General features: G+C 28.5%; 5 protein-coding genes and 1 non-coding gene across 7 annotated transcripts; 3 read left to right on the top strand and 3 right to left on the bottom strand.

Moving 5' to 3' along the window:
• The first annotated feature begins 6,021 nt into the window (after positions 1-6,021).
• Positions 6,022-7,203, top strand: LOC122502310. The gene has a single exon (XM_043612294.1). It carries the CDS (start codon positions 6,022-6,024, stop codon positions 7,201-7,203), a length of 1,182 nt encoding a protein of 393 aa, XP_043468229.1.
• Positions 7,204-14,757: 7,554 nt separating this feature from the next.
• Positions 14,758-16,035, bottom strand: LOC122502309. The gene has a single exon (XM_043612293.1). The coding sequence runs from the start codon at positions 16,033-16,035 to the stop codon at positions 14,758-14,760; it is 1,278 nt and encodes a 425-aa protein (XP_043468228.1).
• Positions 16,036-33,049: 17,014 nt separating this feature from the next.
• LOC122502317 (ras-related protein Rab-37-like) lies at positions 33,050-88,986 on the top strand. 2 transcript variants are annotated; one of them, XM_043612304.1, is made up of 8 exons: positions 33,050-33,235; positions 33,318-33,572; positions 33,687-33,956; positions 37,848-37,958; positions 86,233-86,341; positions 86,556-86,666; positions 88,301-88,442; positions 88,570-88,986. In XM_043612304.1, the coding sequence occupies exons 3-8, from the start codon at positions 33,690-33,692 to the stop codon at positions 88,706-88,708; spliced, it is 879 nt and encodes a 292-aa protein (XP_043468239.1). In that variant the 5' UTR covers positions 33,050-33,235; positions 33,318-33,572; positions 33,687-33,689; the 3' UTR covers positions 88,709-88,986. The 2 variants fall into 2 exon arrangements, with proteins under 2 accessions (XP_043468239.1, XP_043468238.1); XM_043612303.1 differs by having other exon boundaries at positions 33,050-33,572.
• Positions 74,982-75,100, bottom strand: LOC122502324. Its single transcript, XR_006301628.1, has one exon. It is a non-coding gene; the product is annotated as a 5S ribosomal RNA (ribosomal RNA).
• Positions 88,987-93,167: 4,181 nt separating the features above from the next.
• On the top strand, positions 93,168-98,452 carry LOC122502315 (flap endonuclease 1). The gene is made up of 7 exons (XM_043612301.1): positions 93,168-93,349; positions 93,697-93,799; positions 94,035-94,201; positions 97,126-97,235; positions 97,336-97,539; positions 97,711-97,929; positions 98,043-98,452. Exons 1-7 carry the CDS (start codon positions 93,268-93,270, stop codon positions 98,289-98,291), a joined length of 1,134 nt encoding a protein of 377 aa, XP_043468236.1. The 5' UTR covers positions 93,168-93,267; the 3' UTR covers positions 98,292-98,452.
• Positions 98,453-99,052: 600 nt separating this feature from the next.
• LOC122502314 (reticulon-4-interacting protein 1, mitochondrial-like) lies at positions 99,053-108,928 on the bottom strand. Its single transcript, XM_043612300.1, has 9 exons — positions 108,734-108,928; positions 108,470-108,641; positions 107,745-107,985; positions 107,474-107,619; positions 105,273-105,422; positions 104,909-105,198; positions 102,421-102,606; positions 102,173-102,350; positions 99,053-99,274 (listed from the first exon to the last, which is right to left on the bottom strand). Exons 2-9 carry the CDS (start codon positions 108,515-108,517, stop codon positions 99,071-99,073), a joined length of 1,443 nt encoding a protein of 480 aa, XP_043468235.1. The 5' UTR covers positions 108,518-108,641; positions 108,734-108,928; the 3' UTR covers positions 99,053-99,070.
• Positions 108,929-144,179: the final 35,251 nt, after the last annotated feature.

Genomic DNA, 144,179 nt, shown 5'->3' with positions numbered 1-144,179 from the left:
AATGGTGATTGTTTGTTTAAATGTATCGCCAAATATTTTAATAATAAAAATTATGCCAAGTTTCGCCGAGATATAGTTAATTATGTTGTTTTTAATTGGGAAGAATATAGAGAAGAAGCCAAGCATGTATTGAACGTAAATACTCCACGATCATACAAAACTAAAATGGGAGTTGCTGGATGCTACGGCTCTATGTTAGAATGCCGAGCAGCTTCAAATTTGTTGAAAATTAATATTAACGTGATGCGTATGAACCAAGACGAAACTTTTTATACCCTTTCATTTGATCATAATACTACAAATGGAAAAATTTATCTACTATTTACAGGACAATATCAAATACAAGATTGCGATGGACATTTTCAACTATTAACTCCTGTTAACAATGATACGTCAGATGTTATGGAAATAGGTCAATTGAATGGAAATATTTTAAATGATGTAAATTTTGACAGGCCAATGTTAGGCAGCATAAATATGAGTCAAATGAATGAAGATTTGCTTAATAATACTAATTTTCAAGACTTGACAATGCAAGAACCAATTTTACAAGATTTAAGTAGAATGTTGTTTAATGAAACAAATTTTTTGAGTGATGAAAATTTTTTAATGACTTCTTCAAACAATTCAGAGTTGTCCAGTAGTACTGAAGATTTATTAATAACAAACGAACTTTCAAGCTGTGAATTAAATAAATTAAATATTGATCCAAAGGAAAGCAATTTTCACTATTTTTCAGAAGAAGAAAAAAAATTAATTCTTCGTGCAAGGCAATATTTTGAAATGGAAAAACGATTTGAAATTAATGACAAATCGAAAGTTCTACAACGTACTGCAGACTGCTTACAAATTTCTGAAAGAAGTATAAAACGAATAACATCGGAGTGGTTAAATAAAGGGAAATTTGATATAGCACCAAAAAGTGGAAGGCCACCAATTGAATGTGATGATTTCTTGAAAGGAGTAATTAGTGATGCATTCAAGCGAGAAAATCAAGAATTAAACAAGTTCAATAATTTGTATTGCACTTCAAGAGATAGAAGTCAACTTTTTCTTGATAGATTAGTCAATAAAATCAATAATCAAGAAAAATTCAACATAATTCTTGATTATAGTTTTAAAGGCTAAATTTATTTGTTTCGTAGAATTTATAGGTTGGAGTGGGGTGAAAAGACATTGTGAAAAAAACCATTTTGGATTTATATTAAGTTAATTAGTAATTAAATTTGTAAATTAGTAATGAAATAAGTTTAATTAAGTAACACGCATTTTTTCATTCTAGTTTGGATATTGTTTAAATAATTATATAGTTTTTATTGGAATTTTTATTTGTGAATTGCTCATTTCGATGACTGTGAATCAAAAACAGGTAAACTTAACACAAAATACAATTTTACATGCTGAAAACTTTTTAAAATTACAATTTGTCATATAAATAAAATAAAAATATAAAATCACAAAAAATTATAACAAAATATTTAGTACAAATCTCAAAATGTCTTTCCCCCCCCTTTTTTAAGGGATACGAAAAAACCATTAGGAGTGCTTTCGTAAAACTCTAATAGTCATAGAATACAGAAAAATGGACGACAAGAATTATGAATCCTGTCAATGTCAATTGGAAATTCGAAAAAAAAATTAATTCCGATTTTACAGCGTAAAAAGTAAAAACGTATCTTTTTCTCTTTCTCTATATTAAAGATGCATTATATTTATAAATAAATTTATGGCAAAAATTTAATAATAAAAACTAAATTTTATTTTTAACACATTTTTGATTACAAAAATTATACTTTAATTTTGTATTTATGGAGTAAACAATTCAGAATTTTTATAAAATTTATATACTAAATATAAATTAAATATTCATTAAATTAAAATACTTAAAATTAAAGCCAATGTAAGTAACCAAAAAATTCTTTGATATTTTCTAATTTGTTAGGATACTTTTGATTTGTACAATTTACAGGATTTAATAGCAGACGCCCTATATTCATCGGCTTGAAAAAAATAATTTAATTTTTCTAGAAATATCTTTTTAATTAAAAATTTTTTAGTATGGAAATTTAAGTCCGATCAATCAACGATTAACAATTAGTTTCAAGTGAACATTATAAAAACAAGTTTCAAATAAACAACAGTATACGAATAAATAAAATATATAGCGAGTGCATCGATGTTATATAACTCATCGAATTACATTTTAGCGTCATCAAATTTTTCTTTTATTATAGAACATAAACTGCAAGATATCCAAGAATTAAGGCAAATGCAGATCTTAGCAGACTCATGATTCAAGCGGTTGCGATGTTTTCTTATTATGAGTCCAGCTTTTGAAAAGAGCCGTTCTGCTGGTACCGAAGTTGCTTGAATACTAAAAAAGTCTCTAGCCATGCGGTTGAGATTTGGGTACACATTTTTATTTTGATTCCACCATTGTGCGATATCAGTACTCTTATCAGCTCTTGGTTCTTTTAAATACCTCGAAATTTCTTCTCGCCATCCGGTTTCAGAATTTGCTTCTTGCTTAAAAAGTGAAAATATATTGAACTCATCGCTATTGTCATCATCTGGTTGAGAATCTTCATTAGATTCAAAAGATTGTTGTTCTAAATCTGATGGTGAGTACATTTTTTTGAAAATTCGTTCAAATTTTTTTAATGACTCTGATGCCATCTCGCGACCCCAGTCTGTCATGTTAAAAGTTTCATACTTATGCCTTGGATCAATAATTAGAATTAAACTATATATCCAGTTAAATTTTCGATAGTGTTTTAAAAGCTTATTTAGTGCAGATTGAAGAGCATTTCCTAGACAAATATCAGTCAAAGTTTTTCTTCGATTTTCGTTGATACTGGTTACTGATTTTTCTAATTTGTCCAATAACAAATTAAAACCTATTACGACAAGTGGCAAGGTTATATACTTTTCGCCACAGAGACTTGTAGATAGCGCCTTAAAGGATATTAAATACTTTTTAATTGAACTCAAAAGATCCCATTCAGTTGCTCTTAGGTTAAATGATCTCAATTTCGAATCAGTTGCACATAAAAACTCCAAAGCTGCTCTCATCCGAAGGGCTACATCAACCATATCGCAAGAAGAATTCCATCTCGTCGACACGTCTAAAATTGGTGACAAATATTTTACTCCCATCACATCACAGGCTGATTTTAATTTTTCACGTAGTTGTTCAGAATACTTTAATTTTTTGAAAAGATTTCGCAAGCGGACCATGACTTTCGAATCAGAAACTATTTCTTCTTCCTCTTCCTGCTCTTCAGAACTCTCACGATTTTCAAGCAAATCACTATCATCGTATTCTTCATACGCTTCAGATTCAACATGTTCGTCTTCGATTTGAAGTTGGCGTAAAAAATCTTGCGCAGCTAGGTGAATTATATGTGCCAAACAACGAAAATGTAAATCATTTGCTTCAAATTCGGAATCCAAAGAGTCACGTAAAAGATTTGCTAATTTCTGAATAAATAATGTGTTGGCTGCGGCATTATCGACAGTTATTCCCTGAAGCTTACTTATTAATCCTTTTTCTTTCAGAACACCCAGAAATAAATTAGCAATGTCGTTTCCTGTATGTTTTCCGTTAGATGGCACAAAGTCGATAACCAAAGATCTCGGAACCCAATTTTCGTCAATAAAGTGTGCAGTAAGGCCATAATATGATGTTCCTCTAATTGAGGTCCAGCCATCAATTGTATACGAAATTTTAGAAGAATTGTTTTGCAATATTTCCAGAACTATTTCCTGCGTTTTTTCGAATTGAGTTTGGAATAATGATTTTAATTTATTGCGCTTTGGTAATTCGACTTCAGTACTAAGGTAGCGGAACACATCTCTAGACTCATCACAGTCATCGAAGAAATTAAAAGGAAGACACTTCTTAGCACACCACGTGACCAACAACTTATCGAACGTTTCTTGATGGAAGCACACCTATATTATAAAAAAGTTATATTCAAAATATATATTATATACAAAATTCTTTTAAATTCAAATAAAATATCTTTGAAATTTCATGATAAATTAACATTAAACAAAATTTTATCAATAAATAGATAATTAAAAATTCAATAACTTCAAAAATCTATTAAATTCCAAAAATAAATTTTTAATGTAAAAAATTTTTATTATAAAATGCTATTAGGGGAAAGGCCTGCAGATTTTTTTACTTGCGTTATTTTTTATTGCAGGAGTGCTATAATAAAAACGCGACTGATATTGTTTTCAACTTATTAGTTATTACTGTTTATGATCTTTTGGAGCAAAAAGACACAACAAAAATGTTCTTGTTAAATAAATTCTAAAATTAACTTGTGGAAAAATTGAATAATTAAAATTGTGACTTTTTCATACGCTAACAAATTAAATATTTTTATAGATAATTTAAGTTAAAAATTTTTCTAAGTTGCTTTTTTATTAAATTTTGATAATCAAAAATAAATTTTTTAAATATAAAGAATTAATATTTTTTTCATCTTTTCAAAAATAGAGTTTAAAATTACACGCTGACTTTTCTTCACGGCTTGCAGGTCCGAAATGAGAATCCAATTCTTTCCATATATCTTGTTTTTCGTTTAATTTTCAATTGAAAAAAAATTTTTATTTATTAATGAATTGTTTAAAAAATTTAAATTGAATTTATTATATATACTTCAAATTATTATGTTTAGAAACATTAATTTTAAGTGAAATTTAATAAATTTTTATAAATTTATTTGAGTTTTTTCATATTATTATAAATTTTTCAAGGTGGGTAACCTACAAGCCTAAATTACGAAACGTTGATTTTATATCATTTTTAAAATTTGATCTAAAAAGGTCTAGAGTCCTCAATTTTAGGCGTTTTTACTATTTTATGCTTGGAATCTTGAATTTGGAAAATATTTTTTTTTACTATTTTTAATAAATTTCAAAAACCAGTGCCAACAAACAAGCTTTTTTAAAACGTCGCCATTTTGCAAAAAAAAAATTTTTTCTTTTCCAAGGTACCAGCCTTACTGAAGCCTTTAATAATCAAAAATTTTTTGGGTTAATGAATTATGAGCAAAAAAGCTTAATTGGGGCAACTTTTTCAAGCCTTTCCCCTACTATTTTAAGCAATTAAATTATACATAAAAAATGTATTTTATTCTATAATAGAAAATTTTCTAATTTTTATTTTTTTTAATTTATGTTAATAGTAATAATAATGAAAATAATAAATAATTTTGAATTAAACTTTTTTTAAATTACAAATTTTCAAATACTCTAAAAAATATTATAAATATAAAAATTATTAAAAATAAAATATTGAAAAATAATTAGTAAAAGACAATTTTAGAAAAAATGAAGAGAAAAAAATTAAGGTTTAATTTCCAGATTTTGGAAAAATATAATGTTTTTAGAATAATTAGTTAATTTTCAAAAAAGTTTATAAGAATAACCTTCTTTTTAGAAGAGTCTGATATGGTGCATCCATAAATATCTTTGTAAATATCACTATGATATTTTTCTAAATGTCGAATAAGCCCTGACGTGTTGCAGTTTTTCATCGGAATAATTTTTTCGATTTGCTGTTCGCTGCAAATTGTGCATTTTCCCTCTTTATTCTTTTGGTCCAGCGATTTTATTTCAAAATTTGATTTTAACCTTTTCGTTTTTTCACCTCTATTTTTGAAAAATTAACATAATTACAATTATAACCTTGGTTTTTTGTAAAGTCAGAAAAAAGTTTTAATTTCGTTAGGTTTTTACCTCTCTGACGTTGAATCCAGTGATCTTTTTTTGCTTAATTCCTCCATTTCGATAAATTAAATTATTTTTTATCTTCAAAATTAATTTTCAACATTTTTTTAACCTTTTTTAAAGTGACAATTTGAAAACAAACTAAAATCAATATTCTTGAATTTATTGATAGATAGATGAATCAATATATTTTGTTAAAAAACAAATGAACATTCAATATTAAATTCGCAAGATAACGTCAATAACAATCGAGAATATATGAGAATCAAGAAAACTATGTCTTGTTATGCATCACTAGGAGTAATTAGAAGAAAAATTCATAACTTTTACGTGAGAAGAGAATTTCCGACAACTAAAGCTTTGTATGAAGAATTGATAAATGATGTACCTGATTTGCCACACTTTAAATTATCAACATTACGAAATTGGATGAAAAATTTAAACTTTTCTTATGTTAAACTAAAAAGAAAACCAGTATGGATGGAAAGTAGTGCAATAGCAGCGCAAAGGGACAATTTTCTACGTAATATTAAATTCTATCGTGATAATGGCTACAATATCTTTTATACTGATGAAACATGGTGCGGAGCAAATCACACAAGAAAGTATGGTTGGGTTGAAAATTTAGATTCAAGTGAAAATAGTAATTTTGATTATTATCGCAATAACGTACAAGAAGTTTTTGGTCAACGGGGAGGATTTATAACGCCATCTGGGTCGGGACTTCGAGTTATTATTCTACATATTGGTGGAAAAAATGGATTTGTAGCCGGATGTTCAAAATGTTTCATCGGAAAAAAAGGAACTGATGATTATCACGGTGAAATGAACGCGAAACACTATGAAGAATGGTTCCGGCATGTGTTAACAGTTCTACCACCAAAATCAGTAATTGTTATAGATCAAGCACCATACCATACAATGCTTGATCCAGAATTTCGAAATCCTACTGCTGAATGGTTAAAAGCCAGGATTATCGAATGGTTAATTAAACGTGGAGTACCAGTACCCGACTTTGCAGAAGACTTTAATGATTTAACAAAACAATCTTTGTTAGAATTGTCACGAAGTTATCGTTATCCAAAACAATATTTACTTGAAAAAATAACAACAGAAATTCGTGGCAGTGAAATTAAATTATTATGGTTGCCTGTCGCTCACTGTGAATTCAACGCAATTGAACTTATATGGGCATTTGCCAAAAATTATGTTGCAAAGCATAATAAAGTTCACAAAGTTCAAAATGTCCATAAGTTGTGTTTAGAAGCCTTGGATCATGTAACACCATTACTATGGTCGAACTGTGTTAGACATGCTGAAGCGGAAGAAGAAAAATCAAGAAAAACAGATCAATGTGTTGAAGCGCAAATTGAATCTCTTATTATTAACACTGCTGACGATAGTGATGATGACGATCAAGAAAGTTTATCCTTAAATAATTCCGAAGAGGAATTGTAAATAGGTAAATTAATATTTAATTTAGTTTATAATCTTTAACGTCCGAGATCCTTTATAAATTAAGGCAAATTAAACGAAAACATTCGGACAATGAATAAAATATTTATTTACTCCAACGTTTCGAAATCTAAATGATTTCCTCTTCAGGGAGTCTATCCAAAAAAATATACAAAATTAAACAATAATAAAAATTACATACATAATTAAAAAAAAATAAATAAATAAATAAAAAATAATTTAACAATACATAAAATAAAAATTATTGTATAATTATCTTACCAAAGAAATAATAATTAAAACATACGAAGACTTAAATTTTATATGCCCTGACGATGGAGTAGAATCTGGAGTCAGAAAATTATAAAGGAACTTAATATTCATAAAATAAATTTAATTTAAAAAAAAAAATATATATATATAATAATTGAAAAAATTCATAATTAAATTTAATTTAAAAAAATATAGTAATTGAAAAAAATTTAAAAAATGAAATTAGTAACAAGTTAATAACAATAAAAATTAATAAAAATTTAAAATTTATGAAGAATTAGTAATAATTAAAAAATAGTAAAAATAAATATAAAAATAAAAATAGTAAATAATAAAAAATAACAAATAATGAAAATAATAAAAATAAAAATAGTAGGGGAACATAGTCTAGGTCGGCCACCTTTTTGACTTTTGTTTATAACTTTTTTTTAAAAATGAATTTGGACAATTGAAGTATATGGTTGGAAAGTCCTGTTTAATAGGAACATTTTTTCTGTACAAAGTAAATTGACAGGTTTAAAAATGAAAAAGTTATAAAGATTTAAAAAAAAAAAAATTTGTAGTCCAGGTTGGCCATTACAGTCAAGGTCGGCCATGTTTAAAATTCAAAGGGCATTAATCGTTAAAAACTAAAATAACATGTTTGGAGTTACGGAAAATTGATTCTTTATTGTTTACAGTTTGTAACTTAATGAAATAACAAAATAATAAAAATAAACAATATAAAAAAATAAATATAAATAAAAAAAAGTTTTGCACTAAAATATTAATAAAATTAAATAAAAATATTAATAAGATGATCAATTATATTATGAGTTATACAGAATTGCAGTTTTTGCAAATGAAGTAGCTCGTCCTCAACTTTGCGCATTTTAAACACATAGTGGCCGACCTTGACAGTAAGTAACATTACCGAATTGTTGTAACCATAAAGAAATACGTTTCGGGATTCGATTTTTTACTTTGTTTTTCTTTCAACCATGAGTCCCACAAATTTTCTGCATACTTGCCTTGACGATTCAATTTGTTTTTTATCTTTTATTAATGGTTTTTCACATGATGCACAAAACTTTTTTTGAGCTTTTTTTGTACCGACGTCACAGAAAACACAATTTTCGATTTTCCGAAAATGTAATTGAACAAAAAGTTAGGTTTCACTAAGACAAGCTTCGACAAAAATGCGCGTAGGTGGCGCTAGTGAACTTGACAAAAAAACGCGAGTGGCCTACCTAGACAGTAGGCCAACCTTGACTACATTCCCCTAAAAACATACCATAAATAAATAAATAATCCGTCTTGGTATAAAACCATAAATAATAGTAAATAACACATAGATAATAAACAATTAAATAAATAAAGGTTCTATGGGGTTCTATAAAGGTTCTAAGGTTCTATGCTAAGTGACAAGAATACATATGATCTTATTACTGAGAATCCATTAGTTCCCTTACAAAAAAGAATTGTTAACAAACTAAACAAATTAAGAAACAATGGTTATTTGGATGATAATATAAAAAGAAAAGATTTAATAACAACGAACACAAATTTGGCAAGATTTTATGGTCTACCCAAAATACATAAAGATAATTGTCCCCTTAGACCTGTTGTTTCAACCATAAATTCCCCTATATATTTTATGTCTAAATTTTTTACAAACATATTAAGCAAGTCATTACCTAAACCTTCCTCTTATATAAAAAATTCGTTCAATTTTAAAGAATCTATTAATAATTTAAAAATCCCACAGTCTTATGTTATGTTGTCTCTTGATGTTTCGTCCTTATTCACTAATGTACCTATTGAACTTGTCATGAAGGGTATTGAAGGCAGATGGTCATATATTGAAAAATTCACTAAGATTCCTAAAGATGAATTTAAAAATTGTATTGTATTCATTATGAACAATATGTTCTTTCAATTTAATAATAAATATTATAGACAAAAGTTTGGCACGCCCATGGGCGCCTCAATTTCTCCAATTCTTGCTGACATAGTTATGCAAGATTTGGAAGAAACTATAATTAATAATTTAGATTTTCCAATTATTTCATATAAGAGATATGTGGATGACACTTTTTTATGTGTTCCAAAAAATAAAGTATCCACAGTTGTTAATGCCTTCAATTCCTTTCATGACAGATTACAGTTCACTCATGAATCAGAATGTAATAATGAAATAAATTTTCTCAATTTAAAGATTATAAGATCAGAAAACAATAATATCATTACTGATTGGTACAGAAAAGATACTTATTCAGGAAGACTACTGAACTATTACTCAAATCATCCAATACAACAAAAAATTGCAATTATTAAAAATCTTGTTGATACTGTTTTGATACTTTCCGATAAAAAATTCTATAATAAAAACATAAATTTAGTTAAATTAGATTTAAAACTTAATAATTATCCTAAACAATTTGTTAACAATCATGTGAGAAAAAGAATTATTGAAATTAATAACAGAAAAGCTTCAAATAACATTATTGACAACAATAGTAATAATAATACGTTAGTTAAGAAAATAGTTTTTCCTTATTATGGACCAATATCGGAAAATATCAAAAGATTACTTAAAGCTTTTAACATTCAAACAGTTTTTAGTGTCAACTCAAAATTTAATAAATTTATTAAGCTTGGTATGGATAGACTCGAGAGACACAATCAATGTAATTGTGTCTATAGATACCAATGTAATTGTGGTAAATCATACATAGGACAGACTAAAAGACCCTTGCATATTCGTAGAAAGGAACATATGAGTAATTCTAATTTAAATGACAAATATCATAATGCTATTACTAATCATTTAACTAATTCTAATTGTGATTCCTCTCCACATTTTATAAAATGGGATGATTTTAATATTTTAGATGTTGAACCAAATCTTAACAAACGATTAGTATCAGAAATGTTTTTCATAAAAAAAGAAGGAGAGAATAGTTTAAATAAAATGACCGACTTGGATAATTTTGATAAATCGTACGAAATGATTTTGAATTTTATTTCCAGCAATTTAACGTAATAAATACTCATTGAGTTTCATTCTCTGTTCTTATTTAATTTATTGTTTTTATTTGTTTTTGTTTTTCTCTGTTTAATAAATGTTCATTGTAATGACTGGATTAGAGTTTGGATCTCATTTTTAAATTTGACTTTGCAGTTTGCAATACGTTTCTACTCATTTTGACAAATTATTTTTCTATTTTATTTTATTGTGAATTATTGTATTGTGAACCTTTATTTATTTAATTGTTTATTATCTATGTGTTATTTACTATTATTTATGGTTTTATACCAAGACGGATTATTTATTTATTTATGGTATGTTTTTACTATTTTTATTTTTATTATTTTCATTATTTGTTATTTTTTATTATTTACTATTTTTATTTTTATATTTATTTTTACTATTTTTTAATTATTACTAATTCTTCATAAATTTTAAATTTTTATTAATTTTTATTGTTATTAACTTGTTACTAATTTCATTTTTTAAATTTTTTTCAATTACTATATTTTTTTAAATTAAATTTAATTATGAATTTTTTCAATTATTATATATATATATATTTTTTTTTTTTAAATTAAATTTATTTTATGAATATTAAGTTCCTTTATAATTTTCTGACTCCAGATTCTACTCCATCGTCAGGGCATATAAAATTTAAGTCTTCGTATGTTTTAATTATTATTTTTTTGGTAAGATAATTATACAATAATTTTTATTTTATGTATTGTTAAATTATTTTTTATTTATTTATTTATTTTTTTTTTTTAATTATGTATGTAATTTTTATTATTGTTTAATTTTGTATATTTTTTTTGGATAGACTCCCTGAAGAGGAAATCATTTAGATTTCGAAACGTTGGAGTAAATAAATATTTTATTCATTGTCCGAATGTTTTCGTTTAATTTGCCTTAATTTTATATTTAATTTGTAATTTATTTTTTGTTTAGAGTGAATTTTTAAAAATTTTTATAAAATCTATAACAAATAACTAAAATAAATAATGAGTTAATAAAAATTTACATTCAGTTAAATTATAGTCGATCAAAGTGAAGTAGAAATAAGAAATAAATTTTGTTTATTTTAGAGAAGTGTCCATGCGGCCAAGAGAGTTTCAGGTATACAGAATTGATGTAAATATAATGAGTCGAAACAACCACTACCTGTATTCAAAAGAGAAAAATGAAGAATAAAGCTACAAGAGGAAGAAGTGGGGAGAGAGAGAGAAACACCTGGAAAATAATGTTTTCTTAAAATATGACTTTTACGTTTTGCAATTATTGTATTTATAGATTAGGAGAATTCAAATTATAATGGTGTTAATTATTAAATAACCGATGTGATATTTTATACTTTTTTTAAATATATTTATTCAGTGTTAGTATATTTAAATTAAATTTTCATTAACTTAATTTTATTAAATTTTATTTATTTATGACAAAAAAATATCCCGAGGATATCTTGGCATCATATCATGATATCCTGAAATTATCTTCAGGATATTCTAAGTTGTTCGGAGGATATCCAAACCGACGATCTCTAAAGTTTCCGTAAGATATCAAAGAATATCCCCAGAATATTTTGGAGATATTCTGTGGATATCTTTCGAATATCCTGTAAGTTTTTAAAGGACATGTCTAGAATATCCAAGAGAAAATGCTATTTTCAGAAAAAGAAAACGATATTTTCAGGATATTCATATAGGATATCTTTGGGATATTCCTAGAATATCCAAATATCATCATACAATAATTCCAAGGATATCCTGCGGTTGTTTTCAGAATATTGCAATTAGTTAATTATTTTGTTATATTACTCAAATTAAATATTATAAATGTTAAAATTGATATAAACACAATATTTTAGTAAAATAAAATTAGGCTGCTGTTGATATTTTTTTGTCTGAATATTGTTCAATTCTTTACTTGATTTAAAAGTGTTACAAGCGAAAGAAAAATATTTTACGTTCAAAGGCCCTCCTTCCTATACCACTGCTAGATCCCCAAAAAAAAGTCTTCAAAGTTGTAAATAACAAATAAGAATAGAAGCCCCATATAAAAAAAAGTGCGGTAGTTTACTACTGTTATAGAACTCTCTACCGTTGACAAAAGGGTTTCATGTCCGACTGCACCTTGCTTTAATGGTGTAATAAAGCAAAAAACGAAAAACATTTTCTTAAATAATTATTAAACAAAATTTTTTACCAGGTTTTTCAAATTGTTTCTGTCTAAGGAAAACATTTTACATAATTTGCATTTTATTTTAAAGCTGTACGTCTGTTCGCAAAAGAGATAACATTTTATTTTTGATTTAAATAATCTCAGAAAGTTAATAAAAAAATTTAAAAAATTTTCCACTTTATATTTAAGAAGGATACAAATATTGTGGAAAAAAATCAGAATGCCGATTGAATATTATTTAAATGAGCTGCATGCTTTCAAAGTAGACTATTCCTAAAATCACGCAAAAAACTATGTACTTTTTTCAATTAAAAATCCATAATTCAAACAAAAAATTTTTTGGAGTTGTGAAATTTTGTATGCAAACAGTTAGATAATTAAGCTAACAATTTCACTTTGTCTTAACTCTCTATGATTTTTTTTACCTACGTTGTAAGTTTTCAAAGTCAGGGGCCAGTTCTTTTTGAACCGATAGTAGTTATTTTATTGGTTGTTAAATCAATTTTAACTCGATAAATGAATGCATCTTCTTTAGCTTTCCGATACATACCGAGAGTTTTTAAAACGGAATCATTATTTAAATTTAATTCATTATCGAGATTTTTCTTATCTATTCCATCTAATATATCCATAGAATTAGAAGCCCATTGTCTCATATTTAATTTAGCCAAATCTAATATGTTAGTTATTTGTTTATAAACTTCTAATGCTTCTTGAACAGTAAATGTACCAGTGATAAGATTATCAACGTATAAATCTTTTTTAAGAATTCTGGAGGCTAATGGAAAATTTGTTCCTTCATCTTCAATTAACTGATGCACGCATCGGATTGCTAAAAAAGATGCAGGAGCAAAACCGAAAGTAACTCTGTTTAATTGAAATTCTTTTATTTCATAATTTTCTAACCACAAAACTTTTTGATATTTTCGATCTTCTTCACGAATTAAAAATTGTCGGTACATTTTTTCAATAACACCTAATAGAACGAATTTGTAAAGTCTGAATCGAATTAATAAACAAAATAGATCATCTTGTATAGTAGGGCCTACCATTAGAGTTTCATTTAGTGAAATACCTAAAGAAGTCACGGCAGACGGATTAAAAACTACTCTGAATTTAGTAGTGTTACTTGTGTCTTTGAAAACTGCATGATGGGGTAAGTAAAAACCATCGTGATCGATTTTTGATGTAAGTGGTGTCATATGTTTTAAATCAAGGTACTCTTGCATAACTGCTTCATACTTTAATTTAAATTCATTATCAATTCTAAATTTTTTTTGTAATGAAGTGAGACTTTTTAATGCATGTTGTTTTGATTCTCCCGTAAATTTTATATTATTTTTAAAAGGTAAAGCTACGATGTATTGACCAATCTCATTACGTGTTACATGTTTCTTGAAATGTGTCTCACATTCTTCTTCCTCGACAGAAAGAAAAGATGTATTTGAAATTTCTTCGACAAACCAAAAAGTTTCTATCAAATTTTTTAAATCAGATAACATGCATTTCGGATCAACTGATGTTCGAGATTTAGTAGAAATATCTAAACCACCCCCAATTATCCAACCCAGTCTAGTTTTTTGTAAATACAAATCATTTCCGTTTTCAGATAAATTTATTGATCCAATAGAAAATAAAGATAAGCTGGTTCCTGAACCAATAAGCATATCTATTTCTTTAGGTATATGAAAACTAGAATCCGCTAATAAAATGTTTTTAGGAATATTGAAATGTTTACGTGATATAGTTTGGTTTGGGACTAAATCAGTAATATTAGGGACAATAAGACAGTTGATTGTACGTTTATGTTCATTATAAATAGATTTGAAAGTTACAGAAACCAAATTATTTACTGTAGTTGTAAGGTTGTTTAAACCACCTACTGAAAATGAACACTTTGTCTGAGGTAATTGTAATTTATTAACAAGATTGCTAGTTATGAAATTTGCAGTCGCACAAGTGTCTAATAAAACTCTAGCTTTAATCTGATTTTTCTTAAAGTCAAAAACATTTACTGATGCACTGGTCATTAATTGAAAGGATGATGTAAATATTAATGAATTTAAAGAAATTGTGTAAGGTTTATTGAATTGTCAAATTTCTGTTGATTCAGTTTGTTCAGTTTTATCAGTTTGTTCATTTTGCTTTGGAAAATGTAACAAAGTGTTGTGCTTTTTATTACATTTTTTACAAGCTCCGAATTTGCAATCTTTAACTTTGTGATTTCTTAAACAATTGACACATAAATTAGAATCTTTAACTGTTTTAAAACGTTCATTAATCTTTAAAGCTAAAAATTTTCCACATTTAAATAATAAATGTGATTCTGAGCAAAGTGGACATTTTTTTGTAGTGGTTGTAACAAGAGCTTGCCTTTTAAAATCTGTCTTACGTTTTTTGGCAGAAGAAACTCCTTTATTGTTATCATTTTGTGAGTCATTGTTTTTTCTCTTAGATATACGAGCAGCTGTTCTATATAAAAATTCAGTGAGATCTTCTAAACTAGGAAACTCCCCTCGTTTAATAGTCTCTTCCCATTTTTCTAAAGTGAGTTTATGTAATTTTCCTTCAATTATAGCAACGACGATTTCATGAGTGACATTAACACCTAAAGAAGCTAATGACTGTAAGTGTTGTTGTGATTCGTCCGCGAGTGATATTAATCCAGTATAAGATTCTTTTTCTTGTATAGGCAAACGCAATAATAAACTTAAATGACGTGAAATTAAAATTCGTTTGTCTTCATAATATGATTTTTGTAAAAGTTTCCAAGGCCGTTCATAATTATCTTCTGTTATTGCAAAAACTTGAATATTACGCAAAGCTTCATCTTTTAAAACAGATTTTAAATATTGTAACTTTTTAATATTGCTAAGATCATCGCGTTTGTTTATCATTGTGTCAAATGTGTCTTTAAATGATAACCACTCTTCCATTTTACCACTAAATGTTGGAAGAGTTGCTTGAGATAATTTAATTTTGCGACGAGTCGAGGATGCAATTGATTCATTGACATTTTCATTAGTTAAAAAAGCAGATCTATGATAAGTAGAATTTAAACCAACATTAGCTGATTGTATGTAGGAAGCAAAACTATTTTGTGCAATCGAAAACGTTTCATAATATAAATCTTGAGTAATTCTTTTTTCTTGACTATGATTGGTTTCTGAATCAATTAATTGAATTTCATCAAATAAATCATCAATATTAGTAAATGATGAATAAACTGTATTATAACGTAATTGTAACTCAGTGATTTGAGCAGGATTGTTTGAATCAAGTTTTGTAATAAATTCGCGAAATGTAGTTATGTGTTCTTTTAATGTTGCACTTTTTTGTAAAAGTATGCTTAAACGATCGAATTCTTCCATTTTGTTAGTGATATATAGTATTCGGATTGACTCATAAAACAGACGCAAATAATCAGATAATTTATCTATTTAAGATAAAAAATCAAATATTTTTTATTTGATAAAAATTGGACACTTATAAGATAAAGATTCAATTCATTAACATACATGTATTGTCCTGTTCTTAAACTTGTAAGTTGAATTTGTCGTTAATCAATATAGGTGTTCTTTACGCATTGCCTATATGAATGATATTAGAAAGAGGTGTTTTCAAAACGCATTGCCTCACTAGATTTGATGGAGAACTAGATTTGTTTTGATTATACTGCCTCCTGAAGAAAATGTTCTTGAAAATAAGAGGTGTTTCAAACGCATTGCCTCAAATTGTATAATCGTATCTCATTATATGTAGATATGATACGAAAAATGTTGTACGTATAGTGTATTTTTAATGCAAACGAGATTTATTACGTGAATTTTGTAAATCATTTGATTGGACACTTCAAATAAAAATGATGCAAAACAATTTGTAATTCAAAAGAAGCACTTTGTTTATAACATATCAAATATGTTAACGAAAAATTGTATGTTTATTTAAAATGCACTTATAATTGTAAATTGTGTTTAAATATGCACTATGATCAGTCAGATTAATTGTGAACACTTGTAAATTAATAAGTTTTTATATCACATAGTTTATTTTATGTTCACATAGATGATTTGATAAATTTGTATTATATCCGGCTCGAAGGACCATGTTTAAAGGTGTACTAATAATTTTTTATTTAGTACCTTTCCATCGAGGTTAATCGCTGGAAAGATTATTTCGTATGGTTTGTAAAAAGGGTTTAAATGATCAATTAATAATGATTTAGAAAAAATTAATCAAACTTTTTAATAATGTAAATTTTCAAATATACATTTATATACATTGGTTCAAGTGATACTGAAGTCTTTCTTACAAGAGTGTCTCCTCAGAGGTTCCTTTATTCAGAGTATCTTTTTAGTAGAAAGGGATATTATAAACAAAAATCTTTCTCCTCCAGTGTAGAACTTTTGGAGGGACAATTCGTCGAACGCACGTGTACAATGAAATTTGAAGCTTAATATCAATAATTCGAAGAAATGATATATTATCTTATATCTATGTTTAAAAATACAAAAAATAAGTATTGAGAAGCAAATTTGTTAACTAATATAATTACGTAAATATAATTACGTTCAATTTCAATGTTCAATGTAGCAGGAAAAAAATAAGTTACCTTTTAAAACTTAAATTTTACACTACTTTTACACTTCCGAATCACTTTACTCGCATTGTAAGAGCGACTTTTTTTTTGGATTGTGTTCTTAAAAATTCATTACATCAAACGATAACGTATATGATTATCGCGGAACATAATTTCTTACGGTTTCTAGGTGCGGTGCTGCTATTCGTACTATTTATTTCACGTTTCCGCTGTCAGCTAACTTAAACGCTCAGGCGGTCCACTCAATGTGACATTACCCTAATAATTAATTTAATTAAATATTTTTTTATCATTAAAAAAAGAATTAAAAAAATTAAACAATAGAAGTAAAGTAAGAATATTCAAATATATAAAAAAAGACATCGCGTTGCCATGGCGCGAGAAAAAGTTGTTTCGTGTCTAACGAAAACACAAGAGCAATCACTTCTCTCTGACCCGTGATCTGAACAACATGTTCAAATTGTATTCTCCTCACATGTTAAGCGAATTACAATAAAGAATATATAATTACTAATTAAATAAATATTTTATTTAAAGTATTATATAATTAAAATACATTAAATTATATATTTTCTACAAAACAAAAAGAAATTTCTTCAGATTTCTTCAGATAAGAAAAATCTCCGTTGAAGATTCTCCACCTACAGAAAATTCAAGGTTCTTTCTTTTCTTTCTCTTTCCTAATTTTTTCTTTCTCTTATTCTTTCTTTCTTTTATTTTTACGATTTTTTTTTCTCCGTAGGATCGAAAAATAATCTTTTTGGGTCAGTCCATTTTATTTCACCCAAAGTCGTTGCGACCTATTTTTAGAAAATTATGATATTCAGGAATAATGATTTTAAATATTCGAACAACACATTTTTGGGAATTATTTTTAGGAATTTAACCCATTTAATTTAGAATTTAAGTTTTTAAGTTGAGTTGCACCGAAAAAAGGTTATTTTGACAGCTCTGCAATTTACAAAAAAAATCACATAAGTAATTTAAATAACATAAATATTTTTATTGATATTTGTGAGAAATAGCCTATTTAACTTATATTAATTGATTTTTTTGTAAAAAAGTCAAAAATATTATGTGAAAACTGATTTTTAAAGACACATGTCAAATGGAGAAATTTGTCATATTTCAATCACAATTTTTTCAAAAGTTTTTCAATATTTTGAAAATAGTAATTACTCAATATTGAGTAATTTTAATGTACTTTTATTCGGTATGCTGACATTTTAATTCTATATGGTAGAAATAGGAAAAAATTTACCTTAAATATTGCATTTTTGAAGATTTTCGTCAATTTTAAACTATTATATCTCCTTTGGCGGTTAATGAAAAAATCCAATTCTTTTTGCAAAATTTAAGTTAGATCTTCTTTTCCACTCTATCAAAATTTGGCGTTGGAGAACGAGCTAATTTTTAAGTTTATTCATTTTGAAAAATCTACTAGCGAGAACGAAATTAAAGGTTAACATGCAAGTAGTTTTATAAAACTGAAGTTAGCTGTCTCAATATCTATTTTTTTAATTCTAAAGTTCAAAATGAAAATTGAAACGTAAAATTGTAAATATTACCTATTTAATATTTGGAATAAAAATATATAAAATAAAAAATATTAGCAGTAATAATTTAAGTAATTGTAAATGCTTTAATTAATATTTGTTAAAAATAATCTAATTTTTTTATTTTGTTTGTAATTGATTATTTTTAATAAAATTGTTTTGTCGTTTTAGCTTTTAGGTAAAAATTAGTTCTAAAACTGATGTGTGAATCGTAGTTTATTTAAATATATTTAATTTTTTTTAATTAAATATAATGGTTAGAAAATTTCTTAACAAAGAGTTTTTTCGTTTTTAAATAGTTTTTAAAAGGAAACTTATAACATTAAAACTATTATTATTCAATTTATTTTTCAAAAACTTTATTGTGTGTATGAAATAGTAATAAATTAACGGTTAATATAACAATGTTTAATAAATGATAAAATAAATAATAATATTTTATATCATAGCAACATATTAATATACTGAATTTTTACAAATTTCTTCTGAATCTAAAAAAAACTCCTTAATTTTGCAAAATTTAAAATTTCAACGAAAGTAACATTTTATAGATTTTTGGTACATAACATAAAATTACAACAAAATCGGTAATTGTTGGTTGCAGATTTTTGTAATTGGTTTTTTGTTAAATTATCGGTTTTTGAGGTTTTTTAATATTCGATATTGTCGTGAAAAACTGACAAATGACTTAAGCCATTTGATAATTCAAATGGCGAAAACGAAGGTTTACAAAACAATGACAGTAATTGTCGGTTACAGATTTCTGTAATTGGCTTTTTTCAAAATTGTCGGTTTTTTCAGTTCTTTAATATCCGAAATTATTGTTAAAAATTGACAAATTACTCAAGACATTTGACTACTTAAATAACTTAAAAGGAAGATTTACCAACAAAGTCTCAAATTGTTTGTTTATTGCAGTTTTTCAATATTGGAAATTGTTGTTAAAAACTGAAAAATGATCCAAATCATTTGGTTACTCTAATAGGGAAACCAAAAATTTACCAACAAAGTTGGTAATTGTCGGTTAAAGATTTCTTTTGATTGGTTTTTTTGGTAACTTGTCGGTTTTTGAGGATTTTTTAATATTCGAAATTGTCGTGAATGAAAATAAAATTAAAATTACTGACAAATGGCTGAAAACATTTTGGTACTTAAATGGCAGAAATGAATATTTAACAAACAATGTCGGTAAATGTTGGTTACAGTTTTCTGCAATCTCTACATAAACGTTTATAAGTTCAGGAAGGAAACATCTTCGAATTCTTCAGATTCAGAAATTTTCTTCATTCTTAGTACAGAAGTTGAGAGTGGATCGTAACAGTGATAACTCCGTGTTCCTGGTATAGTTTTGATAGAGTTGTATCTGCGATTTAGATGTCTGTTAGTTGCATTTACTTCGCTGGCATCAACTTTTATAAACTGGATACCTGTAATATGGGTTTTACAGTATTCGAACATTTCATCGACATTTAATATAGTAGGGTTTCCATTTACTCCTCTTAAACTTGCCATTCTTACAAGACGCTTCACTGTGCCACCTATGCCATCGCAGGGGCTTTTCCCGTGGGCAGTAGCAAAAAAATTCCACGATGCTGATATTCCGAAATCGTTGAAATGATGAGCTAAGTTAATCAGATTTTTTTTATTTTTGTACTGTTGGGGAGCTCCGTCAGAAAAGTAATGAAAATGTTTTATATGTGGAAATAGAAGTTTCATTTCTTCAATTACTTTCTTTTGAAACGCGTGAACAGCAGAGGCTGAGTGTTCTTTAGAATCAGAAAGTACACAAAAACTTTTTGCTTCTAATTTTCCATTCTTACGAGAATAAAAAACGAATGGATGAAGAGTGGCCTGATCGTTGACCCAATGACGAGATTGTATTTCATTCTGGATGATAAACGTATAGTTTTGAGCAAAATCTAACAGCACAATCATTTCATTTTCAAAAAGCTTTTCTTTTAAATTGTTGAAATAATGCTCTTGTTTTTTCGTAACAAAGTAATGCTCTTTTATGGACTGCAATTTCTCTATCAATGACGCTATATATTCATCTCGAGTTTCAATAATTGTGACTAAGTCTGATCTGTCAACATGAATCCATTGTTTATATTGAATTGTTGCCTCTTCATCTATTTTTGCCTCTACAATGTTGCTTATCTCATCAAATCCCGGACATTTTTCGCAAGTTACAAACATGCACTCTTTATTGTCAATGCTACACGTGCCCATTGTCAATAAGTTTGTTAAAGAGTTTGCAGGCTTTAATAAAAATGTCATCAGCTTCAAATTTTCATGCTTCACGCACACACATACATTATGAGAGCTTTTCGGACCAGCTACAACACACCATTTTGGCCTAAGTTCGGCAAATTTTGAGAAACCTAATTTTACGTTTGGCATTTCGTCTTTTAAGAATGAAAATAATTCTTTTAAAGTAAATAATACCAAACGTTTTTGTTTCTTTTCTTTTTCTCCAAATTCATTTCTAGTAGATACGTAATCCTTTGCTCCAGGACACATTCTACTATATTCGTCCCTTTGATAAAAATCCATCACTTCTTTCTTCACTGATTCACCTATATCTTCCCGACTTTTGTAAGTAACTTCCGGCAATACTCCCAGCGATTCTGTTAACTTTCTGGCCTTTTTAGCTACATACTGAGTAACATTGAACTGCTTACACACTTCTTCTATCGACCAAAACTTTGGAACTAAATTAAAAATTTTTATTTTATCTGATACATTTTCAGCCATTTTAATTTTTTTCTTTAATTCTTCAATCAATTTTTTATAACCTTCAGCCCATAAAATAGTTTCAGAATTTTCAGTTTCAATTTCCAAATCAAAAGTTTCATTCAGATTACAGGCCATTGATTTTGATGATTCTATTAAAGCATTTTCTATTCTACGTTGTCTTTGGTCACAATTTAATTTCCTAATTTTATTTGGTTGCAATCCTATCTTTAATAGAGCTTCATCTTTTGAGCTTTCTGTAAATTAAATATATGGAAATGTACTACGAAAAAATATAACGCAGAATATGTAATTACGACATATACAATATAACAAGTAATTTACAAACGTGAATATTCATATACCATAAAAGAGGATAATTTCGCCCATGTAGGGTTAATTCGCTCAACAGATACTGTAACAGATTACTGTAAATGGTAAACTTAAATTAAAAATTTATTTGCAGCAGATTCATCGCTTACTTTCAATAAAAATTATATTTAAAACAGAAGTAATTAATTAATTAATATATTAATTAATAAATATATATTAATATATATATATATATATATATATATATATATATATATATATTAATTAATAATTTATTATATTAATTTTAATAGAGCTTTACTTAAGATTTTTAAGTTGAATCCTACTGAACATTACATTTTCTGTATCTTCAACATGATTTACATAAAGCACAACACTAAAAGCAATAAATAGATTCTGCAAAAATCGATTTTTTTTAAAAAACTCAAATTTGTAGTGTAAATTTGCTCAGGAAATAAGTTTAAAACAATATTAAATATTTATTCCAATAACTTTGGACATTGTTCTTGATTTTTTTTCTTTATTGATTCTAAAGAATACTTAGCTTCATTTTTGAAGATTATAATATATTATGCCAGTACAATAATGGTCAGCGAATTTACCCTCCTTTAAGGGTAAAGTCTCTCACAACAAAACGGATTATAAATAGTTTTCTGCAACATAGTTTAATTTATTTACGCAGTAATAGGAAAGAGAAAGAGCTGTAGACTTTATATTTTCAGTGCCAATGTATATTTTTATCGTTTCCCGAAGTTATTTAAAAAAGAATTGAAAAATTGAGCGAAATTAGCCTTGTTTATGGTATTTATATTTTATTACTATTATTATTAATTATTATTATTATATTACCATCAGGAAGTTCAAACGAGGGATCATTAATTGTATGGAATTCATCAGCCTTTTTGATTTTAACATCAGCTACTTTTCTTCTGCAAGTTGAGCAAATACTCAAACCGGGAATCAATTTACAAAAATTGTTCTTCGCAGCAAAATCTAATGTTATCTCCCGTAAACCTGATCTAATTATTATTGATTTATGAATTTTAAAGGGATCACAACACTTATATCCGAAGCTTTCAAAATAATGAGTAAAATATTTATTCTCGTGTTTTTCACAAATAGTGGTCACTCCATCATACGTTCTCAATTTTAAAATCAATTCATCAGATTCGCTGTATTTACTCTTTATTGTTTGTTTTAACGGATATTTTTCACTCTTACAAGATTCATTAAAATAAACACCTACAGAACACTGTATTTTAAGTAATAAACTAAACTTAAACACTCTGAAAAATATCAATGTTTATCTCTGATTTTAATGAAGAACATCAGTATAATTAAGGTTATTTAAAAAAAAGATAGTTGGTTATATTAATAATTAATATATTATTAATAATAATTGAATTGCGAATTTCGAAAAGGGCTCAACTCTGTTTTTTGAAATTTTACAGGAGAGACAAAAAACGTTTTATTTCAAACAGCTTTACTTAAAAGAGTCCAGTTTTTTTTCATTGTAATTATATGCTATTTTGTATGAGAAAATGATAAAATAATTGTCTTAAATTAAAGTGGGTTGGAGAAAATCGATATTATAGTTGACAGAGTTGAGCCCTTTTCGAAATTCATGAAAAAAAATTAATCGTTTTAATGATAAAAGTATATTAACAAAACGTTTTACTAGGAAAAAACATTTTATTTATTTATTTATATAATTTTAAAATATAATTAATTTTTTTTAACTCAAAAACAGTTCTAACATTTAAAAATAAACTGTTTTAACAACATTTTTTCAGTTACAACTCTTCTTCAAATTCGATGTCACCTTCTGTATTTGTCGGCCACTGAAAAATTTCTTCATAGAAATTTCTATATTCCTGTGGAATATATTGGCTTAACTTTTGCAAATCGATGATTTTCAATCTGTTAATTGGCAACTTTGAGGAATAGCAAGGAAATTCTTGATGGCAAGGAATTTTTGCACAAACATTTTTTCTTTTTAAGAAGCAAAAAGTTTCAATGCCTATTTCACTGCCAATGCTGGGACGGCATAAAACTATACCTGGCTTTTCAGGGTTAAAATTGAATTCGAAATAAGTTGACACTTGGAAGGAAACTTTATCATTCTTCTTAACGCTTTTTCCGTAGCTTTTTTCTGATAAGGGTTTAGTTTTAAAATTATCTTTGCCCCACGATTTGAAGTCGATGATGTCAGAATATGTCATTATTTTAACGTTAAATTTCTCATTTTTGGCACTACCAAGTATTAAATCAATATACTGCTCTTGAGTGAATAAACGGTCCTCTCTTTTAATTTTACGTTTCACAGTCGCAAAATCTCTATCGCAATCGTTAAAAGAGTGTCCTCTTTGCGGAAAATAGAGAATAATTTTTAATTTTCGGCTGGCTGCTAAAGACAATAGAAATTTAATAACGATATTATTCTTATTTTGCCCAGGACAACCATCACAAAACAAGTGTAACACTTTTATTTCTTCAGGAACATTTTCTTGTATATAGTCATTTAAAAACGATGTCACTTCGTTGGACCCCTTGAGAGCTTGACCTTCGTGATAAGAGTAAAAAGTTGCTTTCCCGGTTTTCATATTATGCACACAAAATTCATAAACCCATAGTTGGCGAGAATAGAACACTTCTTGGACAGGTAGACGTGGAAGTGGAAGATTTTGCATATAATCAAACGACAATCCCATAATAGTGCTGCCCTGCTTTTGGCATTCTTTAGTAATTTTTGTGGCTTTTGTGTAAAATTTAGAGGCTTCGCTTTTATGATTTTCAAGTTCAATTTTAGCTTCATTTTTCGATTTTTCGTCCATATGAGGAGTTTTCAACCTAACTTTAATTTCTTCACATTTCGAACACACATCTATTTGTGGTCTTCCAAATTTCAAATCAAATTTTTCATTGAAATATTTTTTGAAAAATTGGTAGTGTACTTTTTCATTGGGATGATCTAAGCAATATCTCTCATGTAATATTTTTGTATTTAATGAAGACGATAAATAATGTGTCACAATATTATTTGAATAGTGGATTTTCTTTATTGGAATAGATTCTATAAACCGATGAATCAAAGCACACTTTTCTCCTGGCACAGTATTACTCCTAGAACCTGCAGATTTTCCACGCTCGTCGTGAGGAATTTTATGTTTAATTTTTAGGTCCTTTAATCTCCTTATTCTCTTTTCAGATACACCATGCAAACTTAAAAATGCTTTCTTACATATTAATTTTTCATTTCCGTCTACTTCAACGAAATATTTATATGAAAAGTTCTGAAGTTTCGATTTTTTAGAATTGGGGTCCTTTGAGTCAATTTCCAATCGTTTTGATGTATCCTGTACACAATTCACCTTTATTAATGACTGCAAATAAATATCCTGTTCATTTTTAGTGTTGAAATCATTCATTCGCTTAATAATATTATTCTTGATGTCTTCGGATAGGTCGAAACATTCTTGACGACACCTGAGAATACAAATTTAATATTTATATAAGTTTATTTATCAAAAATTGAAATACTTTATCATTGCCTAATTAAATTAAAATTAAAATTAAATGAACAATCACTTACGTGCAATTAGGTCCAGTTTTTCTTTCAGGAATTAATTCGCCTACATGATTTTCGTGACTTAACCCTTTCACTTTTGCTTTTTTATTACTACATGTTTATAATTTTCATCATTTCTTATTCCTCTTTTTTTTATTCACAATCTCTTCATTTTCTGAGCTGCTCGAACTCATTATATTTCTTTTTTTTCAAGTTTATTTACGAATTGTATTTTTAATATTTTTTCTTTGGTTATAAGTCAAATAAAGAAACAACTTCATGTTTATATCATTAAATTGTTCTCTCAGAGTTGAGCCCTTTTCGAAATTCATTTAAAATTAGCAAATCTTCAAACGCTTTTTTTTCCACGAAAAGTACATCGGATGAAGTTTTTCTTTTGAGAAAACATTAATGAATGTGTAATAAAGCAAAAAATGTAAAAAAGTGAAAATTGAAAAAATTCCGAATTGAGCCCTTTTCGAAATTCGCAATTCAATTAAATAATCAAATAATTAAATAATATTAATATAATAATAATAAATATTTCATTTAATTTCAAAATTTAATTTAATTTAATTAATTTTAATTTAATTTAGTTTATTTAATTTATTAATTATAAATACTTAAATTTGAATTAAAAAAATAGATATTGAGACAGCTAACTTCAGTTTTATAAAACTACTTGCAGTTAACCTTTAATTTCGTTCTCGCTAGTAGATTTTTCAAAATGAATAAACTTAAAAATTAGCTCGTTCTCCAACGCCAAATTTTGATAGAGTGGAAAAGAAGATCTAACTTAAATTTTGCAAAAAGATTTGGATTTTTTCATTAACCGCCAAAGGAGATATAATAGTTTAAAATTGACGAAAATCTTCAAAAATGCAATATTTAAGGTAAATTTTTTCTTATTTCTACCATATAGAATTAAAATGTCAGCATACCGAATAAAAGTACATTAAAATTACTCAATATTGAGTAATTACTATTTTCAAAATATTGAAAAACTTTTGAAAAAATTGTGATTGATATATGACAAATTTCTCCATTTGACATGTGTCTTTAAAAATCAGTTTTCACATAATATTTTTGACTTTTTTACAAAAAAATCAATTAATATAAGTTAAATAGGCTATTTCTCACAAATATCAATAAAAATATTTATGTTATTTAAATTACTTATGTGATTTTTTTTGTAAATTGCAGAGCTGTCAAAATAACCTTTTTTCCGTGCAACTCAACTTAAAAACTTAAATTCTAAATTAAATGGATTAAATTCCTAAAAATAATTCCCAAAAATGTGTTGTTCGAATATTTAAAATCATTATTCCTGAATATCATAATTTTCTAAAAATAGGTCGCAACGACTTTGGGTGAAATAAAATGGACTGACCCTTTTCTTATTTTCTTTTTTTTCACGATCCTCTCGCAGGATCGGAAATTAACCTTTCCTTTTATTTTCCTTCTTCTTTCTAGATCTTCTCCGCGGGATCGGAAATTCTCTATTCTTTTTCAAAACTCATTCTTTTTCTCCTATTTCACGATCCTCTCGCAGGATCGGAAATTAACCTTTCTTTTTTTTCTACTTTCTTCTGTTTTCTCGATCTTCTTTGTAGGATCGGAAACCAATTTATTAAAAGAAGATAAATAAATCGAAGACTAATTCAACTTTTCAACTGAATAAAAATTCTGGATAACAATCGTTTAAAATTGATTCCTTGTATGCCAAAAAATTTATGCCTATAAGAATAGAAACTTGAACCTAGAGTAACAATGTAAATTTTACAATTTAAATTAGTTTATTCTGGTTTATTATTATTTATATAAGGCAAGTAGGCTAAAATTTATTTAATTTCCTTAATTCAGTAGGTTCTCAGAGCTTTTCTAAAATAGTAAAAATATGAAAATAATTAATAGAATACTTTAAAAGTAGAAAGATTTGTCAGTAACATAAAATCGACCGTTTCTGTGGATTTATCCATATAGTGACTTATCATTTCTATACAAATTGGTTAACAGTTTCTTTAATTGTTAATCACTTATATCATTAATTAATTTACGTGTACCTTCAAGACCTTCTAGGTATTTTTTTTATTCTCTGTTCCATTTCATAGAATATATATATTATGGAAATCATTCTTTGATAACCAAGCGAAGTAGAGAAGCAAATGATGTTTATAATGATATTGATTTTTTTGATCGTAACTCTACGAGGTTTCATGCACTTTTGTGTCAGCTTGTTTTTAGAAATTTGTAATTTACTGTTTCAAAATTCAGCCACTTATGTTTTATTTTTGATAATATTTAGTATTTTTGCTTAGTGCAATAAAATTAGTATTAAGAGTACAAAACCTTTGGGCTTCTCTCAAGGAGGGTTTTCGTCGCAGAAGGGGATAAAATACACAAAATTTTATTGAAGAAACGATGATTCTTTGCTCCATCAAAAGTGGGGTTTTATTATCATACTTTTGAGAAAATAAACTTTAAACTAAATCACTACATATTCATTTGGAAGAAGAAAGTACGATACTTTTGAAAAAGTTGATTTAAAAAGGATCAAAGTAAAATAAACTTAAAATGCGTATAAAAAACTAAAAATAAAGTCTTCTGAGGCAATAAAGTGAATCATTGATTAAAAAAAGAATTTTTTTTAATTTTTATGAATACGTTCCTAAACGTATTCATAAAAAACTTTTTCTTGTGATTGGACATTTTTATTTTTCGGTTTACTTTAATTATATTTTCAATAAAAATTTATTTATTATTATCCAAGTGACCGTTTTCAGTACGTAATAATTTAAAAAATGTACTGCTATATTGGATCCGCTCCGAAAACCCTCGAGTAATCATTTTGATGAGTTCAGCTTAACTTAATTTATAAAAGCGTTTGGTATAGATCGAAATCACTCGAAAGGTTACTCAAAATGAAAATGGAATTTTGTTCACTATATTTAATGCAGAATTGTCATTTTTCATTCGATCGAGCTCTACTAAGGCTCAAAAATTTTTCTAGACAAGTAAATTATCAATAAAAGAATTTAACTTTTTTTGTTACTTAGTTTGAAAAAATGAGCTGAATTAAGACAAATATTAAGGCTTGAAATATGAACTTTAAACGACAGTAAATCTTTCAGTGTTAAATCAATTTTATTCTATAAAGTTTTTATTAAATTTCGATGAGACTTTTGTCCAACAGGTGAGTTTAAGAGATGTCAATTAATAAAGTATATTTTTACTGATACAGGAAAACTGCACTAAAAAAATGTTTTTTCTCTCAAAAACCACTTAATAATAGAAAAAATGTTTTGATTAATTGACACAAAAAAGGTTTTTTGGTAAACCAGTGTTTGTTATTCAGATATGCTGATCAAAATCAATTAATTTGTTCGTACAGAATATCTGACGAAATATCGTTCTTTATAACGAATATAATAAAACTAATTATGATGTGAATTCTATTTATGGTATAAAGTGTATATGGGCAATTCCACGCAAGATTTACCTATGACCTTGAAAATTCGGTTAAACATATTTTTTTCTCAATCTATATGGAAAAAAAAGAAATACGTGTTTTTTTATTTTTGTTTAATCGCCCAAATTATCGAGTTATGAATTTTCGAAATTTTGGATTTGTAACTGTAGACATATTTTCAGTAGCTTATAAGTCTGAAAATATTAAGTATAGAAAAAACTTGTCAAGGAATGAAAGTTTTAGTTTTCTTTCAACTTTTAAGAAATGTAAAAAAAAATTTTTTTTTTTAATTTTTTATTAAAAAAAAATTTTTTTTTTATAAACAAATTAATTTTTTTTAACTTTGGACCCTTTTCTTTTTTATTTTTTTTAAATTTATTTATACCTTATAATATACAGAAGATTTTCCAAAAAGTTTTGGAGTGGGCCGACGCGTTTAATGAGTTGTACAAAATTTTCAAAAATCACGTGCAAGGTGCTCGTGTTCTACGAAACGCCTCACAATGGAATTTTTTTACAATTTACTTCTCAAAAAATGTCTACAGACTAAAATTTAATCGATTCGAGTGTTTTTTGTTTTAAATAAAAGGAGAACAATTTCTGAACATATCCCTCCATGCAAACCTAAGAATCTTCAATTATTTATAATTTTTTTTAAATACAAAAAGTTAACAAATTAGTTGTGTAGTTTCCTTTAAAAATGAATGATTATTTTCTTATTTTGCTACTACACATGTCCTAAATCAGATTCAATTAATATAATATACGACCACCAAATAAATAGTAAAACATAAAATAATTTATCTAAACACTTATAAACAATATTAGTTAACAAATAGTTAACTTTGGTTCTTCTCCATAAAAAAACTTTGTTCTTTCATATTCATATTATACTTTAGGTTCATTTAATAAATACATCTTCCTTTCGTTAAAAAACTATTTTTAATTGTTATAAACAATAATAGTTAACAAATAATGAACTTTGGTTCCTCTGCACCAAAAAGAATTTTTTCCATAGTTATCATTGAAGTTTATTACAAAGAATATATGTTAAAAAAAAGTGAACGTATGAAATAGTTTGTTCAATAACTATAAACAATTTAATATATATAAATTTGTATTAAATGTTTTTTTTCTTTCCATGTGTTTTTTAAATTAAAATAAAAAAATTAATTAAAATAAAATAAATGCAATTAATATATATTCTAAACATTAAAATGTTTATTGCTTTATTTTGAGACAAACATTCTTTGCAATGAACTTCAATGAAAACTATGAAAAAAATTCTTTTTGGTGCAGAGGAACCAAAGTTCATTATTTGTTAACTATTATTGTTTATAACAATTAAAAATAGTTTTTTAACGAAAGGGAGATGTATTCATTAAATGAACCTAAAGTACAATATGAATATGAAAGAACAAAGTTTTTTTATGGAGAGGAACCAAAGTTAACTATTTGTTAACTAATATTGTTTATAAGTGTTTAGATAAATTATTTTATGTTTTACTATTTATCTGGTGGTCATATATTATATTAATTGAATCTGATTTAGGACATGTGTAGTAGCAAAATAAGAAAATAATCATTCATTTTTAAAGGAAACTACACAACTAATTTGTTAACTTTTTGTATTTAAAAAAAAATTATAAACAATTTAAGATTCTTAGGTTTGCATGGAGGGATATGTTCAGAAATTGTTCTCCTTTTATTTAAAACAAAAAACACTCGAATCGATTAAAAATTTTAGTCTGTAGATATTTTTTGAGAAGTAAATTGTAAAAAAATTCCATTGTGAGGCGTTTCGTAGAACACGAGCACCCACGGTTGTCTTCAAGCACTTTTAGGTTTACCTAAAATGAGTCAAAATTGTGCTAACGCAGTTTTATCTGGAATCGGCGCAAGATTCCAATTTTTCATTTCCGAAAATCGTAGCTGATTCTTTTTTCGAAAAAAACCAAAAAAACATATATATATGGGCAATTCCACGTGAGATTTTAGTCGACCTCTTAAAATCGGCCAAAAATATTTTTTTTCTATTCTGTATTGAAAAAAAACAGATACGTATTTTTTTATTTTTGTTTAATTGTCCAAATTCTCGAGTTATGAATTTTCGAAATTTTGGACTTGTAATTGTAGACCTATATTTAGTAGCTTATAAGTCCGAAAATATTGAGTTTAGGAAAAATTTGTCACAGAATGAAAGTTTTAGTTTTCTTTCGACTTTTAAGAAATGTAAACAAAAAATTTTTTTTAAATTTTTTATTAAAAAAAATTTTTTTTTTAATTTTTTATTTAAAAATTTTTTTTTTTATTCAAAAATTTTTTTTTTTTATAAACAAATTAATTTTTATTAACTTTAGCCCGGATTTTTTTTATTTTTTTAAAATTTATTTATTCCTTATAATATAAAGAAGATTTTCCAAAAAATCCCGAGGTGGGACTGATGTGTTGAATGAGTTTTAAAACATTTTCAAAAATTACTTGCAATCATCACAGTGGGATTTTTTTTTACAATTAACTTCTAAAATTGTCTATACAGCGTAGATCCTTTAATTTAAAAAAAGAACTCTCAAATAGATTAAAATTATACACTGTAGACAGTTTTAAAAAGTTAATTGTAAAAAAATCCCACTGTGATGCTTGCAAGTGATTTTTGAAAATGTTTTAAAACTCATTCAACACATCAGTCCCACCTCGGGATTTTTTGAAAAATCTTCCATATATTATAAGGAATAAATAAATTTAAAAAAAATAAAAAAAATTCGGGCTAAAGTTAAAAAAAATTATTTTGTTTATAACAAAAAAATTTTTTTAATAAAAATTTTTAAAAAATTAACAAAAAATTTTTTTGTTTACATTTCTTAAAAGTCGAAAGAAAACTAAAAGTTTCATTCTTTGACAACTTTTTCCTAAACTGAATAATTTCGGACTTATAAGCTACTAAATATAGGTCTACAATTACAAGTCCAAAATTTCGAAAATTCATAACTCTAAAATTTGGACAATTAAACAAAAATAAAAAAATACGTATCTGTTTTTTTCAATACAGAATAGAAAAAAAATATTTTTGGTCGATTTCAAGACGTCGACTAAAATCTCACGTGGAATTGCCCATATATATATATGTTTTTTTGGTTTTTTTCGAAAAAAGAATCAGCTACGATTTTCGGAAATGAAAATTTGGAATCTTGGGCCGATTCCCGATAAAACTGCGTTAGCACAATTTTGACTCATTTTAGGTAAACCTAAAAGTGCTTGAAGACCACCGTGCACCTTGCACGTGATTTTTGAAAATTTTGTACAACTCATTAAACGCGTCGGCCCACTCCAAAACTTTTTGAAAAATCTTCTGCATATTATAAGGTATAAATAAATTTAAAAAAAATAAAAAAGAAAAGGGTCCAAAGTTAAAAAAAATTAATTTGTTTATAAAAAAAAAATTTTTTTTAATAAAAAATTTAAAAAAATTTTTTTTACATTTCTTAAAAGTTGAAAGAAAACTAAAACTTTCATTTCTTGACAAGTTTTTTCTATACTCAATATTTTCAGACTTATAAGCTACTGAAAATATGTCTACAGTTACAAATCCAAAATTTCGAAAATTCATAATTCGAAAATTTGGGCGATTAAACAAAAATAAAAAAACACGTATTTCTTTTTTTTCCATATAGATTGAGAAAAAAATATGTTTAACCGAATTTTCAAGGTCATAGGTAAATCTTGCGTGGAATTGCCCATATATAGGGGATAATATATAAGTTAGATTTATAAAACTCCTTATTGAGTGCACTTACTATAATCCATTGCGTAAAATACTTTTTGATACGCAAATAATGCTATCTATATAACTTTCAACTTTAATACTACCATTGATATGCTTTATTTAGGATTGTTTTAAGTTTGTTAACAAACTTTATACACAATTTTTTTATAATCGAGTATTTGGTATGAAAGGGAATATATTCTACATTAAGACAGTTAACGTGAATAAATAAGCAATTCATAATCATTTTCATAAATTTTTTTTTTTTTGCAAATAGCGTCGACATCTTCCGTTTAGACTTCCAAACTGACGTTCGCGCTCAATATATTGAACCACCATCGTGCGCACGTACAGACTTGAGGCATTTTTGCCTTTATATGTTTGTCACAGGTTGTACTTGACATCAATATATTTTGCAGGACAGGTGGATTTTTATTCACTTGTCCTCTGTACGGACATACAGTGGATACTTTACCTATTATTGATACACGTGTTTGTAGGCCAATTGAAGGCTAAAAATATGAATACAATATGCATGTGCGTTCTCAGGTTAGAATTTCTCCTCAAGGTTCCGCGAATATAGTACGCTTGCGTCCTACAAACACTATATGAAGATTACTTTTTTTTGCAGTATTTATCGCAGTTAGCTTTCGTCTATACTGTATCGTGTGCGCGCATCATTCATTTCTCTTAAACATGCCTCTGTAAACAAAAGATAAATCAGTCTCGAGACTCACATGTCACCATGCTTACTCAAAAGGACATTCGCCTAAAGAGGATGGAACCTCACTTCTGGATTAGCTCTTTAAGAATTTATATATATATATAGATAAGTAGAAAATGTTTCAAGAACAAGAAATTATTCATCGTGGCAGTAGAGTAAAGGGTAGATACATACATGGATACTTTCTTTTGATAAACTTTAAAATAGAATGGAATTTTAATCTAGATATAAAAAATGTTATTCGACAAAAACGTATGTCTGTTATTTTGTTTACAGAAAATGGCTGCTGACGAAACATTTAAAACTCTTCAAAATGAGGAATCTAAGAGACATATCCGACAAAAGGGAAATAAAAAGAGTGCATTTTCTGTCGATAATCTAGACACCACCCCGTCACCCACTGGTTATCGTGACTATAAACCACCAGCTGAGGTTCTTGGTGGTCATTATCATTCGGCGATTGACAAAACAAAACCTGTTGACGTGATTGACAAAGGTTCATTGAGAAGGAAGCCAAAAGAGCAAGATACAAATCGAACACACAAAGTTAGTGCGCACTATTTGCAAAGTTAATTTAACTAAAAATAGAAATTTATTTCATCCCAAATAATCCGTCACTCATCTGTTATCAAATAATTATCTGATTTAAATATATACCTAACCATTTTTATTTGAAGCAAAGAAATATAATTTTGATATTTTTTGGGGGGTTTTTGATATTGAAATGGTTTCTAATGTATTTTTGTCCGCTGAACACGATTTCGGGAGCCACAGTAGACTAGCACGTCAGAATTTTGAGAAAAGTGAGGTTGAAGACTTCAAAAACACGTTTTCGGAAGGTAAAGTATTTTTTTCACTTTAACCTAAAGTCTTAAAGTTATTCGTGATGTCTTTAATGAAAGCTTGAATTGTATACTTCAAGACTTTAAGCATATGTTGATCTCATAGTATACAATTTAAGATTTAACTTAAAATTTCACGGAAATCTCTGAAACGTTAAGTTAAAGGGGAAAAAATTAAAATACTAAAAATATGCGGATATGAGTCTTAAAGTGATCATTGCAAGATGTAATTTAGAACCTTAATAGCAGTCTCTAACATATCGGGACTTAAAAGTACACGGAAAGAGAATATATATTAAATTTTGTAAAAGTATTTTACAAATTGGGGAAAAAGTGCAACAAAGCGAAATTTTGATATAGAAAATACTAAACTTTAAAAAAAGTTTTGTAAAATTTATTTAAGTTATATTAGAATTTAATTAATATTCTTGATATTTGATATAATTATACTAAATTTCACATAAGTTTTTTTAAAGTTTAGTATTTTTTATATCAAAATTTCGCTTTGTCGCACTTTTTCCCCAATTTGAAAATATTTTTACAAAATTTAATATATATTCTCTCTCCGTGTACACTTTTTTGTTTATTTTAGGTTGACAGAAATATAGCAAACAAGTTGTTCATTTCATGACCATTTTGCATCCTCATTAAGATAAACAAACTTCTTTTAAAAAAAGCAAAAAATGTCCATGATATGAATATAGATTTCAAATCGTTTTACGAACATTTGCTGTAATTCAAATTTTATATATATGCTAATCGCTTCATTTTTTATTGTAGAATAACACAGGTCAACAAAAGATACTTACTTTTTTTTATAAGATATCCGAATGGTTTCCGATGAATTTTTAGACGCTGAACACGATCCCGACTTCCAAAATTGCCCATCACGTCAGGATTTTAAGAAAATTGGGGGTAAAGACCCTAAAAACGTGTTTTTGAGGGTTTTCAACATTTTTTCTCTCTCTTTAACCTGAGGTGTTAGAGACTTCCACAAGGTTTTAAATTAAAGCTTGTAATGTGCAGTACAAGACCCATGTCCATATGATAAAAAAAATTAAATTTTTTCTTTAAAAATGGTGTTCCACACATAAATATATCAAAACATTTACAGGAACTAGAACAAAAAATATCTTCATCTAGCAGTTTTGCTAGATCAAGTCGTATTTGATTTTTATGAGCATGAAAAGAACCCCTAAATGAAAGGTGACAAGATATGTTTTAAAAATCATTAATTTTCTATAAAATTCTGTATCTAGAGGTTATCAAGGTCAATGACGACGAGACTGATCACAGGTTTTTAGAATTCAAATTGGCGGATCCAATATGTCGGTTAAAATTTAAAAGCATTTATTTTTGTAAATCTTCGTATCTAAAAAGTTTTAGGGGTTGGTGTTTAGGAATCTGAAGTCAGATTTTTTAATTCGAAATGATAGATTTGAAATTATATTTGGTTTATAAGTTGTATATATCAATTTTCCAATCTTTGGATTCTAATGGAAACTTTGTTGATAAATAAAAGTTTTGCTTAAGGTACTTGTCATAACTTAACCCTTTAACGCCCAGTGGTACATACGCTGTACCACAAATGCATTAAAGTCATCATAATTTTGAAACTAATACATATTACTAAAAATTTTGAATTCTTAGCTCTAGTAAAACTCTTCCAGCAGATAATTAAAAAAAACAAAAGTAAAAAAATAATAATAAATAAATAAAATAATAGTAAATAAAAAAAATGTCAAGATACATTTTCTCCTATGACGGACAAAAAAATTTTAAAAAATTAATCAGATTCGTTTAAAACTTGTTACTCGGGGGTTTGTGGGGTCGCTGATTACGAATATGAAGTCAAAATTGCAAAATTCAAAATGGCGGATCCAATATGGCGGACGAAAAAATAAAAAATAATGGGATTTATATGAAACTTGTCACTCGGGGGTTCTTGGGGTCGCTGATTACGAATATGAAGTTAAAATTGCAAAATTTAAAATGGCGGATCCAATATGGCGGACGAAAAAATAAAAAATAATGGGATTTATATGAAACTTGTCACTCGGGGGTTTTTGGGGTCGCTGATTACGAATATGAAGTTAAAATTGCAAAATTCAAAATGGCGGATCCAATATGGCGGACGAAAAAAATAAAAATTAATGGGATTTATATGAAACTTGTCACTCGGGGGTTCTTGGGGTCGCTGATTACGAATATGAAGTTAAAATTGCAAAATTCAAAATGGCGGATACAATATGGCGGACGAAAAAATAAAAATAATGGGATTTATATGAAACTTGTCACTCGGGGGTTCTTGGGGTCGCTGATTACGAATATGAAGTTAAAATTGCAAAATTCAAAATGGCGGATACAATATGAAAAAAAAATAACAAATTAATGGAATTGACATTAAATTTGATGCTTTGGGTTTTTTGGGTTTCTGAAGTTAGAATGTTAAGAATTATTATGGTGGATTTAATAGGGCGAATTATGTTAAATAAAAGTAAGAAATTTAATCCATTTGTGAAAGAAAACCTGGAACGCTTGACTCGAACGAAAAAGAACAAATGAAAATCAGCTGGCCAATCAATAAAAACAATTGACAACCCTGGAGCGCATGACTTGAATGAAAAAGAACAAATGATAGTTAGCTGGTAACAATATTCAAGTAAATCCTATTTAATTTTTAATTCTCGTCCGCCATTTTGGATCCGCCATTTTGAATTTTGCAATTTCGACTTCATATTCGTAATCAGCGACCCCAAAAACCCCCGAGTGACAAGTTTCATATAAGTCCTGTTAATTTTTAATTTTTTCGTCCGCCATATTGGATCCGCCATTTTGAATTTTGCAATTTTGTTTTCATATTCGTAATCAGCGACCCAAAAAACCCCCGAGTGACAAGTTTCATATGAATCCCATTTTTTTTATTTTTTCATCCGCCATATTGGATCAGCCATTTTGAATTTTGCAATTTTGACTTCAGATTCGTAATCAGCGACCCCAAAAACCATTATATACCAAGTGTGGTTGAAATTAAATCGGTGGAAATAATTCGGGCTTTAAAGGGTTAAAAAAATAATTTCAAAATATAGTGCATAAACCATGAAACGAAACTTTAAAGACAAGAATATTAAGCCTTGACACATAAATATTCTCAGAGTAGTTTATATTTTTTGTTTTTTCAGTGTGAAATTTATTAACGTTCAAAGTAACGATAAAATGAAGGATCGTTAACTTTAAACGTAAAAATTCTGAATATTAATATAAAATATTTATAAAAAATATTTTGTTCACTTAACATTTGAAAAATTTTTCTATTATTTTAACTGAACAAGTTTAGCAAATTTTTTTATAGGAACCCTGTAATTTTTATTACTTCGCACAATTTTCATTTAAGATTATTATAATGTTTGAATCTACATTAATTTCATTTTCAACTTTATATACTGTAAATTATATAATTATTATTAAGTTTTGTACTTTTTGTCTTATATATAATTTTGACTTAAAAATTAATTCAAACTGATGTCAAATTTAGTAATATGAAAGTTATGTAACAAAGTTTCATATAATCAATGATCAATCATTTTTCCCGCAGACAATATTGTTGGGTGACAGTGGAGTTGGAAAAACTTCGTTGCTCGTTCAGTTCGATACCGGAAGTTTTCAACAAGGAAACTTTGCAGCCACTGTTGGAATTGGTTTCACGGTAAAAAAAATATATATCATTATAGTAGCCATTAAATATACCTTCTTTGCCGTTAATTTAAGAATATAGTATACAGCAATTTTAATTATTATATTATATTTTGCATTTATTAATATAATATAATATAATATAATATAATATGTTTTGGTCGTTTAAAAATTGAAAATCATGCTCGACAACCCCTAGAAAACTACCTTTGAAGTCAAATAATCACATCCTGATGACACAAATATGGATAAAGACTCGCCCACTTAAACCCTCCCTCAACACATAACTAATCGTAGATACTGACATTTGTTTTGAAAAATTAAAAAAATAATTTTTACTGATACTGTAGGTACGAAAATTATAAAAAAATATTTTTAGAATACACAAATATTGATAAAAATAGTAATCTAAATAAATAATCAACCCCTCAAATACTACCGCAATGTCAAATAAATACACTCCTAGATGATAAAAATTTTTCAAAAACATTAAAAATGTATCTGAAAATTCTAAAAGCTTTAAAACTTATAAAAAAGTATAAGCTGCACGAATATAGTTGAATAAAAGTAAACAACTTTTCAGAATCATTCTTACGTTTTCTTTTGTAGTTCTTGAATAAATTCTTAGATTTCGTTATGCGGATTTTGCGGAAAAGATTTTTTTTATCTACTTCTTACTTATTATACGTTTCTTTGATAGTTTTTGTCAATATCTCGCCGCGTCGTACGGAATGAACAAAATTCATTTTTATTATCTACTTTTTTCTTTTTTGTTTTATTTCTTAGTTCTTGTCAATTTCTAGATTTCGTTGTAAAGAATCACAAAACAAATATTTTTAAACACGAGAATCTACTTTTTATTTTCATATTTTTTAGTAGCTCATTTCATTTTTTAAAAACCTTCAAGTAACAAGTTTCAGGCAATTTAGATTGATTTTTCAAGAAGTCGTCCACCATCTTGGATCCGCCATTTTAATTTTCAAAAAACGAGTATCATATTTCTAATTATCGACCCCGAAGACAAGATTCAGGCGAATTAAATTAATTTTAAAAAATTTTGGTCTTATGGAGGCAGTTTTTGTATTATCCTGGAGGTTCACAGAAGGACAAAATTTTAAAAACCTGACCAAAATTAAAAAAAAGTTTTTGCAAACTCAGAAAATGCTATTTTTATTAGTAGAGGACCCTTAGGAGCATCTAATTTAATAAAATAAAAGGCGCATTTAAAGAAATTTTGATATAATTTTAGCATTTAAATTTTATACTTTGTAGATATAAAAATGTTTAAAAACGTCCACCGTGAGACTTTAAAAAATAATATATTAACCCTTAACATCTAAATATTAAACTTTAATACCTTAATATTCAAATAAGACAGTAGATATTAACGCTTAACATCCAGATATTTACTTTTAATATCTGGATAGCTTTTCCTATGTTAAAGTATAAAAGAATTCAACTTTATAACATCTACATATTTATCTTAAATATTCAGTTTTCTCCGTGTGGATTGTAGCAGAAAATAAAATGATTTATTACACATTTCTTTAAGTAAGTGACTTTGATTTTTCCATTTTTCTCGACGTTATTTTGGGCAATGGCAATTTGCGTTTTTCTTTTTAGTTGGACTAGCAAATACTGTCAATACATTTTCAGGATTTAAATCTTTTACATTACTAACAGTCGTGACTTGTAGAATTTAAATAATAAAATTGAAGCCGGGGAACTGTCTCTTCAGAAAAATCACTTCTTATATGATGAACTTTAATTGTTCTCTTAAAATTCAAATATTTTCTACCCTCCAGTAGTTTAGAAATCTTGTCAATTTCTTCGGAAGTCACAGGTATATAAGTAACTCGATTTTCATTTTCGGAAAAGCCTTTGAGTAATGAATCGAATGAAGCAATATCTCTGCTTTGAGTTACTGATCTGTCTGCTGTTCTTTTGGTTACCCCACCAATTCCATCTGGAGCACCCTTGCCATGACCTGCTTCCGAATAATTCCATGAAAATTTTTGGATATTTGGAAACATTTTTGAAAGTTCGTTTGCAAGAAAAAAAACATCGTTTTATTGCGATACTCTGTAACTAAACCATCGCTTACAAAATGCAGTGTATCAGCAGTATAATGCAGTTGAATGAACTTTAAAATAGGATCTAAATGTTCCCATATTCCAGATACATTATAACACAGATTTTCTGATAAAGTTCAAAAGCATTCTGTTTTTAATTCCGTTCCAGATTTTTTATAAAGAACGACAGTGTGAAGTGAAATCTGTTTTCTCGATCCTCCAAAATGAAAAGATTGAATCTCTTCTGCATATTTCAGATTATAATTTTTATGTTCATTCATTTCGTTAACATTCTTAATGATTTTCTTCGCCTTCTTTTTCTTTTAATATTTCTAACCCTTCAGGAGTTTGTTTTAGTTCTTCATACCTAATTTTTTTCTTTTCTCGTTTCTTTGCAGTTTTTTTCTCGACAACGGCATATTTTTCTATTATAAAAAAGTTTTTTGGTTATATTATTATCAGAAATAAATATTATTAGATTTACATCACATGCAGTACAATATTTTTTCATCGATTAAAAATTGTTAAATTATCGTAATTTAATTCTATTTGATTGCACATAAGAACTAATAGATTGTAAAACACTTTCTGTTTAAAGATGAATTCAAAATTTAAGTAAAACCTTATTTTCTCACGGTTTTCTCAAATCTTTTCAACTTTCACTTTTTTTATAAACTTACTCACAAAAGCAATTGAAAACAGCAAAACATGTGCAAGCATGTGCTAGCCAGAGTCGAGTCTACCTTTTTTTATAACATTGCTTGCGCTCAACCCTGGCTAGCGAATCTCATCATTTTTGACTAAAAAGACTTTTCCAAAAACATGAAAATTAAATCTTAAAGAAAAACATTGCTTTTCTCTCCTCTTTTTCTGGTATCGGTACTTCGGGAAAAGGATAAGGCCTTATTTTCTCAGATCGGGTAGTTAGTTCGCTTTTGCATAAGCTTTCGTCGAGATCTCGCAAAAGTGTAACTTCTAAATGCATAGTCAAACTCACGTGATAGATTTCTAAAATATTGTTAGTTTGTATCATATTGATTTCGAGTTGCTCTCTTAAAAAAGGTTGTCATTTTCTAAACAGTGTTATCATTCCCTTATTTAACGTTATCACTCTATTGAAAATGTTATCATTTACATTAATGTGTTATCCTCTATTTTATACGTGTTATCAACCTACGAACAGTGATGTTATCTTATTTATGAAACAATAATAAACTAACAATTATGTGTACTTTTATGTGTTAATTCTTTTCCGTTCCTCGTTTGAAAAATAAGTGATATTCTCTAAACACTTACCGAAAAAGAAAATCTTTTAATCTTCAACAATTCATTGACAAGATTTATAGGTTTATTTTTCACTGACAGTATATAGGCAATTTATAGTTATATTTAATTGTAACCTGAAATGAACCACCACATGAAAGAGCCAGAGGAATGACGATTTCAATGTTTTTCTATTGTTTCGGTTTAAGTATAAAAAAAATAATAAAAAATAACCATATTTAATATTTACTCATACATTCATACACACTACACACATTTATACACATTCAGTTTCATTTATTGGATCTGATTTCACTTTTATAATTTTTACAAAAATATAATAAGCGCTGCAGCGCAACACTTACGAAGACGATCGTTTTATACTTGTTATGTTCGTATCACATCAAACCGGAACTCAGGGGTGCTATTCTGTGACTTCACTTCACATTCACTTCACTTTCACTTCACTTTCACTTCACTTTCACTTCACTTTCACTTCACTTTCACTTCACTTTCACTTCACTTTCACTTCACATTCACTTCACATTCACTTCATTTTCACTTCACATTCACTTCACTTTCACTTCACTTTTACTTCACATTCACTTCACATTCACTTCACATTCACTTCACTTTCACTTCACATTGAAAGTGAAAAGTGAAGTGAATGTGGAGTGGAAGTGAAGTGAATGTGAAGTGAATGTGAAGTTAATGGGGAGTGAATGTGAAGTGAATGTGAAGTGAATGTGAAGTGAATGTGAAGTGAAAGTGAAGTGAATGTGAAGTGAATGTGAAGTGAAAGTGAAGTGAATGTGAAGTGAATGTGAAGTGAAAGTGAAGTGAATGTGAAGTGAATGTGAAGTGAAAGTGAAGTGAATGTGAAGTGAAAGTGAAGTGAAGTTACAGAATAGCACCCCTGGCAGCGTGAATAGTTTGATATTCTCTGACAATATCGTCCACCAATATTGCATCTACGGAGTATGAAGCAGTCACCTGCTTGCTTTGGTTGTGTTAGAACGTTGTGTGTCAAAGACGAACCAGGGGATTCAGGACATCGTTCTTCTTTCCACACGTATAAAAAAACCACGCTTTAAATTTTCACATATCGGGATTCACAAATGCTCTTTTGAATTCACATTTTTCTCATTAGCAGCGTTATAATAATAATTGGCTTATCTTTTTAAACGTGGTTTTCCGATTATTCTTTGCGCAACTTGTCACAATTTTAATTCTTTATCTTTATATACTTTTGAGTACAATATTTGAATAAAACAAATTAAATATTAAACAAAACTTTAATATTGAGATTACAATTCGTCGAATTAGGCTGTGAAACACTGAGTGCATCTGAATTTATATATTTTTTTATTTTAAATAATTTTATTTTTCAAAAAACGACATCAGAAATTACACAGTAAAAAGTAAATCTTAATTTAAGAGCTGCCTTAAATTCAACACTGTCTGCTATAATGTTAAAGGATACGAAAAACGTGCGTAAATTCAACATTGACTGTCTTAAAAATGTTGCATCTTAATTTAAGGCAGCTTTCGTGCCTTAAAATAAGATTTTCTTTTTACTGTGTAACAATAGAGGTGTTAATTGAGTTAATCAGCAGGATATTTAATAAATATCCCATCCTATATTAAAAATATTAAATATTATTCAGAATATTACTCAGAAGGAGACCATACAGATATTTTAAAATATTGCCTGATTTATTAGCGAAGCGGAAGGATTTGGACTAAGGGAGCAGGCTAGAAATCATCCCTAAGGAAACTATTAATGCTTCAGATAAGATAATTTGTCCTTTATTTAATGTTTATAATATGCAACTCTCGTCGAAATTGTCAGGTAGCATTCTTATTTAGGTTTGGATAAAATCCACTAAAAGCCGAATTATCCTTAGTTTATTTATGAGATATATGAGAAAATTAGAAATAATAATTTTACATACCAGATTTAATTACTAGATTGGCAATTTGAAGGTGATGAATGCAGTTGGGATCAGCTCAGCAACTCGTGAAACATGGATTACAGGTGGTAAATGGAATTGACGTTAGGTGGGTAAACTAGTTGTGACTAGCTTGGAACTAGATTGGGACTAGGTTGTCACTTTGATGGCACTTGGTTGGCTATACGTTAGCAATTTTTTATTTATTTATTTAGAAAATCACGGAACAAGCCCTTTTGTACAAAGTACTCCTAAATCTAGTAATTACAATATGAAACAATTATAAGCCTAAATGCTGGGTACCCTATATCACATATCTATTTGAGTTAAAAAGTAGACTTCGCAATCTTAATGAGAATCTTAAGGCGATAGTGTCAAAAAAATTAACATCACTCTCGATTGAGTTAGCTTCTCTGCATAGTCGATGTAGTATTAAAGAATTATTTACATAATTAGTTATGTAAAAAGGAACTGAGAATAGAGTATTGAATCTCGTTATTGTTCTAGGAACTTGTAAGTTAACCATTGAAAGAAGTGAGGGGCGGTAAATGGTGTAAGGTAGTCAGGGTCAATAGTACCTATAATGATCCTTTTTTAGCAACCTCGGGAGTTTCGCAAGGTTCACATCTTGGTCCTTTAATGTTTGTGATATACATGAATGATATGTTTCTGCTCTATGCAGATGATTTAAAATGTTTCACAAAAACTAAGCTCTCAACCTTTCAAGAAGACTCCTCGGATTTGCAGTCAGATCTGAGGAGTCTACAAGATCCTTTCCTAAAAACGAGGTGCGTAAGATCGACTAACGTCAAGTGTAGAACTTTTTCTTGATTGGCTCTTTTTCAAAATCCTTTACTTTGATTGGATATAATCGTGACATTACTAACTGATGTAAAATTAATTAAAATTATTAACTAAAAGTTAACTAAAAGTAGTTTAATATAATAATTTTTATTTATGGTTTGGTTTTCTCATTGGCTGATTTTATTATTAGTGTTCCTCATTGGCTGAATTTTATAATGATGGTGACCTCACACTTTTCGTTTTTCTTTTTTAAAATTAAAAAAATTATTATTTAAAATTATTAACTAAAAGTTAACTAAAAGTAGTTTAATATAATAATTTTTATTTATGGTTTGGCTTCCTCATTGGCTAATTTTATAATGAGTGTTCCTCATTGGCTGAATTTTATAATGATGGTGACCGCACACTTTTATATTTTCGTTTTTCTTTTTTCTTTTTTAAAATTAAAAAAATAATTAATTAAAATTATTAACTAAAATTACATAATTATATTATAGTAGTAATAATTGTGATTTAATATTGATTTATATTTGTTTTCTTAATCTTAATTATTGATTTTTCAACATTTTGGTAGTTAGTTATTATTATTTGGAAAAAAACTTTATAAATATTAAAGATAAGTACTAAAAATAACATGTGATTACGAGATACCAGATACTTGATAAACAGAGATTTAGTCAAGAGGTACTAGATTAACAGATACTAAATTAACAGATACTAAACATACAAAACAGATACAAAACAGAAAAGCTTACAAAAAATACGCATATATTTATTGTTGATAAAATATATAAAAATTAAAGATAAGTAAGTACTATTGATAACATGTGACTACGAGATACCAGATACTTGGTAAACAGAGATTTAGCCAAGAGCTACTAGATTAACAGATACTAGAATAAAAGATAAAGAAATAAGAAATATAAACAGATACAAAACAGAAAAACTTACCAAAAATATACTTATATTTATTGTTGAGAAAGTATAAATAAATACATAACAAATTTAGATTAAAAGATGAATAGATACCTTCTTCACATTCTTGAGATAAGACGAAATTAGATTAATAGATGAAGATACATTCTTTACATTCTTAATAATCTTCAATAAGAAAGGAAAAGATAAAAATTCCAGTAACTGTTAAATTTGACAATAGTAACATTATTTACATGTGTTCTGAATTAATTAATTTTATGAAAAACTATTTTTTAGAAGCGATATCTTTTTAATAAATTGAAAGAAATCATGTCGAACAAAGAAGAAACTGTTAATTTAAGTGTTACAGATTTTAATATTATACTTACTGAAGGAGGAATATTAAATGATACTCATATTGATGAATTCGAAAAATTATTGAGAAGAGAATCAAATTCTGCTTTTAGTATGCAAAGCACTTTGTATTTATATACGCTTGAATTTATTAGTCCGATTGAAAAATGTATAAAGCATATTCGAATACTTTTTAGTGGACCTGTCAAGAAAGGTCATTGGATTTGCACTTATTATGATGGAATGAGACTTTATATTTATGATAGTCTTAATGAAGGATGTTTAAATGAAGATCAAAGGAAATATTTAAGTAGATTATATCCTTTTAAACCTCCAGTAGTTTTCACAACTGTTGATCAACAACCAAACAATAGTCTTGCTTGTGGAATATATGCAATAGCATTCGCAACATCGATATTTTTTAATATTATGCCCCACTCTGTCAATTACTATTATTATAACATGAGAAATCATTTAATGTTAATGTTGAAAAACAATCGTTTAAGTGAATTTCCGTCAGTAAGGTCGACTAATATTAGAACTATGACTGTTGAATATAATTGGAAGTGTCATCTTAGGAATCGAGCTAGAGAAAAAAGTTTCCAAAATGAAGAAAATAAAATTGTTGACAAGTGGAAAATTTGAATAGCGGTGAAACAAGTGACAGTAGTAGCGCAACGGTGACAAGGAGGGAGAAGTCAGACTCAGACCCAAGAGAGAGAGATAGCAGGCGGGTAGATTCACGGAAAGATAAAGCAAGCAAGACATACGCTAGTGCTGTAGACTTGCTGGGCGAGAGTTCTAAAAGACCAGTAGGAAGGCCGTCAAGCAAAGATAGAAGGGAAAGATCGGTGAGTAGAAGTTCGAGAAAAATGATGGGGGATTTTTTAAAGGGGGATAAAAGGGGGGGTGATAAAGAGGAAAAGCAGGATAAGGATAAAACAGATGATGAGGAAGCTAAAGAGGAACTAACCGCGGTGCTTAACATGATCAGGAAAATGGGCGAGGATTCGAATCGAAAATTAGACGAATTAAGGAAAGAGATGAGAGAGGGTAGAAAAAAGGAAGAAGATAGAAGCAGGAGGATGAATGAAAAAATGGAGAAGGTATGGGGGGAGATGGGGAAAATAAGAGAAATGTGGGTAAAGCATGAAGAGGAATGGAGAAAAGAGAAAGAACAGGTATGGGATAAACTAGACGGATTAGAGGAAGGATTTAAGGAAAGGGAAAAAGAAAAGGTGGAAGAATTTAAGAAAATTGAGGAAAAATTAGAAAAATTGAGTGATCTGGAAAAAAGGGTGGGGAAAATAGAAAAAAGGGAAGAAGAGAGGGGGAAAAGTGTGGATGAGGAAGGTGCTTCAGGAGGCGAGCACGTAATCGAAAAGAGATTAGGGGAAATTGAAAGGAAAATGGAAGGGGTTGAGAAAGAAAGAAGAAGAGAAAGGATTGTGGTAAAGGGGTTGGAGGTGGAAAAGAGTGAGGTTAAAGAAGAAGTGGAAAAAATAATGAAGGATATTGGAGTGGAAGTGCACATAAAGGGTATAAGGGGGGCTGGAGGTGAAAACAGGGATAAGCCGAGTGTATGGATAGTAGAGTTAGGAAGCGAAGAGGAAAAATGGGAGGTAATGAAGGCGAAAAATAAGTTAAGGGGTAAACCTGTAAAAATTGATGAGGATAGGACCTACAGGGAAAGAAGGATTGGGTGGCTATTGGCAAGGAAAGCGAGGGAGGAGAGGGAAAAAGGGAGTTGGGTAAAATGGGGAAGGGAATGTTTATGGATTAATGGGAAGAAGTGGATAGTTAAAGAAGAGGATGGAGAAGTGGTAGAAGAGGAAAGAGAAATGGGGTTTGGAGAATAGCGAACAGGAGAGGGGAGGAAGGAGGGAGAAGAGGGAGGGAAGGGGAATTAAATAGGAAGATAAAAGTTGTTTTTTGGAACGTATCGGGGTTGGGAAATAAAGATGAAGGGTTTTGGAAAACATTAGGAGGGTGGGACATAATATTTTTGAGTGAGACGTGGGTAGAAGAGAAAGACTGGGATAAAATTAAAAAGAAGTTGCCTAAGAATTTTACATGGAGAATGCAAGGGGCAAAAAGGGATAATAAAAAGGGGAGAAGTGCAGGGGGGATGTTGTCAGGAATAAGAAATGGAATAGAAGAGGAAAGTCTGAAGGAAGGAACCAAGGAGGTGGAGGGATGTATGGCAAGAAGGGTAAAAAAAGGAGAGGAATATATTTCGATTGTGGGAATCTATAGGAGAAGAGGTGAGGATGTGGGATGGGGGGTGATAGAAAATTGGATGGAATGGGGAAGGGACGAGAAAGTATTGATTGGGGGGGATTTAAATGCGTGGACGGGAGAAAAAGGTGGCAGTATATGGGATGAAGAGGAGGAAAAGTACGTAAGAAAGTCCAAACACGGTGAGGTAGATAAAGAAGGGAAAAAGATGCTCAGGATATTAGCGGAAAGGGGATGGACAATTGTAAATGGGAATGTAAAGGGGGATGAGGAGGGTGAATTTACATACGTAGGAAGGGGAAATACGGTGATCGATTATGTTCTGGCAGAAGAAAAGGTAAGGGAAATAATCAGCAGTATGAAGGTAGGGATTGAGGTGGGTTCGGAGCATTTTCCACTAATAGTGGAGTTGGAGGGGGTAGAGGGCAGGGATAGAAGGAGGCAAGAAAGAAAAATGAACAGAAAGATAAAAATGGGGGATTGGGGGCAAGAACAATTAAGGGAGTATGAAGAAAGGATACAGGAGGAAGGAGCGACAAGAGAAGAAACAGTTAGGGATGTAAACGAAAGGATTCAAAGGTTAAGAGAGATAATCGAGAAGGTAAAAGGGGAAATAAAGGCAGAAGGAGCGAAGGAGAGCAATAAAAAGGGTTGGTGGGATGAAGAATGTGAAAGAAGCAGAAAAGAGTTGAGAGAGCATATAAGAGCATGGAGAAAAGGATGGATAGAGAAGAAGTTGTACAACAAGAGGCACAAGATGCATGAAAAGCTGTTGAAGGAGAAAAGAGAAGCGGAAAGAAGAAGATACATGGAGGAAATAGAAAAAGCTGTGGCAGAGGGTAAGGTGTGGGAAGTAATAAATAGGGAAAGAAAAAAGTGGGAGGGAATAAATAAGGATATAAAAATAGAGGAATGGACGGAGTATTTTAAAAGTTTAAGCGGGGGCATAGAAAAAAGAATTAGAGGAGAAGGCAGAAGGCAGACGGGAAATAAGGAGGGTACAGGAATAAGTATGGGGGAGGTAGAAGAGGCGATAGGAAGGATAAAAAGAGGAAAGGCGGCAGGGGGGGATGGTTTGGAAGGGGAGGGTTTAAAATACGGGGGAGAATGGGTTAAAAAGGAAATGTGTAAAGTGGTGAATGAGGTGTGGGAGGGAAAGGGGTGGCCTGAGGAGTGGAAAACAGGGCTAATAGTACCAATCAAGAAGAAAGGAGAAGGGAAAAGGGTAGATGAATATAGAGGGGTCACCTTGATGCCGGTGGGATACAAGGTGTACGCGGAGATTCTGAGGAAGAGGTTGGAAAAGAGGGTGGGAGAACTTGGATGCATACCTGACAATCAGACAGGATTCAGAAGAGGAATGGGGACGATTGACAATATCTATGTATTGAATTTTTTAATAAATAGAAATCTAAGAAGGGATAAGGGTAAATTGGTTGCGGTTTTCGTAGATTTTAAGGCGGCGTTCCCGTCAGTAAACAGGGGAATTCTGTGGAAGGTTTTAAAAGAAAAAGGAATTGAGGAAGACTTGATGGAAAGAATTAAGGAAATGTACGTAGACACAAGGGAAAGAGTAAAAATTGGAGAGGAGTTGGGAGAAGAATTTTGGTTGGGAAGAGGACTTAGGCAGGGATGCCCATTGAGCCCAATATTGTTCAACCTGCTAATAGCAGACGTGGAAGAGAGGTTGTCAAAGAGGGGAAAAGGGGGAGTAATATTGGGAAATGGTAGGGTATTCTCGCTAGCCTACGCGGATGATATGGTGTTAATGGCAGATGATGAGAGAGGAATGAAATTAATGTTGAATGAATTTGAGAAGTATGTTAGAGATAAAGACTTATGTATAAATGTGGGAAAGACGAAAGTGATGAGGTTTAGAAAGAGAAGAAAGTGTGAGAAAGAAGTATGGAAGTTGAATGGAAGTAGCATAGATGAAGTGAATGAGTTTTGTTATCTCGGATACTGGCTGCAGTTTAACGGGAAACAAGGTTTGAATGCGGAAAGAAGAGTGGAAAAGGCAGGAAAGATTATGGGAAAAGTGTGGAGCATAGGTATGAGGAGATTTAAGAATGATTGGAGAAGAAGAGTGTGGATGTTTGATATGCTAGTGTGGTCAGTCTTAGGGTATGGAGTGGAAATTTGGGGTTGGAAAGAAGTCAGCAGTATGGAAAGTATGCATGAGAGATATTTAAGATGGACAATGGGGTTAAATCGAAGCTGTCCGGGGTACATGCTAAGAGAGGAAGTTGAGAGAGAGAAAATGGTAGTAAGGCAGAGAAAAAGAGCGATTGGTTTAGAGAGAAAGCTTGCGGAGGGAAAGGGAAGTGGGCTAGCGAGAAGATGTTGGGAACTTATTAAAAGGGAGGAGGGAAAGGGAGGGAAAAGTATGACTATCTGGGAAAAGGAAAGATGGAGAGCATTGGGAGAGATAGGAGAGAGGGAGGAAAGCGTTGAGAAAATAATTGGGAAGTGGAATAAGAAGGACAGGGAAAATAGATGGAAAAAGATTAGAGAGTCCAGATATAATAGGTGGTACAAAATGGTCAAGGAAGAAGGGTTGCCGAAATATTTAGTGAAAATAAGGGATGAAAGGAAAAGGAATAGAGTGTTAAGGTTCAGAATGGGAGAGGGAATGAATGAGTGTAAGTATTGGATGAGTGAGGATGAAAGATTGTGTAGAGTGTGTAAATTTGAAATTGAGGACTGGGAGCATGTGTTGGATAGATGTGGAAGAGAGGAAGGATATGAGGAAAGAAGTATAAGTGAACGGGTATGTATGGTGTTAAGTGGAAATGGGGAGGGAGAGAAATGGATGAAAGAAATAGAAAAAACTAGAGCGAGGGTGGGAACGTAGAAATAATTCTTAGTTTTATAATTGACGAAGCCAAATTGGGCACAAAGAAGCTGGAAACGGAAACCCAGGCACTTGGCAGATAGATTTAGTTTTTATATTAGGTTAAGGTTAAAATGTTAGAATTGTAAGTTATCTTTAAGGTTTTTTTTGTATTGGAAGTTTTGCCTCGAACCCTGCGGCTTGTGCAGGGAGAGAGTAATAAATAAAAAAAAAAAAAAAAAAGATTAATAGATGAAGATACATTCTTTACATTCTTAATAATCTTCAATAAGAAAGGAAAAGATAAAAATTCCAGTAACTGTTAAATTTGACAATAGTAACATTATTTACATGTGTTCTGAATTAATTAATTTTATGAAAAACTATTTTTTAGAAGCGATATCTTTTTAATAAATTGAAAGAAATCATGTCGAACAAAGAAGAAACTGTTAATTTAAGTGTTACAGATTTTAATATTATACTTACTGAAGGAGGAATATTAAATGATACTCATATTGATGAATTCGAAAAATTATTGAGAAGAGAATCAAATTCTGCTTTTAGTATGCAAAGCACTTTGTATTTATATACGCTTGAATTTATTAGTCCGATTGAAAAATGTATAAAGCATATTCGAATACTTTTTAGTGGACCTGTCAAGAAAGGTCATTGGATTTGCACTTATTATGATGGAATGAGACTTTATATTTATGATAGTCTTAATGAAGGATGTTTAAATGAAGATCAAAGGAAATATTTAAGTAGATTATATCCTTTTAAACCTCCAGTAGTTTTCACAACTGTTGATCAACAACCAAACAATAGTCTTGCTTGTGGAATATATGCAATAGCATTCGCAACATCGATATTTTTTAATATTATGCCCCACTCTGTCAATTACTATTATTATAACATGAGAAATCATTTAATGTTAATGTTGAAAAACAATCGTTTAAGTGAATTTCCGTCAGTAAGGTCGACTAATATTAGAACTATGACTGTTGAATATAATTGGAAGTGTCATCTTAGGAATCGAGCTAGAGAAAAAAGTTTCCAAAATGAAGAAAATAAAATTGTTGACAATAATTTATCATCGTTAATTTCAACCAGCAATGTTTGTAAAAAAATGTTGTTGATAGTTGTTTAGAAAATTTGCCTTTAACTGGAGTTATAATTATTATAATTATAAAAATTATAATTATAATTATTTATAATTATTTAAATAGTTATAATTATAATATATTATTATATATTATTATATAATATAATATAATATATAATATATAATATAATATAATATATAATAATATAATATAATATATAATATAATATATAATATATAATATATATATAATATATAATATATTATTATATTATTATATTATTATATAGTTATAATAGTTATAATTATTTAACTGGAGCAAATGATGTTAATAATATTTCTATTGATTCAAGCAATGGAATGAAAGATACAAGATTAATAATAACTGAGAAGCAACGAGAAAAAAGAGCTATGGTTCATTTTTCTGAAGAAGAAGAAAAATATAAAATCATAAAACGTCAAAAAAAAGCTGCTTATCAAAAAAACATCGACAAAAAAAGCGAGAAAATAATAAAATTGTTCGCTCTGAATCATTGGATTCTAATGAATTCATTAGTGCAGAGCAAACTTTAAATACGAGGCCCCAAAGCACATCCACAGCTTTATCATCAGCAAAAGAAAATATTTCTACTTCTAAAGTTAAAACGTCAATTCGTGACAGAAATGTTGCTTACAAGCGCACCTCTCGACAAAATAAACATACTTCTGTTCAAAAACAAAATCAGTCTGATATTATTTCAAAATCACATATAGAGACAGGTTATTGTAATTAAATGAACATTACACGTGATCATTCTTATGTAAAACTTTGTGAACATATAGTTAACAGTGAATTATTTATAAAATCAAAAACTAATAGAAATGAGGGAGAAATTATTATAAACAGAAGTTTGCAAAGTATGTCTTCAACATCAGCGCAGAATAATAATAGTACATCAGGAGAAGTAATACACAAAGGAAATTATAATGACAAAGATAATGTAATTATTAAAAATGCAACAATTAATTCAAAAATCAACAGTTCAGAGGAAACTTTTAATAATTGACAATTACAATGCATGACTTCGAGATCATTAGATAATTGTATTGATTCAAGAAATGTTACAAAATATACTAATTTAAAAAATAAAAATCAAGTAAAAAAAAGAATAATAATACGTTCTTTAGAGGAAGAAGAACAACATCAAGTCATGAAACGTCAAAAGAAAGCTGCTTTTCAAAGAAAGTTTCGACAAAAAAACAAGATATATTTTTAGAATTCTTAATCCTTAATCAATCCAAACAAAGGATAATATTATTACAGTGGCTAAACCAAATATAAATTCAGCAAAATCCTCTACAACTGTTAATACATCTTTAGCAAAAGATAATGTTACTGTTACAGCAAATTTATCAAATACTAATATTTCTTTCATCGCCAAAAAAAACGGAATTCTGCACAGAATCAAAATTTCTCTGACAGTATTTCAGTCTCGCATATATAGAACATTTTGCTGGTGCGATGAACATTTCATGTGAGCATTGTAATGCTAAACATTTACAAGCAGAAAGAGTATCTAATAAAAAAAATTCATTTCATGATTGTTGTAAACATGGCGAAGTCATTCTTGAAGATCTACCTGCTCCTCCACTCATATTACAAAATTTATTTGACTAACTTAGTTAATTTTAACAATAGACGACCAGGACCATATTGTTTAAAAATACATGGTCAGGTTTATTATCAAATGAATACATTTTTGTATGCAGAAAGAAAGGAGACGCATGCTTATTCCCGAAATCTTTTTTGACCAAATAGTTATTTGATATAAAACTACTTAACTTAAAATTCACATAATATGCACATTATTTGACATAAATTTCATTGCACACAAAAACCATTTAACATAAATATCATTTGTCATAGAATTCATTAAACAGAAATATTATGTTACATAAAACTCAGATAACTTAATTCCCATTTGACATAAAAATTATGTAACATAAATTTCTTTCAACATAAAACTCATTTAACGTAAATTTTATTTGTTATAAAATTCATTTGACATAAATTCCATTTGGCGTAAATGTCATTTAACGTAATTCTCAATTGACATAAATATCATTAGACATAAAATTAGCTTGACATAAATTTCATTTGACGTGAATATCATTTAACATAATTATTATTTAACGTAAAATTAAATTTATATAAATTTTATTTGGCATGAATACCATTTAACATAATTCTCATTTGACATAATGTTTACTTGACATAAATTTCATTTGGTGTAAATCCCATTTAACATAATTTTCATTTGACATAAAGTTCATTTGAAATAAAAGACATTTAACACAATTCTCATTTGTCATAAAAGTCATTTAACAAAATTCTCATTTGACATAAAAATCATTTCACAGAAATTACATTTTACATAAAAATATCGGCGCCAATTTTAAAAGTAACCAATTAGATATTATCAACAACATTGTGATTCGCCAATTTTGAAATTCGCGCCTATATTTCTAGGTCAAATGATCATTATGTTAAATGAAATCTATGACATCTGAATTTTATGTCAAATGAGAATTATGTGTAATGACTTATCCGTCAAATGAAATTGATATCAAGTGAACTTTATGTCAAATGAAAATTATGTTAAATGAGATTTATACCAAATGAAATTTATGTCAAGTATATTTTATGTCAAATGAGAATTATGTTAAATGGAATTTATGCTAAATGAAATTTATATAAATTTAATTTTACGTTATATAATAATTATGTTAAATGATATTCACGTCAAATGAAATTTATGTCAAGCTAATTTTATGTCTAATGATACCCAGTAAAAAAACTAATTGATATAAATTAAAAAGAATTTACAAAGAGTTTCAGTGAATCCCGCTTTGTGACAAATACAAATTAGAGCTATGATGCAATTTTCCTGAATTCGTCAAACTGTATTGAACTTCCAAACCTTCTATTCATACTAATTCAATGGACAAGTTTTGGGGCCTTTAAATTTTTCAATTCGTTAGCACGAATTCAATGCATGCCTTGGTCATTTTTTACAAATGCGAATTCGTTTGCACAACTTCAGGCAAATTGAATCGAATTCAATCGAATATACAAAGAGCTTGAATGAATCCCGCTTTCTACCAAAGAGCAATTCCACGCCAAGTGATCATAAGAATTTTTGATGATTTTAGCAATATTAAAAATACTTTCAGAATTTGTTCCTTTTTATACATGGAATAAAAGTGTATAAAAGTTTTTTCAAAATTTTCAAAATTTTTTGAGTTACCTCTTACTCAAAATTTTGGTCGGTTTTTCAAAAAAGGCACATAACTTTTTTTCTTGTTAACCGATTAAGATAATTTTTTTTGGAAAATACTCATAATAAGAAGTACTTTAAAGAAAAAAATAAAAATTTTAAAAAAAAATTTTTTTTGCCCGAAAAAAATTTCAAAAAATTTTTTGAATTCAAATTTTGAAAAAAATATATCTTCGATTTGAAATTTTTTTTTTTGGTAAATATTGTCAATAAAGTAAAGAATACTTCCTGTAAATTTAATTATGGGACAACAATAACTTTACGAGAAAAAAAATAAAGTGTCCAGCGCGGCGTGCTGGGACTTGTGCATGTATTCACTTATGGCGGCGCAAGTTACGTTTCAAATCACTCTACAGGTCACAATTCTTTACCAAAACGCTTTTTCTTTTTTTCTAAATCTTCGTAATTAAATTCTCTATCGATCTCTCGAGCCTTATTTTTGAATTTTTGTTTTTAAACATTTTTTAAATAACAATAAGTATTAAAAAAATCATAAAATCGTAAAATATATTTTTCTTAGTTTTGTTGATTAAGAAAACTATTTAAAAAACCTATTAAAATAATGTTTTATTGATAAAAAATAAAAAATTATTTAGTTAAAAATTGTTATACAATAAAAAGTTATTATTTTGTTATAAACTGTACTTAGGCCTAGAAATTACTAGTTTCTTCTCAAGTGTACAATTTTTTGTGAGTAATACATCTACTGATGATAAAAAAACAATTATTTATTAAAACATTGTTTAAACAATTAATTGTTACTATTTTTTACATAAAATATTTATACTTAGGGTAAGAAATTTATATTTGTTTCTTATGTAATTTTTTTAATTTTTTCATAAGTTTCATTTGGGTTAGAAATTTCTAAATTTTTCTAAACAATTAATTGAAAAATTGAAAACTATAAACTGTTTAAACAAGGGTTAAATAATTAATTTTTAGTTTTTCTTTTATACTTGAATACTTTACTTATGAAAAATTGCACAATTCAGAAAAAATATAAATTTTTAACCCTAAGTACCGTTTATAACAAAATAATAACTTTTTATTGTATAACAATTTTTAACTAAATAATTTTTTATTTTTTATCAATAAAACATTATTTTAATAGGTTTTTTAAATAGTTTTCTTAATCAACAAAACTAAGAAAAATATATTTTACGATTTTATGATTTTTTTAATACTTATTGTTATTTAAAAAATGTTTAAAAACAAAAATTCAAAAATAAGGCTCGAGAGATCGATAGAGAATTTAATTACGAAGATTTAGAAAAAAAGAAAAAGCGTTTTGGTAAAGAATTGTGACCTGTAGAGTGATTTGAAACGTAACTTGCGCCGCCATAAGTGAATACATGCACAAGTCCCAGCACGCCGCGCTGGACACTTTATTTTTTTTCTCGTAAAGTTATTGTTGTCCCATAATTAAATTTACAGGAAGTATTCTTTACTTTATTGACAATATTTACCAAAAAAAAAATTTCAAATCGAAGATATATTTTTTTCAAAATTTGAATTCAAAAAATTTTTTGAAATTTTTTTCGGGCAAAAAAAATTTTTTTTTTAAATTTTTATTTTTTTCTTTAAAGTACTTCTTATTATGAGTATTTTCCAAAAAAAATTATCTTAATCGGTTAACAAGAAAAAAAGTTATGTGCCTTTTTTGAAAAACCGACCAAAATTTTGAGTAAGAGGTAACTCAAAAAATTTTGAAAATTTTGAAAAAACTTTTATACACTTTTATTCCATGTATAAAAAGGAACAAATTCTGAAAGTATTTTTAATATTGCTAAAATCATCGAAAATTCTTATGATCACTTGGCGTGGAATTGCTCCAAAATCTTAATTCATTTCAATCCGTTTGAATTAGTTTTTTTACTGGGTATTTATGTCAAATGAGAATTACGTTAAATGACATTTATGCCAAATGAAATTGATGTCAAATGAATTTTATAACAAATAAAATTTACGTTAAATGAGTTTTATGTCAAAAGAAATTTATGTTAAATGATTTTTATGACAATAGAAATTTATGTTACATAATTTTTATGTCAAATGGGAATTAAGTTATCTGAGTTTTATGTAACATAATATTTCTGTTTAATGAATTCTATGACAAATGATATATTCATGTTAAATGGTTTTTGTGTGCAATGAAATTTATGTCAAATAATGTGCATATTATGTGAATTTTAAGTTAAGTAGTTTTATATCAAATAACTATTTGGTTAAAAAAGATTTCGGGAATAAGCATGCGCTCAAAGAAACGATACTCCTTCATTTGGACAGTTATTTATTGTTGATCAAAACGAAGCTTCCGAAATTCGTTGTAAGAATAATGTTCAATTAAACCGAGATATTGTTTTGATGGAATAGATACAGCCCTTCGGGATTGTAACCTATTTGCACAGTCCTACCGTATGATGCATGAAGAAATTAAAAAAACGATGACCGAAAATAATGCAGAAATTGAGCCTGAGATGCAATTATTATTTTCATTAAAGCCTAGGATGGATAGTAGACGTTATAATTTACAAAGTGTGAATGAAGTTGCAGCAATTTTTACTACAACTGCTGATGGTGATCTTGATTATCATTCTCATAAACATTTCTTTTTCAATTTTTCTTTAAAACATTTATTATATTTGCGCCATTATTCTCATTGTAAGTACTTTTGTTTAAAAAAATTAAAATATTAAAAAAAGGAATGCGCAAGAGAAAAAACGCGCGCGCTGGAGCGCGCGATCGTTCTCGTTGATGTAAAAGTAATATCCTCAGTATAAATACAAACAAGAGTTATGTTATGTCTTTCACTAAGGGCAGGGTTAATTTATTTGACTATACTCTTGATGGGATTATTTTGGACAGAGTGACAAGGGTGCGAGATCTGGGTGTTTTATTTACTAATGATTTTTCTTTTAATGATCACATAACTGAAACTGTATCTAAAGCTACAAAAACTCTTTGGTTCATAATGAGGAATGCTTCAGTGTTTAATAAAATCATCACTGTTAAAACCTTATACCCGACGCTTGTTAGATCTATGATCGAGTATGCATGTGTAATTTGGTCTCCCTTCTATGTTTTCAATATAATAAGACTTGAACAACGCGTTCAGAACAGATTCCTGAGATTTGCTGCTAGACTGCTTAATATTCCTTTTGATTTTTATACACATGACTATAAAGACTTGAGGGATAAAATGAATATTCCTACGCTAACTTCGAGATTCTATTTTTCTGATATGACTTTTCTGTACAGGCTGTTGAATATAAATTGATAATATAATTGATATATACATGACACAGAAGAAACTAATTTTGTTGACGAAGAGATTTCTTGAAAATGAAAATGTTAGCTAGAACCGGTAAATAAAATATTATTTTAGTTAATAAAAAATAAAATTCTTTTCACATATTTCGATTTTTTTAATTTATTATTGTCGAATTATCTATTATTTAATTTATTTATTAATTTATTATTGATTATTTATTGATTTATATAATCATCATTATTAGATTTGTTGATCAATTATTAACATATTTATTTTATTAATTATTTATTTGTTTATTATTATTATTATTCATTTCATTTCTTATACAATGATTATTTACTTATTTATTCTTATTCTTTATTAATTAATTATTTACTAATTTATTATGAAATTATCAATTAATTGATTATTTACTTGATTATTATTGTTAATCGGTTTATTTATTATTCAATAATAATTTACTTATTCATTCTAAACATTTATTAATTTATTATTATTTTTCTTGATTCTTATTAATTAATTAATTATCTAGGTACTAATTTATTATTTATTAATCATAGAATTGTTTATTATTAGTTTTATTCATTTGAAATATTATTCAAATATTACTCACTATGATATTGTTATTATTTATTTTATTTATTACTTATTAATTAATTATTTACTAGTTTAATATTGTTATTTATCTAAGATGTCGTTCACAAACTTCTTCCTTTAAAATTCTTACACAAGCTAAGCTAATTGATAATTTACTACTTTGTAAATAAATTTTCTATTTATTTATTAATTATTTAGGGGAATGTAAGGTATCGTGGCGTGTAAGGTATGGTGGCGGACTTGTCAAATCTGGCATGTAACGTCACATCTGAAGCGCTTTATCACTATGGTCGATGTCTTTTATCGTGATGACATTTTATATGCCATAGTATTAATGATCAAACGCGTGTTTTGTACTTTAAGTGATTTTGAATAAAAAAGTAGTGAAAAAAAGAAAAAAAGTTTTATTGGATATGTGTGTTAACAGTGCCAGAGTGAAGATTTTTTAAAAATTGAGTCTGGTAAATGTATGGAACGTATTGTTTAGACCTTGGACAACAGTTTTTTGTGTTTTACATTTTTCTCAATTCGCACTGTATAAAAGTAACACCATCATATTTTCATCAATAGCTTGTAAGGTATGATGGCGCAATTTTTCTAACGTACAGTGGCGGATCATTTTTTGCACGAGTTTCAATTGTCTTTGCATTTTTTGTGTACTAATGCCTCTTGTGCTCCAACGCAACAATTCTCGAATATGTGACACTTGCGGTCTTCTCTTATTCTAGTTGCGTTAAAACAGCCACCAGCTACTTCACATGTCCAAAATTGTAACCATAACTGAAGTGAAACTTTTTTTCTATAATGTAAAATCATCAGTTTTCTTTACTTTTGTTATTTTTCATCATTTCTAGTAGTTTTAAAAAATAATTTTAACATCTACATAATATTTTAGTTAAATACACCAAATGCGCCAATACCTTACAACTTTGAAAAATAAAAAAAATCAGTTTTTTGCGCCAAGAGCTGTAAAATTTCACTGAATTTAAATTTTAACAGCCGCTTCTGACAGAAATATGCTTAATAGATGTCAGCAACTGCCTGCTTTTGAAATTTTGAAAAATATTGTTTTTTGAGAGAGAGAGACGCAAAAAAGAAAGTGTCAGCCACCATACCTTACACTCCCCTACTTATTTATTATTCAGTGGTACCACACGTCAGGGAATTCAGGGAAAAGACATGGATTTTTATTAAAAGTACTGGAAAAAATTAAATTTTTAAAATTATTTTCAAATGTAATAAAATTTTTCTAAGAAATTCAATTATTTAAAAAAATTAACTCAGTTTCGTAAAAAGCTGTATCCGCTACTCCGTAACAGTTTCGTAAAATTTGCTATAGTATATTACATTATAAGGGCAGAAAGTTCGAAATTCTCGCACCGCGGGAAATGATGCCCGAGGCGAAGCCGAGGGCATCATCACGGTGCGAGAATTTCGAACTTTATGCCCATGTAATGTATACCATTTTTCTTTATATACGGTCGAAAGTACGCTTATTAATTCACTTATTAAAAATATTGCAATTTGACATCCTCAAATCGAACAGCCATGTTTTATTTTTGCTCCTCGCTTCAGCGCCTCTACCGGACATTCTCGAAGCTCTGATTTTTTCTCTTTCTCTCTCTTTCAGTCAAGGTTTTTTTTTATGCCTGCCCCGACATTTGCAGCAAGAGGGAAACGAGTGCTTGCTGGTCGGGGGCAGGCATCGAAAAAAAACAAACAGAAGTACTTGCAACAACAAACAGAAGTAAAGAAATATTTAATTTTATACAAAATTTTTCTTTATTTTAATATTATAAATGAATAACAATTCTTTCTTACAAGTTTATATCTACTCGTAGTACCGCTTTTAATAGAGCAATTAATTTCGACGATATTTAACTGAATAATTTTTCAAGTGTTCATGAAGAATAAAAATTGTTTGTGATATTCCCGTGAAATACACAGTTTTCATATTTTACACATGAATTTTTGCCGAAAGTTGAATTTATATCCTTATTAATTTCTACTCGTTGACCAGATGAAGATTGCAAAGTCTGTCCAACTGCACTAGCTTTACCTGCTGAAATTTTAACTATTTTTTTCGGTGGTTCATTTGGTGGTCCCTGAAATGATACTCTAACTGGTGGTTTAGAGGTAAAATGTTGAGCTGGTTTTGGTTGGTTATGGTTTGGCACGAGGATTTTATTGTTATTTGCAGTTGTAAATTGAGGTGTCAATGAGCAAGGTTCCTTTGATTCATTTAATTGATCTATTAAATTTAGTTCCTGCTCAGTTACCTCAAAATTCTCAAAAAAATCATCCAAATCTGCTTCTGCAGATTTATCATTTTTATTCTGAATGATTATTTTAGTTGAACTGTTTTTGCTCGTCGATGGTTTAACCTGAGCAGCTTCATGAATTATGCGTTTAAAAATTTGTTGCCTATTTGTCATCGAATTTTCTACATAACCTGTAAATAAGTAAATTTTTAATAAATAAGTTATTTGATAAAAAAAGTACTGTATAAATATCTAGTGAAGAATCAAATTCGAGTTTATATATATTAATTAAACAAATAAATAAATTACCTTCTGCGATATTGCTTGATGTCCATCCTCCTAGTTGCCTATGCAACGTAACACTGGCACCTGAATTAGCTAAAAGAGTAGCTGATGTTCTCCGAAAACAGTGTCCAGTATGAAGTTTTGAATTTGGCAATTTCAAATATTCAGCTATAAGCTGAGGAATTTCTCCAAATTTGTTTCGGCCAATAACTTGACGAATACATTTTCCTTTATTATATTGGACAAAAAATCGATCCGTAAATTCGTCATTTGGTCTCAACGAAGAGTAGCTATTATCTTTGTCGTAAAACATTTCGCCAACTATAAATTGGCGAGGTTTATCATTTTTGGTATCGGTAATTGACACAAGGTACTTGTTGCCTAGATTCTCGATGTCCTGCACCTTAAGGTTTTTCATTTCGTCGCACCTGAGCGCTCCGCAAATTCCAAATATTAGAATAACCTTGAAAAAATTTTAAATGTAAGAATTCAAATTCATAGTATAAATAATTAAAGTAAACATAAATAATAATAATTTATAAATAAAGTAAACTATAAAATGAAGTAAACAAATAATAATAATAATAATAATAATAAAAATAATAATAATAATAATAATAATAATAATTTATAAATAAAGTAAACATAAAATAAACATAAATAAAGGTAATTACCTTTACACCTAAATAAATGTGGTCTGATGCACTTTTCATGAATTCCATTACTTCTGTCCATTTGAATACTGCCGATTTTTTAGGTTTATACCCTTTACGATTCTGTTTAATTAAACTTTTTAAATTTTGAAATTTGCTGATGTCTACGTTGTCTTTCGTATTTAGTGTTTTTTTTAACATGGAAAATATGCTCCAAAGGGTCGTCGGTTTTAATTTGGCAATTAATTCTTTGAAATAAACAATTAAGTTTGTTTCGTGAGAATCTGATAGAGAACTTTTGTGTTCTCTCTGCCACGTTTTGTAGGTCTCATAAACAAGTAAATACCTATCCCCGGACTTTTTTGGCAAAGTTGCAGTCTGTACTATTAGTTGTGCTTCTGCATCAAAATCGCGCAAAACTTCTTCCTCATCTGAAGATTCATCAGATGTGAATTGTTGATCCATTTTTTTATTATTTACTTTCAATTAATGAAGAAAATGTGAGGTTAAGTGTCAAAAAACAATCTCGCGCTGCGTACAAACAACGAATTACCGACAGTATAGCCTACAAAATTTTTTTGCTCCCGCTGTGATAGATGGCGTGCTAGTAAAACCATCAATGCACAAATTTTAAGCTTTCTGCTGCGATCTTGATGCGGGAAATACGTACTTTCGACCGAGGTATGAAGAAAAATTTATTTTTTCCGTTCGTAGTCATGAGTGTGTCTGTCAAACGGTACATTGAGTTGACGTTTATTAAAACTTGACGAAAGAATTGAATTTAATTATACTGTTACGTCCGTAACTTCTTATTTAATATTCTTGATTCAACTACGTATTTTCTTATTAATATTCTTGATTGAACTATGTATTTTCTATAATATTCACGTGTGTATGTGTATGTCATATATTATTACATTGTATTCATTACATTTTCTATGAATATGATATTTGTTATTATATATTTTCTATGTATTTCCAACAAATTAATAAGTTATAACAAATCCAAGAAAGAGAAGTTATATTTCAAATAATGTAAAAGGAATAACGATTACGCATCAATTTGACAACCTTCTGCAAACTATACCACACATAAGGAAAGAAGAATGCACTCCGAAAGAGAGAGAAACGACACATACCAGAATCAAGTCCGGTGAGACCTATCCAAACACATGGCGAATATTAATCCTATTGATATTAGTCCGGTGAGGTATCGCTGCACCTACCTGCACGTGTAGCATTTCGGCACGTGTAATATTCGTGAACCACCTTGCATTAGAAATTTGATATAAAAAGGGGTAGCATCTTCGATAGAGCAGAGAGTATTTTTTTGGAAATCAACCTAATAATATCTTTGAAAGAGAGTATTTTTTGGAAATCAACCTAATAACATCTTTAAAAGAGAGTATTTTTCTGAACATCAACCATAACACATCGAAGTCAACTTAAGTGCAATCCCAGTATACAGTTTAGAAGTTAACTAAACTACATCCCCAAGTATATTTATGAGACCAAGTTCGGTACAACAATTAATAAATTCACTTGTTTAACTACGAGCAATAAGTGATAACCCAAGAAGAACTAAATTGTTTTCACGTTTCAAAATCAAATATTGAAACAGTATTTCTAATTTCTAAACATCGAGATTTGCTTTGGAGGCGACAGTCTGGAAGAAGAGAAAAATCCCCAAGAATACAATACACTAAATCCCATTAGTGTAAACAACAAGGCTAATATACAACCATTAAGGACACCAACCACAGGCTCCTTTGTGTCTACTTCTCATAACCACTTCAGATCGGAAATCGAGATAACAATCACCAGTTTTCAACACCTGCAATAATCGTTATTCCAAAAGTAAGATTTTTATACTCATTGTGTTTTTGTACTATTGTCAATTCTTTTCTTTCTTGGTTGGTTTTAAATAAATATTCTCTCACAACATTTAGTAGGCTCATTGACTTATCCTCATCCCAAATTAGATTCAATTTCTGAAACTAATTTAAAACGAGGAATGTTAGGTATATTTAAAAAGGTTTCAGTTTTGACGTAACAGAAGCCCTTTTAAATTTTGGTGCATCGGCCCGGGAAAATTATAAAGTCGATCAGCCTTATAATTTTGTCAAATTTTTAATAACATTCGAAAAATTTTAATGAATATAATTTTTAAATCAATGAAATAATTCAAAAAAAATAAATAAATCAATGAGTATACCAATTGTTAATAAAGGGGAAAATTTTTTTTGTAACAAATAATAATAACAAATGATACAATACTCGAAATTAATCAGTAACATTTAAAAAAAAAAATTTTATTAATTTAACACATTTTATGTTAATTGATAACATTATACAAGATTTAAGTCGCAAGGTGCATTGATAAATATACATCTTATATTGGTATTGATGAATAGAGGTTCGAGTCCTCTTAACTTATAAATTTTTCTTTAATGTGCATGGTGCATTTATTAATGCAATTCTGTATTAATAAATAGAGGTTCGAGTCCTCTCAACTTATAATTTTTAAAGTTGCAAGGTGCATTCATCAAATTAAATCCTTTGTTATATTACTGAATAGGGGTTCAAGTCCTCTAGACTTATGGAATTTTTTGTCTTGTATATGAATCATTTTTGACATATTAATTTATGCGAAAACAAAATTTGTTTTGTTCATTTAATTGTGATTTGTTATTATTATTACATGTTTAAAAATATTTTATTATACTGAAGCAAGATAAAAATATTAACCACAAAGGAAAAGTGTATTTTATATTGAAGAGACAGGATTGACAATTTTACAATTATTACGTATATTATATATTTTGATAATGATATTTTTTTAATGTCTTCTTCGAATAAAAATACTACCGATTCCACACATTTAACTCGTTCTCAAATAAAAAATAATCCAGATTTAGAATTAAATTCGGTAATTCCTAATTATAAAACAAAACCATCGACAAGTACACCCAGATATTCTAAAGAAAACCCTAATCCCTTAGAATTACAGGAACAGTTTGACTCAGGCTATATTAATTCTAAACTTTTTGATACTGACGATAATTTATTCGACAGTGACAGTAACGATAGTGAAAATACCATAACTGAAAAAACCTTAGTGGAACAGAATTCAAATAAAAGCTTAAATAAGTCTTCAACTGACGAAATTGAAACAAACGATAACTCTGAAAATAATTCTCTTAATAACACTAGAGATAGTAACAATTTTGAGGAAAACATGGCTCTTCCAAATAATCAGCAAGTGTCTTTACGCGACGCTTTAGAAACAATACCAATGTTTGACGGAAAAAACATATCACTATCTATATTTATTGAAAGTTGTTTAGAAGCAAAATCTATGCTTCCTGATAATGCACAAGTACAAACAAATTTAGTAAAATTAATTAGGAGTCGAATTTCGGGTGAAGCAAGAAGAATTATAATAGGAAATAATTTTAATACAGTACAACAGTTAACAGAAAGATTAAAACAAATTTACGCGCCAGCAAAATCTGTATATCAGTTACAAGGAGAACTAGGAGCAATATATATGTGGGAACACGAAAATGTAATTTCTTATGGGTCAAGAATCGCAGAAGCAGCAGAAAGAATATTAGACGCGCATAGGATTAGCAATGAAAATAAAGTAGATGAACCATTTAAAGCAAGTTTAGAGAAAACAAGTGTTGATTGTTTTTCACGAGGACTTAGACCAGAAATTGAAATACGAATTGGAACAGCAGATACATTTTAAGAGATAGTAAATAAAGCAGTAGAATTAGAAAGAAAATTATTATCACACCGTGAATTACGAAAAAGTGAGCAAAATACTGATTATAATTCTCATCCTAAAAATAATAGAGACTTCGCTAAAACAACAAAAATTAATATCGCTCAAGATAACATAATAACTTGTTTAGTTTGTGGAAAAAAGGGTCATTTTGCAGTAAACTGTTTTCAACTTAATAAATTGATAGGACCAAAACGAGAAAACTCCTTTTATCCAGGATCACGACAAAATTTTTCAAACCAGAATCATAATCGATTCAACAATCAAAATCGAACGTTTAATAGATTTCAAAATCAAAACTTTTACAAAAATCCTCAACAAAATCAGTTTCAAAATCAATTTAGAAACACATCACAAAATCAGTTTAGAAACATACCGCAAAATCAATTCCGAACTCCAAACCAAAATCAAAGACAAAATCAACAACAAAACTTTTTCCAAAATCAAGAAAGAAATTTCTCTCAAGAACCAAGAACTAACAATACTACAAACTTTGCGAATAGAAATCAAAGTATAACGTGTAATTATTGCAAAAAATTAGGACACATTTCCACCAATTGTAGGAAAAAGATGTGGGATGATAACAATAAACAACAACAAACAAATTCACAAACACAAAATCAGGGAAACTCCAAAATTCCTCTTCAGTAGGGTGCTCTGAGGAAGAATTAAGAATAAATTACTATGCATCCAGAAACATTAATTTAGCAAAAACTAATTCAATTCCATACATTCGAATCGATACTAAAGAGGTGAAAGTTCCAATAACAATGATGATTGACACAGGAGCAGGACCAAATTTATTAAAAATTCGCGCATTAAATCCTGATATAAAAATTGATGAAAATAAATGTCTTAAATTAACAGGAATTAATGATCACGCAGTTTATAATTTAGGACAAGTAGAAATTAATATTTTCGGGATTCCAACAATTTTTAATTTATTACCTAATGAAGTTCCAATCGAACATGACGGTATTTTAGGAACAGAATTTTTTGTCCAGAATAAAGTAAAAATTAATTATGAAGAAGGACATCTAGAAATCAATAAACAAAAATTTAATTTTGATTCAAAAAATTATTTTACAATACCACCAAGGTCCATCTGTAACATTTATGTAAAGATTTTAAATAAAAATAAAAAAGAGGGTTTTATTCCAAGATTAGAAGTAAAAGATGGTGTTTACTTAGGTGATGCAGTAGTTTTAAACATAGAAGGCATAGCTTATTTAAAGGCAATCAACACACTGAATGAATCAATTGACATTACACTTTTTGAAATAAATTTAGAAGATTTTGATGAAATCAAACAAGAAACTCCAGTAAACAAATCTGATATTAAAAATGAAGACTCATCAATTAAACAAATAATTGATGTATTTTCAAAAAATATTAAATCAGAAAATGTTTTCAACATTACAGGCAACGATAGAGTTGAAGAAATTAAAAAATTACTTCGTCTTGAACACTTAAACAAAGAAGAATTAGAACACATCATGAACTTAGTAAAAAATTATTCAGACAGATTTCATATACCTGGAGAATATTTAGAAGGAACAGATCTCATAAAACAGAATCATAACGACAGATGATACACCAATTATAACCAAACAATACAGATTTCCGCCTGTTCACAAAGAAGAAATGACACGCTAAGTAAACGAATTATTAAAACAAAAAATTATTAAAGATTCGGACTCACCATACAATACACCAATATGGATTGTACCAAAAAAAGATGACTCACAAGGGAATAAAAAATGGAGATTAGTTTTAGATTTCAGGAAACTTAATGAACGCACGGTAGGTCAATTTTACCCATTACCTAATATTACGGACCTACTGGACCAACTTGGAAATGCCCAATATTTTTCAGTTTTCGACTTGGCGTCAGGTTTTCACCAAATCAAAATGGATCCTAGAGATTCTTATAAGACAGCATTTTCAACGCCATTTGGACACTATGAATTCGACAGAATGCCTTTCGGACTGAAAAATTCGCCAAGTACATTTCAAAAACTTATTGATCAAGTATTATTAGGTCTACAAGGATCAGAACTATTTGTTTATTTAGACGACATTGTGATTTATGCTGACACCTTGGAGGAACACGAAGAAAAATTTTCTAAACTTATGGAACGATTACGTTTTGCTAATTTAAAATTGCAGCCAGACAAATGTGAATTTTTGAGATTAGAAGTAGGATACTTAGGACACATAATCGATAAAAACGGGGTAAGACCCGACCCGAAAAAAGTAGAAGCGGTAAAGAAATTTCCAAAACCAAAAAATGTAAAAAATATAAAACAATTTTTAGGATTAGCAGGTTACTATCGAAAATTTATAGACGGATTTTCGAAAATCGCTAATCCTTTAAATCAACTTTTAAGAAAAGATATTCCTTTCCTTTGGACTGATAAACAACAGACAGCTTTTGATACGTTGAAAAGTAAACTATGTGAAGAACAACTTCTGAGAAGACCCGACTTTTCGCAACCATTTATACTGACAACAGACGCTTCAGGTTTCGCAATAGGAGGGATTTTATCGCAAGGAGTGATTGGAAAAGACCAACCAGTCGCCTACACGTCAAGAACTTTAAATGAATGCGAAAGAAAATACGACACGTATGAGAAGGAAGCCTTGGCCATTATATATAGTGTACAACATTTTCGACCATACCTTTATGGTAGAAAATTTACATTAGTAAGGGATCACAAACCATTAGTTTGGTTTCAAGATTCTAAAGGTCCCTGCTCCAGAGTAACAAGATGGAAGTTGAAACTTGCAGAATACGATTTTAATGTGGTATACAAAGCAGGCAAAACAAATGTCAATGCTGATGCCTTATCCAGAAATCCAGTTGAAGATATTATTGAAGAAAAAGTACAAGGAATAAAAGAAGAAAAAATGGAAGAAATTCAGGAAATACAAGAAAATATAATGAAATGCGTGCAAGAAAAAATTGAAAAACATATACATTGTGTAGCAAATGAAACTAAATACTACTTGAATTCGGAGATAATAAGAAATCTCCATGATATGGAAAAAATATTTAAGGACAATGAATCCTATGAAAACTCGGAAATATTAAGAATTCTTCGATCTATTAAAAAATTATTTAAGGACAATGAATCCTACATGAATTTGGAGATAAGGAAAAGTCTCCAATCTATTGAAAGAATATTTAAGGACAAAGAATCCTATTTGAATTTGGAGATAAGAAAAAGTCTCCCACATATTGAAAAAATAATTAATGAATGCTACATGAATTTGGAGATAAGGAAAAGTCTCCCATCTATTGAAAGAATATTTAAGGACAATGAATCCTATTTGAATTTGGAGATAAGAAAAGTCTCCCATCTATTGAAAAAATATTAAAGGACAATGAATCCTACATGAATTCGGAGATAAGAAAAAATCTCCCATCTATTGGAAGAAATTATTGTACAAGTAAAGAAATTTGTAATGTCATAACAAGAAATCAAAGGAAAATACAAGAAAATGATAATCAAGAAAAGAATATACAAGAAAAGAAAAATGAAGAAATCGAAGAAATTGAAAATGAAGAAATAAAAGCACACAAAACAAAGAAACGAGGTAGACCGAGGAAACATAGCACACGTTTGAATACCTCCTTTTCCAAGAAGAGAAGAGGAAGACCGAAAAAGGTATGTAATACAAATAATAAGAGAAAAGAAAAATTTTATAATGAAGTTATTCCTGACGAAATTGAGTCAGATCCTGAGTATATTAAACAAAAATAAAAATTGAAAAAACACGAAGAAATTGACCAAGGCTACGAAAATTCGAACTCTGAAGAATCATCTGATGAAGAAGATAACTTAGTGGAAAATGAAAATTGTGAAAATTTAAATAATAAACAAGAAAAATATGTTATCGACTGTAGAGACCAACTACCAATGCGAAGAGACAATCTAACCTATTTTCTTTCAGTTGAGGGAGAGCCTTGAGATAATGGCTCCAGATCATTAGCCAAACGTGAAAAATTGCCAAATTTTGGTAAACTTCAATTAGGTTTAGCAGAAAAAATAAAGAGAGGTATATATTGCCATATCGCTCTCCCTATAGAAAGTGAAATGAAAGAAAATTTATCTGATACAATAAAAAGAATTAAATCTACAATTATTTCAATGAAAAACTTATGTGAAGAATTAAAATTGAAAAGTATCAGTATTGCAAAAACAGCCCAAATAAACAATGTAACTTGGGTCGAAATCCTATCGATGATAAAGTCAATTTTTGAAAAATCATTTGTGAAAGTTGTTGTATGTAATGGATATACAAAATATCCTACTAAAGAAGAATATATGCAGTTAATTGAAGAAGCACACTCAAGCTCAGTTGGAGGACATAGAGGTGTAACAAAAACATATGGAAGAATACGACAAAATTATTATTGGGAAAATATGAAAAATAATATTCAAAAATATATTCAGAGTTGTCTTCAGTGTCAACTTAAAAAATTAGTTAGAGTAAAAACGAAGGACCCAATGATTATAACAGATACACCAAGTACAGCATTTGAGAAAATTGCAATGGACATCGTAGGACCATTACCAAAAACTAAAAACGGAAGTGAATATATATTAACAATACAAGATAATTTAACTAAATATTCATTAGCAATCGCACTTCCAAATCATCAAGCAAGTACAATAGCCGATGCATTTATTAAAAGATTTATTTGTATTTTTGGGTCACCCAAAGGAGTGTTAACAGATCAGGGAACAGACTTTTTAAGCAATTTAATGAGAAGATTAGCAAAAAGATTTAGAATACGGCAATTTAAAACTACCGCTTTTCATCCCCAGTCAAACGGATCAATCGAAAGATCTCATCACGTTCTAGGAGAATATTTAAAACAATTTATCAATAAAAATGAAGAATGGGATGATTGGTTAGAATTAGCCATGTTCTCATATAATACAAGCATTCATGAAGGCACCAAGTGCACTCCATACGAGTTGATTTTTGGAAAATTAGCGCGATTACCATCAAGCGATCCACCACTTAAACACGAAAAATTAGAAACGTATCATCAATACTTAACAGATTTAATAACAAGGCTTCATGAAATGAGGAATATTGCTAAAGAAAATTTAATTTTAGCAAAAGAAAAATCAAAAGTTTATTATGACAAAAATTGTAATCCACAAAATCTTAAACTCGGAGATGAGGTATTTTTGCTACAAGGGGGAAAAATTCATAAATTTGCTAATCAATATACAGGTCCACATAAAATATTAGAAATTTTAAATAAAGGAAACGTTAAAATACAATTTAAAAATAAACAAAAAATTGTTTACACAAACAGATTAAAACTATCGCGAATTAAACAAGAGTAATAAAGCACTTTTAATAATGCCTACTTTTATGTTTCAGAAAAGGACTAAAAAATTAAGTTATTTTTAATATATCCAACTTTTATATATATATTAAACAAATTTTAAATTATATATAACAGTAATATAATTTGAAAAAAATATTTCTTTAAAGATTCGCAAGTTTAAGTTAAATTTCTATATTATGTCAAATTTTAGTTTTGTAGTGATTTTTTCTTAAATCTTAAGCACAATTTTACATACAATTCGCACAAAAAAAATAAAACTAATTTTATCACACATTAAACTAAACCCTATAACTTACTTTATATCATTTGATTGAAGAAGAATCTAAATAGCATTGTTCAAATTTATAATAACAAAACGAGGTTACTTAAAAATTTTACCTTATTACCTTATATTATCATAAAAAAAAGTTATTTCAGTAAGAAGCAAAATTTTAAAACCACATTATTTATCAAAATTCTTATAAACGAGGTTCATCAGAAACCTCAAAAGAAAAAAATCTCCTTCCTTCTCAACACCTAATGTTTTATGTACAAATGAAGCTTGAGAACGAAAGAAAGTTGCATAAATGAAATAACCAAAAGCAATTAAATATAAAAAATAAAAAAACATTACAAATAATTGCTGTCTGAAATATATAATGTGTAATAAATATAAATTTTTTTAAATATTTTGTCTATAAAATTAAAAATAGATAAAGAAAATATTTAAAATCTACAACGAATTCTATTCATAAATAAATTTCAAATTTTAGAGCAAAAATATTAATATAATTTACAAAAAGTACAAGACTTAAATTTGTAAAACAATTTGTATAAACAAATTTTCCTTTTTCTTATTATTGTAAGTAATTTCAAAACAAGATTAAAAATGCCTTATTTTGTTAACTTCGATACAAATTCTACGCAAAAGTAATCCTTTGTACAAATAAATAAGCAGTTACAAATAACAAATTGTATAACAAAAAGAGTAACTAAGCATGTGACAATTTATATAAATTTTTGTAAATTTGAATAACTGATTCAAAAACATACATTAATTCTTTAAAATAGTTCTAAAAAAATAATAATTTCTATCGTAATAATGATAATTTAAATGAAAAATATTAAAAGAAATAAGATAATTAAAAATAAAAATTATTTTTTCTGAATATTGTTTGTTAAGAATAAAAAAAACAATGGATTGAATGCATGCATGAACGGTCATTACATTTTTTCTACAATATATTGAGCTTTATTGAGCATGTTTCGTTTTTCTTCCATGCTCAATCTGAAGGGGGAGGTGTTACGTCCGTAACTTCTTATTTAATATTCTTGATTCAACTACGTATTTTCTTATTAATATTCTTGATTGAACTATGTATTTTCTATAATATTCACGTGTGTATGTGTATGTCATATATTATTACATTGTATTCAGTACATTTTCTATGAATATGATATTTGTTATTATATATTTTCTATGTATTTCCAACAAATTAATAAGTTATAACAAATCCAAGAAAGAGAAGTTATATTTCAAATAATGTAAAAGGAATAACGATTACGCATCAATTTGACAACCTTCTGCAAACTAGACCACACATAAGGAAAGAAGAATGCACTCCGAAAGAGAGAGAAACGACACATACCAGAATCAAGTCCGGTGAGACCTATCCAAACACATGGCGAATGAAGAAAACCCTATTGATATTAGTCCGGTGAGGTATCGCTGCACCTACCTGCACGTGTAGCATTTCGGCACGTGTAATATTCGTGAACCACCTTGCATTAGAAATTTGATATAAAAAGGGGTAGCATCTTCGATAGAGCAGAGAGTATTTTTTTGTAAATCAACCTAATAACATCTTTGAAAGAGAGTATTTTTTGGAAATCAACCTAATAACATCTTTGAAAGAGAGTATTTTTCTGAACATCAACCATAACACATCGAAGTCAACTTAAGTGCAATCCCAGTATACAGTTTAGAAGTTAACTAAACTACATCCCCAAGTATATTTATGAGACCAAGTTCGGTACAACAATTAATAAATTCACTTGTTTAACTACGAGCAATAAGTGATAACCCAAGAAGAACTAAATTGTTTTCACGTTTCAAAATCAAATATTGAAACAGTATTTCTAATTTCTAAACATCGAGATTTGCTTTGGAGGCGACAGTCTGGAAGAAGAGAAAAATCCCCAAGAATACAATACACTAAATCCCATTAGTGTAAACAACAAGGCTAATATACAACCATTAAGGACACCAACCACAGGCTCCTTTGTGTCTACTTCTCATAACCACTTCAGATCGGAAATCGAGATAACAATCACCAGTTTTCAACACCTGCAATAATCGTTACTCCAAAAGTAAGATTTTTATACTCATTGTGTTTTTGTACTATTGTCAATTCTTCTCTTTCTTGGTTGGTTTTAAATAAATATTCTCTCACAACATTTAGTAGGCTCATTGACTTATCCTCATTCCAAATTAGATTCAATTTCTGAAACTAATTTAAAACGAGGAATGTTAGGTATATTTAAAAAGGTTTCAGTTTTGACGTAACAATACAATAAAATAATAAAATTCGATTAAATAAGTTAGTTAATTCATTCATTGCAGAAAATGAAATATTTTCAAAAAGTTTTAAGTAACTTTGCAAAAGAATTCAAATACCTTGGTAAACAACAAAATTCTTCTCATAAACTCAATTATTTTAAGGAATTTTAATAAAATGCTTTCCAAAAATTCAATTATTTTGATAATTAACAAAATGCGTAACAAGTTACTTGTTTTTCTTTAATTACTTGTATATTATTGTTACTCGCTATTACATTCAATAATTTTTTACTTAACTATGGTTTTTCTTTCTAATTTTTTACTCGTTTATTGCTATTATTATTTAAACTTATAATTATTTGGCAACTGCCTTTGCCATGGTTTTCCTTGGTTGAGGTACTTTGTATTAAGCCAGGGTTATGTTATGGAATAGAATATTAATAATTGCAATTGTTTAGGAAATGCCTATGCCGTGGTTGTGCCTTGTAGGACAGGTAAAAAGTGACGCAGGGGTTGTCCCAAGGTGAAAAATGTAAAAAAATTGGAAAAAAATTCAAAGTTCTTCAGACACGGTTTTAACAACCTTAAGACCGGCAAAATCTGATCCTAGGGTTGTCCCAGTGATAGAAAATGTAAAGAAAATTCAAAGTTTCTCATCCGCGGCATTAGCAACCTTAAAACTGCAAAATCTGATCCCAGAGTTGTCCCGGTGTTGGAAAATGTAAAAAAAATTGAAAAAAAATCAAAGTTCTTCAGCCACGGTTTTAACGACCTTAAGACTGGCAAAATCTGATCCCAGGGTTGTCCCAGGGTTGAATACTGTAAAAAAATGGAAAAAAGTTCAAAGTTCTGTAGCCTCTGTTTTGAAGATTTTAAAAGAAGCAAAAAGTGACCCCAGGGTTGTCCCTGGGTGGAAAATGTAAAAAAAAATTGGAAAATAATTCAAAGTTTTTCAGCCGCTGTTTTAGCGACTTTAAGAACGGCAAAATCTGATCCCAGGGTTGTCGTGGTGTTGGCAATTGTATAAAATTGAAAAAAATTCAGTTCTTCAGCCGCGGTAAAAACAAGCTTTTCCCAGGGGAAACGTTCATAAGCCAGGGAGGCGCCAGAGTGTAGATCTTACTTGTCCCGGCGTTGCGCCACGGTTAGCACTTGCTTTTTGAAACCATTACCCAGGGTGTTGCCGGCCTTATGTCATTTGTACTATAGTACAAGAATTATTTTGGTCTAGGGTGTGACTAGGTTGTCACTACGTCGATAATAGGTTAATGATGGAAGGTTTTTTATATAACAAAAAGCAATTCTTATTAAATATTTTAGATGTAATAAGGATTTTAATATAATTTAAGTATTAATGACGTCTTGGCGACATAAAATACACGACGACATAAAAAATAATTTTAAAAAATAAAAAAAAGCCAACAGCACGCGGTATTCCCAAGCGGTCACCCATCCAAGTACTAACCGCGCCCAAAGATGCTTAACTTCAGTGATCGGACGAGAACTGGTTTTTTCATCGTGGTGTGGCCGTTGCCTGTGTACTCAAGTGTTGTAAAAGCTTCACATTATTATGTACATGGGCAAACTGTCTATACTTTTTCCTTGTAAATAACGTCTTTTTCGATTTTCACACGTTTCAAATAAGTATATTATCTTTCAATTTGTAGCAAAAAATAATTAATTTAATTTTAATTATATTTCAATCCTTATTACAAATCCTTATTTTTATCCTTATTTCTTTCGGAAGTGCACCCGAATTATTTCCTAATTACAGTTAGATTTTTATGTTAGATTGATTATAATCTACATATATTTATAACTGAATTAGTTATCACGAGGAATTTGGAATAACAGACAATGATTCTTTTTTATACTTTTTTCATTTGGGAAAAAAACATTAATACATATTCCCGTTTCTTAATATTTTTTTAGAAAATGTTCATATTGAAATAATTTGCATTAATTCTATTTATTAATTACAATTGTTTCAATAAAATTCAGAGTTTCTTAAAAATAACGGAAAAAAATGTTTATATAAATTCTATTTGTGTTTAGTGAATATTACTTCTTTTTCAAATGAGAAACGTAAAAGAATTAACACACAAAAGTACACAAAATTGTTAGTTTATTATTCAGGGTGTCTACAACTAATCTGAAAAAAATTTCCCTGACATTTCCAGGTTTTCCAGGCCTTCTAAAATTTTTTTCCAGGTTTTAAGAATCGACATAATAAAAAATACATTGCTTAAATTTTATTTAATAACACTTATAAATGACGTGGGAGAAGTATTCACAACGTTTGTCATCAACGATTTGAAGAAAAAAAACTGTTTTTCACTCAGAAAACAATATTTTACGTTTACCAAATTATCCTTTTTTAACTTTTTGTTCAAGAAACGTTGTAAAAGTTTTATTAAGACAAAAGTTTGAATAGAAAATTATTTTTTCTTCTAAATTATTGTAAACGTCACCAACGTTATAAATTATGAATATAAAATGAACATTTTTAAAAAAAAAATAATCAGGGCTCGAACCAGTGACACAGTATTTAAAAATATGTACTTTACGGGCCAAAAATGAAAAATTACGAAAAAAAAAATATCAGCAGTCCGAGTCAAATAAGAGAACATTTTACTTAAAATTATAAATTAAATTTTTCACAACTATAAAACATGAAGATAACCATAACTCCGAGTCTTCGACTCGGAGTGATAGATTTCTTCATGTTTTCCAATAATTAAAGATGATCGAGTGATAAAATCATTATCAATTCAATTATTATTTTTAACTAAAATTCATCTTTAAATCACTTTTACGAAATCTCAATTATTCGTAAATTCTTCAACTAAATATATATTCGAAAATAAAAACTTCAATTAAAAAAAATTCAATTAATTATAAAAATACACGCTATACGGCTTTTTATATTCAATTATTATCTAAAATTTTAACTGAAATTAATTTTTATTAGAATTCAATTATTTGAAAACAAAAATAAATAATTTATTGAATTATTGAATGTTTCTTAAAATTTAATTCTCATAAAGAATTTTACCAACAAATTTTTAAATTGATGACGAATTTTAATAAAATTTTAAAGAATAATTACATTTTTCGAAGAATTCGATTAAAATTGTATTAAAAATAATTGAATTTCTTTGGTGATTTTTATTATTTATGAAAATAATTGAACAGTTGTTAACAATTTTACAAAAAAATTTCAAAAATAATTAAATTCTTGAGAAATTTTTATTATTCTCAAAAAAATGGAACTCTTACGAAGATTTTTACATAAAATTTTTAAATAATTGAATTTTGTTTGGAAATTTTATAAAAATAGTAGATATTGAAAATCATTAAATTGTGAAAAGTTTTTAAAAATAATTGAATTCTTGTAATGAATATTGTTATTTATGAAAATAATTGAATTCTTCCAAAGAATTTAAAAAAACATTTTTTTAAGTAATTGATTTTCTCGAGGAATTGAAATTAAATTTTTAACAATAATTACATTTTTTAGCAATTTCTATAAAATTTTATTAAAAATAATTTAAATCCGGTAATGGATTTTGTTATTTATGCAAATAATTGAATAGTTGCAAAGAATTTTATTAAAATTTTCGAAAATATTTGAATTCCTGAAAAATTTTATTAAAATTTTTAAAAAGAATTAAATTTTGGTGAAAAATTTTATTATTTTTGAAAATAATGGAATTCTTCATAAGAATTTTATAAAAATTGCTTTAAATAATTAATTTTTTCGAAATAAAAGAAATATTATGAAAATTTTATTTTAAATAATTGGATTCTTCTGGAAAACTTTATTTTTGAAAATAATTTAATTTTTCGATTAATTGATTTAAAATAGTATTGAATTTGTAAATAAATTGAATTCCTGTTAAATGTTTATTATTTTATAAAAATAATAAAATTTTTTTTAAATAATTAGATTGTTTTGGAAAATTTTTATTAAAATAGTAGATATTGAAAAACATTGAAATGAGGAACATTTTTAAAAATAATTGAAATTTTGCCAAGAATTTTATTAAAATTTTTGAAAATAATTGAATTTTGAAGATTTTTTTTATTTATAAAGATAATACTTGGGATTTTGTCGAGATTTTTTTGTAAATTTTGAACATAATTGAATTTTGTGATAAGAATTTTATTACTTTTTAAAATAATTGAATTTCTGCAATCATTTGTAATTTCTCTAAAATTCCCCAAATTATATCGTACAATTTACAAACTTTTCGTCCTTTTTTAATCAAATTACGGACTTTACGGACCTTTTATCAAAAAAACTGACTTTTACGAACTTTACGGAATTTACAGATTTGGTTCGAGCCTTGAATTATGTATTTTAAAAATAAATTGACTTATTTTACGAAACAAAATATGCCAATATGCCATCATTTCTGCTTTTCTTTTGATTTTTCAGAATTTTAAGTGGTTAATCTTTTTCTATTTGATTATATGTATGTCTGTGGTTCATATTATTTCTCAAAAATCAAAATAGAATAGAATTGCAAATTAGAAAGGCAATAATAATTATTACTATTAATTTTTTACTAAAAATTTGTAAAACTAATTGTGGGATTTAAAAATATTGTTCAAGAGTATTTCAAGTCTTAATGAAAAAAAATTCCCTGACTTTCGAAAAAATTCCCTGACATTTCCAGGTTTTCCAGGACATTTTTAATTTCCCTGACATTTCCCGGTTTTCCAGGTTTTCCAGGTGTTGTAGACACCCTGTTATTGGTTCATAAATACGATAATCAATCATCCAGTTTTAATATTGTACGATTTTTTTTACTCAAGTTACAAGCCTTCAAAGTCAACTGATTATACTTTTTCAACCGATAGTAGGGTCTAATATGAGGATGGCACAGTAAACCCAGTTACTCTTTTCATAGTGCTTCATTAGCTTTTTTAAACACGCCTGTAATGCTAGTAGCATATCCTGGTCAATACAATTCATTTCTTGATTTTCTTCCAATTTGTCAATATACCCAGTAATTTTATCAAGTAGAATGTTAAAGCAAATGATAACTAATGGAAATGTAACATATTTCTCACCACTAAGTAAATCTGTCAATTCTTTGAAATATCTCAAAAATGTAAAAATCTTCTTCATTAGCAACCATTCGTAATCTGAAACGAGGTATTTCTTTAACTGCTCCCCAATGGGAAATGCCAGTGTAGTGCCGATGTTCACCACTGGCTTAGTACTCAGACGATTGTTCGGCGTAGTCTAGCCGAGCCTCGACAATTAGTGCTGGCGCAGTACAGAATTTTTGTTTCGCCAAAGCTTGGACAAGCCACGGCGGCAAGTGCTGGCTGAGTATAGAAAAATTGTTCACAACGCTCTTTGCCAACATTGCTTTTTTGACATAAACTTGAAAAGAATTATAAAAAAAGTTTATAAATGTTTATAAATATAAATTTATTGAAAACATTAATATTTTACTTTTCAGTTGTTCATTTTTTATTCTTATTAAATTTAATAATAACAATTTAACACAATTGTCTAATTTTCTAAATAATAAATTATTTAAACAAATTAAAATTATAAACAAAATTTAAACTTTAATCTCAATAATAATTTGGTTCCTATTAAAATATTATTATACTTCTTACTATGAATAAAAAATTATTAAAAAATTACCACGTAATTTAAGAATTACGTAAAATGTTAAATGCAAATAAGTAAAGTAATTTAATTTAATTATTATTAAAAATTTAGTTTAATTTATTTTATTTCAATTTATTATTTCTAACGTATCCCTATTTTTTTCTCATCTTTGACTCAATAATTGTACACGGAAAAAAAAAGTACGTGAAATTTTCATTGACTCGGTACTTGACTTTTGGATACGACACAAAATACTGAAAACAGTCTTGTACTTTTGCATGAGAGTTTCAAAAGCAGTCAATGAAAATTTCTAGTACCTTGCTTGAGAATTTCATTGACTTTCAAAAAAATTGTAAAATAAAAAAAATAATTTCCACTTGTTCACACAGTTTTTCTGAAATTCACTCATTCATTCACATATTTGGATAATTAATCACACAAACAAAGAACAATTATTGTATCACTTTTCGACGTTTGTCAACACTTATGAACTAACCTATAACACACACATATATTCGCGTATAACTTAAATATAAACACACACTTAACACTTAAAAGTACGTATCGAATTGTTCTTATATACCACATGGTGAAATTTTTCACGACTTCTGAGACATGCTATTTCACTGAAAACTGAGACTTACATAACATTCTGTTTTGTGAGAAACACAAAATAAAAAATATTTTTTTGAAAGTCAATTCTTGAAGACAAATATATATTAACACTATTTGTTTTTCATAAAATAATAGTATATTCACATCTGAAATTAACACAAATGGAAACAGACGATCAGCTGGCATTTACCTTGGGTAGAAACGCGCAACGCACACTGCGCATGCTCTACAGAATTTTCAAGCGCAGTCAACTAATCTTTCACGTACTTTATAAAACTGAACAAATGACTTTTCGTTAAAATTTAAAAAACACTGTTGCCCACACTAGTACTAGAATAACTCTAGGACTTTTCTATATTTTCTAATAAAAAGTATATGATACAGCCTTGTATTTTGTGTCCTATCCAAAAGTCAAGCACTTTCAAGGAAGGATTCACGTACTTTTTTTTTCCGTGTATGTCTGAATGATACTGAGATATTAATACTTTACTGTACACATGTGTCGTTAGCATAGTGGTTAGAGCGTTAGTCTGTTAGTCCGTAGGTCGTAGGTTCGATTCCCCTCGTCAGCAATTTTGTTTATTTTCATAGGTTTGCGATATTTCAAGATTCCAATCGTTAGGTACTAAAATATGAAAATCTAATGCACACTTACTGTAATTGGTTATTATTTAATTTTTAAATGTTATAAACAATTTTTTTCTACTTCATTTACTATATCCATTGTTAGTCTCCATCTTTACTACAATTTCTTTAAGAAGAGAAATATTTCATGAATAATAACTATTTACTAATATTATTTACCATTTTGTTGTTAAATAATTTATAATTATGAATTTACGACTAATTAATAACAATACGGCATTTATTGCGGCAATATTCTCAGCCAGCACTAGTCCAGTGCTGCGCCAGCGCTGTCTGGCAGCACTGACAGACAGTACTTCGGCAGCGCCAGACGGCGTTATCATCCCAGTGCCATGCCAGTGCTGGCTCTCAGCCTTGCCGCCAGTGCTGCCAGTGCTGGCGCAGTACTACGCCAGTTGTAAATTTCCCATTGGGTCGTTGACATTGCTCAATAAGCTTAGAGCTGTTTGCATTCTAAGGGGACCCGCACCCGAAATTTCAACTATAACAGAATATAATTGAAAAAATTTTGTATATTTTTTTTCTGACACTATTTTGATTAAGAAATAAGGTGAAAAAATCAAAAAAAAAATTCATGATTTTTTCGGAAATTAAAAAAATTTTTTTTTAAATTTTTTTTTGTAACTTTTGACAAGATTAAAATTTCACAAAATCCATGCCCTTAAATATAAAATGGAGTGTGAGAAACTCATTAAAACAAAAACAATGAATAAATAATAAAATTTGTGAAAGAAGAAGCATTTTTTATAAGTTTATGATATAACATTTCGATGTTATATCATAAATTTACAAAAAATTAAAATTTCTCAAAATCCATGCCCTTAATTATAAAATGGAGTGTAAGAAACTCATTAAAACAAAAACCATGAAAAAATAATAAAATTTGTGAAAAAAGAAGCATTATTTTTTGTAAATTTATAGTTTATAATGTTCATGTTTTTCATGGTTTTTGTTTTAATGAGTTTCTTACACTCCATTTTCTAATTAAGGGCATGGATTTTGTGAAATTTTAATTTTGTCAAAAATTACAAAAAAAAATTTTTTAATTTGCGAAAAAATCATGAAATTTTTTTTTCAGCTTATTTCTGAATCAAAATAGTGTTAGGAAAAAAATATAAAAAATTTTTCCAATTATATTCTATTATAGTTGAAATTTCGGGTGCGGGTCCCCTTAATTGCAATACTTATCATTTGATAAGTTGAATATTCCATCGTGTGCATACATCAAAATTAGGGACATACATTTTCTGCTCAGTAATTTCACAACAGCTTTGTAGTTTTAGTCTCCATTGTTCTGAATATTTTAACACTTTGAAGAGGTTTCTTAGTTTGACCAAAGGAGGTTTGATTTCTAAAGATGAGCCAACGCAGTTTTCCAAATAATTTTCCTTCTCAATAATATTATTTACAATAAATTCATTTTTAATCGTTTCATTTCCCTCATCTTTATCTTCTTCATTACTTCCATCTTGGCCATTTTCATTTTCATCAGTGTGATTTCCAACCATTTTCAAAGTGCCTAACAAATCTTTTACTGCTATAAATTGAGAATATGCGCATAGCAACGAAAGTGTTGATCAATCGAGTCGAAAGGCATTAATCGAGATAGTTGCGTCATAAATGTGGTGTTTGCGGCTGCATTATCAAGTGTTATTCCTTGAACCTTCTCAGACAATTGGGAATTTTCAAGAACTTCGTGAAAAGTTTGTGCCATTGCTTGACATGTATGTTGCCCTTTTGAAGGAATAAAGAAAAGCGTTAAAGCGTGCATTTGCCAATCATCACTTATGAAGTGCGCTGTTAGTCCAAAGTATGAGCGGTTAGCTATTGACGTCCAGCCATCAATTGTAAATGAAATTTTGGATTTGATAGACTGCAATATTTTTAAAACTACTGATTCCATTTCATTATAACGTTTTGTAGTCAAATTTTTAAGTTCACTTCGCAACGGGAAATTAACTTTCGGATTCAAGTAATGGAACAGTTTTTGAGTGTCGTCGTCATCAAAAAAAGTAAACGGAAGGTATTTTCTAGCGATCCAATCCACTATACGTTTGTCAAATTATTTTTGGTCAAATACTTAAAATAAATATTCAAACTCTTTTAAGAAGTTAAATAAATATAAAAATTGTAAATAAATAATAATAAAAATTATAAATAAATAGTAATAATTGTAAATAAATAGTAATAACTGTAAATAAATAATTGTAAATAAACACAGGTCTCCTCAGAGGTGGGCAGGTTATTCTAAAATGTAACGCTGCAAACTTGGTGGGGAGTTGTTCCAAATGACTTCCAGATTCCAAATTTTCAAACCGATAAATCGTACCTGATCCTCTTTTCGAATTATCTCTTATACAGATAGTCGGAAACTTGCAAAATTTATTATTTTAATGTGGAAGCCTTGATTCAGAAGACTGCTGATTCTTCGTTACAAATTTGACATCAAGAATTAAAAATTTCAAGATGACGAACCAATATGGCGTCAAATCTAAAGTAAAATTTGAAAATTTTGGGCAAAATTCTTCATATTGCCCAAAAGACAATGGATTCGCCTAAATTTTGTTACTCGAGGGTTTTAGGAGGCGCTGATTGCGAAAATGAAGTTTATTTTCAAAAATTCAAAATGGCGGATCCAATATGGCGGACGAGTTTTACAAAAATTCATCGAATTCACTTGAAACTTGTCACTGGGGGGTTTTTGGGGTCGCTGATTACGAATATCAACTTCATTTTCAAGAATTCAAAATGACGGATTCAATATGGCGGGCAAGAAACTTTAAATTTCATTCTATTCGCTTAAATTTTGTATCTCGGGGGTTTTTGAGGTCGCTGATTACGAATATCAACTTTATTTACAAAAATTCAAAATGGCGGATTCAATATGGCGGACGAATTTCTTTAAATTGGTCAAATTCACTGAAAACTTGTTGCTCGGGGGTTTTTGGGGTCGCTGATCACGAATCCGATGATAGTTTTAAAAAAAGTTTAATTTCAAATCTCTTGTCGAACACCAAAATTGAAAAACTTATCTAATTGGTGCCCGGTGTTGTTTATGCACATAATTAGAAAGATATCAAGTGCATATATATATTTTAGGGGTCGCTGATCACGAATCCGATGATAGTTTTAAAAAAAGTTTAATTTCAAATCTCTTGGCGAACATCAAAATTGAAAAACTTATCTAATTGGTGCCCGGTGTTGTTTATGCACATAATTAGAAAGATATTAAGTGCATATATAGTAGGCGATACGTATATGCACATTCTGTAATTGCCATTAGTAGACCATTGCAAAAGGTAAGTCAATTACTTAAAAGAAGGTCCCTATAGTTTCAGCATATTACTAAAGGTAAACATATTGAAGTGCATGTGTAAGATCGCATTGCATAGACTTTGTATACAGTATACTTAGTTTAGAGTTTACTTTGTCAAAATGTGCATATACCTATCGCCTACTAAAAATACACTTGTTTTCTTTCTAATTATGTGCCTAAACAACACCGGGCACCAATTAGATAAGTTTTTCAATTTTGCTGTCCGCCAAGAGATTTAAAATTACATTTTTTTTAAACTATCATCGGGTTCGTGATCAGCGACCTCAAAAACCCCCGAGATACAAAATTTAAGCGAATAAAATGCAATTTAAAGTTTCTTGGCCGCCATATTGAATCCGCCATTTTGAAATTTTAAAACTGAATTTCATATTCGTAATCAGCGACCCCAAAAACCCCCGAGTGACAAGTTTCAAGTGAATTCGATGAATTTGTGTAAAACTCGTCTGCCATATTAGATCCGCCATTTTGAATTTTCGAAAATAAACTTCATATTCGCAACCAGCGCCCCCTAAAACCCCCGAGTAACAAAATTCAGGCGAATCCATTGACTTTTGAGCAATATGAAGAATTTTGCGCAAAATTTTTAAATTTTACTTTAGATTTGACGCCATATTGATTCGCCATCTTGAAATTTTTAATTTTTGATGTCAAATTTGTAATCAGGGACCCGAAAAACCCCCTATTAGCAGTTTTCAAGTATTTTACATTACTTTTTTTCTTTTCGTTTTCAATTAAATGCCATATTTGGTCCGCCATTTTGAATTTTTAAAAGTACCACTATGCATTTGAAAGCTTACATAATGAGCTAAATTTTAAGCCATATTAAACCCTTCTTAGACTAAACCATTTTTGGACAGGGGGGTCTTCCGTTGACGTAGAATGCCCCATATTAATTTATAAAATAGAAATTATACAAAATTTTCGCAGCTTTGTAAAAATTGTATAAGTAATATACAAAGAATTAAAAAACAGGCAGAACAATTTATACATTTTTAAAATCGCTAAAACAATTTAATTAAATTTGACTTTTTAGGATTAAATTATTTTTCTTTTTACAAATAAGAAAGGTTAACAAATGAAAATTGTAATATAGAAATAGAACATTGTAAAAGGTGAATTCAACCTTGTAATGGAACTTTGCTCTTCATGTTTTCTTTTTTTACTTTCTTCACTGCCGTCCATTATTAAAAAAACTAATTAGGATAAGAAAATCTCAAGTTGACACGTCGTTTCAATAGAAATGTGTTTTGAAAAAATGTTTGAAGTTTCAACTCGATTCAAGACAATCATTAACAATTGAAAAGTCAAACTTCTCGATTGACAACATTATGTCAAAAGCGAACAAATTCAAGCGATATCAATCGTTTCTTGACTCGACATGCATCACTATCAATGAACGATTTGTAAAAAATTGATATTATGATACAAATTGAGAAAAAATGAGTTGATCAAAACAAAAGAATAAACTAAATTCTCAAATATGAGAGCCTATTCACAATGAAAAAAAGGAGCGATAAGATTAAGATTCTAGTATCGAATGCAACTCTAGTACCTACTGTTCAGTAGCTTTCAAAAATATGCGAAACCTGAAATTACGGAAATTCATAAAATCAATATTTTTAGTGGATAAAATCGTAAAAAAGAAACAAAAAGTGAAAAATATCTAATTCTGTATTTAAAGATTATTTTTAAATTAATCGTTTGATGTGTGGTTTCAATGTGATAGCCGAAGAATGTGTATATATATATATATATATAGCGTTTATATACATATTCGAGTTGAGAGTGTTATACAGTAATCAAGAGAAGTGTCGAGAAGAAGAAGAGCAAATTGGTGCTCTTGGTAGTAGGAGCACAGGAGGCGACTGTAGGATGCTTGAGGAAGTATATAAAGCAATCGGGTCAGGGGATCCGGATCTCGATGTTCCTTTCCCTTCAAGCAAAGCTATCCAAGGTGCAAATATACATACAACAGTCTCCCTTGTCTTTCTTTGTTCGAAAAGTGAATCTAAAAAATGCTTTGGAACATCGCGTGTATGAGTTGCGTTTATAGAGAGACTTTCTATATCAACATTTATCTAAAAATTATTTTCTTAAAAAAATGTTTTTCCTTATCAAGATTAAGTATGTAATACTCTTCTACATCATTAGTTTTAAATATAATATAATAATTAATAGATTTATTTACAAGTAAAATAATAATTTGTATATGGGATTCAGAAAAAAATTCCAGTGTGAAATTAATTTTTAATAATAATGTATAATAATAATTGTAATTTTTTGTAGCCTTTGTTCCAATTATTTATTATACAATTAAGGTCCTTTAAATAAATTAAAAATAATGATGTATTTATTTAATTATGAACTTGAATTATATTAGAATAAAAAAGAATCTGATTTTGTATTTTAAAAGTTGCGAATCTTTTTATTTGCAGAATAAATTAGTATCTGTCGATGGCGATCAGGTGAAACTCCAGATTTGGGATACCGCTGGTCAGGAGAGATTTCGAAGTGTAACACACGCTTATTATCGAGATGCTCATGGTACGCTTTTAACAATTTTTAAAAATTTGTATGAAACAAACTTTATTTTCTTCAAGAAAAATGCATAATTGATATTTAATTTTAATGTTTTTAAGCATTAATTTTGTAGAACTTCAATTCTGAATAGCATTTTAAAAAAAGTAATTTTTTAAAAAGCCAAAAAAACGGTATATAGTTACAGAAAAAGGAATATTTTTTGAAAAATTTGTTTTAGCATTGTTACTACTTTACGATATCACAAACAAAAAGAGCTACGACAATATCAGAGCTTGGCTTGGCGAGATTCGAGAATACGCACAGGATGACGTTGTCGTCATATTAATAGGTCAGTTAGAATGGAATTCGTTACGAATATAATAACTCTATTTCCTCTTTCTCATTAACTTGTATATATAAATTGTGCTTTTTATTATACTTTAATTATTATTAATTTTTTATGTTATGCGCTTATTAAAATGCTTCAATTTAAATAATTTTTAAATATAGTTATTTGTGAAATTCCCAATTGAGATTTAGTAGGCATATAACATTATAGGAATCTATAATTAATCTTATAGAAAAACATACATTTTTCCTGTAGAAAGTTTTCAACATAGGAACTTTCCTACATAGGTTCTTATAAAAAATTCTATCAGAATTTACATGGGATCCTTGTAGGAACCTATATCGGATTTTCTACGGGGACAGTCGATTTCAAGGGTTTAATTTGAATACAAATTGTGATAGAAAAATATGAACCCGAAGCTGGCAGATCGCAGTAGAGATATTTCGATTTAAGAAATATATGTATTTGTGATAAAAATTTGATATCTTAAATGGGGGTTGCTTTAATAGATTTGTTTAAATTTCAAAAAAATCATAAAAAGGTATACCGTAAACTGCGGCTAATAGGAACAGATTTCAACTTTAAAGGCTTGTAACTTTTTTGAAGGGTTAAAGAATTGTTTTGATCAAGGCTCGAATTTTAAGCAAAGAGACGAAAAAGATGCATTTTTTCGAACTTACAAAATAGGGTTATTAGGAACAATACTTACGTTTTGACAACACACTTTAACAATTCGGAAGAAAGAATTGTGTTCCTTATAGCCCCGCCGTTTGTGAATTTGGTTTTTGTCTCATAAATCTTACTGTAAATACAAAATAAACATATTTATTACTTAGTAATCTCAATAAAGTTTCCCATAAGAAATACCTTTAATAAAAGGTTAAAAAACTTTAAGTTAAAAAACTTTAAAACTTTGAGAAGCTAAAACAGAAACAACTTCCCTCAATTAAATGTTTTCCACATTTGAAACTTCACTAAAACACATTATGTCACTTACAATAAGCTACTACTGTTCACAAAATAATTATTAGTCTCAATTATTGCATTGAATAGTATTGTCAGTTACCGCAGCATCAATTTTTTCAAAAGCACTCTCTAAATCTGAATATGTGAAATTTCACTTATTGTACGTTATAAGTCGTCCTCTCGATCAATAAGTGCATATACACTTATAAATAAGTGAATTTTTCACTTATTCTGAGTGAAATTTCACTTATTATAAGTGAAACTTATAACTTATTGATCACTTATTGCACTTATTGATCGAGAAGACGACTTATAACGTACAAATATGTGAATTTTCACATATTCAGATTTAGAGAGCAAGTAACACAATTTATCATCGACACACGGAATGTGCAGAAATCATATTTTTGTTTCATACTGTAGTATACTCCCCTAATACTAAATTTTTTCTAATATTCAAAAAAATTGAAGGACCTCCAACCAATATTAATATTTTTGAGAAATTTTGACCCATTCGGCTACAAAAATTCTCAAAACTAATTTTCCAAACCTAAAGATCTTTTTTCTCGTGAAGTTTCACATATTTATACATCATTTTTTTTGTAAATATTTTAATTATTAACAACCCTTTCCCTAAAAAATTGATAGATTATTATGTTTTAAAATAGGCAATAAATGCGACTATGGCAATCAGCGGGAAATTCGTCGCGAGGAAGGGGAGAGACTAGCACGAGAGTATCAAGTGCCCTTTATGGAGACTTCGGCTAAAACTGGTATCAATGTCGAGTTGGCATTCCATGCACTTGCCAGGTAATAAACTACATACCTTAACTTATAAAGAAATTTAAAATAGACATTATTTTATAGTTTTTCCTTTGAAAATAAAATCAAATAAATTAAATAGTGTAAGAAATTATTATTATTATTGTTGCATTAGGGAACTGAGGGCTCGTGAAAATATGAAAACGCAGGATCGTTCAAACGAAATGAATAAATTCAATGTTCAAGATTACGTTCGTCAACAATCCGCAACTCAACCCAGTTCTTGTTTCAATTCAAGCTGCATTACGGCCTGAGAATTTACACGCGCACGTTATATATATACGAAAATTATGTTTACATAAATTTATACTGGGTGTCTAAAATGTATTCCCCCTCCTTTCAAATTAATTTTTGATGTTAATAAGAAATTTTAAAATAATAATTTTTAAAACATGTATTTAAAGGAATGGAATTTTGTAGACACTCTTTATAATTGTTTATAATTGTACGAATTATATATACAATTGTAAATATACGCAAATCACTGTAAGCCACAAATAAAAAATATATTGATTGCGCAAATTTATATTAATATCACTTCAGTTATATTTAAAAAAAAAGAAGGTATGTACATGAGAATCATATATTTAATATACTTTGTTAAATTTTGATATTTATTAACATTGCGATTCAATTAAATTTTTATGCTAATAGTAATTTCAAAATCTTACCTTTTCCAGAAGACAACTTATATTTAATTTTATAGATACATCTTTCTGAGTAATAAAAAGTAAATATACAATATGATTTTAGTTTCTTACTTAGAAAATGTTTAATTTTCTGCAAAACATTTTTAATAAATTCAGATAAAAAATACTGATTTTTGTATGCCCTTTTTCAAACCTTTTCTGCATCTACTTTATACGATATAATTTTTGATTTCAGAAAAATCTTCCTCACTATGAGAAGTTATATTAAAAAAACTAATTTTCTTTATAAAAGTGCCATTTTGATATTATTTAAAATCATAAAAACAGTCTGAAAACTTACAAATTATTAATAAGGATATTTGAAAATATGCTTATTTGTTTCAAAAAATGTTGACTTTTTTTAAAGAAATATATAGCTGGTTTGTATACGTACAAGTATAAATCAGATACAAAAGTCCCCCAAAATTGTTGTGTTTCTAGAATGTTCATATTAAGTGCAAAATAACTTTATTTTTCTTGTTTTTTTAAGGCAGAAGATATAGAACTTTTTTTTGGTAGGATTAAAAATATATATATATAGTCAAGAATTTACCCAAAGAGAAATCGTTAATCAACTTGACGTCAATTTTACTATATTATAATCAATGATCAAAATTTTTCAAAAATTTGATGATTTTTTTAAAAATTAAAATGTTAATTAATTGTATAACAGGGTGGTTACAAGTTTCAGTTTATCAATTTCCCTGACTTTACTGACATGTGACCGCCCTGTATAATAAATAATATTATTATATTTTATGAAATTAACTTACTTAATTAAATAAATTAATTATATAAAATTTCAGTCATTTTTTATTAACTATCAATTAGTAATAATATTCATCAGAACAAACAATTTTTACTTAAAATTAAAAATATCAAAATTTCGTAATTACAATAAGTGATTATTTTTACTAGGGTTAGATTTTGTTTTTCAACCAAAAACTATAATTACTGTAACAATTATTCACTTTACAGGTCTCGGTTAAAGTATTTCATAAAAATTCTTGAATATTAAATGTTTGAAGAATTTTAATTATTGTAAATTCTAAAAATAATTAAATTTTTAAAAGTTTTAATGAGAAATCTTCAAATAAAAATTTTAAAATTTTAAATTAATTAAAAATTGTCTTAAAAAAATTCATTATTACTTAAATATATTACGTCAAATCTGTAAAATCTCCGTGATAATCGCAAATCTAATCATTTTTTACATCATATTTTTTTTAGATTCTACGTTGAAAAATACATGTTCATAAGAAATTTGAACCGAATCATTCGAGTAGTTTTTTTAATAAAGCAAGAAATGAAGAAATGTAATTTTGACAAAAAGCGAGATTATATGTTCCGTATCAGTTTGTGTACGGAACCCGGACAATGAATAATTGTAATATTACAAATTATTAATACAAAGTCTCAGATTTTTCTAAAATATATGAGTCGAATTGACTTTAGGTGAAATATATTATAATAGTAACCGCATTCAATTACAGGATTTAGGATAAATAGGATGTTTTAATTTCTACTTGAAAATTCTAATTAATTATATTTTTTCTATTATATAATGTCAAATGTTTTTTTTGCTTATCAAGATAGACAGGGTGACCTTCACTCTATTTGAATTATGGTCACTTTAAAAATATAATAATGGATAGGTTTTACATTTTTTTTCTTGAAAATTAATACTTTTCGTCCAGAAAATTCTATTAGTGTAATAAAATTTTAATTATTCTTTTTAAGCCTGTACATATTTCTTTGGATAAACGTCCTTATATACCCAAAGAGAAATTGATTATCAATTTGATGTCAAATTTTCATAAAATTGTATACTTAAATTGACGAAAATGTTTACCTCAGTTTGAACATTGTTTGACATCAAAAATTTTTATGAAATACTTTAACCAGTGCGAATAATAGTTAAAGTAATTACTTTTTGGTTGAAAAAGAAAATTTAACTCTAGAAATTTCAAGTGATTATTTTTAATAGAGAAAAAATTATTTAACACAATACAATGCAATTTACCATTTTTGAATAAATAAAGTCAAATTTATATAAAGTTGTCAGCCATTTTGAATCTGACATTTAAAATTTTTGTAAAACAACATTGGATTTAACAACAGCGAATACAAAAATCCCTGACTAATGAGTTTTTAAGTGAATAACATATAAATTTTCATAAAAGTTGTCTGCGCCATATTGGACCCGCCATTTAGAATTCTTGAAAAGCAACATTGCGGTTTCGTAATCAGTGACTCCGAGTTCGAGTTAATTGAATGGAATAATTATATTTTTTTATAATAATTAAACAATTCCCTTTTAACATTACATATTAACTGCAAATGGCTTCTATTAATTAAAAGCGATTAAAAACATTTTTATATTATATTTACCAAACCTTATATATATACTACAAAAACTAGAAGAAAACCCTTTATTTCTTATTATTTAAAATAATTTTAACAATTTACAAAAAAAATTTATTGACCTCGAAAGAACTCTAAAATTTATTCCTGAATGTAAGAAATAAAATTCTAAAATCCATTAAGATTTGTTGGCTGTATACTACTTTAAACCCGTTGTATGATTTTTTCCAATGTGCGGTGGTATGCTTGCGCGCAGTGCTCGGCAAAAAGTAAAATTACAGATTTATTTATTTGCCCTAAAATGTCTTTTCATTTATTGTTAAACTACATACATTATAAAGAACATGTATCAACAAAAAAATTTTTTAAATCGTGTGTAGAAAGCACTTAAAATTGCATTTATTTAGAAACAAAATTATACAAAAATAGAGGAAAACAATTTTTTATAACAAAAAATATTATAAATAATTTAAAAATTTTCAAAATCCGAACGCGAACATATTACTAGATACTAGTACTTAAAAATACAAAAACTTATTTGGGATCGTCCATATATTACGTAACACGTTTTTGGGGGGAGGGGGGTCAAGCTATTTGTTATACGATAAGCCAAAAAAATGGCGTAAATGTATGTAACAGTGTGTTACATGGGGGGAGGGAGGGGGGGGTCAAAATTTTCAAAAATTAGCGTTACGTAATATATGGACGGCCCCTTTTAAGTTTTGCAACTTTGTCAAAATAGGGGGAGGGGGGTAATTCAGCAATTATTACTCAAATATAATAATTATTACAACTAATTAACACGTTAAACAAAATCGTTAAATTTTCGTCAATTTTATTTGATTAATTTTGATCATAAATTGACGACAAGTTGATTCTTGTTTTAGCAATGGATGTACAGATTCTTCGCTAAATAGAGTAAAATAATATACGTACCTATTAAGCTGAGTCTCCAATAGGTGCCAATATGCATATGTGCAAGTGCCAGTGCCAATTAAACCCATTTAAAATGTATTGGGGATTGGCACTGGCACTTGCACCTACATTGGCACCTATTGGAGACTCAGCTTTATAATTATACGTCATTAGTGTGTTTATACTTCTCCACCTGCATAGGGCAATAAATTAACCTGAAATCGAACCTTACTATGTCCAATTTTTGTACAAAGTTGACATAGCATACCTGTAATCACCTGCAATTTCTTCAATCGTTACACCTCAAACGCCATCACTTCTTCTTCTTACTTTTTTAGTGGCCTATTGCAGAGCATACAGCCATATCTAAGCATGCAGCCATATCTACCAAATAAAACTCAAAACTCTTTGCCAACTTTGCCTTGCTCTCTCTCCAAACCTGAAATTAAAACAAATCGCAACGCCCCTACAGGGAAATTATAGAAATATAAATTAGCGGGAAAAGTGAGCGCATGCGCAAAAGGGTAAATTTCATTTCTCTTCAATTTTATTGCTCTCTTACATTTTACCTACTTCGTGATTTTACCCATCATTTATCGACAAATCGATTATTATTTCAATTTGTATTATTATTTATTTTCTATAATTTTGAATTTTTCTTTAACAGAACCTAAAACAATGTGTTTGTCTTGAACAGATTTAAAAATTTAGCGCCATGCGCAAAATACTGCGCAAATAATGCCTGACAATCATTGTTTTGATTCGCGCCTAATAATTGTTTGTTTCATGTGCTCACGAATTCTTGACAATTATATATTAAGTATTTTTTGGTTTCTTGTGAGAAAATGGGAATTTTAGGACTCTCCAAATTAATTGCGGATGTTGCGCCGCAATCTATTAAAGAATCCGAGTTGAAACATTACTTTGGTGAGTTGTTTTTATTGTTTCTTTCTATAAACATAACCTCACTTTTGAAAAATTATATTTTATATTTCCTTCTTATATATTTTCTCAAAAATGTTAAATTCATTTATTTTCATGAAGAAACAATGTAAATTTTTTATTTAAAATATTATTAAAAATTAAAAATATTAGAAAATAATAAAGAAAATAAAAAACGTGAATTAAATAATTGCGTTTCTTGTAAAGAATAGGTTATGTATTTTTGGCGGTTTTGTTAAATTGAGAATTGACCTATACCGCGGTAATACAGAAAAGAACAATAGTAAATTTTAATTTTATTGTGTTTGAAAATAAATTTTTTTCTTTTTCAGGACGTAAAATAGCTATCGATGCTTCTATGTGTCTTTACCAATTTTTAATCGCTGTCCGTTCCGATGGGGCGCAATTAACATCAACGGACGGAGAAACAACTAGGTGAAAATTATTTATGTTTTCATTTCAAATTATTTTAAGGTTTATTTTTATTTAATAATTTATAATTAAATAATTATATTTTTATTCAAGATTTATATTCAGTAATTTATACTCCAATTATATAAATGTAAATAAACAAGTTATATTTCAAATTCTTTTTCAAAATAAATAAATTCATTTTTATTTGCACATTTTTACTTAATTTGGTAATTGATTCTTTTGTTCTATTTTGCAGCCATTTAATGGGAACTTTCTATAGAACAATCAGACTCGTCGAACAGGGAATAAAACCAGTTTACGTATTCGATGGTAAACCACCAAATTTAAAAGGTGGTGAACTGGCAAAACGGGCCGAAAAAAGAGACGAAGCTCAAAAACTTCTTCAAGCTGCTGAGGAAGCGGGTAAAGAATTTATTTAAATTAAAAATCAGAGCTTGACTTGTGCGAAAGTACACTAACAGCAGTAATTGTGCGACCGCTACTTTTTTGATGACTATTAAATAACTTTTAACTTGAAAAATATAATAACTAAATCTTTTTCCTTTTTATTTTTAATAAACTGATAAAATTTTGAAAAAATGACACCTTAACGACAAAAAAATGTTAATTTTTCAATCAGATATTTAACAAAAAAAAATTTGCCTAATTTCTTTATATCTTTTTAGAAGATTTTAATGTTTTTTAACGTTCATACGCTCAATTAAATTGTATTTTTTTTAGAATTGAGATTTTTTACAGGGTTGCCTCAGGTCAAGGAAAGTAGAATTGGTCAGAAAAATCAGGAAAAAGTCAAGGATTTTTATTAAAAGTGCAGGAAAAAATTATATGTTTAAAATTTGTAAGAAAATTCTGAATTTTTGTGTCTTTTTGTTTGACTCATAAACTATAAAATTACAAAGAATTCTAAAAAAACCTTAAATTTTTCTATTTCTGATAATAATTTATTTTAAATAACTTAATTCTATTGATAACTTAATTTGCTAACTTAATTCTAATAACTGTCATAAAGTTATTACTTACAAATCATTTAATGAAGTATTGTTTTTTAAATTTAAATTTCAATTCTATTGAAATTAGTTTCAATTTTCAAAATTTTAATGCAATTCTTTCAAAGGATTCAACTATCTTAATAAATATTAAAATTCTTTCCAGAAATTCTATTATTTTCGAAAATTAAAAAAAAATTCCCATCAACATTTCAATTATCTTTATAAATAGTAAAATTCTTCATCGAAATTCAATTATATTCAAAAAATCTAAAAGAAATTGTCAATATTTCAATTATCTTTATAAATGAATAGCAAAATTCTACGAAAAAATTCAATTATTTTCTGGAATTTTAATAAAATTCATTGCAAAATTCAATTATTTTCATAAATAATAGTATTCATCACAAGAATTCAATTATTTTCAAAAGTAATAAAATTCAATTATTATCAAAAATTTTAATAAAATTTATGGCATAATTTTAATTATTTTCAAAAATTTTCTTAATTCAATGATTTTCAATATTCTACTAATTAGATTATTAATATATTCTATTAATTAAATTTCCCAAAAGAATTCAATTATTAAACAAAAATTTTGATAAAATTCTACACAAACATTCAATTATTTTCCAAAAAAAAATATAAAAATTTGAGAGGAATTCAATCATTTAAAATAAGAATTTGCAAACATTTTTTCGAAGAAATCAAATGTTTTAAAATTTGGCATTAAATTCTTCGCGGTACTTCAATTATTTTTATAAGTTTTCAAATTATTTTCATAAATAATAAAATGATTCGGAAAAAGTCAATTATTTTCATAAATAAAAATATTCATCACAAGAATTCAATTATTTTCAAAATTTTTTTTTAAATTATTTGCAAAATTTCCCATTTATGATCCATTTTGGATCGCGGGATCTTTGTTGTAAATAAATAAATAAATATTCAATTACTTTATAAAATAATTAAAATTTTACAAGAATTCAATTATTAAAAATAGAATTTGCATAAACTTTTTCGAAAAAATCAATTTTTGGAAACTTTTTTATAAATTCTTTGCAATAATTCAATTATTTTCATAAATAATAAAACTCATAGCAGAATTTTAATTATTTTTAATTCAATTTTAATCGAATTGCTCGAAAAATGTAATTATTTTTAAAAACTTTATTAAAATTCGTCGAAAAAATTCAATTATTTAAAAATTAGTTGATAAAATTATGCAAAAGAATTCAATTTTAAGAGACATTCAGTTATTCAATAAATTGTTTGTTTGTATTTAAATAATTGAATTCTCGTAGAATTTTCTAATAAAAATTTATTTAAAAATTAATTTCAGTTAATGTTTTAGATAATAATTGAATTTTGGAGAAGTTACTAATAATTGCAATTTTTAGAAATAATTGAATTTTGGAAAAGTTTCAAATTAAAATCTTTGAAAATTTGAATTTTTCATACTTTTAATTGAAAATTCTATGGAACTAATTTTCTTCAAAAAGCTTAATCGGAATTTTTTTAAATTATTTCAAGTTTTTATTTTCTAATGTATATTTTATTAAAGAATTTTCGAATAATTGAAATTTCACGTAAAATTGAATTGTAACCAAGTGGATTTAAAAATTTTCGAAGAAAAACTTTTTCGAAAATTATTAAAAATAATTTATTTAAAGAAGAATTTTATTTTAAAATTGTAGAAAATAATAATTGAATTGAAATGATGAAAATAATTTTGAAAAAGTTACAATAACAATATTCTTATATTATAATATAAAATAATGATTTTATCACTCGGTCACCTTTAATTATTATAAAACATGAAGAAAGCGATCGATAACTTATTCTCATAAGTTATTGAATTTTAAAAGGTTTGAATTAGAAATTTCGAAAATCTTAGTTCCCAGGGAAAAATAATAATGATTAAATATTTATTTGAAAATTAAGTTATTGGTGTTTTTGAATAATTTTACAATTTAGGAAATTCGTAAATAAATGTAATAGAACGTTTTTTGAGTATTCTTTAGGGTCAGGGAAATATTCAAAATTTTGTTTTGTCAGGGGAAAGTTAGGAAAAAACAAAATTAAATTTTTCTGGCAACCCTGTTTTACAAAAATTTATCTACATACATTCCATTAGAAAGTGCAAATTATTAAAGTTTAAGTTGCATCTAGAAAATTCGAAAAATTATAATTACTATAAAGATTCTAAAAAAGGTTCAATAAGATGCGTTATTTCAAAAAAATGTTTAAATTATCTCAAATTGATTTATTTTATTTCGAAATTTTCAAACTAAATGTTTTAAAAGAACTCATTACCAATTTTTTTTTCTTTTAAAATAGGAAATGTTGAGGATATGGACAAATTTAACAGACGCTTAGTCAAAGTCACAAAAACTCACAACGAGGAGGCAAAACAACTTTTGAAATTAATGGGTGTTCCCTACATCGACGTAAGTGCGAAGAACTTTTTTTTGTTTATCAATAATATTCTACATTGTTAAAGAATTAATTTTTTCAATATTTAAAAAATTTCTATTTCCTTACTTTTAGGCTCCCTGCGAGGCTGAAGCCCAATGCGCGGCTCTTGTAAAATCGGGAAAAGTTTTCGCAATGGCCACAGAGGATATGGACGCATTAACTTTCGGTGCCAATGTTCTTTTACGTCGTTTGACATTCAGTGAGGCGCGAAAATTGCCAGTACAAGAGTTTCATTTCGACAAAGTCCTTCAGGGATTGGAACTAAATAAGGACGAAGTATGTTTCATTTTTGAAAATATTTTTCCATAAAATAATAAATTCCAACTAACAAAAATTTATTGAATATTACCAACTATTTAAATATTCAAAAACGTTTTTTTTATTAAAAAAAATTCAATTTTTAAAATACTTTGAATGTAAAAAATAATTTAATTTTCATTTTTCCAGTTTATCGATCTTTGTATAATGTTGGGTTGCGATTACACGGACAGCATTAAAGGAGTTGGTCCAAAACGAGCGATTGAATTGATTAAAACTCACAGGTCACTGGAAAAAATTATCGAGAATTTGGACAAGAAAAAATTCTCCGTTCCTGAAGATTGGAATTATAAACAAGCGAGACTCTTGTTCCAGGAACCGGAAGTGAAGAATCCAGATGAAGTCGAGGTTATTTTTAAGAAATAATTTATTTTATTATAAAAAATGTGAAAAAATATTTTTAAATTCAAATAATTTTTTGTAATTTAGCATTTTTTTCAATAATTGGAAATTTTTTTCAGCTAAAATGGACGGATCCAGATGAGGAAGGTTTGGTGCAGTATTTGTGCGGCGACAAGCAATTTAATGAAGAGCGAGTTAGAAATGGAACAAAAAAATTGCTAAAAGCGCGAAATACATCAACTCAGGGTAGACTCGATTCATTCTTTAAAGTTTTGCCAAATCCAAATCCCCAGAAGCGAAAAGTCGAAGATAAGAAAACACCCGCGAAAAAGGGGAAATCGGGTGCAAAACGAGGAAGAGCAAAATAATTTACATTTTAGTTTTTTTTTAAAATACCTTTTAAATTTCATTTAATTACGTTTTATATTAAAAACATGTTTTTTCCAAACTTTTTTTCACTTGAGAATCTTTTTGCTTTGTGAGATTGTATGAATGAGTAAGTTTAATAAAATTTTATTTTTAAAAAATATATTTATTCTTGAGAATTATTTTCATTTTTATATTTTTATTTCATAAAATATACACTTATTAGATATACAAACTTAACAAATACTTTCAATAAACTCCAGAAAAAATTTTAAACATTAAAAATTACGCATCCGAAGTGCATTAATTTTAAAACTCTGTAAAAAATGATTTCTAAAAAAATATTGCAAAATAAAATTATTTTCTTTTTATATAAAATACAATTTGAAATATACAAACAACGCCTTTAAAAAATCAAAGGCTTCTTTTTTTACAAATATATTCGGGCAATTATTTCCAGTTTATAGAAATTTCCCATTGACATATAAATATATTATATTAATATAATATATTTTTTACTAAGTACACTTTTTTTTCTTAAACTTGATGTTTCCTTTTTTTTCTCGTTTATTGTCTCACTGATATTAATGATAATTAAAAAAAAAAACCTTCGGACGAGTCGAATTTTTATTTCAGTCTTGGGATGTTTCGTTTTCAAGAGAATATAAATTTATGTAATCTGTCTCTGAATCCTGATGATGAATATTTTAAATATTAATTTGTGGACAAAAATATCTGGAAACAATTTTTTTTTTCGTTTTTCTTCGTAGACGCTATAATTTCAATGAAATTTTATAACCGTACTGCCAATTGCATTTGGGTCCATAATGTGATCAAGTGCTTGATCGATGCGCACTGGTGAAAATACACGATCGACAACAGTTTGAAGTTTATCCGCATCGACAAGTTCTTGTAGGCATCTTAGATAATTCACATCTATCTTTGCACCATCTTTCCATTTGTAATTACTAATTCCGAAAAAGTACTGTAAAAAATTAATTTTTGTTTTATAATTTTCAACATATTTGAATGGAAATTGAAAATAATCAAGATAGACTACTGGCGGTAAATGTGCAACCCCCTCTTTTTTGATGACTAAAATAACTTTTAATTTGAAAAATATAATAACTTAATCTTTTTCCTTTTCATTTTCAATAAACTGAAAAAATTCTTAAAAAATGACACTTTTACGACAAAAATGTTTATTTTTCAATAAGATATTTAACAAAGACCCCATTTTTAGTGATTTCCCTAACTTCTTTTTATCTTCCGAAGAAATTAACGTATTTTAACGTTCATAGAATCATTTGAATTGTATTTTTCTATAGAATTGAGATTTTTTACAAGAATTTATCTGTTGTTGTTGAGGTGTCATTTTTTCAGAATTTCATCAGTTTATTGAAATTAAAAAGGAACAATTTTCACTCAAAATTTTTTTTGGATTAAAACAATTTTTTTCGAATTCTATAAGAAAAATAAGTAAATACATGTTTTTTTATTTTTTTATTTGATCAAAATTATAAAAGTTATGATTTTTTTAAATTTAACATCTTCAGAAGCAAAAGATTTTTCTAAAACTTTTAACTCCGTTATACCAAAAGATAAAAAATAATGTAATATATGAAATTGACTTGTTTTTTCTTGAATATTTCAAATATGTAATAAAAAATAACTTTAATATAGTGAAAACATTAAATAAATTGAAATTTCGTCAAAAATGTGACTTTTCTCAAAAGCGAAGTAATTGATTTTCGATTTTTTTCTTCCATTACAACCACTGATAAATATAGAAATTTTTCCCACTTATGCCAAAGTGGTGTTCTTTAGGGTTCAAATTATATTTAAAATTATGTCAGTAGTTGCACAGAGTTTTATTCGATTTTTACACTTTTTAAAAATTTAACCTTCAAAAACAAAAGAAAACGAATGTTTTGTGGTTAATTTCTTAATTTCCTTCTGTAAAATCTGTGCAACTACTGACATAATTTTAAATATAATTTGAACCCTAAAGATTATAATCATTAATTTTTTATAATAAAAAATTAAATATTATTAGTTTTACAACAATTAAAATTTCAGATGACTGACAATTTTAAAATCTTGAAATTTAATTATTTTTAATATTTCATACATTAATGCTTCTAATATTCAATTATTAACTAAAATTTTAACTGAAATTAATTTTTAAATCAATTCCTGTTAGAAAGTTACACGAAAATTCAATTATATAAATACAAAAACAAATAATTAATTGAATAATTGATTATTTCTTAAAACTAAATTCATATAAAGAATTTTATTAAAATTTAAAATTTTCAAAATAATTGAATTCTTTCAAAGAATTTTTATAAAATTTTTAAGAATAATTGCATTTTTCTAGAAATTTATTTTAAATTGTAATAAAAATAATTGCAATCCTTCGAAGAATTTTATTATTTATGAAAATAAATTGATTCTTGCAATAAATTTTATTAAATTTTTAAATAATTGAATTCCTGGAAAAAAATTTATTATTTGTGAAAATAATTGAATTTTTTTGTGAAATTATATGAAAATAGGAAATAAAATTGAAAATACTTGAATTTTAGCGAAGTATTTCATTATGAGTGAAATTAATTGAATTCTTGCGAAACTTCTTCAAAATTATTTTCCTCATTTCAATTCAATTATTTTCTACAATTTTTAAATAAAATTCTTCTTTAAATCAATTATTTTTAACAATTTTTGAAAAAATTCTTCTTTGAGAGTTTTTAAATCCATTTGTTTACAATTTAATTTTACGTGAAATTTCATTTATTCGAAAATTCTTCAATTAAATATACATTAGAAAATAAAAACATGAAATAATTTTAAAAAATTTCGATTAAGCTTTTTGAAAAAAATTAGTTCCATAGAATTTTTAATTAAAAGTATGAAAAATTCAAATTTTCAAAGATTTTACTTTGAAACTTTTACATAATTCAAATATTTCTAAAAATTGCAATTTTTAGTAACTTCCCCAAAATTCAATTATTATCTAAAACATTAACTGAAATTAATTTTTAAATAAATTTTTATTAGAAAATTCTACGAGAATTCAATTATTTAAATACAAATAAACAGTTTATTGAATATTTTAATGTCTCTTAACATTGAATTCTTATACATAATTTTATCAACAAATTTTTAAATAATTGAATTCTTTTAGCGAATTTTATTGAAAATTGTAAAAAAAAATAATTGAAATCCTTTGAAGAATTTTATTATTTATGAAAATAATTTTATTCTTGCAACAAATTTTATTAAAATTTTTTTGTCAAATACTGTTTGTTAATTGCGGTCTTGGGTCCAAATAATTACAAATTTGTTCTTTTTTAACAAACAGTATTTGAAAAAAATTAAGGTTCTTGAAAAAAATACAGAAATTAAAATTTTTTTAAATAACTGAATTCATGGGAAAAAATCTATTATTTGTGAAAATAATTGAATCGTTTGTGAAATTTTATTAGAATAGTAGATTTTGAAAATAATTGAATTTTACCGAAGAATTTCATTATTTGTGAAATTATTGAATCGTTTCAAAGAATTTTATTAAAATTTGTTGAATTGTTTCTAGGAATTTTATTAATATTTTTGAGAATGATATATTTCAACTTCTAGCGAGTTTAAAGTAGTGAAGATTTTTTAAAAAAAAGAAAGAAAAAAGTTGCTTTTGTGTTACAAATCTAAAAAAAGTATCCAAATAATAGCTAATCGTAAAAACTCTAGTAAATAGTAGGTTTAATTTACTCTAGTAAATGAGTGCGAAGCCTGCACTTATGTAGAGTATAAAACTTAAAAAATTACATAAAAAAATTTCTTTTGAGAAAAAATTTCATTTAAAGTAAAAATTACAGAATTTTACCTGAATTACTAGTTGCAATCGCACACATCCGGCAAAAAGACTTCCAAAAACTAGTCCCAATGAATCGGACGTCAACATTTTTGGTACTGTTGATATGTAACTTCCGCGATGTAGTAAATATCTCTTTAGGATATTTTCGTCCGTTGCTTGGCCGCCAGTGAAAAAAATAGCGTCATATCTATAAAAAATTATTTTTTTAATAAATATAATGGAAAGAAATGGTTAAAATTCTATTCCAGAAATTATACTTGTCACGTAGTTCCAATTCTTTTTCAATATCGGACTCGCCAAGAGGAATAACTTCGTCGGCACCCAAAGCTCTCGTTACAGGCACCGCGTGCGGTCTGCAAGCGGAAACAACATATCCTCCCCACAGTTTTATCAGTTGCGTCAAAATACATCCAACTGGGGTGCTGCCTCCAAAAATTAAAACTCTGCAAATTTTTTTATAATTACTTTTCAATTATTATCCTTTTTTGTAATCCTTCAGTTAAATTAGTCTATTTTTTACAGCTATGTGGAAAATATAGTGTAATTAATTTTACAGAGTAATAGAAATTCTTAAATGGAACATTTTACCTCAGAGAAAATATTGTTATTTTGCCCCCTAAAAAGTATTTTAGGGGAAATAGGGGACTGAAAATTAAAAAATAGGGGACTTCTAGGGGACCATAAAAATTGGTTAAATAAATATAAAAATATAATTTATTTATACAGGGTTGCCACAAAAATGTAACTTTATTTTTCCCTGACTTTTTCCTGATTTCCAAACACAACTTTCACTCTTTCCCTGACCCTAAAGAATATTCTGATTCACTCTGAAAATTATTAGATACTCAAAAAAATGTTTTATTAAATTTATTTACAAATTTCTTCAAAAGTCAAATTATTCGAAAACATCAATAGTTTTTTAAAATAAATATTTAACCTTTTTTTTCATTGGAATTAAGATGTTCAAAAATTTCAAATTTTAACCTTTTCAAATTGAACAATTTTATAAAACCTAAAGATGACCGACTAACAAAATCATTAGTTTATTATTAATTTATAAGAATATTGTTCCTGTAATTTCTTCAAAATTATTTGTATCATTTCAATTTAATTAACATTTTCTAGAATTTTTAACTAAAATTCTACTTTAAATCAATGACATCAATTATTAATTCAATTAAACTTTTTCAAAAAAATTAATTCTACAGAATTGTTAGTGAAAAGTACGAAAAACAATAATTTAATTTTACGAGAAATCAATTATTTAAATACAAAAATAAATAATATTAAATGTTTCTTTAAATTTAATTTTTACGAAGAATTGTATTAACAACTTTTGAAAATATTTAATTTCTTTTAAGAAATTTAATTAAAATTTTAATGAAATTTATTATATTAAAGAATTTTATAACAATTTTTGAAAATATAATTAAAAACTTTTTGAAGAATTTTATTAAATTTTTTCAAAATAATTGAATTCCTGAGAATAATTTAAATAATAATTTTTGAAAATAATTGAATTCATAAAAAGAATTTTATTAAAATTTTTGAAAATAATTGACTTCAGAAGAATGTTTAAAAAAATTTTGACAATAATTTAATTCTTGAAAAGAATTTCCCTATCTATTTATAAAGATAATTTAATTCTTGACGAGAATTTTTAAAAAATTTTGAAAATAATTTAATTTCTGCAAAGTATTTTATTACTTTTCAAAAGAATTGAATTCTTGTGATGAATTTTGATATTTATCAAAATAATTGAATTTTGGAAAAGATTTTTATTAAAAAAATAATTGATTTTATGGGAAGAATTTATGCTATTTTATTGTTTATCAAGCTATTTGAATTCTTTTGCAAAATTACTTAAAAATTTTTGAAAATAATTGATTTTCTGCGACGAATTAAATGTTATTTATGAAAATATTTGAATTATTCCAACGCGAATTTTATTGTTTTATTGAATAATTGAATGTTTCTTAAAATTAAATTCTTTCCTCAAGTTTTAATAAAATTTTTAATAATAATTGCATTTTTCAAGGAATTTATTTAAAATTGTATTAAAAATATTTGAAATTCTGCGATGAAAATAATTGAATTCGTATAAATAAAATTTTATTATTTATAAAAATAATTGAATCTTTTCGTAGAATTGTATCAACAAGTTTTTTCTATAATTAAATTTGTTGATAAATTTTATGAAAATAGTAAATATTTAAAAACATTGAATTGCGAAAAACTTTTAAAAATAATTGAAATGTTGCAAAGAATTTTATTTAAATTTTTGAAAATAATTGAATTTTTGGCGAAAAATTTTGCTATTTATAAAAATAATTGAATTCTTGACGAGATATTCATTAAAATTTATAAAAATAATTGAATTTGTGCAAAGTATTTTATTAAATTTTGTTTAAATAATTGAAATTTTGCCAAGAATTTAATTAAAATTTTTGACAATATTTGAATTCTTGAGAATAATTTTGATATTTATCAAAATAATTGAATTTTGGAAAAGAATTTCATTAAAATTTATAAGAATAATTGATTTTATGGGGAGAATTTTGTTGGTTATCAAGATAATTGAATTCTTTTGCAGAATTACTTAAAAATTATTGAAAATAATTGATTTCCTGCGACGAAAAAATAGGGGAAATTTTCAAAATAGGGTACGTTTAGGGGCTAAAATTAAAAAAGGGGACTTTCAGGGAAATAGGGGACAGGCTGTGAAGCCTGAAATAAATTATTTACCTCTTGCCCTTCGCGTTTCCTTCCTTGATGACGGACCCATTGACAAGGGCGTCCCAGGCAATGCAGCCGTTGTAGGGTAAACTGGCGCACGCCTCAAAAGTTACTAGTTTTGGTCGTTTGGCTACTTGGGTCTCAGGAACCACAATGTACTCGGCCATTGTTCCCGGGGCCCATGCCGGCACTGCGAGAAACACCTCTTCACCAATGTCGAAATTAACGACATTCTGACCAATGTCTACGACGACTCCGGCGCAATCTCTGCCTAAAATTACTGGTAAATCTTTGTGTCTCTGTGAAATACATAAAAAACAAATCGTAACATATAATTTTCCTGGTCTTCGAAAAAATAGGGTTAGAAACTTACGCCTGAATTGAGGATTCTTCGATACGTTTTATAATATCCATTGCAAACATTTATGTCCACATTGTGTACAGCAGCGGCTTTTACTTGTACCAAGAGTTCGTTTTTTTTCTGTATCATAGGCATTTCAGCGTCCTCCACCATGCAAACGCCCTAAAAGTAAAAATAGAAATTTTTTTTTGTTATTTATCGAAGTATATAAATATTGAATCTAATAGTTTAAATATAACGTTTTAACTACTTAAATTTATTAAAAATAAAAAATATCGATATTTTTGACTTATCTTGTATTTTAAAATGATTGAAAATAAAAAAAAACATACTTTTTAATCTTTGAAGTCGATTTAAGATCTAAATACTTTATATTAAAAAAAATCTCTTCTCTTTGTATTCAATTAAGGAAAAAAATAGATAAACAATTTTTAACTCTCGAATGGTAATCATTAATGTTCAGGGTATTAAATGTAATACAAAATTTCATAAAATAATTACATGGTTGATACAAAAATTTAATTTTGTTTTTCCCAGACTTTCCCCTGATTTCCAGACAAAATTTTGACTTTTTCCCTGAATTTCTTTAATTGTAAAATTATTCAAAAACACCAATAAGTTCATTTTTAAATAAATATTTAACCGTTATTATTTTTCTATGGGAACTAAAATTTTCAAAATTCTTCAAATTCAATTCAATTATTATTTTCTAGATTTTTCAACTAAAATTCTTCTTTAAATTCATTTGTATACAATTCAATTTTACGAAATTTCAATAATTCAAAAATTCTTCAATTAAATATACATGAGAAAATAAAAACTTGAAATACATAATTTTTAAAAATTTCGATTAAGCTTTTTGAAGAAAATTAGTTCCATAGAATTTTTAATTAAAAGTATGAAAAATTCAAATTTTCAAAGATTTATCTAAATTTATCTAAATATTAACTGAAATTAATTTTTAAATAAATTTTTATTAGAAAATTCTACGAGAATTCGATTATTTAAATACAAACAAACAATTTATTGAATAATTGAATGTTTCTTAAAATTGAATTCTTATACATAATTTTATCAACTAATTTTTAAATAATTGAATTTTTTCGACGAATCTTAATGACATTTTTAAGAATAATTACATTTTTCGAAAAACTCGGTTAAAAAAGAATTGCATTCAAAATAATTGAAATTCTGCAATGAGTTTTATTTATTATAAAAACAGTTTCAAACAATTGATTTTTTCCAAAAAATATATGCAAATTCTATTTTAAATAATTGAATTTATAATAATTCGTGTAGAATATTATCAAAATTTTTGTTAAATAATTAAATTCTTTTAAAAAATTTTATTAAAATAGTAGAATATTGAAAATCATTTAATTAAGAACATTTTTTGCAAATAATTGAATTTTTCAATAAATTTTATTAAAAATCCTGAAATTATGTCGAAGAATTTTTTTTAGATTTTTTGAAAATAATTGAATTTCTGCGAAGAATTTTATTAACTTTGAAAATAATTGAATTTCTGAGAAGAATTTTATTAATTTTGAAAATAATTTAATTTCTGGAAAGAATTTTAATATTTATTAAGATAGTAAATTCTTTTAAATAATTGCATTACAACTTTTCAAATTGAAACTCACTTCAACAGAATTGAAATTACAATTTTTGAAAAAATACTTCATTAAATGATTAAAGAGTAATAACTTTATGGCAGTTCTTCAATAGAATTAAGTCATTTAAAATAAATTATTGTCAGAAGTAGAAAAAATTTAAGGTATTTTAGAATTCGTAATAATTTTATGAGGCAAACAAAAGGACACAAAAATTCAGATTTCTTTTATAAATTCTAAACATTTAATTTTTTTCAGTACTTTTAATAAAAATCCCTGACTTTTCTCTAAATTTCCAGATTTCCCTGACCTGTGGCAATCCTGAAGATGAATATAAATTATTTTTTCATTTTTATTTTCTGTTAGAAATTAATAAATTTTTAATTAAAAATTTTGTAAAACCAATTCGATACATTATTTTTAATCATCAAAAAAGGAGTATAAAAAATATTTCTTATTCAGAATTTTCTAATGTTTTTTTATCAAATGTTTCTTTGACGTAAAATATAAAATAGCGAAAAGAATTTAAAATGAAGTATTTTAAAAAAGGCACAATGAGATCAAAATTTTTAATATAGAACAAAGTTTTTTGAAACTAACCTCAACACCTTTATAATTATGACAAATAATTGCTTTCATATTATGCAAATGACGAGGAGTGTTTCGCCAATTTTGCCCAATGCAAAAACCAATCAAACTTCCGGTCGCTATTCCAATCAAGAAAAAGCCAATTTCTCTTCCTGTAACTGTGTAAAAAGAAAAAAAAATAGTTACATCATTATTGTCATTTAAGAAATTATTAAATTTACCGACAGAAGGATTCTAAACAATAAATTAATTAAAACAAAATAATTTAATTTAATTTTCAAACCTCCATTAGAGAAGAGATTTCCTACTTGATGATAAAAAGCCCTCGTGTTAAATTGAAATGTAGAGATTTTATATTGCAATTCATCCCAATTCCTTCTCATCAAATAAATAATTTGTAAACCAACTTCTTTCACCTGCCGAAAATATTCTTCGTCATTTAATTCCTGTAAAATTCGTCGACAATGCGATATGAATACCGATAGCCATTGTTGTCCATGTTGAAGAAAAACTGACGCCTCGACCTTAAAAAATTAGCAATTAAATATTAAATTAACTAATTAAAAAATTTTAATTTTAATTAATTTAAAGAAAACTTTCAAAGCAAGTTACTAAAATTTAACTATAGAAAATTTTAAACTTTCCGAATAAATTTTTCTTTAAATTCTAGTTTATATTTGGAATTTTAGTCGAAAAAATATTCATTATTAAGAGAGTAATTTTCCTGGAAATAATTCAAAATAATAAAAAAAAAATCGAAACGAGAACTTGGTCCCAAAAGATTGATAAAAATAGTTTGACAATTTGGCGTACGATCACAAATAAAGGGAAAATTTTGATGAAAAGCCAAAACGGTCAAAAGTCACGTGATTGATTGAAAAATGATTTTTGTCCCATAAAATATTTGCGTTCAATTTTAATTTTAATGAGAATTTTTTTTTGAATCTACAGTTATATTTATATAAAATAAAAATAAAGTCAGAAGTGTAAAAAATTAATAATTCATACCTGTAAAATTTCGAGTTGACTCGAGAGTCGAAACCAAATTTCGTCCATTTGTTTTTCGTTTGCTATACAGTAGATTAATTTTCTTTTTTTTCTCTTAATAAGACATAATTCTTGGCAGTGTTGTTATTTTTTGTTGTAATTTAAAGTAAGGAAACCCCCGGCGTCCGAACGGCTGGAAAAACGGCTCACTTGTGATATAAATAATTTCTATTGAGAACTAGACTCGAAAATAGATGCCGTACATTTCGAATATTATATACATACTATCATTATATATTTCATCTATTTAATTCCTCATTGAAATTGAAATTTTAAGATTTACTTTTTTCTGCGGACATTTATAACTGACTTGAAATTAATTCAAGGTTACTTTAGAATTATTTTGAAATAAAAATAAATATGACGATTTGACGTTACTTGTTTTTCATGATGGTATTTTTCACTGACTTTTCTAGGTTAGGTTTGCGCTAGGAATGAAGAAAATATTTTCCTCTATATTCATGGGGATGAATAAATTTTCGGTGTTTATGTTCTAACAACAAGGAGATATTGAATATTTGATTTTATTGTCGTTTTCTAATTAATGTAGGTATTAATATAAATATTTTAATAATTTTACTGTTAATTTTATTGGTTGGAATTTAAATTTCCCGCGTGAATAAATGTGTTAACTTCTAGAAGTTTGTCCTCGGCGAACTGCTTTACCACTGTTTACCACCAAAAACCAACAGCAACTAAATTGTTTTTCTATAATTTGTCTGATTTTTTCTTTTTTTGATTAAAAGTGTTTTCTTAATAATTAAAAAAGTGTTGAATTGAAAATGCAATTTTTTCTATTTGGATCTTTCTAGCATGAAATTTGTGATTTGATATTTTAGATAAAAAAATTGTGGAGAAATTTTTTAGGTTTGTCAAATGTAATCTAACCAAAAAACTGTTTTCGGTTTCTATCGTTTTTATTATCAAAAAAATAAAAAATGTTAATTTTTAGAAAAAAATTTCTTTTACAATTTTGCAGCTAAATTTAACTTTTTTCAGAACCGCAGAAAATGAAGAAGTTTTATCTGCTGAATATTACATACCAACTGTAGAAGTTTACCAAGGTTTGTTCTCAAGTCACCAGAGAGTGTTAAAGGTATATTATTTTATTTTTTCCTATTTGTACATAATTATTACTAAAACCTAATTTTTAATGATAAAAGTTACATAGGTTTATTTATTAAAAGTTAATTTATAACATGTTTATCTTCAGATAAATATATTTATATAATAATATTATAGTTGTGAGCCCAAAAAGAAAAATTTCTCATCAATTTGATGTCAAATTGATGGTTAAATTCATTACTCGAATTGACGAAAATGTGTCTCTTATTTTGACCATTTTTGATTGTCAATTTGACGATAATACTTATTTCTCAGTACTAAATTAATTTTTTGAAGATAATTTTCAATAAATTGTTCATTTAACAATTTTTCATCAACATTTAATTATTTTTAGAATTTACAATTGAAATTCTTCAAACTTTTTCAAAAACTTTTTGAAATATATTTTAACCAAAACCAGTAAAGTCAATAATAGTTAATAAAATAATTACTTTTTGGTTGAAAAACAAAATTTAACCCTAGAAATTACACGTGATTATTTTCATTAGGGAATAAATTTATACAGAATTATTTATATTTTTACGAAATTTTGACATTTTAAATTTCTAGTAAAATTTTTTTGATCTAACGAATATTAGAATATATTATTTTACTTTCATCAAATTGAGATCAATTTAATGAAAATTGAAATTTAATAAAAAAATGTATAAATTTATAATATATACAAGTAAATTAATTTAATAAAATATAATAATATTAATCAATATAACTAATTAACACTTTAAACAAAATCGTCAAATTTTCGTCATTTTTTTGAAAAATTTTGATCATTGATCATATAATAGTAAAAACTGACTTTAAGTTGATTGACGATTTCTTTTTTGGAGGAGTTTGATGTTGAAATTTTAACTACAAAATAATTGATTATAATTAATATTATATAATAATTATAATATAAAATTCAAATTTTTCGTAAAATTAAAGGTAGTAAGGAAAACTAAAAAAAATTTGATACCCCTATAAATGTGGGCAATATTGATTGGTTTAAATTTTGCTTAAGGTACTACTACACTTTAGAATTTTAAAAAATTTTATTTTTTTTATTGTATTTTTTAACTCTTTATGACTTCAGAAAACACCTCCTAAAGTATTTATAACCAATTGTAAAAAATAAAAGTAAATTTTTCAAAAAATATTCAATCCTTTCTTAAAAAAGACATGGTCCTTTCTTAAAAAAGACATGGAGTGGAAAGGTCGAATGTATCGAAAAGTATCGATATACTATTGTACATGTGAAGGTGGCGCTGCAGTCGTATGTTATTTAAAAAGAGCGCGAATATATAAATTTTATTTTTGTTAAGAGAAAGTACTCATAATAAATCTTATTTTGCATTGTCAAAAAAAACGTCAACATTTCAAATATAAATAAGCAAATTATTAACTGAAAAAATTTGAATATTATTATTAATGAAATAATGGACTTGGACAATGGACATATAAAAAATTAAAAACTAGCACCGTAGACGGCCACTTGCGGCCGTCGGAGGAGCTAGTTAATGTAAAAAGTCATTGACAAATTAAGTAAGTCTTTAAGGGGATGGTGGGGTCCAGCTTTTTGTTACGACCACTAGAAACATTGGTGCTAATGTATGTAACAGTGTCTGACATAAAAAAATGGTGGGGTTTCAATTTGCAAAAGAATTTTAGGTAATTTATGGATGGCCTCTATAACGATACATATATAAGTTTAAACGCGTTTTTCTCAAAATAACGTTTTCTAAAATTGCGGACAGTTTATCTCTGAATCTACTGAACCGATTTTAATAAATGATAACTCGTTTTGTTTGTTAGCATGTCCTGTGTGAGAATTTACCAGAAAATGGTCCAAAAATTCAAAAAAAAAATTTTTGCAGACTAGAAAAATACTGAAAAACATAGTGTATTTTGACAAAAATTATTGAAACATCTGCTATTTTTTTATTTTAGTCGATTTTTCATTATTGGTGGTAGATTTCTATGCAAGACACCTTCCTTTTTAAAAAACAATTTGGATTTTTTGTTTCCGATTTGTCAATCTTGAGATAAACTGTACGCAATTGGACAACTAACTTTTTGGAGTTTCGATCTGAATGCTGTCTGCAGATTATGATATTAAATAAAAATTAAAAACAAACCATTATTTTTATTCTCCAAATATGTACTAATATAGGCAAAAAAGTTTTTTAAATATTTATAATAAATTAATTAACACTGTTTTAAAAGTGCAATTCATATTTTTTTCTAAATTCTTTCATGTGATGTTCCTTACGATCACACCAAACTATTAAACCAATCATGTTTATGGAAAAAATTTTTTTATTCGTTCAAAAAATTAGTATTAAATAAACAAATAAAAATCTGACAGTAATCGGCCACTTAAAAAAGCTTTCATAAGCCGTACAAAAATTTGTTTTTCAATTACAAAAGTTTAGAAATGATTAGCAACAAACAAAATATTTTTATCTCATACGGTTTTATAGCTATTCAAAATTGAAAAGTGTCCGACTACTGTCTGGTTTACCCTATCATTTTTATAAAATTTAAATAATAAAGAATAAATTTAGATCCTAAATAGTACCAGAAAAAAATTATTATTACTATGTAATATTATAAATTATATATTTTTAATTTCATATATCGTAAAAATTGTTTAATTAAAAAACTCCAACATTGTTTCTAATTTTAAATATAAGAGCATATTTTTTAAATGTTCAACGGGGATTTTTCCAAATTTTTGGAAACGTTTTTACAATATTATGTGGGAATTTTTTTAAACGTATATATATATTGGGAATATCTGCTAATTTTTAGGAATTTTCTTTATTATTTTAAGAGAATTTTTTAAATGTTAAACGGAATTTTTCCTAATTTTTGTCAATTTTACTAGAATTTTCTTAAACGTTTATGAAATTTTGTCAAATTTTTTGCATTTCTTCTATATATTATTACATGGGAATATTTTCAACCATGTAAAAAATTTTCCATAATTTTTTGGAAAAATTCCTTTATTTCTGTAAGTAAAGTTTTCTAAATATCTAAAGGAATTTTTCCTAATAATTATACTGGATTTTCTTCCAAAATTTTTTGGGGAAAATTCCCAAAAATTTTCTTACAGTATACTTCTTATTTTTTAATTTTCCTTATTTTGAAATTCAAGGGTCATATATCGATTTACGGATTTTAATTTTTGCAAGAGTTTTTGTTACCTAAATGTTTAATTTACCGGACACTTTTTTTCCGAAGGCCATATTTTACCGAATTGTGATATTATCCCAATTTTGAAATGTAGAAATAATAAAGCTTTCTTATTTTATTCGTATATGCATTTTAAAGTGCACGTTTTTCAAGCTTTAATTTCTTGTATGAAAATTAAAAAAAATATTTTTTTCTTAACTTTACTTAAAAATAAGGAAAAATTTTTCTTCTCTTGTCAAAGATTGAAAAGAAAACAATATTTTTCGAGTTATCCGCCATTAACATTTTTGCAAAATTGTAATATTTAAAAATTGTTAACTTTAATATTTCAACTTTTAACTCATTATGTATTAAAAATTTTATTAAATGTTTGTCTATGTATATTGTCCTATAACTTTCGTATAGTGCGATATTTAAAAATTGGAAAGTTGAGAAAAAAGTAACAAGAAAGCTATAAATAGGATTATTTACTTGTCTTGGATATTTTACTATACTAAAATATGCAAACGACAGTTTTATCATAAAGGAAATAAAAAGTTGTTGGAAGAAACGGTCATCATTATTATCGCGAACAAACTTTTATACCTGAGAGTCTAAAAGATTCCTATTGAGTTTGAAAAAAAATATTATCTGTGTATATACGTTTTATTGATGAATTTTTATTTGAATGGTGCGTTTTAGTTTTCTTTTACTAAAAAGAAACACACACGTTTTTGAATAAATTCAATTGAAGGCAGTTGGAAAATGCTTCTGTTTCTTTTTCAGATCAAATATAAGAGGATAGAGGAGGAGAGATCTATAATAATTGATGGGTCTGCGGTTATAAATGGGGTAAGTTGTAACATGTGTAATTATTACTAAAATTGTGCACTTATAATGAATTTATATAGTTAGTTGCTGTAATGCGTAAACGGCTTGTTCAAAAAGCACGTTATTCATGACATGTTCGCGTCTTATATAGATGATATTAGAAATTGTAAGTCAATCTCCCACCATTTGAGAAGTTAAGAGTTTATTTTTATAAAACATCTGTTTTGCTAAAATGTCAACGTACTGTTTATCATATTGTTTCCTATATTAGTGATTCCGAATATTTATTTATGTAAATGTTTTCCGGAGTAGAATATCCAGTTGAACACGAATATCGTTATTTATTTTCAAATATTTCACGTTGTTCAATAAAATTTAGGAAAAACTAAAATTTGGGCTCACGGGACAAATGTATTTAATTGTTTTTTTAGATATAGCAAAATTATAGCCAAATAAGTAAGCTTTCCAAAGATACTATTCGTTTGCTGATGCATATTATTAAAAAATGACAAAATTAAACAATTCATCAAAGCACAAATTTATCAAATTATTTTTTAAAGTTTACTGATGAAATGACAGATTTTATTAGCGTATAACTGCGTTTGAATCAGTTTCTTTTCACTAATCCGAATCTAAATGTGTTAGGAACAACAAGGGCATGTTTTCCATATCAGAAGAAGTAGTTGAAGGAATAGGATTTAAATACAGGAAGTCTTGAAATCATATATTAAAATCTATTCAAATTAATTTTAAACAGACACGGTACAGTGCAAAAATAGATGAATTCGTAAAAGGAATTAAACATGTTAGTTCGAAAAATTTCAACGAGTGTGTGTATATATACATATAGTAATTTCCGGGAAGTTGTCAAACTCACGCGAAGATCATTCCAAATAGAAAAGCCCTTCTTAAGCGGAAGGTGGTTTCCATAGTGGAAATCCGTATAAGGAGGTCAGCGTATGCAAATAAGGGTTGTCAGGAATGGTGGGTCCCATGGGTCAACGGACAAGAGGAGGGTGCGACCATACACTGTCTTCCTACCCTTCTCTTCATGTCTGTATAGGTGTAATATCGTTTTCCCACTCACACTTTCCTTTTATTCTCTTCTTTTTTTTCTCCCTTTTCTGTCATTCTCCCTCTTTCTCTGTCTCTCATTCTATCATCCCTCTGTCCTTCGCCATATATTTCCACGAGCGGGTAATGGTGGCGGCTGTGGCAGTGTGGAGTCACGTCTGCAGATGGCTCTACGCCTCCATACAACGGGTGTTCTCCGAAATTTTCCACAATACTTCAAAAAGTCAAATAAAAACTCTAATATGTTTATTCGCTGTTTCTGGGAACCAAATCGTAATTTTTATTTCATACAATTATTTTCCATATTTAGATTTCTCAATTTTCGACGTTATAAACCTCTGCTTTCTCGCTTGACCGTTATCGACAAAACGACAAATCAGGCGCCTGGGGGTCGATTCTGTGACTATCTCACATACCACTTGAACTTCTTACTTTCCTCATCTCGCAACCAACTTTATACATCTTAGTTTGTTCATGAAGTCCCCGCATACTCTATATCATAATTCTTATCTCACATATTCCATGTTACCTCTTGCAAAATATAATAAAATTTACTGATTTATTTTCTGAAAAGTAAAACACGTCATTATATCTGAGTCCTGCCCTACAACGGAAAAAGACACATAAAAGCGACATTTTGGTGAAAAATAAGTTTTTGGTATCAATGGATTCGTAATCAAAAACTGCATCTAACTATCGTAATTAAAATAAAAAATTTAAATTATTTATAGTAAAAAATTAATATTGAAAATATCGGAATTCGTGAAAAATGAGAAATTGCAATGAAAAAAGACACATGAGGTACTTTGCGTAGTCCAGAATCTGCAAAAGGCATGAACTACGTCACAAAATACAGTGTGAAAATATACAATATAATACAATACAATATAACTTCACAAGTGCATTTATTAACAGAGATTGCGTTTAAATAATTAATTTTTTTTACTCAATTAGAAAAAGCACATGCTATTTACCTTAGTAAGGATATTTTTATTCATGAAAAATGAGCTCTAAATGAAGTTTTTAACGCAAACGGTTTTTCTCAAATATCTCCGTTGGACCTATTTGTCGCTTATGTGTCTTTTTCCGTTGTAGGGCAGAGTCATATTATCATTGTTCTCCTTCGTCTCCTTATACTACTTTGTAGCTATCATTAAGGTTATACTCATATTATTTTTTTAAATTCTTTTCTTTTGCTGTGATGTTTAAATTCACACTAAATAATTGAGTTTCTTAAAAATTTATTTTTGCATTAACTCAGAAAGTAAAACGAAATTAAACTTTCGTGACAGTCCCTGAGCATTATATATTGCCTTTATTGGCTGAATTTTTTTGCACTCTGCAAGGATATAGTACAGTCAATCTAGCCTGAAAAAGCCGTTGTTTTGGAAAAAAATACCTTACTCGAGATTATTTCATAAATCGTTAGTGGCACATGTGACTAGCTTAAAATCAAAAAGTTGGGACACCCCCCCTTGGGGAGGGGGGAGAAACTCAAAATTTCTTTAGATTTGATTTTGTACGAAAATTGTAAGTAGTACTAAAAAATTTCTTAAATAAAAGTTGTAGAGAACAAATTTCTCTACACTTTATCTCATTAGGTCCCTACTGTACAACTTAATCTGCGAAAGCTAAAGGGCGCCAAAATTGCAAAGAATCAGTTTTTCCCCATTTTCGTATCAAAAAAACCATTTTTGCGTTTTAGTGTAAATAGAAAAGTTGTAGAGCTTAAAAAAACCTACAAAATTCATATACATAATTTTTTTTCTACGTTGCACTCTTTCGGAGATATAGTCTATTTATTAACTGTTACATATAGGTAATCCATATAACACAGGACCACAAAATTTTTTTAAAGAAAATATTGATTGGGCCATATTTTCTAAATGTTTTTTGGGTCGCTAAATTCGAATCCAAACTCAACTTTAACGCAATTGAAAATTATTATATAATGTTAAACAATAAAAAAAACTCGTCAATATTCAAAATTAAAGATGGCGGATCCGAAAAAGCGTCAATTTTTTTAAAATGTACCCAATTTGCCTGAAACTTGTTACTCGGGGGTTTTTGGGGTTGTTAAATACGAATTTCACCTTAGTTTTCAAAAATTCAAAATCTGATAAATTTTTAAAAAATTCGTTAGCCATGTTGGATCAGCCATTTTGAATTTTTTAAACTAAGGTGAAATACGTATTCAGCTATCCCAAAAAACCCCGAGTAACAAGTTTTAAGTAAATCTGATAATTTTTAAAAAAATTCGACAGCCATATTGGATCCGCCATTTTGAAGAAACTTAACGTGATGGCGGAAAACTGAGTTTGGATTCGAATTTAGCGACCCAAAAAACATTTAGAAAACATGGCCCAGTCAATATTTCCTTTAAAATAATTTTGTGGTCCTGTGTTATATGGATTACCTATATGTAACAGTTAATAAATAGACTATATCTCCGAAAGAGTGCAACGTAGAAAAAAAATTATGTATATGAATTTTGTAGGTTTTTTTAAGCTCTACAACTTTTCTATGTGCACGAAAACGCAAAAATGGTTTTTTTGATACGAAAATGGGGAAAAACTGATTCTTTGCAATTTTGGCGCCCTTTAGCTTTCGCACATTAAGTTGTACAGTAGGGGCCTAATGAGATAAAGTGGAGAGAAATTTGTTCTCTACAACTTTTATTTAAGAAATTTTTTAGTACGACTTACAGTTTTCGTACAAAATCAAATCCAAAGAAATTTTGAGTTTCTCCCCCCTCCCCAAGGGGGGGTGTCCCAACTTTTTGATTTTAAGGTATTTTAATTTATTAAATCGTATTTTAATACGAGTAAGGTATTTTTTTCCAAAAAAATGCCAGATTGACTGTACTAATAGTTAACAAAAACTTTACAACTTAATGACTTCAATTGGAAAGGTTAGGTAAACATTAAAATCTTTTATAGAGCTCCAATTTACTACAAATTGATTCCTGCAGGACTATAACGATTACCGTTGGATTTAGACGTCAAGGACTTTGGGTCCTGGACTGCTCTTCTTTCGCTTCTGACCTTCCAAAACGATATTTCTTAACAATACAGCGTTAAAACGGACAGGTCTAACTCTTCGATCTTGTCTTAATAACGTCAATTGTTGGTAGTGCCTCTCATATGCTTTTTTTGCAGCTGCATGCTTCTCCTTGATTTCCCATTGGCGTACACAGACAACCCAAATGAAAAATCATTTAGGGCGTCAGCGGCCTCTAAGAAAGTTGTTTTATCGCGACTCAATGTTCAGTAAAGGTGATCAAAAAATTTCTTTGGCTCCGCAGATCTCCACAATAGGAAAATAATGTAAACCGATGTAGAGGGTATGTATTGTTTAAGGAAATGTTGTCTATTGTGATCTCAACCTAAGATGATAATAAGCAAGTGTATGTGTCGTAGCCACTTTGTGAAAAACCGCACTTCATGAAGTGCTTAAACGTTTCATGAAGTGTTACACCCAATTATGCACTTGGTGAATCCAAATGAAAGAACGATGCTAAAAAATTGTAAAAATTTTCCACCGAAGGGGATTGTCAAAGAAGTATATGTTTTTATAGATTTTGACCTGCTGAATCCGAAAATCACCTTTAGAAAGTTCTAACCCTTGGGAAAAGGGTTGAAAACCACCCTTAACTCAGAGATACCGTTTTCAATAAAAAACAGTAAAATATGATAAAATTATGTAAATCTGAAATGTTTACACTATAATTTAATAAAATAAGGTAACAGTAATAACAACCGCATAATTTAAATCACGATTACGACTCTTGCAGTTTAAAAAACTACCCCCTCATACATCAACCCTTAAGCCAAAACCCCAAAAAGTTATAAAACGTCAATATATTGATACATAACAAAGCAATAATCAATCCTCTAAAAATAAACAACGTTTACCACTACTGTAGAAATATCGGCCACCCCTAAATATGTTAAAAAACCACCCTTAAATAACCAAAAACAAAAAAAAACTCGAAATGTCACGGACTAAGATTCTAATGTTTTTGTTAAAGAGTTATACCTACCAATAGCAAATAAGCAACTATTGTTACATCCACCATTAACTTAACCACCCTTAATCATGATCAGAAGCTACCCCTATATCATCCCCAAAAAAATTATCTCTCAAGTTACAAATTAAAAACCAATTTAATTTTTGCTATTTATGACACTTTAAATAAATATTTGATATGGTGATAATCAATTTATTGCAATCAATAAAGAAAACACATAAAATATTCAAACCTTGAATGTAAAGTCTTTTGTGGTCCAATCAATAAAGATGAGAGCTATGGGATCCAACCACTAAAGGTAAGATACATTGTTGTCCAATCAATGAAGATCAGGGTTATGGGATCCAACCACTGAAGGTGTTATTGTTATTAGTAGGTATAACTTTTTAACAAAAACATTAGAATCTTAGTTTATGACATTTCGAGTTTTTTTTCGTTTTTGGTTGTTTAGGGGTGGTTTTTTAACATATCTAGGGATGGCCGATATTTCTACAGTAGTGGTAAATGTTGTTTATTTTTAAAGGATTAATTATAGCTTTGTTATGTATCAATATATTGACGTTTTATAACTTTTTGGGGTTTTGGCATCAGGGTTGATGTATGAGGGGGTAGTTTTTTAAACTGCAAGGGTCGTAATCGTGATTTAAATTATGCGGTTTTTATTACTGTTACCTTATTTTATTAAATTATAGTGTAAACATTTCTGATTTACATAATTTTATCATATTTTTCTGTTTTTTTAAACGGTATCTCTGAGTTAAGGGTGGTTTTTCAACCCTTCCCCAAAGTTTAGAACTTTCTAAGGGTGATTTTCGGATTCAGCAGGTCAAATTAAATAAAAACATATACTTCTTTTACAATCCCCTTCGGGGGTAAATTTTGACCATTTTTCAGCATCGTTCTTTCACAATACGTCCAAATATAAAATGCATTTCATGAAATGTCCAAGTCGTTGGATGTCGATAATAAGAAATTTTATTAAAACTTACTTTTTTAGTACTATTCCTACGGTAAGTCTAATCTCTAATTAAAATCTAATTTTTGTAAGCAAGAGAAATATATTCGAATGACTAGAACAAATTCTCGTAAAAACATGCAAATTGCAGCAGAAAAAATGCTCTCACAATGCAAAAAAACTTGCAACATTTGAAATAGGAGACTCCGTTTTGCTGTCAGTGCCCAAAGTTGATCATGGTGCAACTGATCCTTCAAATATTGTATGCGTGATCTTAGATACGAAAAATAATGTTTACCAACTTGAATTTACGTTTGGGATTATAAAGGGGTGGTTCGGGGGCAAACAAATCATAAAAGCTGGTTTGAATTTTATTAAAAAAGAAGATGTTAATTTAACCAAAATATAACATTTCGAGAGTGTGTAAAGAATACCAGAGGGCAAGGACATTTTAAGTGTAATTGTAAAGCGTCTGATCGTCAATCTACTACAAAAATATGTAACTGTAAGAAAAGTGATCTTCTATGTAATAGCAAATGTCAATAGTCTGCTATGTAAAATTAAGTAAAATATAAGTTTAATTTATTTAATTTTTTGTTTACAATTGTGATATTCATTATCGGCATTTAACGACTTGGTCATCCGAATCAAACTATTTACACGGAAAAAATGTTGTTTATCCTATAACGTTAATTCGTTGAATATACAAAACGGAGAAATTGTACTGTGTGCTATTAAATCTTGTGTTACGCACAGGCTCTGATTTGTAGCACACACAAATTGACTAGTTTGTGGTAACCATAAAATATCTCGACCTGCGCAATATAAACGGAGTGCGTATTTTATAAACTCAGCTGTTTGTGGAGACTACAAAATCAGTTTGCAAATGGCGCAAGAGATACTGTGCATAACACAGGAAATTTTTTTCCACGTATTAAAGGACTTAATAAAAGACCTAAACCATTCAAGTGAATTCCACAAGTTCTAACATCTGAAATAATGTAAACGTCGCTTAGAACAAAAATATGTATTCTACACTCCAATGTCAATTTTTGGAGATTTTATACTGAATTGATGTTCAAGAAAATTTGCTTTCCAGTTTGGGCTGTAACATTCAATTTTAAGCAAGAGGAGTCAATCAAGTTTAATTAAACGAATTTCTTCTTGTATCAAACCATTGCAATTAAAGCAAAGTCTAGTGGTCAACAACAAGCAGTGCAAATCGGTGTCGATGTTCTCGTCTTCTAATGGGAACTTCACGCTTTGCCGCATCCTCATCTCTGACAATTGACGCTAAAACACCTATTGGAAAAGCATATATATATTACGTAGGAAGCAGGATAAATTTCAGAAAACCATTTTTAATTAAGTAAATCTGTAACTAATTATAGTAATATTTAATAACGCAATTCAAGTCGTGAAATTTAGTCGGAGTTTTATTCTGACGATAGTATTACCTTACACGGAAAAAATACATTGACATGGACGCCCTAAGAATTTCATAAAGATAACCTTATCAACACCAAATCGCATTGGGAGATTTCGTCAATATTTTTCGCTCGTCTCGAATATTTTCTTCTTCTTATGATTAAATAGTGATACATATGTGAAATATGACAGGAAATACCAAATTTACCATCGGAATCAGAATGTTTATACTGTTGTAATCAGCGGCTTTAAAGGCTTTGAGGTTGTGACGTAGAGATTTATTATGTTCTACATCAATATATTTAAATATTCAATTCAAATCATTTGCATCAAATTCCGTCCAAGAAATACTCTATTACTCGCAACTATCGCTTTTCTTAAAATCCACAAAATCTCATTGGGTAATTCTGCCAAGCCGATGCACACAACTGGTTATTAATAAAAACTCGAAATTCATTAACAAACTCTACAAATTATTATTAATAAAATTCAAAATATCTCCCGATTATGATACTCGTCAAAACCGCGTCACGACTTCTTGGAAGCCAGCCAGTAAGTATATCGAATCATCTGATTGTCCCCAGTAGGCTTCCTCATTATCTAGTCGTTTCCTTGTTTTTCCTTCGCAATTTTCGGAAGAACCCTTCTTCCTTATCCCCACGGAACGGCACCTGAAAAAGACTAGAAGAGGGTCGCTGACTATGTGATGTACGCTGGCAATTAATCATGCGCAAAATCATTCAAATTCAGATTTCACGAAAACCACAACTCTCAAAACGGTGATCGAAAGAAATGTACAAGAGACTTGACAATAAAAGAGACCTCAATCATGGGCATAGTAAAATTTTTACACAGGTATTTTTAACTGTCCGGACTTTTTGACTTTTGACACCCATAATGTATTTCCCATTGTATCCCATAAAAATCGGTGCACTTTATAACAAAATATTAGTTTCACAGTATACAATTAGGCACCCAATGGGACATTAATCATTGGTTATGAAGATTGGACGAATATTGATAATCAATAATTTACCAAGGCTTCTAATCAATGCTTTGTTATTTCTTGGCTACGAATATTAGGCCAACGTTTGAAACCAAGTGTAAGAGTGAGGTCGTTTGTAGCTTGTGTTGCTTGTGTGTGTACAGCTTGATTGTTTGTGTGTATTTTTTTGATTAGAATGTGTGTGTATTTGCTCCCAAAATTCTCATGCAATGTTTTACCAATACTAAAACATACAAGGAAAGAAATTAATTTACAAATAATTTAATTTTTTCAAACAGTATTAAAAATAAAGTTTGCCAGAAATTAGAAAGCAGGAATTATACTGGGATAGTTATAAAGGAAGGAGTCAATTCAACCTTTTCAAATCATACAAATACCCAATTCTACAAAGCCAACCGTACAAAATAATACTCTGCACACTTATCGATTCTTCATTAATCGACTCTACAGAACCCAACTGTACAAGACATAAGGAATAATAATCCATAAAATCAACCGCTTGATTGTTCAATGACCGACTCTACAAATTCCGATTTTGCATAAATAATATGACAATTAAAAATCCCTACTGTCCAATGACCGACTTTACAAATGACGAATGTTCTTAACCCTTTCAGTCCCAGTGGTCGATATATCGACCACCTTTTAAGCCACCGATTTTTTTAACATAACTTAAAGGAAAACTTTAAATAATTACATATTTCTTATTTTTATGTTTCTACAAATAGGATTTAGTAGTTTTTTAACAAATTAATCTATATTATTTATGTTTTTTGTTATTAACAAACTTATACACAGCAACGCATTATTTCACGTTAAACTTGACTGTAATAAAATTAAATCAGTAACACATACTTTAAATTATGGTTATTTTCTAAATTCTTGGGGTTTGCTGAATATTAATCTAAAATCAAATATGCAAATTCAAAATGGCGGATCCAATATGGCGGACAAAAATTAAACAAATTTGCTTGAAAATGGTCTCTCGGGGGTTTTTGGGGTCGCTGATTACAAATCTAAAGTCAGTTTTTAAAAATTCAAAACGGCGGATCCAATATGGCGGACAAAAATTAAACAAATTTCCTTTAAAATGGTCTCTCGGGGGTTTTTGGGGTCGCTGATTACAAATCTAAAGTCAGTTTTTAAAAATTCAAAATGGTGGATCCAATATGGCGGACAAAAATTAAAAAAATTTGCTTGAAAATTGTCTCTCGGGGGTTTTTGGGATCGCTGATTACGAATCTAAAGTCAGTTTTTAAAAATTAAAAATAGTGGATCTATAAATCCATATGGCGGACATTAAAAGTTACGAATTTGGAAACACCCTCCTCTATTTTAATACGGGCTTGGGACCGGCAATTGCATAGTTTCATTTCTTTTCTTTTAATTTTTTTAAATGTTTTTATTAAATTTTTTAACACTTTTATTAATTTTTTTTATTTTTTAAATATTTTTATATTTGTCGTAACAAACGACAAAAAACAAGTGACGAAACATAAAAGACTAACGACAAAAAAAACAAAAGACAATCAAGAGAAAACAAAGGGACAATGACAAACGACAAAAAAAACAGTACTTCTCTCCTATTTTTAATATTATTGTTGTTATAGTCGTAACATCAGATTCGCCATTTAAAAATTTTGTAAGAATGATTCCAGATTTGTATTTTCACACCCCTCAAACTTCCAAGAAGCAGCATTCAGTCCTATATTGTCCATTTTTTATTTTTGATTATCATATTGTATCCATTATTTTATAGATAGAAAAACTGACTTCAGATTCGTAATCTGTGATCTAGAAAAAACCTAAGCTGTAATTTTCAAACAAATTTGATGGATTTTTTATTTCTTCGTCCAATATATTGAATCCTCCATTTATAATTTTGATAAACTGACTTCCGATTCAGAATCAGCGACTTCAAAAACATCCAAATGCCAACTTTTAAGCAAATTTGTTTAATTTTTATTTTTTTTTGTCTGCCATATTGGATCCGCCATTTTGAATTTTGATAAACTGAATCCAGATTCGTAATCAGTGACCTTAAAAACCCCTGAGTGATAATTTCAAGTAAAATTAAATAATTTTTAATTTTATAGTCCGCCATATTGACTCCGACATTTTGAATTTTCAAAATTTTGAAAATCTGATTCTAGATTCGTAATCAGCGACCCCGAAAACCATAGGTATTATATCTATTGTAGATATTTTTCAATTGCCCTAATTATGGGACTGAAAGGGTTAATGTGACAATTACAGATGCCGGTTGAAGCATGAGCGACTGTACAAATTTCAATTTGTACAGATAGGTTGACATATATTTACGCAAGATTTGGAAGAAAATGTTATTTAAAATTTATATTTTGAAATAGTTTTTTATAAAGGATATGTTGATGATAAGTACTACTTTATTGTGTTCCAAAAATCAAAGTTTCAATAATTTCTGATGCGTTCAATTCCTTTCACCCTAGATTATAATTTTCTTAAAACTTAATAATTATCCTGATGATTACCAACGTCAATAATAATAATGATAACAATTGTAATAAAATCAAAGATAAGATTGTAGTTTTCGATATTATGGAATAACAGGTATCAGAAAATATTAAGAGACTAAAGCGGTTAGAGACTGCATTAACTGTACACTTTTCAAAAACGTACTTTCATGGTTAACTAAAGTTAACCATGTCTATCTATGTCAGAAGATCGTTTCCCTAAACTCTGTTTCAATCACTTAAAGGATCTGTCTGAATCATCAGCAACTAAAATTAAATACAATTAGTTCCTGCAAATAGAAAGCTTTTTTAAACAAATAAAGCGAGTAGATGAGTGGAAAGAACTGACTTTGATCTCGTTACTAAATAATAAGGAAACCTGTCTGAGAGAATTTACAAAAAGTATCATAGTTTTAGATCAAGAAAGAATGTGTAAATCGTCACGACTCCAAGTCCACCCACAATTTAAACATCGGTCGGGTAGAGCTCGGTACCTTGATATCAAAATGCCAATAAATGTCATACAACTATTAGCCTCACTCCGATTCTTTGCTTACGAAAACAATAGAATTATTTGTCATGATAATATTTTCAAATTCAATAATACAAAGAATTGCAATTGTTGCACCTTGAATGTCCCGGATGACTCATACCATTTACTGGCTTGTTGTCCGGCTTACTCGGAAATAAGATGAAACAGAATCTTTTGTTATTAAAATAAAGTTTATTAAAATGTTATAAATAAGATTCTTCACCTCACGCAACAGGGTTCAAAATATAAAATAATATTTTAAAAACCGCGGGCGCCAGTCGACTTAAGGTCGACAGTAAATAAAATATTGAATTTAATTTATTTTAATTAATTGAATTAATAGAATAATCTCAAGGGCGGTAAAATGGGTAAACCCAATAAAATCAAGTATTTGTCGACTATCGAGATTTTATTATTATAAGACATGACTTACAATTCAGACGACGATCTAAAATCTCTCACACTGAGGTACCTCCACACTTTTCACTACACAGACGTCATTATATTTTAAAACTCAAAGTGATCTAGACGACGTGACGGTCGATCCAGGAATATTGTCAATCGTTGACGCGAGCATGTCCTACATGCTATAGAAAACCATACACGTCTAGTCAAAATTAAATGAAAAATGATATTACCTCAAATTTTTTTGTTGATTCTGTATCCTAGCCCTATATAGACATATCTTATGAAGAGACGAAAATTGTAAGTTTAGCGCTTTTTTTAACGACGTCAATTACATTTTTTGATAATTTTTACATTTTTCAACATATTTTATATCATTTTAAACATATATAATTACGTAAGAACTTAAAAGTAAATACAGATCCAACAGAGTGATGCATTTCACATTTAGTGTATGCTTTGTTATTGTTTAGTATCGGTTAGCCCCGCTAACATTGATTTGACAACAACGAAACAATAATTTAATATAACATGTACATAATTACACTCTTGAAAAAGCGTGGTTATAAGTGAAGAGTATTGTAAACTAGAGTAGCCCTTAAAAGTTTAAAACCGCTGCCAAGTTGTATATTTTTTTATATAATTTTGGTGCTCATTTCATGAACACTTTGCTTCCTCATAAAGGTAATAATAACAGAAATATATGAATAACTTTTCATAAATGTATTTTTAAATACCCTACAAGATAGTTATAATAGTTTAATAGTTAAACAAAAATTCTTAAACAAAAAGGTTGAGAAGATGTCTTTTTCTACAATTTTTGGTTTTTAAAATACCAATAATTTCGAAATTTATTATCGAATTAGGTTTAAAAGTAGGTCAATCGAAGCGTTTTTAATGCTCTACAAGTTGGTAACGATAATTTTAAAGTTACTTCTACATTTTTCAACAAAATTTTCAAAAAAGTCTTATTTTCCAAAATATTTGATTTTTAAAAGTTTAATATCTTCAGTCAATATGGACGAAAAATGTTCAATTAGGGCTCAAAAGATGCGTCTAAAACAACTCTACAAAATTATGGAAAAACATTTATAGGTGTCCTAACATTTTTTTAAAGTTATGGGCAAAAAATGTTTTTTTGGAAAATTAAAAATCCAAAAAAAATTTAGTTAAACTTTATTAATCTTTCACAAAGTACTCTCACTTTATGTCCGCAAGTGAGATCTACAATTTAAAAAAAAATTCAACCCAAAAGCTCTTTATGATTTCGAGATATTTATGAAAATGTGAGGTTTATACACACACACACACACGGAATGACATTTTTTAAAAATGTCATTTTTGAACTCCTGAGGTCGAATAACATAAAGATATGTCAAAAAATCGAACTCGAAAAATTTTGGTATTACAATACTTCCTCTATGAGAAAGTAAAATGAAATAAAATATGTATTTTTATACATAATTATATATTTTTATATATCAAAAAATGTAATTGACGTCGTTAAAAAAAAGCGCTAAACTTATAATTTTCGTCTCTTCATAAAATATGTCTATATAGGGCTAGGATACAGAATCAACAAAAAAATTTGAGGTAATATCATTTTTCATTTAATTTTGACTAGACGCACCGTGCATAGAGAGGTTTGGTTGGACCTGCTGGAGTCTAATAACATTAGAAAACTTAAAGAGTTTTTCAACATATATTGTAGAAAAATACTGCCTTTACTTGATTCAATTGTTTAAAGCTTTCAGTTTTTCAATTCATTAGAATTTTTTATTTAATTTTTACATTTGTTTCTTTAACGTGCACAATGGATAACTGTGGGATATTTCACCCCCTCGTGAAAGTGTATCAAAATTACATTTTATTTAACTAGAGTGCGAATAGGTGTAGGTAAAAGGTTAAAAGGGAAAGATTTGTAACCGCATGAGGTATGAGCAATTTATTGAAATGTTCACTTTAAAACATTTTTAATAAAAAATTAATTGTTTTTTGTAAAATTGCAGGGATTAGAAAGTCAAAGGGTGTTATTTGTCCTATTTTAAGACACTTCTTATCTTTTGCTTGAGACCTGTTTTTCACATTGCAGTTGAAGCTTTATTACCCTTTTGTCCCGTTTGCTCAAGAACTTGGGACTGCTGTAGAAAATGTCGTAAAAGCTGTTTTATGGTTCACCCTGTATAACGTTCGCCTGCGCGCGTGGAAATATTCGATTTTTACGATACGAGACGAGACTATGAGCGGGGGATGAGGGGGTGGTGGTAGTGTCGGTGGGGCAGGTTGTACCAGCCTCCGTTTTACTTTACGGTCTCCCGATTCCAACGAGAACTTCGTTCCACCTCCTTCCATCCTTCGACGAAATCTCTTCTCTTACCCTCTCTTAATTTCTATCTTTCAGTTGCTGCTTCTCTTCTTCGCAAAAGGAAGAGAAGTAGTAGTCATAGTAGTAGTAGTAGTCGTGAAATTAAACGAAACCAAGTGCGATCCTGAGAAGACTCGTTTGTGCGAGACTTTTTTTCTTAGACGTTGACGCGTTTTTCACGAGAATTCGTCCGACTCTTTTCCCTAATGAGGTGGCGAATAGCTTTTCACACTTTTTCTACATTCTTTTTCTTCTTCTCACTTAGACTTTGCAAACTTTCCAACCTGCGGCTTTAAGGAGTGTTCCAAGATGAGTAAGACGTTTAGCCAAGAATTTCTGCTGTGCATTTATTTCAGAAATTTCATGTCCTTGTTAACGATTTTTCCTAAATCTTTTAATACATTCACAGTTCTTTTAAAGATTATAAAGGCAGGTCACGAAATTGTGAATTGCAATTTGTTGGAGTTACTAAAAGGATAACTGAATTTTAGACTTAGAAACTATCTTCAGGTAAAATTAGATAGAAGCAGAAATCAAGTACTTGAACTTCTTGAGTGCCAGTTTTGGATCAAATATCCAACCACAACTACGAAAGTCTAATAAAAGACATCAACTTCAAAAAACATCTAAAACTTGCAAAATCTATCTTAAGTGAGAAAAGAAAAGGAATTGTTGGTAGTGTAGATAGAGAGCATGTTTTAGTGAATGGGATAAAATAATCTTAAGTGGTGCTGAAGAACATCATTAATTAAATTGGGAAAGATGTTTAAAAAGTAAATATTACGAAAATTATATTAACCTGAATGTTATCTTATAACGTAACTTTTTTTAAAAATTCGCTAGTGTTCGGGCTTCCGTTTTCAGTTCCATTGCCCATACTTCGTTCCTATTAACACCCACCTTTTACATTTTATTATAACCTCATTTTCTCTCATACCCCATTCATACCTTTCAGCAACAACCTCACTACCCATTGTATGCCCCAACCATCCTTATACTTTCACCTATCTTACAACCTACTAGAACACCCATATCACTTCGCACCCTCGTTGCATTCACTTACTACCTATCTCCACCTTTAGAATTTACCTCATAACCCATTGCTGCTTTAATAACTTTTTTTTGCATCCTCTCACCGATTATTTTATCCCATTCACTCAAATATGTTCTCTATCTACACTTCCAACACTTCCTTTTCTTAAGTCAACTGTTATGTCTTAGAAGGAAACTAAACATACCCTAAATTATATATAATTAAATTGTCCGGCATCGGTGATTCATACCTGATTTTTTCACAAAGCGGAAGGCTCTTATCTTAAGGGAAATGTTTTAAGAAAGAGGAACTGTTAAAATTAAAAATTAAATTCTTACTTTTATTTGAATCCTTTGCAATTTGGATGAGAGAGAAAGAGTAAATCCAAATGTATTCAGGGACACTGAAACAAAATTAGCACTTTCTAGAATCAAAAAGAATTTAAATAGGGACAAACTTTAAAGTATCAGTATAAATTTTTAAATTTCACCCTTTTAGAATTATTGTTAGACTCTTAGACTCAGCAAGCGATACCTCCTTCAGTGTGAGGTCAAGGAAATGATCTTGACTAGCGGAAACAAAGAGTGGAGTAGATTTTCCTCAAATTGATTTCGGAACAGCCGAAGAGAAAGGTCCGGAGTGCAGGTGTCGATGCAAATTAGATTGAACACCCCTCAGCCTTGGAGTAACCGAATTATTTATTTGATGTTTATTTTGTGATAATGCAGTCCATAGAAAAACAGAAATATGCCTCGTAGTTGAAATTATCTCCTTGAATGAATTTGACTAAGACGAGAGTCAAAGAAGGCATTTGGTATTTTAAGAGGTTTTCTGGACTGGAGTCGAAGAAGAAACTTGATGACAGTACACAACTAGTTAACTTGATGGCGGTTGCTGGACTGACACGAAGTACACAGGTATCTGATTAGTCGGTGATTTCTGGACTAACTCGCAGAATACCTGTAGTTGATTCGGTGGTGACTTTTGGACTAGTTAATTTGATGGCGTTTCCTGGACTGACGAATTCGGCAAGGGTGGCACCTTTTATAGGTTCCATTTGCAAGGGGAAACTACGTTCTGCCACCCACTTTTATTGCTTTCTAGGTCAGTTTTTTCATATTGATTTAATTTGGGTGCGTGTGCTTAGTTTCTTCATTAGGTAAGTGAGTGACCCTATAGGAGGGTGACAAAACTTTGATGACCATATTTGGTATCTGTTCCTCAGGTGTAAGACTATTAGATCAATGTTGCTTCGGTTACAAGAAAAAGAGGATTCAGATTTTATCTTTACAAAATATTATTATTTTATAAAAGTAAAATATGAATACGTCGCGATGACGTGACATAATCAACGCTTTTCCCTTCTGCAATTACTTTGTCTTCTCTTCTTCCACTTTCTATTCTCATCGATTCTTTCTGGACGACTTTTTAATATTCCCTTTGGTCTTATTACTTCCTCCTTTCTCAACTTCACTACTTACACCTTCGGACTATTCTTATCTTCTCTTTCTACTTGTTTTATCTGTCAGATGTTAACCCTTGTTCTAATCCCTATCAACCATCTTCCCTCTTCTTACTTACCCTCCTTTCCATCCCACACCTTCTCTCTAATCACAATATTTCTTTTTCTCATCTTCTGCATAACCTTTACCTTGATTTCTGCTTCTGAATTTTCAACTATTTTTTATTTTGTAATTCTAACATCAACTTTCTAAATAGCAATAATTTTCATTACTGCAAATATGTTTGGCTATTAAATAGCAGATTTAATTTTTTTTAACAAAGGTGCCTTGCGGTGCGTCTATAGTCTTTGAAGCGCGTTTGCAAAGAATCTAATGAAGATATAAAAGCGCGGTTTGTCCCACTGCGTTGGGATCACAAGATTTGGAGAAATGTTTAAAATTCTTAATTGAAGCTTCAGAAGAAATTTTCATAGTTCAACTGAACGTTACCCAAAACGGAAGCCAAATCAATTGATGACATTATCAGTGCATATTTCATTAGTTTATTACTTTTTCTGAAGATTCCACAAGAAACAATTAATTGTCCTCTGGTTGCCCCACATAACATAGAATTGCTATTCAGGTATCTGCAAGCAGAGTTTCCACATCCCACTATAGAAAAAAAGTAGAGTTAAATTGAGAAAATAATTTCACAATATTATAAACTCGCAGAATATAAAAATTTATCACCTGGAAGTGAATTTAAATAAATAATTTAATTATGACATAACGATCCCATCAGTTCCAATACAATTTTATACCAAAATGTTTTTTTGTTACCACAAGAGCTTGATTGTAAATGCATCAAAAATAGAGCTGGGTAAAAAAGAATACATATACACCTCAATAATACGATTATTTGCTCAGTGTAAAAATAATCGAGTGCTTATTATTGGTGATTGATAGATCGGTTTTTCAGTCGATGCTTTCGTAATGTCACATTTTACACACTTCATATCCTCGTTTTTTCTTTTTCAAAAAAACCATTGTGCCATGAATACGCCATCCATTAATGTGACGCGGTACTTTGGACGCACGCTTAATTGCTTTAATTAAAATTCACGTCGCACCTCGGAATCCCAACGGTTTGTCGAAAAGGGCGAATAGCACAGCAGAGACAGTTGTGATATATACGATTACAAATTCAGATTCTGCAATTTATCCAAGTTTAGATTTCCAATCCGTTCCATTAACAGGTTTTAATCACAATATCGTAGATAAAATGGATGGGATAATGAAAAATAATTGTGAATAGATAGAAAATATAATACTATCTTGCATATGTGGGGTAGTATTTAATATTTAGAAAAATAAAGTGAGTGGGAGAATGAAAAAAAATTGTCGAAAGAAATAAAATTTAGGATTTGAATTGTACTTGTTAAAAATCGTTTCACGGATATATCAGAACATTCTAGTTGTCATGTAATCCCTTATTTTGTACTTAAGCCATAAAATCTTTTTCTCCCTTTCTTTTTGGACGAGGTAACGAGAGAGCGGCGGGACCGTGATGGGTATAAGTCAGAGGTGGTTCGAAGGTTTTCAAGAGATCGCAGCTCGGTTTAGAGGTTAGGTTTGGGCGGTAGCCACAAGTGTCTGCCCGAGCGCCGTCTCTCATTAATTCTCCACCCTTGTTGCTTGTTAAGGGTCGGTGGTGACGCTTTTCCTCTTACTCCCCTCACCATATCATGCTTTGCACTCCTCTACCCCATTTCATCCAACCCTTGGGTTCTTCCGCGTTTCAGGACAACCTACTGTTCTTCACGAGGGTGAAAATACTTCCCCGAGCACTGAATTGGAATAGAAAACCTACATATGTTTATTAGGACTTACTTAAAATTCACATTATTTCGACGCCTTTAGATTTAATGCATAATAGATAATCTACATAAAGTCGAGGAAAATCGATTACTGTTGAGAAATGTTATTAAAATTTTCAGCACTAAGGGGTGACTTTTTTAGTTCCAACTTTTTATTTTTTCTTCCTTTTACGTTTCAAGTCGTAATAATTTTTTTTAATACGTTTTTTACAATATACTTTTGCTTATGTATGATTTTATTCCAAACAAGAAAAAAAGGTACCTTAAAATTCAGTATTCTTAACACGCACACAACATAAGAGTAAAATTCGAAAACGATCGAAATTCTTGTCCGCGGCTATAATATTCCATGCGATTAAGTTATATAAAGCCTCGATAAAAGTCACAATATTATTTATTATTAACAAATGTAAAATTCCTTTTGTTGATATTACTAATTGTACTGAATTTCTGTTTGATAATACATATTTTGTTTTTGATGAAAAAATTTATCAACTTTACGGTACTCCGATGGGTTCACCAATATCACCACTTTTTGCGGATATTGTGATGGATAACATGGAATCTAATTATTTAAATTAACTAAAAAACAAATTCAATTGTGTTCCTTTATTTTATTTTAGATATGTGGACGACATGCATTTGTGCGTCCATAAAGATCAAGTCGAACTTTTCATTAATACTTTTAATTCTTTTAATATTAATTTAAAATTCACTCATGAATTAGAAATAAATAATAAAATAAATTTCTTAGGATATGACATTAATAAAAAACAATAAACAACTCATCACTAATTGGTATCAAAAATCCATTTCTTCTAATAGATTAATAAATTATTTTTCACGTCATCCAATTCAACAAATGAACATTGTTTACAATTTGTATGATAGATCAATTTTATTGTCTCACAAGTCTTTTCATAATGAAATCATTACACAAATCTTTGAAATTTTGGAAAACAACGATTACTCTTTAGAATTTATACAAAAAAATATTAAAAAACGAAAACATTAATTAATTCATAAAACAATAAATAGAAAACCAACTAATAATGCCGTTAGTATTTATCAACAACTACCTAAAGTCTGTATTCCTTTTAATGATATTAATTATCAATTATCTAATATTTAAAATAATATAATTTACTGTCTATTCCTATTGTAGAATAAATAATAAAATTAATAAAATAATAATGATAATAATAAATAATAATAATAAAAATAATAAAATAAAATCCTCTGTAATAAAATTGGGAAAGGACTTGACGAAAATGTGGGATAGGACTAATATCATAAAATATAAAAACCTTTAGTTTCTGAGATGATTTACTTCAAATGCAACAATTTTACTACTGCGAAAGAAAATTTTTTATAATCTTCAAATAACTGAATTATCATTTCTAAAAATGATTATTTTTTATATTTCTTATTTATACTAATATTTTTATTTTCGAAATGTCAATGTTTTTCTAAATATTTTTAACTTTTTCGAATTACCATTACTCATAATTTTCTTTACTCCTAATCATTCTTCTTTATAATTACTACATTTTCTAATTTGTATTTCTTCTAACTATAACTATACCGAATTGTCACTTCTCATAATTATTATTATGTCGAAATAGTATTTTTCAAAATTTTTGTAATATCTAATTATTTTTTATACAAATTTCTTTATTGTATAATAACTAATTTTTATAATTTTATTTTATTCGAATAATTATTTCGTATAATTTTTTTCTTACCGAAATTATATTTTAAATAATTTTTTTTAATTGATTTTTTATTTTTCCTAATATTCATTTTTCCAAATAATTCTTTTCCATAATTTTTATATTTCCTAATTCGTATTTTACATAACATACATTTTTTCTAAGATTTAAATTCTCTAATTTATTATTTGCCTAACCTATAAATGTCATAATAAGAATTGCTCCGAATAGTTATATTTCACCTACAGAATATCCGGTTTATTTATTCATATTTCTGAAGAATATGGCGCCAAATTTGAAAAAAGTTATTCGGCTATTTGAATATTATAAAAAATTTTCTTTCGCAGTATTAAACATTCTGTTAATTAGTCATTCAAAAAAATAATGTTTTTGACAATTATTCTTTTGATTAAAAGAAATTATAATTAATTCTTATTATAGATAAAAAGAATTTCGATAAAATAAAGATTCGGAAAATAAAAATTGGAGAGTTTTCATGCGCCTCGCTACCTGCCCTAAAAAATTTTTGCATTATATTATCAATGCACGTAATAAAAAACGATTACCAAAAACAATGCATTTAGATAATGAGTTTACTGACTATTCTAATTTAAATAGTCTTCATTTAGTGACAATCAACAAAACTATGATTCGCGATAAACTTAAGAGTCTTGATGTCAATAAGGGTGCAGGTCCTGACGACATATCTTCTTCTGTTTTAAAATCTTGTTTTTATTGTTTTTTAGAACCGTTTTTTATGTTATTTAATTTGTCTCTCTCTTCGGTCATGTTTCTCAGTTGCTTAGCTTTTAACAACACGGTTTTTTGAAAAAAGATCTATACTCACTAATTTAACATGTTTTTCTAAATACCCAATTAATAATAATGTGGGAACTGACAGGCAGATTAACATGATATACACTGACTTTTCAAAGACCTTTGATAGGGTTGATCATGGTATACTTTTGTCTAAGTTAAGCACATTTGGTCTCATTAACGCGTATGTAACATGGTTTGAGAGCTATATTACAGATAGATACTCATCAGTGCGCGTCAATAGTGATTATTCGTTGTCTTTTTTGTCAACTTCAGGTGTTCTCCAGGGTTCAAATTTAGGTCCACTCCTTTTTTACTTTTTATAGGTAAAGTTGTTGAGTCAATGTCCTAATGTGTTTGTGTCTTGTTTGCTGATAATTTCAAACTTTCCAGAGTTATCATGACTACAGCGGATTGACATGCTGTTCAGTATGATTTAAATAGCATATTCAAGTGGACGGTAGATAATACGATTTAAACGTCAAGAAATGTGGAGTAATTTCGTTTCGCAGACATTGTCAACCCATATTAAATAATTATGATATTGGTAATGTTCTGTTACAGAGGGTCACTAGTGTAAATGATCTTAGGGTCACCTTTAATTCTGATTTGATATTTGACACTCATATTCATAAGACTGTAAATAAGACTCTTGGTGTGCTTGGCTTTATCAACAGAAGTTCAAGCTATTATAAAAATATTAAAGTACTAAAATCATTACTTTGTGCACTTGCTAAACTTAGAGTTTGCAATTTTAATATGGTTACCCTATCAACAATATCAAATTTTAAAACTTGAGCGTGTAAAGAACAGATTTTATTGTTTTGCGACATGACAGGTTGGTGTTTATTATGACTTCTTCAGTCACGACTATACAAACTTGAGAGAAACCTTTTGAATCCCTCAATTTTCGTCAAGACTAATATTATACATTGATCTTCTTTTTCTATTTAAAGTTATAAATGGTTTTGTTGATTGTCCAGAATTATTATCGCGTATTGGGTTTACCTGACATAATATTCGGATTTAGGACTAAAGTTCATACAAGTAATGACAATTAAATGCAGGTCAAAATTTTTGTAAACCAATTAAAAATCGACATGTAAAATAAAAAATTTTACAATATCTCCCACACCATTGAGTAATTTAATTAAAACTTACAAGTTTTATTTAAAGTTTCGTTGAGTATTTATAATCTCAAAAAATCAGTATCATAATTGATCACTTTCATTTATAGTAACGTAATTTTCCATTCTGTGTTATTTACTGAAACTCATTAAGTATTCTTTGAATTGCGTTTAATTTCGTTGAACTTGGGTGCAGAGTCTGATGTAATTTAGGACAGTTAAGGGTAACAGTATGCTCTCTGGTAACCGGTGGGTAACGCGCTTTGCGTGATTCAACCCCCTAACGAGATTACGGAACGCTAGGTTTTGGCGCCACCACACAATCCCACTGGTATTTCCATGCATACATTCGCATATGGGTATATCGTGTGATTGGCTTTCGGTTACCAGAGTATACAACGACAACTGCGAATGCCTAGCGCTTCGTGGATTAAATCCCCTATGTATAATTACATTTAGCTGTACAAAAAAAACATGAGATAATCCGGTTAAAAAAATTACATTGTTAGCGGTGATACAGAAACGTCTTTGTTTCAAAAAAAGTCCTTCAAATGATTCTGCCAAAATGAAATCATTGTTGAAAAACACTATGTTAGACACAATGAAAAGTTTTCTTCTCGTATATTATGTAAAAAAGGAAAATAAATTAAAGAAGTGAAATTAGATGTGACGAAAACCGGAAACAAAAAGTCTCTTATCAGTAAGAAGGTAACTATTGTTTTCTAGGTTTCTGAAATGTTTATCAGTCTCTCAAGTCAGGAATTAGAATAAATTTTATTTTATTAATATTGCATATACATAAGCACACATTTAATTAAAACAACAATTTTTTAAAGAAATCTAAAAAATAATTAATAAAACTCTACAAAAGTAATTAATAAAACTCTATCAAAAATATCTGGACTGACACTCGTCAATCACGTCAGGACTTCTTAAAGCTCTGCAAGTAAGTGTCGATCCATCTGATTGTCCCTGGTAGGCGTCCTCATTATCAATTCATTTTCTTGTTTTTCTTCGCAAATTTCGAAAGAACCCCTCCTCTTTATCCCCATGGAACGGCACCTAAAAGAGACTAGGAGAGGGTCGCTAACAATGTGACGTACACTGGCAATTAATCAGGCGCAAAATCATTCGAATTTAGAATTCACGAAAACCACAACTCTTAAGACGGTGATCGGAAGAAACGTACAAGAGACTTGACAATCAACGAGACAGATCTATGATAAGAAAGAGATAGACAAACAACTCGCTATACTTTAAATTCGTTTTTTCTACACACAAAAATTAGACAGAGTAATTAACGATTCACTTCGTTACAACCAAACCAACAGATGCAACGACAGAAAATGGACAACAGTCAACATACCCAAGTCGACGCTAATCAAATATTATCCAATGATAACTTAATCCAATTAAATTTCCGTTTACACAATATAAACTATTAGATTATTACATTTTCCATGAATAGCCCACGAAATACTAATTTTTACCACACTATTACCGGCTTCCCTCTTATATAAATTTTTGTTGTTGTCAGAAGTGGAAAATTTGTGAATTCAGATACCTGGATAAAGAATCCCAGGTTATGTGGGGATGACCGCTCTTGTTCTGGTCGACCCACTAAAAACCACTCCCGTCTTAATGTGGACTATTCTTTAACCCACCGAACTACCTATTGGCTTCAAACTTCGTGGGGTGGAGGTCCTATTTAGTCGCTGACGTCTATTTCTTTTATAGACTGATAAAGGCCCACTTCTTGCCTTCTCGCTCACTCCATTGCTCAGCGACAACCTGTAAAGTAAACTCAGGACGAGACCTGACTGTATTATATTCTTTTTATTCATTTTCTTACTCTTCAATCCATCCTATCCTCTTCTTCATCATTTACTCTATCATTCACTCTTACTTCAACCACTAGACCTGATCATCTCTTACACAATACTTTACCCCATCTAACTAAATACATATTCTTTATTCATTCTTATCCCTCTTCTTTTCCATTTTTCAACCCACGATGTCTCTCAATAGTCACAATATTCTTTTTTAGTTTCACGATCTATACCCTTAACAATTCTGCTAACAATTTCATTCTACTTCCCTTTTAGCCGCTGATTACGAATCTGAAGCCAGCTAAATAATTAAATATAACGGATCTAAGATGTCGAACTTTTTTTAAACTGATTTTTTTTTCATAAAACTTGGTATCTAGAGGTTTCTGGAGTCGCTGATTACAAATCTGACATTATTGTTTATAAAATTAAAAATGTCAGTTCTAAAACATTTTATTTTTATTTTACAAGTTTAACGGGTTATGCCCTTGATTACATGAATAAAAAATAGAAAAAACAATAATAGTGTAAGAAAAAATATTTAAGAAATACATCGAATAGTTAAACAGAAACACGCCGTTTAGTGACAAATTCAACTGTCTTTTAAGAGCAGAGGCAGAAGAGCCAAAAAAATCTACATTTTTATAAAAATTTGCCTCTGCAAATGCGTGATAGTGGACAATTCTCACCATAATTAGTACGATGGAAGGGTACACGAAAAGTGGTTATACACTTCTAGTGGAAATAATCAACGTTGATAAAGAAATAAGAGATAATATACAAGGAGAGTCTATATGACCGTTAAGTACATTATTATAAAGAAATTTAAGATCAAAAAATAAAACTCGATATTCTATTGAGAGAATTTTAAATATGAAACGCAGTTCTTTATAGTCATGTGAAAATCTGTCATAGTAAACATTAAGCTGGTACGCCATAAATCTAAGAAAACAATTTTGGACCCGCTCTAGCCATTTTTTGTGACATTCATAATAAGGGGCCCATATAATAGAGGCAAAATCAAAACTGATCTTACCAGACTAAAATAAAGCGTCTTCAATACCAAGGAGTCGTAGAATCCCCTCAATGATCTAACAATCTGCCCCACTACTCAAGTTTTATTTACCGTTATGTCTATATGTTTTAGAAAATTAAATTTAGAATCTTAATTATAATTCTTAATTGAGGCTCCGGATCTTAAAAGGGCACTTTTACTATTTAAAAGCAATGCTGAAAGTGCTGTTTTAAGATCTGGAGCCTCAATTGACACCTAAGTCACGTACACTAGAAACAGATAATAAGATTTTAGAATTTAAGTCATAATAAAATTTAATTACTTTACGTCTTTTGGTAAATGTAATTACAGAACATTTTTTTCGCTCAAGGGCAGATTGTTAATAGTAGAGGAACGAAAAATTCCCTCTACATCCTTCTGGAGATCTAAGGCTGAGCTGATTGATTCGATTTTATTGAACAATTTTAAGTCATCAGCAAAACATAAAAAATTACAATGCTTAATGTAGTCATTCATGTGATTAATTAAAATTATAAAAAGAAGGGAATCTAAATAAGAACGTTGAGGAACACCAGATGGAGCATAAAAACCTTCAGATAGTCTGACATTTATTTTAACAAATTAATTTCTATTACGTAAGTATGACGCCTACCAAGAAAGTGCTTGATTACCAATACCGTAGGCTTTTAATTTAGCCAATAGTATATGGTGATCAACTTCGTGAAATATCTTAGCAAAATCACAATAGACAGAGTCCACCTGATACCCCCTTTCCAGGTTCTTAGTTAAATACTCCGAGTAAATATACAGATTCGTACAGACTGAACAAGCTCTGTGAAAATCATGCTGTTCTTCCATGAAAAAAATTTTAAATGCTGAGTACATCCTACCATGGATAATACACTCACAAACTTTAGGAATAGCATTAAGTAAAGTTACTGGTCGATAGTTCGCAACATTAGAAGAGCATAATTTACCTACATTTGTTGCTGCGTATGACTTCATAACATTTTTATATTGTTTATACTCCTGCCCTATTGGCCTTACGCACTTCGACAAGAGTCCCCGAGAAATACTTTTTTTTGGATTAAGCATAACCATTCTACTTTAGAAATTTTCTATATATTAACCTAATTTTGCGTCTACAGCCGACTTCATTAGGAGTACTCGCATTACGCCTGGACCACCCGTCAATGGGTTTTCTCGCCAGAGAAGAGGGAAACTGTAGAAAACCTCTCTGAGTACAACCGGTTTATCGACAGTCGAGTTCTAATGGTGTGTACCGGACAATAATCGACGGTGCACATCATTATACCTCGAGGTCAAACCTCCCGCTCAGTTTGTCTCACGTGCCGGAAAAATACCAAGCCAAGTGGGCGCGAACCAAGGGTACTTATACCCTTGGTCCTTAAACGACCACCAACGCCAGGCACTTATCCGACTGAGCTAATCTGTCGGTTATAACATTTTTATATTTTTAACAATAACATTTTTATAAAAATAACCTCAACTAAAATGATACAGAATCAATTGAAACTAAAAGAGAGATGCAAAATGCATACCTACTGTGATGCTGCAATAGATGACACGGAGCATACTCTCTTTCATTGCGGACAATGGAACCATGTTAGAATGGACAGGTTTGCGGCAGTTGACTTTGAAATCAACATGGATAACATGCTGTCTACCATGATTCAAAACGTGGATTCCTGGAGGCATATTATATCCTTCATTATTAAAATAATGGGGGAAAAAGATAGAGACGGAAGACGAGGTTGACCAGAGGAAATCCAGAGTTCGGATGTGTGTGATCGTGGGGGGCAAGAAAAACAATTTCTCTCGTCTTCGCTCCCACATAGTTTAACCGGATTTCTGGAGGAGCAGGGAAAGGGAACCGCTACTTGCGAAATTCAAGGCCTGACGGAAGTACCGCAGGTGGATTAAGGGTCCCAGAATAAGACGGAAGTGATTTTTAATGGGTCGACCAGAACAAGAGCGGTCATCTTAATATGTTTGGGGTTGGGACAAGTCACACTCAGAAAGTCTCCCCCGGACAAGTCCTCCCAGGACAAGTCTCCACAGAGACATAACTCCCCATGGGACAAGTCTTCCCATGGACAGCTCCTCCCAGAGGACAAGTCTTCCCAGGGACATCTCTCCCCAAATGTAAATATTAAAAGTAAATAATGCCATGGGTGGACAAGTCTCCCCGGGACATCTCTCCCCAGTGAAAAATTGTTTATTAAAACAGTGACAAATTCAGGACAAGTCTCCCCGGGACATCTCTCCCCAGTAAAAATTGTTTATTATAACGGTGGCATGTTCAGGACAAGTCTCCCCAGGACAAGTATCCCCGGGACATCTCTCCCCAGTGAAAAATTGTTTATTAAAACAGTGACAAATTCAGGACAAGTCTCCCCAGGACATGTCTCCCCGGGACATCTCTCCCCAGTAAAAATTATTTATTAAATCGGTGGCACATTCAGGACAAGTCTCCCCAGGACAAGTCTCCCCGGGACATCTCTCCCCAGTAAAAATTGTTTATTATAACGGTGGCATGTTCAGGACAAGTCTCCCCAGGACAAGTCTCCCCGGGACATCTCTCCCCAGTGAAAAATTGTTTATTAAAACAGTGACAAATTCAGGACAAGTCTCCCCGGGACATCTCTCCCCAGTAAAAATTATTTATTAAATCGGTGGCACATTCAGGACAAGTCTCCCCGGGACATCTCTCCCCAGTAAAAATTGTTTATTAAAACGGTGGCACATTCAGGACAAGTCTCCCCAGGACAAGTCTCCCCGGGACATCTCTCCCCAGTAAAAATTATTTATTATAACGGTGGCATGTTCAGGACAAGTCTCCCCAGGACAAGTCTCCCCGGGACATCTCTCCCCAGTGAAAAATTGTTTATTAAAACAGTGACAAATTCAGGACAAGTCTCCCCGGGACATCTCTCCCCAGTAAAAATTATTTATTAAATCGGTGGCACATTCAGGACAAGTCTCCCCGGGACATCTCTCCCCAGTAAAAATTGTTTATTAAAACGGTGGCACATTCAGGACAAGTCTCCCCAGGACAAGTCTCCCCGGGACATCTCTCCCCAGTAAAAATTATTTATTATAACGGTGGCACATTCAGGACAAGTCTTCCCAGGACAAGTCTCCCCGGGACATCTCTCCCCAGTAAAAATTGTTTTTTAAAACAGTGACAAATTCAGGACAAGTCTCCCCGGGACATCTCTCCCCAGTAAAAATTATTTATTAAATCGGTGGCACATTCAGGACAAGTCTCCCCAGGACAAGTCTCCCCGGGACATCTCTCCCCAGTAAAAATTATTTATTAAATCGGTAGCACATTCAGGACAAGTCTCCCCAGGACAAGTCTCCCCGGGACATCTCTCCCCAGTAAAAATTGTTTATTAAAACGGTGGCACATTCAGGATAAGTCTCCCCGGGACATCTCTCCCCAGTTAGAATTGTTTATTAAAACAGTGGCACATTCAGGACAAGTCTTCCCAGGACAAGTCTCCCCGGGACATCTCTCCCCAGTGAAAAATTGTTTATTAAAACAGTGACAAATTCAGGACAAGTCTCCCCAGGACAAGTCTCCCCGGGACATCTCTCCCCAGTAAAAATTGTTTATTATAACAGTGGCAAATTCAGGACAAGTCTCCCCAGGACATCTCTCCCCAGTAAAAATTATTTATTAAAATGGTGGCACATTCAGGACAAGTCTCCCCGGGACATCTCTCCCCAGTTAACCCGTTGACTGTCGCTGACGCATATATGCGCAAAACTAAACTGGCTAAAAGTGGTTCATGACGCATATATGCGCAACTTAAAAAAGGTAATTAAAAACTACTTAAATGTTCCTGAAACCGATTACTCGGGGGTTTTCGAGGTCGCTGATTACGAATATGATATTCGTTTTCCAAAATTCAAAATAACTGGTTCAATATGGCGGAAAATTTTTTAAAATTTATTGAATTTGTTTGAAACTGGTTAATCTGACATCAGTATGATAATTTTTGGTGAAATCAAATTTCGATAAATACCTTGAAAAAATAATGACAGATTCGTAATCAGCGACTCTAAAAACCTCCGAGTATTCAGATTCAAGCCATTATAATTAATTTTGCTTCCTCGTGAGGAAGCTTTGTAGTCTTTTAATTTACAAAATTTTTAAAAATGCTTTTAACAAATTTTCTTCTATATGGGACTATGTTATATAAGACCCTGAACAATTGTCCGGATGTATGTATGTGTATGTGTGTGTATGTGTGTGTGTGTGTGTGTGTGTGGATCCCGATTTTTGTGAAAACGATAACTCGAAGAGGTTTTAACGAATTTGGCTAAAATTTACCAGGTATATTTATCATAAAAATATCTCGAAATGGATTGATAGACTTTAAAAAATTCTCAAAAAAAAATTTTTTTTGACTTTTTTCTAAAAAAATTTTTTTTCCAAAAAAATTTTTTTAAGTTGTTTATTGAAGTTAATATATAATAAAATCTTATTCTTTGCATCAAGACGAATCGATTGATATATAAGAAGTATAAATTGTATGAGAATTTATAGAGTTAATCACAATTAAAGCTGAAAAAATCGCATTTTTATCAAAAAAATGAGTTCTTTCCGCAAAATTATGTTGCTGTGTAAGAAAATCTTACTCATTTATTTCTAAAATCTTATTCATTACACCAAGACGGATCGATTGGTATATTTAAAGTATATGTTTTACTTAAATTTATAGAATTAAAACCAATTATAGACAAAAAATTTGCACTTTTAATAAAAATTCATTTTTCTTAAAAATCATGTTGCTGTACAATAGAATGTTATTATTTATTAAAAAAAAAATCAAAAATCTTATTCTTTGCATCAAGACGAATCGATTGATGTATATAAAGTATATATTCTATTGAAAATTATAGAATTAATTACAATTAAAGTTGAAAAATTCACTTTTTAACTAAAAATTTTTTTGTTTATTTAGATTCATATTATTGTATAAGAAAATTTTATTCTTTCTATTAAGACGAATGAACTTTATTTTATAAATGTTAAATTGTATTAAAAATGATTTAAAAATGAAATATATTTATCGTTAATGCTTCCTTTACGAGGAAGCAAATTTTTTTGCTGATCGTAAACAGGAAGCAAAATGTTCATGTAATGAACATCTGGATTTATAACTTGTTTTATTTTGTTGTCCGCCATATTGGATCCGTCATTTTGAATTTTGGAAAACGAATATCATATTCGTAATCAGCGACCTTGAAAACCCCCGAGTAATCGGTTTCAGGAACATTTAAGTAGTTTTTAATTACCTTTTTTAAGTTGCGCATATATGCGTCATGAACCACTTTTGGCCAGTTTAGTTTTGCGCATATATGCGTCAGCGACAGTCAACGGGTTAACTG

The sequence above is a fragment of the Leptopilina heterotoma genome, unplaced genomic scaffold, assembly GCF_015476425.1.
Source record: "Leptopilina heterotoma isolate Lh14 unplaced genomic scaffold, ASM1547642v1 Lhet_227, whole genome shotgun sequence".
NCBI lineage: Eukaryota > Metazoa > Arthropoda > Insecta > Hymenoptera > Figitidae > Leptopilina > Leptopilina heterotoma.
Note: the sequence above shows the minus strand (reverse complement) of the source record. Positions and strands in the feature narration are given on the sequence as shown.

Coding starts and splice junctions, on each gene's coding strand:
- LOC122502310 (XM_043612294.1), top strand. CDS start 6,022: ATGTCTTGTTATGCATCACTAGGAGTAATTAGAAGAAAAATTCATAAC.
- LOC122502309 (XM_043612293.1), bottom strand. CDS start 16,035: ATGGAAGAATTCGATCGTTTAAGCATACTTTTACAAAAAAGTGCAACA.
- LOC122502317 (XM_043612304.1), top strand. CDS start 33,690: ATGGCTGCTGACGAAACATTTAAAACTCTTCAAAATGAGGAATCTAAG. Junction 37,959..86,232: donor CTGTTGGAATTGGTTTCACG/GTAAAAAAAATA, acceptor TTTTATTTGCAG/AATAAATTAGTATCTGTCGA. Junction 88,443..88,569: donor GCATTCCATGCACTTGCCAG/GTAATAAACTAC, acceptor TTGTTGCATTAG/GGAACTGAGGGCTCGTGAAA.
- LOC122502315 (XM_043612301.1), top strand. CDS start 93,268: ATGGGAATTTTAGGACTCTCCAAATTAATTGCGGATGTTGCGCCGCAA. Junction 93,350..93,696: donor CGAGTTGAAACATTACTTTG/GTGAGTTGTTTT, acceptor TTTCTTTTTCAG/GACGTAAAATAGCTATCGAT. Junction 93,800..94,034: donor ACGGACGGAGAAACAACTAG/GTGAAAATTATT, acceptor TCTATTTTGCAG/CCATTTAATGGGAACTTTCT.
- LOC122502314 (XM_043612300.1), bottom strand. CDS start 108,517: ATGGACGAAATTTGGTTTCGACTCTCGAGTCAACTCGAAATTTTACAG. Junction 102,607..104,908: donor GGAAACGCGAAGGGCAAGAG/GTAAATAATTTA, acceptor AAAAATTTGCAG/AGTTTTAATTTTTGGAGGCA. Junction 99,275..102,172: donor GATTGCAACTAGTAATTCAG/GTAAAATTCTGT, acceptor AATTTTTTACAG/TACTTTTTCGGAATTAGTAA.